Source organism: Emys orbicularis, chromosome 7 (genome assembly GCF_028017835.1).
Source record: "Emys orbicularis isolate rEmyOrb1 chromosome 7, rEmyOrb1.hap1, whole genome shotgun sequence".
NCBI lineage: Eukaryota > Metazoa > Chordata > Testudines > Emydidae > Emys > Emys orbicularis.
This window is the reverse complement of record NC_088689.1, coordinates 96177876-96322054: the sequence shown is the minus strand read 5'-3', so window position 1 is coordinate 96322054 and position 144179 is coordinate 96177876. Positions and strand designations below refer to the sequence as shown.

Sequence of the window (144179 nt, the reverse complement as noted above, 5' to 3'; positions counted from 1 at the left end):
GAAATTGGAATTTATAGGAACTTTTTTGGAATAAAAACTATGAGAATTAATCCACAACTTCACCCATCAGAGGATTAATAGATACTGGGCTTCTAGAAAGCAGAGAACTTTTTTTAAATTATAGTCCAAAAGAGTGTTTTTCATTAAGAATAAAATTCATTAAGATTTAAAGGCCACTGAAACCCATTTACAATCATTTTGAAAAAATGGACTTTACTTCAGTATCTTGTGATGCATATTTATTTTCACAACTGGATAATATAACAAACATAGAATGCTTTTGCCATTCAAATGGAGGTTAGCACTGATATATGTTGGATTAAATGTATAGCTCAAAACAGTGAAGAAAATGAGTGGTGGTTGCCCTACCATCCGTCCGTGGCCAGTTATTGCAGCATGTAATCAACAGCTATTATCTTGAAGCATAATCTGATGGATAGATTATAATAATTGGAGTCACACTGAGTCTACTTCCCACTCTGGCTTGCTGTATGATGACCAATGGCATCTTCCTCATTGGTAAAATGAGGAATGAATATACTCATGCTGGTATTTGAGATTTCGTTAAAGTGCTTTAAGACCCCAGGACAGAATGCACTATAAAAGTACTATATTAGAGTTTAATTTCATTACATCCTTGCTCAGGTATGGTTTGTCTGACCTTAAACTTAATACCAAAAAGTGCCTGTATGGGGATGTTTTCTTACATTGAGTTGAAAGCAACTACAGGCACTTGTATATTGAGGAACAGCAAGCTAGTCTGGTGATGGAGAGGGGAAATGATTTGCAGCCTCCCAATTTCTTGTTACAAGTTAATATGGGAATTTTGTAGCTACAGAAGTAAAACTAAGGCAGAGCCTTGCATGCTTTTTGTGGTTACCAATATGTTGTCTTAACTTCTGTAATTCAAAATTATGAAAATGCCACACTGGTTTCAACAACATTTACAATATAAACTTCCAATAAGTGTCTACTTCGTGTATGAGAGTTAGAGCAATGGGCTTCCAGTAATGCAGTTTTACTGTCTTATAGTTCGTGTTTTTGGTATGCTATGTTGCCATGTAAACGTTTGTTGTGAACAATTTTAGAAGCATTTAAAAATCTCTATACAGCTGTGGATTTTAAGGGTGTAGTGTAGAAATTTAGACGTGCTTTTGCAGATTTGTTATGCATCTTGGATTTCATTAAACCTACTGGAGTCGCTGTCTCAGTGAGTGATAGAGCAGGGATCTGCAACCTTTGGCACATGCTCCCTGGCAGACTGGGCCGGTTTGTTTACCTGCCGCGTCTGCATCTTCTCCCAGTGCTACTGTTCAAATTTATTTCCATTTTGGGAATTAGGACCAACTGCTTATGCCCATCTGTGCAATGAAATACTTAAAAATTAAATTATGATAGGAATAAGGTTCATGAAAGTAGGTCTGGGGTTTATGCTAATCCATGGCAGAATCTTAAAAGCAATCCAGTAAAATTCATTGTCAATATTTGTACAAATGAAGGTACAGCATTGAAGAATTTTGGAAACATTTTTTGCTTTTATGTTTGCTGTTCATGGAGGAATAATGTCATCCGTTTGTATATAAATGCACTGGATCATGGGTTGTATTTTTTTTTGGCAAGGACATTAACGTGTTGGGAGCTCTTCTATTAAGGCTTTGTTTGAAGACTTGTCTGAGAATCTTAAATTAGAATTGTGAAGAAAAACTAGTAAATGTATTGTATTTGAACTGTTTAGAAAGCTGCACTGCTAAATACTTACTTCAGGCTGTTAATTGTTTTTCCAAATATAAATCCGCTTTCCTCCCAATTCCCTGTTTTCAAGCTACCTTTGCCAAGCACTGGATTCTAAACCATACATATCTGCCTGGCCCACATTTTGTTTGTTTGTTTTTTCCTCCCCCCAAACTTGTTCAGGATCATGGTCAACTGAAGTGCTAGTGTGGAAACTGGCTTTAAGTTTACAATGAATGAATTAGTACATCTTGTCTGCCTTTTTAAAAAGTTAAATACATTTAAGTTGCTTTTGGAGAAACAAGTTGAACTAATATTGTAGTGCCTAGAGGGGCCCAATCAGAATCAAAGCTATATTGTGCTGCATGCTGTACATCAAGATAGTTTCTGCCCCCCAAGAACTTACCATATATTCTCGTTCATAAGCTGAATTTTTTTAGTAAAAAGGGAAGCACCAGAGATGGGGGTTGGCTTATGAACGGGTATAGAGAGGGAGAGGTGGGACACAGCCCCTCCCCCCAACTGAGGGAGCAAGGAGAGGCAGCAGAGAGAGAAGGGAAGAGGCGGGGCCAGAGACTCTCCGCTTCTGGCCACGCTGCTCTCCCCCCAGCCTCCAAAGCAGCTGCAGCTCCGCCGCTCGGCCCCATCCCCAGAGCAGGCTGTGGCCACGCCGCCCAGGCGCCGGAGCACGCTGCGGCCGCGCCGCCCAGTCTGGCCCACCGGAGCAGGCTGCGGCCGTGCTCGCGCTGCCCAGCCTGCCGGAGCAGCTCCAGCCAGGTCAGAGACATCCTCTCCTGGCCCTCCCCAGATAAGAAGGGATGGGGAGAGTGTGGGGGTCATGTGGGGAGTGGTCAGAGGGGTTACTCCCTTGACTCCCAGCTTCTCCCCCCCCAAAAAATTTCCCCACCAGTTGCTGTCCTGGCCTGTCAGGGTAAGCAGCTGGCGCACCGGGACACTTTGTTTACTTAGGTTTACCTCCTTGCCTGCGGATGCTTGAGGTAAACAAACCATCTCGGACCACCAGCGGCTTATCCTGATGGCCCGGGAGCCAAAGTTTGCTGACCCCTGAATTATAGGGTCAGCTTATGCTTATGAACAGGTTATAAAAATTTTCCATTTTTACTTATCCATCGGGGGAGGGGGGGGAAGGTCGGCTTATAAATGAACCGGCTTATGATCAAGCATATACGGTAATTTAAGATCTACAGTAACAATTTGCTCACTGAGATCTTGCAAAGTCGTACTTTTGTGCTGTTAGATTTAAAGTTAGCATTTAACTGCCATACGCTAAATCAGTTTAAAATATTGGTAGTTCATAGTATTACATTTTGTATTTGGTCTAGATTATAGGCATTAAGCCCTTACACTGGTACAACTAGGAAAATTGGCTGAAGAAAGCCATGTTTTTTAGGTTTCACTGTTGTTATTAATTCATGAGGAATGTAGGTCTGTATGTAAGATTTCTGACAGACTGTCTTTCTTCTACTTTCAGATTTGAGATTACATCTATGGAAGAAGATTGTAATTTAACTCACATTTTTAAAAGAGAATTGAGTTTTAGATACCTTTCTTGCTCTGCATCTTGCTGTCTATCCAGAGGTGAAGTCTTGAGAGCCCCTAATGGTTGGTATAATTTTAAAAAAGTCTGAGGTCACAATCTTTCTAAGTAACTTGTTGCATGAGGCAAGGGGAAGCTTTCTCTGTGGTAAACTGTTATGTATAATATAGATGCTGTCTTGCAGCTAACTTGTCTCTGGTAAAACAACATTTCCTCTACATCTGAACTAAGAAGATGCCTGCACTGTGGGATGAGGTAGTAGGTTGTATAGTTTTAGGGTCATACCCACAACTGGGAGATAACTATACAATCTACTGTCTTTCCTAAAGCAGCAGAAAATCAGCAATGTCAGATCTTTCACTTTAAAAGCTTATTGTCCAGTTCTTCAGAACTTCTCTAGTTCAAAGGGCTTGTGGGCAGAGGAAATACATTTCTGTAGCATAGCAGAGTTGATATGTATGTCTGGATTTGTTTATCCCTGGAAAGTCAGTTTCTTCACCATTCTGATTTTCAAGTTAGATTTTTTAAAAATTCTCTTTAGGGGAGCAGCACAGGTATGGAAGAATAGATTTCATCCTAACTGTATATTGCATGGGGTCATCTAAAAACTAAAGTTGTTGAATTTCTAATTAAGCAAAATACTAGTGGTGGTAATTGGTGCCATAAGATAAAACTTGTTCAGAGTTGAATAGCTGTGCAGCTAAGCTATATTTCCTGAAACTAGGACTGTTGCGTACACATTTCTCTAGCGGAGTGAGGTAGTAGATTGTATAGTTGTAGGGTAGTTATTTTACCCTGTTCAGGAGATAACTATACAATCTATTGCCTTCCCCGAGGAGTAAAAAAAATCTGCAGTTCCTTTGCATGCTAGTTGAGCATCCTGAGTTTACAATTGGTGAGTGGACTTTCACTCAAGCCTGTAAAATATCAGGTGATTGAGTGGCTGGATTTACAGCACTAAATGCTAATGTGGCACACACTAACATTGCATTTGGCTACTATGCTGAATTTTTTTCAAAGGTGAGTGATATATTGCTGATTTTATATACAAATGGTCTTTCAAATGTGTTCTGTTGCATTACTAATCTTGACTTAAATTGGTCAGACAGCTACACAAGTTTTGAAATTAATGGCTGCCCTGACAGCATGTAGCCCAAGTAGCCAGTAAACTGATTTGGGAGAAAATGGCTTCAGCAGTACTATCTTGTGTAAACACTTCTCTGTCTCCCTCCACTTCTCCTCCCCCCAATGCTAGGAAGTGAAATTAAGTTAGTGGCTCTCCACTTTTTCTTTGCACCTTACTAAATGGAAGGGTAATCCCAAACAGTGTAGGATGGCTATGATCCCCTGATGCCTGTTTTAAGCTTCCTGGGGGGTTATGAGCCCCAGAAGGTTTTCTTTACCCAATAAATCTGAGCTGGTTACATTTTATTTATTTTTTTAAATGGCATAGGCTCAAACTTGTTTTCTCACTGCCTACAATGGTTAAACCCGGACTAGTTTATTGTGTGGGAGAAGGAGCTACCTGATAAGTGATAATTTTAGGGGCTGTTCTGACTGAACAAGTGGTAGTGGGCTTAATTAAGGTGAAACTGAAGCAGTATATCAGTCATCAAGGTTTTTAGTCTAGACAACTTTTGTAACTGATCTGCCATTCCTGACTTAAACAATATTACCAAATATAGTGAAATAAAGCTGAAGTTACCTGGAAGTATAAATGAATGTAAAATGTCACAGTATATGCATGTCTGAAAACAAAGTCAAAAGAAACTGCAATAAAAGTTAACAGCTGATTTCACAGTGCAGCTGCTAAATAGAAGAACTGCAGAAGAAACAGTGGGCTCCTAGGAAGAGGTAGTAGGTTGCATAGTTTTAGGGCAGGGATTTTGCTCACAAGGAGTTAACTATACAACCTGCTGCCTTTCTTAGGGCTTTATTATTACAACAGGACCATTTTGGCTCAGTCTAAACTTCTGCAGCTTTGATATGTGAAGAAAAAAACGGTATAAGCCAAACCAATATTTGATCATATTAAGTTTTAATGAAACTAAGTGTGGCAGCAACAGACTCATTCTGACAACCCATGTACAGTACTAACCTCAAGGTTGCAGCAGTATAGTGCTGCTTTTGAGGACAAACAGAACACACTATTTGCTCTTTTAGTAAAAGTGAGTGGTGTAATATGGTAAAATAGTCTCTCACCTTCCTTTCAAGATTAGGCTAAGATTTTCCAGCACTGAATAAGAGTTAAAGTATATTGTTAATTCAAGTGACTTTTAATGATCTTAGAAGTGAGGGATAGACCTCTTCTCTTAAAGTACTCAGTGCTTATGAAAGTCTCAAGTTCCTAATGACAACTCAAATGTCCTATTTTTCTAGAGGAGTAAAAACATCTAAAATAGTTAAGAGTTTTAAAGCTTGATTTTATTGATCATGGGTATGTGGGATATTTTTAAGGGAAGTCTTGCAACCAGCTTAAAAACAAATAATGTTGAATGAATCAAGCAGTGGAAGGAAGTATAGTGGTCCTTTCCTGTAGATGTGTGAAAGTACAAACTCTTCCATGATTACACCATTGCAATGTAAATTTATAGCTGAGTTACATACTTTTTGCAAGACTTCACACTGCAGGTGTGAAAAAGATGTCCCCTGCTATGTTACTTGGGGTAGTCAGTACTTAAGTCTGTACTTTTTAAACAAGTTTACAGCATATCATCCATCTTCTGGATAAAACACGATGCCAGGAGATGTTGCACTGAACCACACTATATTTGACAGAACCAGGTTCAAGAATTGTTTCCTCCTTGTATTTTAATTTACGTATGTATTGAGTATTTTTCATGTGACTAATTGTACTTCGTTGCAGATCCAATAAATTTTAAACTGTTGTATGACTCTTTATTTAGGGTAAGAGCACCCAAATTTTCATAATGGAAAGTGAGGTTTACTTATTGAGGTACTGCATTCTAAAGGCTATAATATAAAGAGTGGTGGCATTACTGAAATTAGTGTTTTTAAAGGAATATTTTTATTTCATAATTGGACTAGATAAAGTATAGCTTAGGTATGACCTCTAGTAAACATTATGGTTGATATACTGAAGTTTATATTCGAGGGGGTGGTAGCATTTTTATGTCTACTGCAGACTTACTTCACCCCCACAACTGATGGTTTTTGATTGAGGGGACCTAGCTTCATGGTGCTCATCTGCATCTCTTCTATTAAAATGGGGGTGTTCACAAAGCTTATCACTGCATACTGCTCCAAGGGAACAGCTCTTTGTTCATACTTAAAGGCTTTATGGTGAACTAGCAGTACCTTATGTTTTCCCTACATAAGTACAGGGCACTAACAGAAGAAAGCTTTGCGAAGCAACACCCAAAACTACAGCTAAAATGATGAAGGATCATTAAATATTTCTCTGTTTACAGGTTAAAGGAATATGCTCTTAAAATACTTGTTTCATCACTTTCAGCCACCACACCTACGATGCTGATGTTGTCACATGCCACATCCGTAAAGCCCCTGTTGTGGAAAAATTGTGAACAGAACATGTTAAACTGAAAACCTTTAAAAGGAGACATGACTACAACTAGCTGCCTCTTAAGTTAGGATCTTTTACAATTTAAAGTTTAAACACATCCATTAAATCCATATTTTAATCTAGCAGCCAGAAGCACCTAAGCAGAAACCACCTGTGACCTAAGCTGTCAAACAGTCCAGACAGGCACCCTAAACTTTCAGAGCTTGGGGGGAGGAGAGCCTGAACATTGCCTTTCCTGTATGTTGCATGAGCTCCTCCTGGAGTTTAAACTCCACTACACTGCAGCTTCTCAAACAGTCTTGATGCTGTTTGTGTCTAACTAGCAAAGGCCCAACTAACTGAAAAATAAAAGGTGTGACTTTTTTTTGAAGGATGGTTTACAGCAGAAATTGACTTTATAAAAAAGAATACTATTAAAATACAAGAACCACATGCTCAGCTCACTAGAAATATTTTACATATAAAAAAGGTTGACATGGCCTTCAGCCATTTATTTTCTACAGATGTTTGAACAGTAGGGTAATCTATTCCCAAAAAGCTCACTTAAATTCTCTTCTCCCCCCCCCCCCCCCCCCCTTGGAGGAGACGACAGTAGTGACAATCTGCCCCCTGTCTATTGCCAATGTCACTTAAGCTTTCAATGTACTGAGTTATCCTCATCTTTTTGTAAGTGAAAGCAAGTTAATCATAACAAACAAAGGCTTGATTTATATCACAACTTGCTAGCTTTGTCTAGTTACCAACTGAGCTGTCTTACCTTGACCATCTGTGGGTTCCCCCTAGTAAATAATAGCGACTTGTCAGTGAAGAGATTTTGTTTACTTTTTTCCATGTGTACACACGGAGTGAGAGATCCAAAGATGATGTGACAACACGAAAAGCATCCTTCCAATTTAAAGTAAAATACTGTAGTTAGAGTACAGTAAACAGTGCCTTTCTCTGCCCCCCCCCACCCCCCAAAAAATAGAACTAAACAGTTGAGACACATACCACCCATATTGAAGTGATTGTATTGTTGTGATGCTGGAAAGCTTCTAATTGAGTCCCAAAAATTGAATATAGTTCTAAGTTTGCTCCACATCCTAAAAGAATTGTTTCTGTTCCATGTCCTTTCATGAGAATTTCTGTGGTCCATGTTCCTCCTAGTAGTGTGAAACTTGCAACCTGTTGAGCTTTTATAAAGAAAATATTTCAAAGATTATATTTCAACTCTAAAATCACTTCTACCAAAATCTGCAGTAAAGTTATTTTTTTTATTTTTATATATATAAATAAAAAGAAACCCCTTCTCTGGTGCCCAGACAGCTCGGGGCTGCTTACTAGGAGTATGATATCAATGTTCTTTTCCATGATCTATACTACGGGGGGGGGGGGGAGAGATTTCAAAGGTGGTGAGATTGACCGACCTACAACATCCCATGATGAGTCTCTTTCTCTCCCTTTGTGATAGTGCTACATTGTTAGTCAGGAGAAGCAGTTGACAGGAGCCCTGTTTTTACATAAGGGGCTGCAGGCTGTGTGTTCTCCATGAGGGTCCCTTGACTTTTGAAATCACTTTCTGCCCACCAGGGATCATCTGTATATTTTAATTTAGCCTCTTATCCTTTTGCATTCTGCATAAGGACTACAAGGGGAAAAAAAATCTCTATCTACCCCTTAAGTAGCTTCTTGAGAACAAAGGGGGGCCTGCTACTATACCCTAATGGTCAACTGGCTCTGTTGGTGCAGTGGTAGTGATTGTTTCCAGAGTTGAGTACCTCTGGCCACTTACATGTCTGTGTGCCCTAGCTGAGCTTGACTGCTGGGACAGTACATGGAGAGATTGTTGGCTTCAGTAAGGACACAAGCTATGTTGTACAGCTTTACAGATCAATTTCAAACACCTCAAACTGCAACCAGAAGCTAGCATAGTTCCTGAAGAACAGCTGCAACAAATGCAACTGTTATTTTTTCGAGTCTCTTATAATAATAATGGATTTTACCCACATTTAAAAAAAAAATCACCTTTGGGAGAGACTAACTATAGAAAATTCCATCCCTAAAATTAAATGTTTTGTATCCTGAACTATAATAGACACCTGTGATTACTACCAAAAAAAAACAACCCACCAATAATAAAATTTCTCTGCTATGAAGTGTTAATAGGCAATAGTTACCAAAACATACCTAGAACTTCCATTTTATATTTAGACTTTTTGAGAGCTAGATCAAACACTGTGATGTTCCTTTGAACTGGCATGCGATCTTGGTGCACTACTGCTATTCTTGCTGGTGCTTTTGGTAACCAGCAGACTACAGCACAATTGTTGACAGGCAGCGAACTAGATACAGGTGATTCATCTGCCGGGTTAATCAAGCAATCTGTATAAAATATCTGGTGTAGGGAAAAACAAAGACAAATATACTTTTCAGACTGCAGTGCCACCTATGAAAAAACCTTAGACTTCATAATTCTTGCTAAGGATTTTTTCCATTAAGAAAAGCTTTTTGCAAAATCAGATTTATTGAAGTTTATCTTTCAGTGGTTTATTGAAAGTCCTCACACTTAATGAAAAGTGAGAGGTTGATGCTTGTGAAAGTATGGCATAGGACCTGGCATAGCTGAGCCATAGAGCTTGTCTCCACTTAAGGAGGGATCGACGCACAGTGATCAAGCCACGGGGGGGGGGGGGGTCGATTTAGTGGGTCTAGTGAAGAGCTGCTAAATCGACTGCCGATTGCTCGCTTGTTGACTTGTACCCCACTGGAACAAGAAGCGTAAGGTAAGTCGACGAGAGTTTCTCCCGTCGACCCAGCCCAGTATAGACACCGCAATAAGTTGACCTAAGAGTTATTCACATAGTCGGAGTTGCATAACTTAGGTCCATTTAGCCTGGAAGTGTAGACCTGCCCATTCCTTATACAGCTCTGCCAGTGTATCAGAATGTGTAATGACAGCAGTCTCTGCTATTCCAGTCCACTTTCCTTTTGTCCAACAGGCAGCTGTGCTAAAATGTGCATGTAGAAAGGGTGTATGGGGTGTTGACTAGAAGGACGCTAGCAGAGTACTGCTGAAAGTGGCACTTTTTGCACAAAGAAAGATCACAAATGACTTGTGGCTTGGTTTATTATTTTGTGAGGTGTTTCTAGTAAACTTTTCGGTGTCCATTCTAAAACAATCTAACCTGTCAAGGGCGGTTGAAAATTTGTTGTTGCTCAAGTTATCTAATTTATGGTAGAATATCGCTTAAGCAAATATGAATCTAGGGTGAGTTCAAAGCTGGTTGGGAAACATTTTCTGCAAAAATGTATTTTTGGAAAAAAAATGTATCCTGAATTGGGACAAAAATGCCAAAACCTCAAATTTTCACAGAACAGAAATCCCACATTATTTTGTTTCAGAAAACAAAAAAACCCATGGTGTTTCCAAAATGAAATGTGTTCTCTAGGATCCATGGCTGCCCATCTGGTAGGCTACAGTGGAGATGGGGACACCGGAAACCCTGACACCTGCTAATGAAAGTAATGATTGTCTCACTGCTGCCCATCACTGAATAGCAGTTGTGAAATTGACCAGACTCTGGTCAAGTTAAGCATCTTGTCAGTTTCACTGCTGCTATTTAGGGGTAGGCAGCAGTGAAACTGAAAAAGAATGGTCAGTAAGTCTGCATCTGCCAGATGCACCCTGGGTCCTCTGTAGCCTACCTGGCGAACTGACTAGGAGCATTGACTCACAAGCTCCTGTCGCAGCCAGGGCTCTCAGAAGTTGGGCAACGGAGGGAAGTAACTGGCCTGGAAGATATGGGGTCCTGAATCCAGGGAAGTCCGCATAGGCGAGCTAGCAGAAAACCAGGCAGGAGTCCAACGTAAATTTGTCAAAGTCTACCCCTTTCCAAAAAACCATTCAGGTTCTGACAAATCAACAAATTGGATGAAAAAAGTGTCTTGTTGGAATGTAGCTGAACCTTAGCCGTTAGCAAGATTTCTTATTCTGTAAAGATGAGGAGCTTGATAATAACCACTAGGTTTATCAGATGCCCAACACTGAGAACAAGTTATTTGTTTACTCTTCCAGCAAAGTTTCTATGGTATTTTTATTTTTCTAATTTTCATATTAGTTAGCAGATATGGAAAATTGCTACATTGATGGCTCTACTTGCACCACAAAAATATAAAATGCAACATTTTAGATATTCAAATTCAGCCTGTTGCATTACAAGCAGAGTGTTTCGTAACAGAGAAAGCTGCATTATAAATTAGGTGTACTGCCATTAAGACTTATGGAATAAAATACATTGGGCACTTCGTTCAGGAAGGGCAAATTCTTTAAGTTAATTAGGAAAATGTTCTAACAAAGGAAGAATAAATGTTTACCTACTTTGAGGTAGAGATTGTTCTATATAAATGCTGCTGAGTCCATTAGTCAGTCAGTAAGATATGCCAATAGATCAAGAGGAAGGTGAGAGACTATATTAAAATGTAGAGATCCTATATTTAAAGGCAGCTCCCAATTTTACGTAATACTGTACCTTTGGAGATGTATCTGCATTCTCAGTAGATCCAACAACTAGCCATTGCTCGTCTGGTGAACAAAGTAATAAATCAATGCTAGAGTTTTGAAATGCTGTAATACATGAAACCTGATTTAGATTAGGAACTTCTAGTGTATAGATAGCACCTCCTGCAGTGGCTGCCTACAATAAAGAAAAGATGAGTAAGAAAGAAACATGGTTACAACATCTGAGCTTCTGTAAAAAAGAATTTATATGAATCTGAAGGTTTAGTGCTCATGACATCAAGCATTTTTGTCTCATTTGAATTTAAACTTTGAGTGGTACTATCAGCACCACGCCTGAAGGCTAAAGTGTATCTCACATCAAGATGCGCATAGCACAGAGTCTCCTACATAGTTCATTCAAAAGAAAAGGAAACTTCCTACTGTTGACTGAGCTTTTAAAAAAAAAAAAAAAAAGCTGAGTCTGTTTTTAGGGGTCATCACAGCTGCTCTCCTGATGCTCTTACAGCAGTTGGCATACAGGATGAACACAACCCTGTAGAGGTAGAACCACCTCATTTACAGTCTGATTTTCAACACTACTTATAATCAGACCTTCTATGTATTGTGTATCAGGAGCAGCAGAAGCAAAAGGCAGTGGAGAGATATTTCCTAATGATTCAGCGTCTTTGATTCCAGTCTCTGAAGTGGGAATTTAATTCTCCACCAGTCCATCACGTGCTTCTGCAGTAGCACAATGCCACTATGCTGTAGTTTTGAACTACTATAATACACATTCAGTCTTTTTAACCCTATTCCCGGCAGTTATGACAAAAACAGGACTGTGCAGTACTCATCCCCTCGCTAGCAGCACTAATCCACAGAGGGCTGAAACAATCACTTCCCAAACAAGCCCCACAAAGACAACTATAGTTAAAGCCTTTTTCTATTCCTAGCCAAAATAAACACAAATTCTATTGTCCTGCTCTGGCATACTTCCACACCACACATGCCTGTACTTGCTCCATTGTAATAGCAAGGCAGAAGATGTACATTACAGCCATTTGTATAAACACTTAGTATGTGGCATTTTCTTGTGTTCTAGATACTTTGTTCCAAAAAGATGTAGACAAACTCAAGGGAGTCCAAGGAAGAGAAACCAAAAATGATTAAAGGGCCTGGAGGAAAGATTAGAAGAACTAAATATAATGTGGGTAAGGAGCAACTCGAAGTGGATCTGATAGTCTCCAAAGGGTATAAACACAAGGGAGCATGACTGTGCTATCATCAACAGAAAAAGAATGAAGGTAGTAAAATAATAAATTTTAAGCTAAAAATCAGAACTCCAGGCTGTGAACGAAAGCCCTTGGAAGCAACACATCCACAGTCTAGTGGTTAAAGTTCCATCCCTGCAGACTTTTGAAATGAGACTGGATGAAGCACTAGAACACAGATCATCTAGTGCAGATGAATTCATTCTTTACAAACTGTTCTAGGATGAAATCCTGGCCTCAGTGAAGTTAATTGAAGTTTTGCTATTGATTCCAATGGGGCCGAGATTTCACCTGAAGTCTCTTTCAATACGTTTTATGCACCTTTAATTCCTATCTCCCAGTGCTTAAAATGCACCACATCAGAAGCGTATTCCTCATTATTTTAAACGAGCACATATCTAGGTGTAGCTCATCTTGTTAGATAAGTGGTCATTAATTTAGTCACCATGGTTTACTTACAGTTAGGAAGGGCTTGTCGTTCACTGAGTAGGCAACCAAACTGGACGAGGATGACGATGTGGAGAATGCAGCAAGCTCTTCCCCACTTTCTCCATGCCAGACTTTGATGGTTCCACGGGTGTCTGTGCTGATTGCTAGTTTGTACTCTGGGACAGTAATAACCTTTACAAATGGCACTTCCTGGGAGGGACTTGACCATATCTGTGTACCCTGAACAAAAATATGCAGTTAGGGGCCAGCTTATGGGCATTTTAAATAGATTTAAATTGTTATCAATAATGCATCCCTTTCCCCCCATTGCTTGTTTTTGTATGTATATACCATTGAAGATATTACCTATTTCAACAACATTTTGCTTGGTATTTTCCAGTGTTTGTGTTGAAATAGTTTTCCTTTAACAAGATAGCCATTATTTTCTCCTTGTTGGAACTCTCCCCCCGCACTGGATTCTAATAATGACTCAGCTTACTCCATTGTATTTCAAAAATCCTAAAGTGCAGCCAAGAAGCTCTTTCCAAAGATGACATTTTAAATAATTGGATGTTTCCTTTACACCACAAATCTCACTTATTCTTCCCACACCCAGTGACACTGCAGACCACAGGACTGGAAAATTCCACTCCTTCACCCCCACTTGAGAGCAAGAATCTGCAATAGCTTTTAAATCTTCCTTCTCCCCTATTCTCTTTTATTGTCTCTACCATCTTTAGAATACCATCACAAACTGGTCTGCATTGAGAATTAATAGCACATTTTAGAGCCAAATGTACATGCAGGCAGACTACACAGCAACATTTGCTACCTTGCTATGCAAATTCATCTCAGTTTGGACCTACAATACAATACCCTTTGCTACTCAAGTCCTGGGTCTCTCCTGAGCAGGAACTGCCAATAGCATTTCAGTCTGCCAAAATGGATGGTGGTTTCTGAAGTGGTCTAATGATCACAAGAATTAAATTGAGACCAAGCACACTTCCACAAGTCATCTATTGCAAGATTTGATTCTAATGGCCCAGTTCATCCTTGGCATAATTCTGTTCAGGTCAGCTGATACAAGCCGAGTTGCACCTGCTTGCTCCCATGGGTCAAGTTCTGTCCTGTTGTAACTGACACACAAGTCCTGGACTGAACTCAACAGTGACAAAGTGTTGTAAATCAGTCAAAAAATGGGTGTGCATGTCAGATGATTGATGTTATTGGTCAGTGTCCATTGATTTACCATTTAATAGGCATGCAAAATGTAGGTGTGTAATACTGCAAAGGTTTGTAGGGGGGGAATGCTACCAATACCGGCACCAGCTAACTTAAAAGTTTGCCATATTATTGCACTCATTTCCCCAACCAAGTTTTCAATGGTCCTGCTCTCATAATTGATCTTGAATGCTTTATGTTTGGCCAGTTAAATGACACTGGTTCCATTTAAGCTGTATTTTCTAACTGTATGTGATACTGTGCAGTCCTGGAGTATCTTAATATTACCATTTTAAATTTTGATTGCATTTAACAAGTCTAGTTTCTCTAAAAGTAATATTCCCCAATAGCTGTTTTCAGGGGCACCAACCTAAAGCCCAATAGTCAGTGACTACCTTAAAAAAAAAAAAAAAAAAAAAAAAAAAGGTAGAAATCAATAAATATGGCACTTTAATCTTATTGCAAGATTGTCAGGCTGAACATTGTGTAGCGCCCACCCCCCAAGAACTCCCCAGAAAAAGCAGCAACAGCAAATACTTGACGCTCTTAGAAATTCTGATCTAAGATCTAATTCAAATTAATTGACCAAATGAAGCCAGTGGAGCTTTGATGCATGAAAAACCTTCACTGTAATAGGCCAGAATACTAGAAATATGAATTGCTTGCAAACTTTGCCAGATCTCTCTGTTCCTCTCAGATGTGGACAGAGAAGTCAGGGAAGAAGCAAAGTCTGATCTCATTAATATACCATGTTTTTTGTGCTGTGATTTGAATTACATATTGAACATTAGGGACCACAAGCCTGCATCTCTAGTCAGAGTTTAAGGCCGGAAGGAACCACTAGATCATTGTCTAACCTCCTGTATATCACAGGCCGCTACCACCCCGCACCCACACACTAAACCCCACAACCAAAATGAGACTGAAGGACTAGACTATTCTGTGCCACAGGCAGAGAATAGGAGGGCCCAAGCTGCATCAGTGCCCGAGGCCCCCACAATTGCAGGGAAATGTCAGACTCTCCTAAAACCAAAGTGTTTGCTCCCACAACTCCTATTGGGAGGGTGTTTGAGAACCTCTTTCCTCTGATGGTTAGAAGCCTTCTAAATTTCAGCCTGAATTTGTTCATGGATAGTTTACATTCATTTGTTCTTGTGCCAACATTGTCCTTTAGCTTAAATAGCTCTTTGCCCTCCCTGGTATTTACCCCTCTCCCACCTCCCCCAACGTATTTATAGATAGCAATCTTATCCCCTCTCAGACTTTTGCTAGCCTAAATAAGCCAAGCTCTTCCAGTCTCCCATCATAAAATACGCCCTCTATTCCCCGATCATCCTATAGCTCTTCTCTGCACCTGTTCCAATTTGAATTAATATTTCCTGAATGTGGGTGACCACAATTGTATCCAGTATTCCAAGTGAAATGTTACTAGTACTTTGTACAATGGCATTATTGTTTCTCGGTCTGTACTGGAAATGCCTCTCCTAATACATCCAAGGATCGCATTTGCCTTTTTCACAGCCACATTAAATTGATGACTCAGTTATTCTGTGCTTGACCCATACACCCAGGCCTCTCGCCTCCTCGGTCGCTTCCAATTGATGGACTCCACATGAGTACCTGGGGTGTTAATCTTTTGTGATCAAGACTGGCACTAGAGCTAAAAAGGGCTTTAAACTAGGAGATGAGGCTGGAAGAGGCTCATGAAGTCTCCAGTGTATTGAAGCCAGGGATGGAGCAGGAAAATCAGCTAAAGGAAGATATAGTAAGGGACAAGGGAACACCACAAGCTAGAAAACTGAGTGAGGGCTGAGGGAAACAATTGAAGTGCTTGTACACAAATGCAAGGAATCTGGGCAACAGAATGGAGGAACTGGTACTACTGGTGCAGGAGGTTAAACCAGATATTACAGGGATTACAGAAACATGGTGGAAAAACACTCATGACTGGAATACAGGTGTTGAAGTTTATGTACTGTTTAAGAGAGAGATAAAGGTAGTGGGGTAGCATGGTACATCGACAGCTGTACACTTAAAGAAGTGATAGTACAGACAAAATCTGTTTGGGTCAAAATCACTTTGGGGAAGGGTTGTAAAAGGAGGTTCTGCTGGGATAGTATTAGGGGTCTGCTATAGACCCCAAGAGTCAGACTCTGTTATGGATAGCATTCACTTCAGTGTTATTAGAGAAATACTTTTGGGAATTGCGTCATAATGGGAAACTTTAAACTTCCTTGATATAGATTATAGAATAAATACTACTAATACTGGTAGGGCCCAATTATTCCTAGATGTGATAGACGACAGTTTTCTTCATCAAATCATCACTGAAACAAGAGGTGATGCAACTTTAGATTTAAGCTTTACTTGGTAGTGACATCACAGAAGAGCAGGTCATAGGAAATAATCTTGGATTGAGTGATCACAATTTGATTCACTTTAAATTAAATGAAGGAAAATCCAAACCATGTTATTAACTCTTTTTTTTATTTCCGAAGGGCAGACTTTGGGAAAGTAAGACATTTAGTTAAAGGACTCGAGGACTTAAATACGAAAGAGGCTTGGAATTTCTTCAAATCAACTATACAAAAACAATCTGAAATTTGCGAAACTTGTAGGGAAAGGCTCCAGACCCACCTAGATGAATAGCCACCTCAAAAAAGGTTAATAGGAGGAAGCAGAGAGGTTATAGGGAATGGAAAAAGTGGCTGGTCAGCAAACAAAGCTATACTGTAGAAGATAGAAAAAAATGTAGGAATAAAGTGAGAATTGCTAAAACTCAAGCTGAATTAGCGCTTGCCAAGGAAATGAAATTAAATAATAGGAGGGTTTTTTTATATAAATAAAAAGGAAGGATGAGGTTGGGCCATTATGCAGTGTGGGTGGGAAAGAGATTCAAGATCTAGGTATGGCCCAAAAAACTAAAACTAGTGAGTGTTCTCTTCTATACATTAAAAAATGCCAAGATTTCCCTCTGCATAACTTTAGAGAGATGACACTAGGAACAAAAACTGGGTTATCTATAGTCCCCCTTCCTTATTTACATACTAGCCATCCTATGGCATCTGTATTTTTGGAACAGTTCACTCAGTTTGAATTAAAAAGCATGGGCAAAGTTTGACCTGTATTTTAACTATTGCCTTCTGATGATTTAGAGCTATTCTAGAATAGCAAATCATATAAGAGGAGTAGGATACATAATTGTTTTTTTAATGATGGTATAAATATTCTTGATTGTGACACTGGACTTGTAAAGAGTGTGCATCCCACCTCTTGGACCTGCCATGCTCGGATAGTGCCATCAGTAGATGCAGTGCAAACCACAGACCTCAGCTTTCCACCACCAAACACGTGCTCGTTGTCTGAGAGATAAGCCATACCAACTATTTTACCTACAATAATAAAATACAACAAAAATATCAGTATGACCATCAACTGATTTCATGCTCACCAGGAACAGTAAGGCCCCTATCAGCAAAGCATTAAATAGGAGACTAATGGCATTAAGCAGAATGGGGATACAAATCTGGGGAGGTCTGGATTGCTTCCTGGCACGTTATCATTCTGCACTTTCAAACACGGCCTAGTAGTTTATTCCTAACAGAGTAACGGTAGATACAGTGTTCCATTTTTCATGAGTGTGATGACTCACACTTATTAGTGTAGCCCATGCTATTATCCAAAACATGTTCAGTCAAAATAAAAAAAAACTTTTCATGCAAAAACAAAAAAGTGTCCGCAGGAGAGAAAATAAATCACAAATTATCCCCTATACTGACAAGGTGATTAAACAACATTTATTTCAGCAAATAACTCTTCAGCATAATACCTGGGTAGCAATAAAAATTGCCTTAGTTAAAGCTGTTAACCCTTTGCTTGACAATCTTACTGTCTGAATGAAAATATGATGTATTCCAAAACTTGCATTCTAGTTGGTTTTACAATATGATGCATGAACATAGCCTTCATGGCTTGAGTTAGTGCAATTTACCCTTTAATTTCTTGCTATCTGAAGGGAATATAGTAAATTAGAGTCTACTTTTATTTATGTGTGGAATCCAGAGTCCAGTCTTAAATTTTTATGTGTGGGTGCTATTTAATTTGGACTTTACTGAAGGTGACATGCAACTCAGGGGATATAGGACCAGATTTTTAAAGGTATATGTGTGTCTAAAGATAAAGATAGGCACCTAAGTCCCTTTAAAAATCTGGCCATAGTTATCAGCGAAGAGAGAATTTATTTAACCAGCATGGAATAACAGATGAGATTTTCATTTAGTTTTATATCACCATCTTTGAAGAAGACATTTTCTGCAAAATGTTATGGGATGAAGCTAGTAATTTTAAAAACGTTCAGGGCCCTGTTCTCCTGAGAATGTACACACCCCATCATACCATAAGGCCAATTTTCCAAGGTTCTTCAACTGAATCTGAAGATTTTCCTCATGGTTTTGTACCAGTAAAGCTTTCCAGCTTTTGGATTTGTGGGATTTGCATGTAAAAAAATGCATGTTCAAATTGGGAACAACAATTTTGCAGGCTGCTGAAGTCTTTATTGCTAATGTATAAAGCATGTGTCTGCCTAGATCCCATGAGGGGTTGGATCCATTTGTACAAAACACCTAACAACAACAGAAGTAACCATTCTTTTTATCATTTTCTCACATACCTTTATGCCCTCTCATGGACCGACATATATAATCAGCTGATGGCCGACCTGATGCCATTTCATGCTCAAGTTTGGAGCGGTGGAGATAGTACTGTTTCCATGTCTGCATACCTGGAGTCAGGTTGGAAATATTGCAAAAGGTCCAATGATCTAGGCACATCCTTCTATGAAAAATAAAGGTGACACTATTCAGTTAAAAGTAGGGGATGGTCATTCTGCAACACTTTTCTTAACTATTCACATTTGGTGGATGTCGCTAGGTACATCCAAAGATCTGTCATGGATAAAAGCATGATTTTGTTTTTTTTACTTGGGGAATTTAAGATTCAGTAGAGAAAGGGAATTCCTCCCCAGTCACAAAACAAGACACTGCAGTCACCATTGTGAAATATGAAGAGATGGAAATAAGGAAACGCCATCATGGAATGAGAGTACAAACATCAATTTGTCTGCCTCCACTATTTTGCTCACTGCAACATGCTGAAAATGTTTTAAAAAAATAAATAAATAAAAGCCCGGTTGCATATAATGCATTGAAGAAAGCATTCTAGAACTGTTTGAGTGAAAGTGTAACTTCCTGAAGTACAGACAGTCAGTGAGAGACTTACAGCACTCTCCAGAGTGAGAGTGATTCAGCAGCACTTGAGTCAGTGTGTGCTTTTCCACTGACTTTCCTGGGTCTGATCTTCTGCCTAATAACCACACTTTCTACTCCCCATAAAGGCACTTGTGAAAAGATGTGACTCAAAACCAGTTTTCCCTCTAAGATATCACCCACCTCTACAAGGGACTGCCTGACCTTTGGAAAATTTGACTTACAAAAACAAGGTTTGTAAGCTCAAAATATGGTCACCTAAAATTAAAATGTCCCTGTGATAGTAAACACACACCCACCAGTGCTCCCAACCAGTAGTGGTAAACTCTCCCGGAACCTGAACTGATCTGTTCTTTCCTAGTCCTGGAATTTATTCATTTTCTTTTAAATTATTTAAAAATAAATGTGCTAATGAAAGGTGCCAGCCTGCAGACCAAAGGCCTGTATTTGTCTGCTGAATAGATACAGCCCACTTGGTGGCAGCAGAAGCTTCCCCACTAGGGTGACCAGATGTCCTGATATTATAGGAGACAGTCCTGATATTCGGGGCTTTTTCTTATATAGGTGCCTATTACCCCCCATCCCTGTCTCAATTTTTCACACTTGCTATCTAGTCACCCTGTTCCCCACCCTTCCCTGTCAATGTACTTCACTTAGAAGGAAAACCTCTATAAGAGTTAGAAGATAGCAGTGAGGCCATAGGCTAGACTGAGGCTGTGCTAACAAGGATGCCAATTCAGTTATAAGTTAACTGCATTGCTCCTGGGCTAACAGATGGATCTGCCTTATTCATTACTGTATTTTTAAAAGATTATCCAGAGGGGTGCCCAGAGCACTGGAGGGGTGCCCTTAATGCAGAGCAGTAACAATCTAAGTTATTAAAATAAGGTGGTATTTGTATGATGCGGCTATAGTTTCATATCAGCCAAAGGGAATGGATTCCAAACACTATGGTGGGGTGAAAAACAGTGTGCGCACACATATACATGCCTTACAATCAACCCTGTGAGCCCTTTGTTCACCATGTTGTATGCTCTTCGACTTTATGTAGTTAAAATTCCTGGATCACAAGTATTTCCAGGTTCTCATTCTGTGGATGCCCCAAGAGAGACTGGGTTGTCTCAGTCCCCATCAGAGTCAGTGGGGGTGAGGACACCCAGGTTGATGTTCAGCACCTTGCAGGACTGGTCTTGGAACTTGGTAGCCGTGAAGCCCCTCAAAGAGCCCACCCACAGGAACACCAATGACTACCCTCTTAAGAAAGGAGGTGCCAAAATGGGAACCAAGGGCTACTAAAAAAGGCAAAGCAAAAGTACCGGGCAAGTGGCTATAAAAGAATGCCAGTGAGGGACACTGAGCAGGGAACCCCAGAGAGTGCCCACTCTACCCCAAAAAGATCACCTTGCAGCTTGTCAACTATTACAATACCTAGCCTGGACTCCCTGAAACACTGAAAGGGGCACTCACCTCCATAGGGAAGTTGTGCCTGCGGCTTCGTTCCATGCCTATTACAAAGGGAAGGGAGAAAGACGAGATATTTTAGAATGAAGGAAGCTGCGTTTCAAACTTTTCAGTGTTACAGTAACTGACAGAAAAGAGAAGATAACGTCAGTCAATGGAGAGGGAAGGGGACCAGGAAATCTTTCTAGGTCTGTGCTGCACCCCAATTTCTTTGAATCATCACTCTTTTTCAGTTTACATTTTGTATGAATGTTTAGCACAACACAGTAAGGGGAAATTTTCAAATCAATTAATTGGATATAGTTTTACATTGATTTTTATAGGAATTATGCGGTTAAAATCATGAACAACGTTTTGTAAATTTGGACATATGTACAAGAACTGGCCTAGCAAGCTTTTTAGTTAAGTAGTTCAGGCTCGATCCCAAAATTTGAAAATAATCATTGTGACATGAAAGATCAATAAACATCTAAGCTTAGAACGCCCAACTAACTTGCTACTAGCGGAAATAACATCAAATGGAGAGTAAAAACTCATTTTTACAAGATCCATTAAGCTGACTGTATGTGATCAGATATATACAGTGTATAGCTCTTAAAGGATTGTTAACAATTCAATCAGTTTATACCACCCCCTGCACATTTAGTGTAAGATATTAAAGTCATACAGAACACAGTAATATGGCGTATACTACTGATTCAGAAATGTGCTAGATAACTATTCAAGATTGTATTTTGTTGACATTTCCATCAGTGTTTGTGTACACATGCTTTATCTGTATGTGTGTTTACGTCTCCATACTAAAAGCTATATAACTATTTAAAGACAGCCATCCTGCACCATCGAGGTACTTAAGGTGCTGAGTCCAGTAGCACAGTAAAAGCAATCTAAAACAGAAAAGCAGGTTAATATTGTAACATTAAAATGGGTTATTGCCACCTGCAGATGAAAAGAACAGTTTGAGGAGCTATGACAAGGACAAAAATAGAGGAACAAAGATTATAAATATGGGGCCAATCGTGGCCATAATAAACACATGCCTCTGGGGAAAAACCAAACCAACTCACCCACCCTTAAGTATTCCACACCCTGGGGCCAACCAAAGCAAAGTCTTGCTCTCCTGTCAACCTAAAACATGGCAACTGGATTATTAAAAGATGTGTGACATCTCAACATAGGTACCTGTCAGGTTCCTCCAGGAGGCCTCAAATACATAAAAGAAAGTGCCAATTTGATATATCAGGTTTAAAACGTATGCAGGATGGGTCTAATGCGATCCTGGCTGCTCATACCAGTGAGCATATACATGGCTGCACTCTGAACACACTGCAAGTGACAAATTCATTCGGAAAGAGCATTTCCCAACAGCAGGATGGACTGCACACTGCAGCTGGATTCTTGACAGCAGAGAAGTTGAAATGTCAAGCTGATGTTTTTCATTGTTTTTCTCTCCCCCTACCACCAGTTCCCTCTTGGATGGGTTTACGCAAGACTTTGTACTCAGGGTGCCTGTTCTGAACTGGCTCAAATAAAATAATCTCCTGAACTTTGCTTCAGTTGTTTGCCAACAAACTGCCATTTGTGTAAAAGCAGCTCTAAGAAATTGTTTGCAAAATAAGCACTGCTTTATAATAATAAGTAATGCTACTAATATTTTGCATTTTATAGAATCTTCCAGCCAGAGATCTTAAAGTGCTTTACAAATATTAACGAATTTAGCCTCACTACTCTCTGGTGACGTAGGAAAGTCTGAGTTGGGGAACTCGGTGCACTGTTAAGCAATTTACTGAAAGTTACACAGGAGTTTTATGCAGAGCAAGGCAAACAGTCCAAATTGTCTGGCTTCCAGTGCTGTCCTTTACCTAGTAGGTATTGCTTCCTCTATTCCAGTGGAGATAATCAGTCTTTTGGTTATAGTTATCACTGATAAGCCATTACTGCAGATCACATGGGATGGGCAAAGCTTTGCATCAAGTATGAAATAAGACAGACTAGCTTTCCCACCTGGTCCAGCTGCTTTGAGTCATTCTGGAGAATCCAAAGGGGATCCCCAAGTGGCATACAGCTGCTGCAGTGACTCTACACCCAATCCCAAACTTGGTCCACGCTCTGCTCACTATCCAGATCATGTGACATTTTGTGTCACTAAGAACGAGTTCCTATTTCCCCCTTCAAGGTCTGCTCATCCCCACACAGCAGGAGCAGGCACGGGGCTAGGCAGGAGCCTATGTGCTTCCATTGCAGAAACGGGATGGTGTCTGCTAGGAGAGGTTAGGTCCTGCAGCAGCCTCTGTCACTGCCCTCCATTTTTTATCCTCCCCTGCCTCATTCTCTGTCCTGACCCTCCCACCCCTCTGGCCACAGCTGCCTCCCCTATGGTGGCTTGGATGCAGCACAGGGAATACGGGGAGTTTGGATGCAAGAGCATGCTATACACAATTCTGCCATGGCAGCCAGGCAGAGACTAGAGAAGAGAATACCTGCAGGCTGGTGGGTGTGTGATCTCTCAGAGAGGCTGGGGCTGCACCGCTGCAGCCCTGAACATGGATCAGAGTGGGGTGATGATGGAGGTGAAAGAAAAGGCTCAAGGGAGAGGCTCATTACCTGTGGTCATGAAGGGTGGGAAGGGAACACTTATGTGCAGTCCTGATGGTTGTCTCCAGACCTGTGTGTGCTCCTTCAGCCCACAGGTGCTGGGACTGGGGGTGTAGGGGGTGCTGCTGCACCCCCTGGCTTGAAGTGATTTCCATTATATACAGGGTTACAGCCCCCCTGCTCCAGCCTGCTGTCAATTTCACAGCTCAGACAGCTGGTGCCACTGGCCGCTCTGCGGGAGTTTCTAAACGTCAAGACAAAATAAACACCCTCAGGGCCACGCGGGTACAGCAGGCTCCCCTACTGCACAGCGGGGTGTGCTCGGGGGCAGTGGCAGGGAATTCCCTTCGGGGGGGACAGGAACCAGTGTTATTTTGGTGGGGAAAGGCACCCCCGGGAGTGGCGAGAAGCGCTAAGGCAGCTCTGCTGGGACACAGGGGAGCTCTAGGAAATAGGCTTGCAAAGGCCCGTTCATTCCTCCAGCGCCAGGGCACGCCCAGCCTGGTGCAGCGTGTCTGGGGAAAGGGAGAAGCCCCCAGCCCAGGGGCCCGGGCTGTGCAGCGGTCCCCAAGGAGGCCCCCAGAGCTGGGCAGAGCAGACGCCACCCGTGTCCTGCCAACGGGGTGCGACCGACACGAGCCCGCATCTCCCTGCGCTGCGGGCGCTGGAGCAGAGCCGAGGCGCCCCCCGTGCCCCAGGGGCGGCCAGCCCCAGCTGGGTACCTGGTTCACCCGCGCGGCGCGGAGCAGATCCGGTGCCTCCAGGTAGGAGAAGACATGGACGAGGCAGTCTAGCGTGAGCAGGTCGCCGCTCATCTCCAGCCCTCAACCCGCCGGGGTCTCGCGTCTTTCCGCTTCCGGACCAAGTTTCCTGCTTCAGCTACAGCGGCTGCTCAGAGGCGGAGCTAGCGCGTCTGGCAATCAGCTGGCTGCGCTGATTACACCGGCACAGCGCGCCTGGCCCCTGCCGGCCAGGATACTTCATTGGCACGGCCAGCTCCTCGCACAAGGGCTGCTAAAGTGTAACAAAGCGCTCCGGCAGCGGGGACAATCTGCTCAGGACAGGACTAAATATTTTGTTTGAAGCTTGTCCTCTGTGCCCGTTTGTAATCCTCTTTCTAAGCCCCCAGCCCCCTTCTCTCCTTTACTCCCTTCAACCTGTGTCAAGGCCCCATCCTCTCACCCCTACCTGTCAGGGCAGATTGGATCACCCAGTGTTGAGATGCAGCTACTTCTACAGTGGCACATGGCAGCTTGACTATCATGCAATGACATCACATCTCTACTTAGGGCAGGCAGTGAAGGTGAACGCTTGATGCGGCTGAAATGGCAGCGGGGCTATCTATAGCCAGAATGCAGTTATGTGAGTTGAAATAGGACAAAGAGATTAAAGACATCCTCGCCCTCTTACTGAAAGTACCATGGAACAATTAATGACCATCCGTGGTCATGATCTTGGTGTTGTCTCATCTAAAAGCACCAGAGAAGGATTCTTTCTTCTAGAGGAAGGACCATGACATATGATGGGAGCCGAGCAAGAAGAGTTGGGGTAGCTAGTGGAAGGGTCTTTATGGTGGGGGAAGGTTAAAAGCCTGGGGGCAAAGTTTCTATGGGTTTAGGCTGTAATTTTGCCTTAATGCTTTTCTACAAGTTTTACTGTGATCTACAGCTAGACTGAGTGAAAGAAGAAAGTGAGCATGATGGAAACCTGGAGAAAGTTAGGTAAGTAGTTAAGTGTAAGAGCCCATTGCTTAGGGGACACACACACACACACACAAACACACACACACGGTAGGGATGGGAGTATTGGTTTGACTGGGGGGGGATACTTTTTGCTGTAGGATCATGTCTTTAAAACTGGTGAAATAAGTTTTAATGTGATTTTAGCTGAAATTAATTCATACCTGGACAAAGTAGAGAGTAAAGGGCAGTCTGCTTTTGACAGAATAAGGACTATATTAAATGAGGACTATTAGATGTGACTAGAAGAATCCTCTATATAATATAACAAGGCCATTTACTGAAACTTCCCATAGAAGACAAAGGAAGAGAGAGACCTTATCATTTATGCATTCATTAGCTACAGGATTTTGGGGGACTTGGGTTTTTGTTTGTTTTTTAAGAAGAAAGCAGCTTAAAGAGGTCTCAGGTTCAAGAAAGGGTAAAGAATTAAGATAAAGCAGGTCAGAAAGCAGCAGAAACAGGACTCTGGCAGAGGGAGAAAAAATCAGAAGAAGAGAAACTGTGAAAGTGAAGATGGGAGGTGAAGGAAAAGCTGCAGCCCGATGGCCCAGCAAAATTAGATTGTACTTAACTACACAGGCAAATGCAAAGTGAAAAAACCTAGTCTAGGAAACATAAATTCCTCCCGAAGTCTAGTTAGCAAGAGCTGAGAACTGGTAAATCAGCCCTTTAGAGAGGTAGAATTACCCTTTTGGTGGAGAAGAAAACATCTCTGCACCCCAAGAGGATTATTCGGACACCTTATTGTTGTCCATGGATTCCTGCTGGTTCCAATGACCAAATCCAACCGTGGAATTGTCTGAAAATACATGAGGACCAGAACAAACCATGAAGAGAGACTGAACATACATCGAGAAGGAGAAGAGAAGCAGATAGCCCTGTGTCTCCAGCCACCTGCCATACATCTTCTGCCAGTTACACACACCTGCAAAGGGTAAGTTTAACCAGCACAAAACAGATTCACATATAAGGACCTAGCTGGAATAAAACTTCTAAATTTAATGTCCAGCTGAGACTTCTTTGCTAAAATACAGGCTCTAAACTTGTTCTTTTAACCTCTGCAGTTTGCAGGAGAGAAAATAAACCACACAAGTTATCTCTTTTCAGCAGAAGGGTTGATAGCTGCAATAAATATTTAAATAAATTAGATTTTCATGATACATGAGTAATACAATACCTTTGCTGGTTAGTTTTGTTAACTCTGTGCTTCCTGTTATTTGAACAAAAATATATTGTTTCCCATACATAACATAGTCTGGTGGATTTTGTAATGTCATGTATGAAAAGGGTAACAAAGCTCATTGAATTCTTCTAATTTACTATATGGGTGGAGTTCAGAGTTCTCTGTCTTGGGTTATCAGATGGGAAAACTAATCACTTAAACTTTCAAAGGCTGGTTTTCTTAAGGTCTACAGCTTGTCTGCATGGCAAGTTACTGTGCTACAAGCCAGGGTGTGAATCTACAGTGCAGCAATCTTACTGCGTTGTAGCACGGTCCACACGGGATGTGACTGCAGGGCAAGCGGGTGAACTGTAGAGTCACACCCTAGCTTGGAGCACAGTAACTTGACATCTAGGCAAGCCAGAAGGCTTTGTCAGTTTCCTAAGTGAGCAGAATTGCTTCCTTGACTGAGTCACCAAGTTTCTGCTGACTCTTTATCCTATGAAGAAACATCCATTGTACACTCTACAAAACTATATTGCAGTATGTTGTATTTGCCAACATGCAGAACTTGCCATCCAAAGATAACACGCATTACACTGCAGAAGAGAGATGGCGCAGAGTGAGTCAGAGACTGCAACAAAACCCCAGGGCTCCTGTCTTGCAATCCTGTGTCCTACCCGCTGGAAGCACTGCCTCCCCAATGGGCACTTTCAAACTGGTTTTAAGCCCCGTTCAGATTGTATTTTTTCATATACTGTAAAACTTGACTCAATTTGTGCCAGAAACTTTCAGGTTTTGGGTTTTGTTTTCCATCTGTGAATTATGTTTCCTTAAAGAACCACAGCCCTCTTGAAGTACCTTAGAAATGCACCATAAGCACTAAGCCAATGTTAGACAGTAATTAATGAGGCAAATTACATGTCAGGATGTGCTGGTGATAACTGTTTTCCACTGAGGACAGAAGCAGTGAAATTTTCCAGCACAACAACAGAAGCACTATTTCCCCCACCTCCCAGCAAGACAAAAAATGAACTCCACCTCACACAAATCATAGAATCATAGAAGATTAGGGTTGGAAGAGACCTCAGGAGGTCATCTAGTCCAACCCCCTGCTCAAAGCAGGATACTCTACTGCAGACCTGCAAATATTCACCGATCTGAGAATATCCCACTAGCAACACTTGGAATGACATATGTGCTGCAGTTAGGTAGGCCAACCTGGGGAAGTCTGACCTTTAACCCACTCACTCTTTTTTTTGTTTGCATGCCCAAGAGGAAATCACATGCATGGCACAAGCCTGACCCAGAAATATTGCAGGGAGGAGGATATTTTGTGCGAATAAGGAAGGGCAGGGACTGCAAGATGAATCACCGAAACAATAATTATCCTGAGGAAAAACCTTGGAGGGTGGATTAACTGTGATAACTGCCCTTTCAAGGTAACAACGTGAACTGTCAACTCTCCTGAACTGTTAGAAACACTTTAGCACAAAAAGAGAAAGAGAAAAAAAAATTGGAAGAGCATAAAAAGTGATCTGGCCAAAGAGGCACCCTTCAATTCCAAACTGATAGGATTGAAGCTTGTAATTGTTACACACTATGCAACACTAACTGCTTCCAAAACTATTTTTAGCACACCACACATATAGTGAAAATAAATAAAAAGACAGAGTTGCCATAAAGCCAGGAAATAAACTTTTGAAACTATTTAGCTTTTGGCTAAGCAAGGCAATTGAGCTACAGCATTCCTGAGTGTGCATGATAGTCTCTGATAAGGTGAACTCCAAACCATCATTTTCTCTTCCAACTCCAAGCTGTAAAGTAACAATCAGCACTTTGAAAGTCCACCACACTTGAATCTTAAGGCCCTATGTTCACTACAGGGCCAGCAGTGGTTTTATAACTAGTTTACTATCTGACCTGGTTAGAACAAATGTGGCTGAGTCATGTTCACACATCAGCATTTTTTGCTCCACAACACAATCGTGCATGTGTCTGCATCTACCCTCTGGCTAAGCATGTTTGTATCAGTGCAGGCTGGGGAAATCTGGGCAGTGGCCCCATAGTGCTTCAGCAGGAGCTAGAGTGTCCAGGGGGCATGCACACAGCATAGGACCAGCAGCAAGTCTGGCAACGCACCCAGAGATGTCCTCCTGCCCAGAGCTAGAAGGAAGGAGCAGCAGCCAGACTGGTTACTCAGCTATGTTTGTTTACGGGCTTCTCTCTAAAATACAAAAAAACAAACAAAAACAAGAGGGCCAGGCCACCAACAAGGCTGATTGGTAAGCATTGTTACCAATCAAGCATTAGCCACATTGTGTGGGCAGACAAGTCATGGGCCTGACTCCGCTCCCACTGAAGACAATAGCAAAACTTCCATTGATGGATCAAGCTCCCCGTTTACACCCTCCAGGTCACTGTGGTCTTAGCTGCAACAGGGGAATTTTAGCAAAATATTCCCAGCCTTGCTGCTATTGGTGGGAGCCCTAATGTTCACAGGTGCCAGCTTCCTCCAGGCCCTGGGGGTGCTCAACCCCCGCTCCACCCCGACCCCCTCTTCACACCCAGTTCCGCCCTCTCCCCCAAGTGCACCCCATCCCCGTTCCTCCCCCTGCCCCTCCCAGCACATCCTGCACACCGCAGAACACCAGATCGTCGTGGCTAGGGTGACCAGACAGCATGTGTGAAAAATTGGGACGGGGTGGGGGGTAATAGGTGCCTATATAAGACAACCCCGAATATCGGGACTGTCCCTATAAAATTGGGACATCTAGTCACGCTAATCACTGTGGGTGGGAGGCATTGGGAGGGGGAGGAGTTGATCGATGGGGCCACCAGCAGACGGGAGGCCCTGGAGGGGAGTGGGGGAGCTTACTGCCAGTGCATCTTCCAGCCCTGGAGCACCCATGGAGTCGACGCCTATGCTTATATAGACAAGACACCAGTGCCTTCCAGTGTTTTCACCACTGGGTGAATTAAATCTGCTGATGATATTTTAAACACTGGTTGCTGCCAGAGCCTTCGCTACACTAAGGCTCCCATCAGTATGGCTAACCTGATGACAGCACTTTTGCTAAAATTGCCTTGTGTAGACTTGGCCTGACCAAGTTACTTACTTGGTTAAAAAAAATGTAGTGTAAAATATCTTGTATCACTCATTCTCTGTATTGCACCTGATCAGAAAAGATCACTGTCAAATTTGCACTAACACCATTTGTCAAATAAGCCAGAACTAGAAAGACACAAAGCAGTGGCAAACAATTTCTTACGCTGCTTTTTGGTAACATTATTTTGCTTTGACGTGCAGCATCCTCTCCTCTCTCCGTGCAGACACAAAGGTAAAAAATCACACATTTTGCACCCATGGAATGCAGTATCAGGCTCATAGTGATGTGTTTTAAATAAATACTTTCCCTGCAGTATTTAGAAACAAGCTCAACATCTGCCAGAAACACACAAGTTTAAGATAGTTATGCAAAGTATAAGCAGATATAGACTTCCCAGAATACATATGAATTTGGGAGAGGGGATTGGAAAGTCTGGACTGGGTGCTTCTCAGGCACTTCTTTCTCACTCTGGTTGTGAGTGCTTAAATTTCATAACCACAGACAGTTCTGAACACAAACCTCCACCAATTTAACATTCTAAAATCTACTGCTGTGTAGTTAACTATGTACATTATTTACAGTGAAATACTCAATCAGAACAGTTGTCCATCCACTCCAGTATCCAGTCTCAGAGTGATCAATACCAGATGCTTCAGAGAAAGGTGTATGCCCCCATAATGGGCAATTGCACCGTAGCTGATCATAGGGAATATTTCTTCCTAACCCCAAGTGGTTAGTGTTGGCTTATGCCCTGAAGCATGAATGTTTATATCCTTTATATATTTTAGCCTAACTGTGGATGCTCTCATTATGCATACGCGTGTCTAGTCCTTTTCTGAATCCAACTAAATTCTATCAGGCCTAGTGGCAATGAGTTCTACAGGCTAATTACGTGTTGTGTTAAAAAACAACAACCCACACACGCATTTCCTTGTACCAATTTTATATGGATGCTTTTCAATTTCATTGAGTTTGAGAGTAAAGAAGGACCTTCCATTTGACCGTCTCTAGACTAGTCATTATTTTATATACGTCTGTCATGTCTCCCTTCTAAATTAAGCAGTCCTGATCATTTTGGTCTCTCCTCACACAAAGTCTCTCCATGTCAAGAATAATTTTCATTGCCTGTCTTTGGACTCCGACTTCCCCTAAATCATTTTACGAGGGAGTGACCAGAACTCAATATAGTATGCCATGTGATGAGGGTGTATCATTGACATTATAATATTCAGACTTATTCTATAGTTCATTCAATTCAATCCACAGCAACAGTCCAAAAAAGAAAAGTGTGTGTGTGTATAAAACCAAACAAACATACATTATATTTGCTTTTTTGGTTGCATATTGAGTAGATATTTTCCGAGCTGCCCACAATGACATCTTGGTCTTTTTTCCCTGAGTGGTTATCATTTTATTTATGACCTAGGGGGAAAGGCTTTAATATTTTTCAACTACAACCCCAAAACATTTTTAAAGGGTGTAAAACACCCCTGCTTCCCAACTTTGACTCAGTTGTGACTAGTACTGTCACTAGAAGAAAATGTAACATCTATTGGAACAGATCAGTTTCCTTTACTATGAGCTTTTTGTTTTTAGGGCTTTCCTATGTGTACTATAGAAGCTAGAGCTAAAAAGTGATGAACTAGAAGCTAGTATTAATTTTTCCTCATGTCTAAATTATGAGAGTAAGTAATCAGCAGTAAGAGTGAGAAAACCCACAGCCTGTTTATCAATGCCAGGAAAACAATAGTGCACTTTGCCTCTGAAAAGTCACTACACTGAAACAGGAAGCGTGCTGCCAGTTTAATATTAGCCTGATGACTGATGGGAGGAGTGGTACGATTACAAATGTTGTTTGGGAAACGTTTTTTTGACTTTTCTCCCCCCACATCCTCACTATGTTTAAAGAAATATTCACATTTATAAGGATACAAATAGTGGCATGGAGTCTAATTCTGTAGTGAATATATTTAGGATGCTAGTCAGCCAAAGACTGTGCCTAATACGTATGTGTGAGCTGCCTCCATGGGCCTTGGTCTGTGAAGTACAATGATATTAGAAGATAAAGTGCTTTATTATAGCACTGAATTAACATATGCTTCTGTGCTTCTTCTGCGAAGCAGTTTCTTTCTAGTGCCACCTGCGGTGGGGTTGGATTACTATTTCTTAAATGGACAGAAGAACACGGCTGGAGGGTAGCAAAAAAATGGCGAGACACACAGGCCAATGTAATGGTTTTAAAATAAAAGTTGTTTTAATTCAGTGCTGCTTGCTTAACAGACCTGGAGACTCAGGTCCCATGTTAATCTACAGGCCAGGTACAGCCTGGACAGTGGTAGTGCAAACTTCCCCACACTGCCCCTTGCCAACCTGGCTCACTTCTGATCAGCAAGGCTGTAGGAGTGGTTTAGTCCCTGTGCCCTTTCAATCCTTGTCCACTCTGCTCAGATTGCTGGGCAGCATTCACTTGGTTGCTGGATATTTGTTTGTAATATTTTATTAGGTCCTGTTTTTCTAACAGTCTTCCCTGGAAATTTGGAGACTTAAAATAGGACACTTCGGTGTCTTCCTGTGCTCAGTAGCAACCCCTCATTCCTCCTTTCCAGCAGGGGGCACTGCTGCAGCCTTTGGAAAGCCATTTGCCCCAGACTCCAGAGAAAGCAGCAGCAGCAGCATTTTCAGGTGGAGGATGGTAGCTTCAGTTCCACCTCACCACCACCTCCAGAACCTGGTGGGTGGCACCAGCACAGGTGGTGAGGGGTGTGTGGGGAGGGGACAGGTGTCCCTGCTTGTCTTGCACCTTCACGTATACACAATAAGAACTCAACAACCAATTTTGAATTGGAGACAGTTGTCACTAAGTGCATTTACACCTTCCTCCCTTCGGGCAAATTGATTTCTGGGATCAAGTGATGGTCCCTGTTATAGAGCTTTGGGTTCTAGTTCATTAAAGGACACCATTTAATCCATCTCAGGACACGAGGGGTGGAGGCAAAAGGTCACTGTGTGTCCTCTTTATGCCCTCCCCCGCAATCCTGGGGCCAGTTCAGTCCCAGGTCTAAGTGAGAGTCGTTTCTGAGGCTTTTCTGGCAGCTGGGGATTGGGAGCACATGCGGGCACACTGGATCCACCTAACCTCAAGGAGGGTCAGGCTGCAGTGGTGCAAAGCTAGCTATGCTGGCCCTATGCCAGGGAATCCTTGGGTGGCTAGCCAGCCACGCTGGCTTTGTACCACCAAACAGAAAGCACCTGCAGCAGGGGCCAGCATCTGGCCCATGTTTCCTGCATTGAAGCAACACAAACTGCAATTGGGGGAGTTGGGCGGGGGGAGGGGAAAATCAGCATTTTAAAAATTGTTCATTTAAAAAAAAAAGTTGCAGAAACTCCCCTGCAGTGAATTTAGGAGTAAGGAAGGATTCCAGAGAGGCAGCCAGGGAGACTAACTCTCCCTACAGCACAGATCCAGCATGGGCCTCCATGGCCCGGAGGGTGGCAACAGCACCAACCCAGGAAAAGTGTGTGTGTGCCTGGGGGCAGGTGACAGATGTCTCTGTTTGTCATTCTGACATTTGGCTAGGGAGATTTAGAAAGTTTTTTCTAATATGTAACCTAACTCTAAGACAGGTTTCAGAGTAGCAGCCGTGTTAGTCTGTATCCGCAAAAATAACAGGAGTACTTGTGGCACCTTAGAGACTAACAAATTTATTAGAGCATAAGCTTTCGTGGGCTACAACCCACTTCTTCGGATGCATCCGAAGAAGTGGGTTGTAGCCCACGAAAGCTTATGCTCTAATAAATTTGTTAGTCTCTAAGGTGCCACAAGTACTCCTGTTATTCTAACTCTAAGAGTAATTAAGTATTGGAACAGGTTGCCTAGAGAGGTTGTGGAATCCGCACCATTGGAGGCTTTTAAGAACAGGTTAGACAAACATCTGGCAGGGATGGTCTAGGTATTCTTGGTCCAGCCGGATGGCCTAGACGACCTCTGGAGAGCTCTTCCAGCCCTATTTTCCTATGATTATGTGTTTCTATGGGCAGCAGAAGGCTGGTCAGAAAATGGAGAAATAAATTTATGACATTATTTGAAAGTGATTCTTGTTTTAAAAAAAATTGCTTTCTTTCTTTGCCTGATTTGGATTCTTTTTAAAGCGATGGCTGGGGAAGGAATTTTCAACAACAACTGGGAAAAGAAAAAGATGGAAAAAAAGAGGAAAAACAAAAAAAGAAGAAAAATATCAAAAGAAAATATTGAAAAAAAAATCAAATATGGATACATTTGTCAGAGATGGACAATATCCCGAACAAACCTTGTTGAATTAGGGTTAATTCCATAAGATTTAGGTTAGTACCTATGGGGTACATTGTGTTAAAAATGCAATAATATATATGTTGTTGTGGCATTGCATGTACCTTTTCTAGTAGGGAGCGGGGATGCTAATGTACTTCCTCCATCATCAGCCTTTGAAGCCACCCCTCTCCCCTTCCCCCAAGGAGATTTGCACATACTTGCACATTGTTTTTAATATGTCTTCTCTGTAATGCTTTTAAACCTTCAGAATAAAAGCTTACTTAGAAAGAGCTGAGTGGTAACTTATATCTGTAGCAATCACTTATCAGTCTCTGACAAGAAAGCAAGCAGATCTATATAGCAGACTGTCTTTGCTGGGAAATACCCAGGGAAGGCAGGGAGCTGTGCAGCCTGGACATATTCTAGTCAAAGGGGTGAGATGTGGATCTCCACCCAAGGAAGGCAACAGCTGGGAAACTGGAAGCCTGAGAACAGGTGTCCTTGCTGGACCACTGAGGGGAAATACAGGTGCAGTTGCCCTGAACTGTGACATATGGCAGCAGTGTTTGTGGGATCTGTAACAATGTAAATTGCTTGAGTACTGTAAAAGTACACAGAGAAAAAAATTTCAATAGTCTTTTCAGAAAAGGAATAACAAAAAAAGAGATGGGGGAAATGAATGATGAGCAGCTGAAGAAAATTCAACTGATTGATTTATGTGGACAAAGGGAGGTCAGCTCTGAAGACAGAACCAAACCACAGTTAGCTGAGTTACTCTGTTCTAGTCACCAGCTGAGAAATGATGGTCTGGATTTGCAAAGAACCTCCAGTCTGCTTACAGAGGGGCCAGCTGATGGGGAGAATCTTGGCACCAATGTCTGAAGGGAAGCAGGGAAGAAGCGGACAGAGGTAGCAGCTATGTTCCATCAAGACCAAGTACACCACTGCAACCACCAGGAGTGCCAGCGCCAGCATGAAAGAGAAGTGAAGGAAACCAGCACCAGCGCAAGGAATGCCAGCACACAAGGAACGCTAATGCCAGCATGAGAGAGAAGAGAAGGAGAAGGAGCGTCAGCATAAGTAGAGAGAAAAGGACAGGGACCATCAATATCAGATTGAGATGGAGAAATTGCACAAGCAGAACCATAGTCCAGGAGGTGGAACCAGTCCCCAGGTCCCTGTCCTGGTAGGTGGTGTAGACTCCAAATTTCTCCTTTGCTTTAGGGAGGGGATGACATGGATGTGTTCCTGCATGCTTTTGAAATGGGGTGTGACTTGAACATGGTGGGGAAAGGGGACATGGTAAGGTATCTGGCTCCGCTACAGTCTGGGACAAAGGCCTCGGATGTTTTCATCCTAACGGGAAGGGACGATTATAAAGATTATGATCATTGTAAACATGTTTAAACTGTTCCTTGAAGTGTACAGGAGACTTTTTTGGGGAGTTCAGAAAAAAGGGGATATGGCCTAGGTTGAGGTTTCAACTCAAATTAGGGGTTATGTAAGGAAATGGGGAACTGGTTGGGGGGTTACTACGATCAAAGAGGTCTATGGGTTAATAGGGATAGAAGAATTCTATAAACTCTTCTGCTCGGACCTGAAAGCATGGTTAATCAACAAAAATCCTAGAGATGTTTGTTATGATAGCTGGAGACCTGGAAGACCAGCATGAGGATAGTTGTCCTGGGTTTGATAGAAAACCTAATAGGGAAGGAATGGGATTACAGGACAAGAATCAGGCCCAAGCCGAGATTCACACCCGGTGGCTGGGAAACCACCTCCATGAAGCCCTGGGAAAGTGAGGAGAAGGGGTGTGCCAGACGTGGCCAGCAGGGTCACTTTGCTGAGTCCCCATGAAGTGCTGGAAAGGCCAGCTGCACCTCCCCTCACAGAGTTAACTGTGTGACTGAACCTCCAGAGGGAGGGAGTCACAAAGCCATTTGGCCAATGCCATATAATGTTCACCCCCCTTGTCCCCCGCACTGTGTACATGTCATACTGCACCCTCCAGGTGCAGATCCAGCCGATGGCCAGTGGGAGTAGAAGGGGGTGGTTAATGGGGAGACAATCACAGGATGGAGAGATACTGGGCCTGCTAAGACGACAGTTAAACCCTGTGTAGTGAAACCCCATCAAATGGTCCCAGGGCATGAAATGCGGGTTCAGGTTCCTGGTGTAAAAGCCCTCACTCAACCTCCAACACAGCTCTCAATACAGACACAGGAAGGGCTGGGGTGCTGGGGGTAGGGGTGTTGTCAGATATTCTGTATTCTTTGCTTCTGTGAAATGATGTTACACATCATTGAAAAGAGAAAGGCTAAATGAGGCTCCCTCAGTTAGCCTCAGACAGGCAGGAAGGAGTGAGAGCAAAAATGCAAATAGACGTGTGTGTGTGTGTGTGTGTGTGTGTGTGTGTGTGTGTGTGTGTGTGTGTGTGTGTGTGTGTGTGTGTGTGTGTGTGTGTGTGTGTGTGTGTGACAGATAGACAGACATTCCCTCAGGAAGTGTCCAAGAGGATTCAGGTTACATCCCCAGCTAAAGCAGACAACTGCCTGAGGAGAGAAGAGATGAGATCACTGTCTGCTCCAGAGAAGGGACCAGACCTACTAACTTCAAAGAGAAACGTGCTGGGCCCTAAAGCCCAGATCAGACAATTAAGCTCTCTGCCAACCCTTCCAGGGCGCCAGGGGGCAGTAGAGCATGATGCTGGCAGTGTCTCCAGCCAAAATAGGGACACTGAGGCAGCTGTGGTGCACTGCCAAATCTATAACACCCACCTCAGGATGGGAAATGCCCCAGTAGAGAGTCAGACATCTGCTTGGGAGATGACAAAGGTAACTATAGCCAGGAAGGAAGGGGGTGCAAATCTCCCGCAGTCTGCTTGCCTGATGGGCTGCAAAAACAAAGGATCCTGAGCTAGGTGGGAGAGGGAATTCTGCTCATCTTTACTCGGGGTGTGGGGAACAAAAGGCCTCCCCGATGGGGCAGCAATATTCTTCCCTCTCTCTCCAGAGAAACAGAGGTGAAGTCAGCAGCTGGAGTCCCCAGACCCTGACCTTAGGGGAGGTGGGGCAGAATCTGGCTGGGGGGGGGGTGAAGACTGTTCGTGGCTCGACTCTTTTGCTGTTAAAAGCAGTGCCTGGTTGAGAGCCACTATACAGGGAGGAAGCCCTGGCAGATTTCTCCCTTTGGTCCAAAGAATAGCTGCTTGTAATATTCTCAGGGGCTGGGGAACCTTAATCCAGACCTGAGGCAACGGACTTCTTGGTGAACCATGGGATACCACACACACTCTCTAAAACCTATGGGAGGTGGAAGTGGGAGAATCAGGTCTTAAGTTTAAACCCAGATGTTCTGGGGTAACAAGAGTAAGAATGGGCATGTGAAAGCTCAGTCCCATAGATTCCAAAGAGAGAATTTATGCAGGATCATTGTCAAATAACTCCGTACAGATTTCCAAAGGAAATATGCTGGCAGGAGATTTGTTATCTGAACAGCAGATATATGAAATTGTGAAACGTAATGGCAAAATGGCCATGCAGGGAATAAACCTGTCCAGGGAATAAGTCAATGTGTTCCCCATGGGTGCCAGTCAGCATCCTAGTTGCACCCACTTCTGTGGGGGGAAATGTGACAGATTGACACTATTTCGTAATATCCTAAACAAACCTTATGGAATTAACAAACTTTAATGAATTAGGGTGAATGCCTTTGGGGTACCTTGTATTAAAAGTGCAGTTGTGTATGTGTTGTTGTGGCATTGCATATACCTTCTCTACTAGGGCATGGGGGGGGGGATGCTAATGTACTTCCTCCATCATCTTCCTTTGAAGTCACTCCTCTGGGGAGATTTGCATATGCTAGTTCAAACTAGATCCTCCAAAGTCCAGACAAAGAAAAGACTTGGCTTTAATGCCTGGGCTTTAATGTGACTCAGGGCCTTCTTCCTGATCCTGCAAATGGACAGAACCCCGATCCACAGAAGGCCCCAATCCTTACGGGAGGATTGGGAGGAGTTGGCCTACTGAGGCCTCATAAGACTATGTGCTTGTTCTGAGTTGAAGCTCTGATGAACTTGTGACCTCAAAGAAACTACTAGGGTTGGGGTGATGCCCAATAAGATTGCATGTAGGTTCTTTCATTGTGTTTAATATGTCTTTTCTGTAATGCTTTTAAACCTTCAGAATAAAGTAGGCTTACTTAGAAAGAGCTGAGTGATAATGTATAGCTGTAGCAACCACTCTGTTATCAGTCGCTGACAAGAAAGCAAGCAGTTCTATTTAGGCAGACTGGCTTTGCTGGGAATGACACAGTGCAGCCTGTCAGAAGATGTGAGATGTGGGTCTCCACCCAAGAAAGGCAACAGCTGGGGAGCCGGAAGGGTGAGAGTGGGTGTCCTTGCTGGATCACTGAGGGGAAATACAGCCCTGAACTGTGACATTTTCTAGAAAAAAAGTTAATAAAAAAAAGTTTTCTAAATAAGAAATTTTTCAACCAGGTCTAGACAGCAACAGTGCAAGCTTTGCAATAGAACTGCCCTGACAAAGAGTCACAGAGACACAGTAGTTCAATCTGTGCGTCCATTCAGTCTTTGTCCTCTCTGGTGTAGGGTAAAATTCAGTGGTAATGCAAATGTAATGGTAATACCTTTCAGTTGATTCTGAATGCCTTGGGCCACATTACGATCATTGCACAAAAACCTACGTTTAGATAAGGTGTTTGCATGTGCATCCATTAGAGAGCATGACCAAATAGCTCAGAACGTTTTCCATTAATACTTCATTCTAGTGAAAGGAAGAGTTTGCTGGGCCTGGGCTTGCGTCTGTTGCATTTGCTTTGTGTGAACAGTCTGGCAAATCAGTTTGATGGCAAGAGCATTCACACAAACTGCATGTTAGAGAACTTTCACAGAAAGCAGCTTTTGAACTCACATGAGCTAACCATGCTTTCGTCTCGCAGTCACAGATTCAGTTCAAAGCAGGATGAACAGTGATCAGATCTTTTGTTTACCCTCCATGGCTGTTTGGTGGCCTCAGACCAATTGTAAGCGCACACAAAACCCTCCACAGAAATGGGCACTGTTGTTGGCTCTCTGAGCACACAGGCCCAAGAACCAAGCGATTGATGCTACAAGATGCTGAGCATCCTCAGCTCCCTTCTACAGCCCATTGATGAGGCTCTGGAGACAAAAAAAATGTGGTCTCCTCAGGTAGGGCTGTACCTGTGCTGTGGATAAAGAACTTCACTCCAGTATTCTTAATGTAGCACAGGTTTTCACAAATTCACACGGTGCTAGATCCTCAGCTGGTGCAAATCAGCAGAGCTCTGTTGAAGCCAATGGGGTTACACAAATTTACACCAACTAAGGATCTGTCTCAACATTCCTAAAAAGCGAAATAAAACGGAACCCTTTGTGCCTTAATACTAGTTTGCCTCTATCTAGGGTGACCAGATGTCCCGATTTTATAGAACCAGTCCTGATATTCAGGGCATCCTCCCATCTCCTGTCCCAATTTTTCACACTTGCTGTCTGGTCACCCTACCTCTATCTGACATGGTAACCTTTATATTTTCTCAGTCATACAAAGGTCATGTTAGAACTTGATTAATTTTCTTCTATGCCATTATACCGCTGCAGTTTACAGTTATGTTTGTGATACCTTTCATTTGTTTACTCCACAATTGCTGTTTGGAAATTTATATCTGGAGGGCAGTACGAATCATCTTGAAGAGGTTAACTGACCCCATGGTAAACAGCTGTGCATTAAGTAACACTTCCCATAAACACAAATTAGCATTTTAACTTAGTCAGGCGTTTTCCAGGAAAACACATGTTTTGATAGATTAGCACCGTTTATATAGTTTTAAAGAAAATACTGAATGCAAGTTCTTCACCTTACTTCATGAGATAAAACACACCTCCACTTATGTAAATAGAGAGAATTTCCTGCCCTCATGAGGTGGTAGGAAGTTATTTGTAGGACCGTGGAATCCTGCTTTCTGCAATGCCGGGGTTCACAGTTAGCAATTAAAGTTATTTGCTACTAGCAAAGATTACTCAAACAACAATCTTGGTTGGAAGACAAATCAAATCCAGTACAGTACTTTCCCGTCCTTATGCTTCACTGCTGATTTAAGAACAGTTGTTAGGTTATAAGATAGGCCAGGGCTGAAGTTGGGGGAAAAAGTTGTGGGACTTTACATACATCACTTGCCATGCCCACATGCCCTGTACACCTGGCTCACAATCCCATCATTGTGATCTTTCTAGGTCCTTGTATCTATCTAGTCATGTTATGAAACTAGTGTTGTAAAACTGTACCTGAAGTGTCACACTCGGAGGCGAGGGAAGAAAGATTCCTTTCAGAGAACGAACATTTATTTTTTCAATTTCAGTAACTGTCATTTATTAATTAAGTTTCTCATTGATATTAGTAAGTTATATTGTAGATATTATACCATAAAATAGTACTCAATGTCTTTTTCAATGCAAATCCCATCCCTTTGTGTCTTCCTCTCCATGCATTCTCCACTGTTTCTACCCTTCCCCTTCCTGCATACTGCCTGCAATGGACAGTTTGCTTCCCCATGATCTCCACATGTAGCATTCCCTTTCCTAACGCCATATGTTACTCCAGCCCCATGCACAATTTTTGAGACTCCTCTCTGCTCACAGAGAGCAAATAGACAATTTCACCTTCCCCTGTGTTTCTTTCCCCCCACCCATCTGTCTATACACACTGTCTGCTTTGCACTTCACCATGCGCACATTGACATTGTCTATGGTAGCAAGGTGAGCTTTGTTTGACTGCTGGTGTCAAGCACAGCTCTGCCTCATCCTTTCCTCAAATGGGATTCCGAATGTTGTGGGAACAGTCAACTGAGTTCAACATATGTTGTAACAAAGTCTGATTAACCTCTTGTATCTAGCATGGTTTACTACTATGGGTGTTGAACAGGGCTGACCATGTCCACACTAGCAGGACTGCTGTTTTCAACACCAGTTGAATGGGGTTAGAGGAGCCATGTTTGACACCCATTTTCATAGCGTAGTCACAGCCGTGGCATGGCTGTGTTTCCTCACGGTGAGGATGTTCTCCCCATTGATCCCTTTTTCCACATTATTTGCTCCTCCATCCCCTATATATTCCCTAGGCACAACAAACTCTCCTCTACACAAGCCAGCATCTCTAGCGTTCTGGTTCTTGCGCCACTCAAGGCCACGTCAAATATTTTCTGGATCAGATCCACTGTGCTCAAGACCTTCATCTAGCAACAATTATCATCTTTTCACCTCCACATCCATTTATAAATGTGCAAAGGAAATGTCAGTGTTAAAGACAAAAATAGCAAATGCCTAAGTGCATATTGTGATGAGCTGGGGGTTTTTTTTATGAATATGGTACAAGCCTCTGTGTGGCTGTTTATGATGGGTTGCTTGCTATGGGGTAATATTAAAAGGGACTGCTAAAGAAACCAAGCAGGAAAGGTAAAACATTGGCCCAGATAAGGAGTATCCATAGACACACTCAAACACAATGGCCAGGCTTTATGGGAAGAGAGAGCTCAAAGGGAACAATAAACCATTACAGGAGCAGGGGCCTAGAAAAGAAGGGGTGGGAGAAAGTGGTCAGCATGTCAGACTGGAGATATAGGCGGGTAGGCCCACCCTCTCTAAGCAAGGCTTAAGCATCTAGGCCAGGAGCAGCTAAAAGGTTTAGTAAGACGCATGCTGTTAGGCCTCCCTCTGCTATTTTTAACCCATGTCTCTGGATGCTGCATTCCTACTGTAAATATTAATCAATACTGTTTGAGAAGGCTGTGTGGTCCCTGTGTATTAACCATTAGTCACAGCCCAGGGTCCAGACCCCTGCTGGACAAGCTGAAGTAGTCATGGTTGGTACCCAGGGTTTGTAAACCAGGTCTTGGTCTAAGCGTGAATGAACTGCAGAACTCCACCCCCGGAGAGGAAAAGGCCCAAGGCCTGGCACCTGTGGGGGTGCTGTGTACTCAGACTGTGAGAAGGGTCAGCAGTGCAGCTAGCCCCATACACAAAAAAGGCAAGAGTAACAATTTCAAAAGTGCCTCTGTCACTCAGGGCCGGCTCTAGGCACCAGCAAACCAAGCACGTGCTTGGGGCGGCACAATTTCAGGGGCGGAATTCCTGACACCTTTTTTTTTTTTTTGCTTCGGCAGTTGCGCTCCCAGAGGTTTTGTTGTTGTTTTTTGCTTGGGGCGGCAAAAAACCTAGAGCCGGCCCTGCTGTCACTTAGGTTCCTAAGTCACTTACAGAGAAACTTACACTCTTCTGAAAACGTTACTCTTGTTTTTTTCTGTGTTGTTAGGTGTCTTGGTTACTAGGCTGCACTGTAGTCTCTTTTTGGAGTCTCATCAACATTATTCAAGGTGCATTAGAATGGCAGGTCCATACAGTACTCAGAGGATAATCATGTGGGTCTCTCTTTTTACATTTCCTCACTTGTGGAGAATCCATACCATCCAAAACCCAAAGCACACAAAGTACCTAGAAGAGACTCTCCATTAACCAATAGTAATAGAACTGTGCTGAGGCCAGCAGTTTGGGTTTGCAGGGGTTCATGTAGACCTTTTCTTTTGTTTGCACCCCCTGGTTTCATGTGGGAACCTCTGAGTTGTACTTGGTTCACATTCAAAACCAAAAGTCAGCACACGCGTGGCAAGCTAAAATTGCATCAGAGAGGTAGCTGGGTGCTCATGTTTAATATGAACAACACTCTCCAAGATCTGGAGTTTAAACAAGATGGTACAAACTTGGCAGAAGTCTCTGGCTGCTTTCCTTCCAAGCAGCTTAACAGTCAGCAAACTCCAAAAACACAGAAACTAAACAAGACAACTCTTAGCTTTACCAAGAGCTTTCATCCTGACTTCTGTTCAGCTCAGCTCCCTGACTATCTCTTCCCCTGGGGAGTAACTTAACTCCTCTAAGGCACTGAGACGATCAGTTACTAAGGTCAGTTGTACCTAATTAGCTTTCAGCTGGATGTGCTTCCCTGTGCTAATGCTACCCTCTGTCTGGGAATTAACCCCTTGAAACCACAGGGTCACTGTCTAGCTTGGCAGGGCTTTCTCTTAGGAACACCATTAGGGTGACAGTTGGAAGGACTGCAGATTCCCCACCCAGGGGGCACAAAAATCTCACAGGGCCTCTCTCAGCATGCTCAAGACTGTGTTTTGGGCTCACTTCTAGTGTTCCCAGTTTTGGCTGGAGGTATTCCTGGAGCTTTGATCACATGAAATAATCTTTAATTAAAGATTAATCTTTAATTCCTGGAGACTCCCGGACAATCCTGGAGGGTTGGCAACCCTACTTGAGATTCTCAACAGAGTTTTCAAATGGTTTGTAAATTCTGCATTTCAAAATCTAAAACTGGTCTAAGTCCCCAGTATTGGTCCTGACATTCTGAATGCCAGAGTCCGGACACTGAGGGACACAGGCAATGGGTTATATGGGCCCCTGACCTCCCAACATTCTGGAAAGCAGGCCCAGCTCCAGCAATGTTTGAGCTGGGTTGCAACCAGAATTTTGCTAAAGCTGGGGGCCAGGTTATCTCTGGCCACCCCCTAAATTTGAGTGGCATTGCAACCTGGTACACGGGGATGCCAGATGGTAGGGTAGCTGGGCTAAATTTGAGTGGCATTGTGAACAGGTGCATGGGTGGCCCCGCCACCTCTCCATCATCCATGGCTACTTGGGGGTTTTACTCCCCAGGTCCTCAAGTATAAGGACTCGGCCATTTACATCCCTACCGGGGGCTTTGCTCCCTGACCCCCAACAAAAATTTTACAAACCCAGCACCTATGCCCAGGGCCGGCTCCAGCTTTTTTGCCGCCTTAAGTGGTGAAGAAAAAAAAAATTGAAGTGCCGCCGAAGAGGAGGAGAGGGAGTGAAGGACCCGCCGCCGAATTGCCACCGAAGACCCGGACGTGCCACCCCAATGACGGACAGAGTGCCGCCCCTTTCTATTGGCCGCCCCAGGCACCTGCTTCCTTCGCTGGTGCCTGGAGCTGGCCCTGCCTATCCCAAGGGACTCTGTTTTATCCTTCCTGAATCCTGACCTGCAGCAGCTGCTTACATAATTTACCCCTCCCAGGATGCACTTCGGCAGCCTGCTATTTATTATTTGTTTTACTATTCACTTGGCAGTCTGTAAATGAAGTTGCAAAACTGAGATATTAAAAAGGGGCATTATGGTGGTCAGCCTTGTGATGTATTACAATAGCAGACAACAATGTACCCTGGAAATTTGTAAATGTTATTTATTTATTGTATTTATTGTTTTAAAAACAACCATTTAGGACATAAGTGTATTAACCTCTCAAATTCTGCCCCTGAAAAGATTCTCCAGGCTGACTATTATAGGAGATGTTTTGACAACAGAACAGTGCAGCTATCATTAACCTGATAAAAGGGAGCCAGAGTTTGGGATATTGATGGTACGTGTTTCTGGGATCTAGTTACAAAATGGGCTTTTAATCACATTCCCTCCCATGAATTTGTGTTGTAAGAGGCCATCTTTTTAAAGCTTTCTTTTTTGGGGGGTAACTTTGGATCTTTATGCTTATGAAAAATCAGACATCAATAACCCTGACCAGAGCCAAGCACTGTGAAAACTTCCTTACTTAGCTTAGCCAAGGCAGCAGTGAATCTATCATATGCAGAGTGTCACTGTTGCTGGCCTGTTTTCTGGGTTTATGATGGAATCCAAAAGGACTATATTGAGGCGACCAGACTCATCTTGATCTTCTAATCTAATCCATATTTGAGCCTACAGTTTCAGAGCTGATCTGCTAGCGTATTAACTCACTGCACCGCCTAAACCCTAAAAGCAACCCATATAGAAAATTAATAGAAAACACAATTGTGGAAACAAATGATAAATGATTCGAGGGTATAACTTGGGCCTTGTCTTTGTTCAGGAGAAAGTTGTCGCTGCTAAATAAAGAGATGGAAATGCATTCTTTGATTAGCATATGATGACAGTGAATGTATCAGATCTGGAAAAAACTGCTCCCACTTCCCCGAACATACGCTTTCTCAGAATTGTGAACATCTTGCGAGAAAGATGAAGGCTGTTGGCAGGTCCTCTCAGAGGTCCAGAGAGGCCCAGGCCACTTCCAGCTTTTGAGGCCCCTAGCCATAATAAAAATAAAAAATGACAACACATGAAAACAAAATAAGGCACCAAAAAGAGTGAGACATAATTTGAATATTTTTTTATTTAACAAATGCTTTTCTAGCCTTTTTCTGTGCAAATGCACTAATTATTGAGGAAAAATCTAGCTTTTGTGCAATGTCACAGTTGATACACCTCTACCTCGATATAACGCAGTCCTCGGGAGCCAAAAAATCTTACCGCGTTATAGGTGAAACCGTGTTATATTGAACTTGCTTTGATCCACCGGAGTGCATAGCCCCGCCCCCCCAGAGCATTGCTTTACCGCCTTATATCCGAATTCATGTTATATCGGGTCGCGTTATATCGTGGTAGAGGTGTATTAAGCATGGCGAGCCCATTCAAACGCTCTTGTCCCATAGTTGAACGATGATAGTTCTTTGCCCCTTCAATGTGTTGAAGCAAATATTCACCTGAAGCCACTGATTCAGGCAAACTGACAAAAATACACAATTCAATTGTGATATTAGGAAACACCCCAGAGAGTCCAAGTTCAAGTATTTCTTGAAGCAATTCCTTTGGCTTGCAATCCAATTTAAAGTTTGTGGAATATATTCATTTGAGGAAGATGACCTCGTCACTGAGATCTTTTGAGATTTCTTTGTTGTACTATTGCTGAAATTGTTCAGCTGCAGAAAGTAGATCTTCATTACTCAGTCTGTTGAACTGCCAAAGAAACCGAAAAAGGGTACAAATTAGTCACAGTGTCAATGATGAAAAGGAAGAAGCTCAGCATCGGATTCAGTAGGTAAGTTGCGATTGGTGGAGAATTCAGATGAAATGCCAATATTCTGTGCTACTAATTTGGACTCAGTCAGGATCGCATCCCATTGTTCATGAATCTGTTGAATGTCATTGATAAGACTTTCAATGTTATCCCTCTCAACATCAAGTGTAGCATTGCATGCTTCAATTACCAGATTAGTTTGGTGGATCATTGTAAGTAGCTTCATCCACAAAGATGACATCAGAATGCATTCAAATTTCAACATGTACTTCTGAATAGACTGAAGTTTAGTTCGAGCCTGTGCAGTGAGATTGAGAGATTCAAGCTCATTTAAAGCCTTTCTCACTGAATTCAAATGCTGCGCAAATGGTTGAACACCATCAATCCGTGCAGACCATTTACTTTTGGACATCCCATGCAGTGAAACAGGAAGATATTGCTTCAGAATTTCCCACCTTTGTGGACTGCTACTGAAGAGATTGTACATTTGCTGAACAGTTCCAAAGTAAGTAATTGCCTCCTTGCATGATTCAGCACAGTCAACACCTACAAGGTTTAGTGTGTGGCTTCCACAGCTGGAGAAAATACAGTTTGAATTATGCTCAAGCAGAACTGCTTGTAAACCTTTGTACTTCCCAGCCATATTAGATCCCATTGTCATAGGCTTGACCAATGCAGACTTGAAAATCTAACTTAAAACCTTCTAGAATTGTTAGTACTCGAGCAGCAATTTCTTTCCCAGTTTTTCTTGTGAAATTATCAAACAAAATAAACCTTTCTTCAATTGAAAATTTTGAGCTGTTTTACAATCTTAACATATCGAATAACCATCGTAGTCTGTTCTTTGTGAGAACAATCTGGAGTGGCATCAACAATGATTGAAAAATACTTGGCATTTCAAATCTCATCAAGAATTTTTGTTTGTACGAATGACGCACATAGCTCAATAAACTCGTTTTGTATGCATGTGGAGAGATAATGGACTTGCATGCGCATTTTACACTCTTTCAATTCTCGAACGCGTCTAACATGCTCAGATAAAAGTGGGTCATATTTGCTGAGGAGCTCAACTATGCCTAGAAATTTTCCATTTGCACAATTATCAATACGTTGACTGGAACCAGAGAAAGCCAATCCCGGCTCAGAAAGAAAAAGGATGACATTCAGGATGGGCTCAAGAAGTTTTTTCCAGTTATTAGTTTCTGTAGAGAGTTCAGTCAAGAGTAAGTTCTCAACTGAACTTTTAGCTGATGCTGCCCTACTGGCGGATTTCCATGCAACATAGTTTTCTTTGTGTGACGTTGAACTTTCATGTGATGGTATTCGGTCTTTCAACTTCCTCCAACCTCTGTTGATGCTCCATCCTGATTGATCAGAGAGAATTGATGCATTTGCAGCACTTTTGTTCAAAATGAAGCAGGGTGCTCACAGAGCCGCCCAGAGGATTCAGGGGGTCTGGGGCAAAGCGGGGGAGCTGCGGCGCTTGTACTCACCCGGCGGCGGTCCAGGTCTTCGGCGGCATTTCGGCGGCGGGGGGCCCTTCAGTTGCTCTGTGTCTTCGGCAGCACTGACCGCCGCCGGGCCAGGGCTCGCGGGGCCGCCGAAGACCCAGACCGCCGCCGGGCTAGGGCTCGCGGGGCCCCTGTGGGGCCGCCGAAGACCCGGACCGCCGCCGGGCTGAGCTCGCGGGGCTGCTGAAGACCCAGACCGCCGCCGGGCTAGGGCTCGCGGGGCCCCTGCGGGGCCTGGGGCCTGGGGCAAATTGCCCCACTTGCCCCCCCTCTGGACGGCCCTGGGTGCACAGTACAGAGATTGTTTTTCCGTACTCCAACATAACCAGTCTCTTGTGCAGGTCTCACCATTTGGAAGAGTTTTTGTCAGCAGATGAGTAGAGAAAGCATGGTTATCAGCATCTCATGGAATGTTACTTGGAATTTCAAAACAACTAATTTGAAGAAAAGATTGCATTTGGGCAGCATTGCTCTTGTCAATAATTCCAGTGTCAGTCACAGTCAAACCTGTAGTACTCATGAATTGCTCTTGCTGTGTAAGATCTACATCTTCCTGTTGCTGTTGAATTTCTTGATCGTACAGAGGATCTTTTGCTGCATCTGTTACTGTTGGCAAATATCCTTCTTGACTACTGTCCTCATGTTCAGGTATTGGCATTGAAATATCACCTGTTGCAGTTCCGGAGTTTTCATTATCTGTAGCATTGTTTGTTGGGTAAGGTGTGTTTTCCAGTGGCTTGAGAAATGAAGTTATTGGCTTTGAGCTCTTAGCTGCTGCTTCACTCAGTTGTTTTTGCCATCTCTTGCTTGCACCACTTTCAAATCTCCTCTTCATAGTGATCTATCTGGTCAATATGTAGCCTATCCACACTTGAAATATTCTGCTGTAAATAAGTAGCGTATCTACACTTGAAATCTTCTACTGTAACAGGTACATAAATTCTGAATGGTACACAAATGCTGAAAAGACTTAAAACGAAGGAATACTAATTAAGAACACTGACTGTTTCATTTTGACATGTTATTATCCTTATCACTGAATCAAAACTCAAGCACGCAAGGTATAATATAACAGGCTGAGCTGAAGAGAAAGGGATGACATATATATAGTAAACACAGGCACGGATACAGAGAGAGGGATAATGTCCAAAAATTTCAAATGTGTGTCCTCACGAAACTCACTGTACAAGATTGTCCTCACAAATTTTCACCTTGAATCTAGGCCTATAGACTACGAAGCCTATGATGATGGCCAAGCTACCAAGCTATGGCTCAACCAACCAACCAGTCACCTCTTTTAGTTACCATATGAAGATAATAATGAGGAATTCTCACACATAAATAATTCCTTAGTCAACTAGAGGTAAAACTATAAAGACACTAAAATATAACAATTCTCTACCTTTCAACACGCACTTGATCCAGCACCAGTCACTGGTAGTGGTTTGTTTATATAATCAGCTAATCTGAGCGGACACGTTCATCACAGTCTAATCTTGTGCCATCAGAACCGATATTTTTTTTAAATATTTATGAACATTTTTAACTCTTTAATATGACAAAATTTATGTGTTAACAAAAAAAAAATTATGTCTTTTACCAAATCACATCTCTTATTTGCTTAAATTTGCAGCTCTAAGCTGAGAGAGTGTGTCACATTTTGGTCCGATAGGAATGTGCATAAAAACAAGTTGCGAAACTTATCAAATGCCAAAACATTAACAAGTGTCTAAATTTGAGGCCCCCTTTGAGCTTGAGGCCCAGGCCATATGGCCCTCCTGGCCCCACCTCTGATTGGCCCTGGCTGTTGGTCTGAAGAGAGGGCTGAGAGTCAGGAACTCACAAATTCCAATCGTAATTCTACATGTCAACTCACCCTATGGCTTTGGATAGAACACTTTGCCTCTCTGAGCATCAGGTCTCTTCATCTGCCATATGGGAATAATGGAGAGACAAGGTGGGTGAGTGAATATCTTTTATTGGACCCACTTCTGTTGGTGAGAGAGACAAGCTTTTGAATAATGGCAAAATGGAGTTTACCTACCTCACCATGCAGCCCAATACCCAGCAAAGTATTATCTTACAGAATAGGTGCATATGTCAGTACTATTATTTATTTATTATTTGTATTATCATAGCACCTAGAAGGCCTCATCATGGACCCCATTGGGCAAGGCATAGTGAAGTCTTTTTTCTAAATTATCAAATCAGCAGAACACAGTCCTGCTGGTTTGGCTCCTCTGAGATTTCCACTTGTTTCCAGAAGACCAAATGACAAAATTTACAGCCTTAGTGTTGGTTAAAAAAAAGCTATTGATTGAAACAGTAGCAGGGTGTAAGGCAACAATCTGAGGCAGGCTGGCTCAGTGGCTCTAGATTCTATCAGGGTTGCACCATGCTTAGATTAATAGTCTCTGTTCAGGATTTTAATCTTGAGAATGCTCCCCCAGTGAACCATGGGTTCTGAGCTTCCTTGTTGGCTACTTTTAAGGCCCACTTATATTTTGGTTGTGTTAGGCCTTGCTGGTTTCTAGGCTCCCTCCTTTGTTCTCACATCGCTTTGGTATATTTGCTAGTCCCTTTTTTGCCTTGTTTTTGTGTTAATTTTCCTGAAGTCCATAAGTTTTGCCCTTGTACCACAGTTTTCTGTTGTGATCAATGTTGTATTTCAAAGGGCTGCAAATTTTTTTATTTTAATGAGTTGTACTGGTTTTATTGTATAGTGTTTAAATGCTATCTAATAGACACACTATAAAGGAAAATGGTCCATATAGACACATTATAGGCTAGGCAAAACAAGTGAGAAGTCTAGATTAGGCTCCAGAGACTGTTGGGAAGGTCTATAGAGCAATTTAGGACTAATACGCTATCAGACACCTCACCAAGCCAGATACCCCTGTCCTCACACATTACACTCTGCAAAGGATCACTATATACACACCTCAGCACAAAGTAAATATCATGTGAACCAACAGAATAAGAGAAAGTTAACAGCACAGTAAGCAATTTGACTCCACTTTCTGAGGAGGGCTTTGTGCTTCATGCTTTTGCTGTGGTGTTGAACCATAAGGAGACAACAGTGTGCTTAGTCTTAACCTAGACTGTAACTTCGTCAGATACCAAACAGCTGACCTAGAGTTTTTCATGCTACTCAGATCAGCTGGGAAAATCAAGTGTTTCTGGGTTCAGGATCGGAGACAACAAAGAAAGAAACAGGGATTACATTTTATCTTATTTAATCTAAATATCTTATTTTGCATATCAAATTAGAAGAGAGCAGGGAACATGAATTGAATCTGGAGTGGGCATTTTAAATTACTCTTTTATTTCTTCAGTGTTTAGAGATGAGTTTGGTCTCAACAGCCAACGTACATTTCTGAATTTATAACAACTAAGGCGGTCAAGATCTCAGCACTCTAGACTGGGTGAAACCTTCCACACAGCCTGTTCCCATTATATGTGGAGTTCAAGCAAAAGTGTGGGTAAGAGAATTATTGTTTTATAGCATCATTAGAAACATCAGTATTATTGTTAATGCAGCACTTAATTTGAAATGTCATTTAAAACTTGCTTTGGGTGGAAGCAGCAACCCATAGGAAATATATGATACTGTCATATATATACATGCAACGAAAACTGTTGGGCAGGAGTCACCAGATGGCACTATTACACAGTCTCAAGAATTCTCTCAGTGTGTGAACAGTGTTGAATTTTTGATGAAATGCTGCATTGTTGTTAATTTTGTTATATATATTCTTTTAGGGGGGCTGTGGCAAGCAGCAAGGGAGTTTGTTCTCTGCGTTAATATCTTTAACTAGTCAATTTCTTGGGGCAGAAATTAGCTCAGGGAACCAGGTACTGGTGTTTGGGCTGAGATTCCGGAAAGAGGGGACTGCCTTCCTGCTGTTTGTGATCACATCTGTTCAATGACTGTTGAATATAGTGTAAATAAAACAAGTTACACTAAAAAAATACCCAGGCTCTGCATCACTGATTTCTTTTCCAATGGGAAACAAAACTGAAAGGCTCCAAAGTCTACCACCACTTGGCTGAGGAGCAACAATATACAGAAAACTATGCAAGGTCTGGAATTCCAAAAAGTACAGAAACAGGAGTACATTGTGCACCTGATTAAAGTGAATAAAAAACCATTTAATCACATGACAGCAAGACAGAAGAAGAAGAGCTCTCTGTAAGCTCAAAAGCTTGTCTCTCTCTCCAACAGAGGCTGGTCCAATAAAAGATATTACCTCACCTGCATTCTCTCTCCAGTATTCTGGGACCGATATGGCTACAACACTGGATGACAGCAAAGTAGTAAGAGATAAAAACCAAAAGTTAAATAACAGTATTGTGAAAAAAAGGCTTGGGATGTCATATCGGAGGCTTGGAGCTTAAAAGGCTTAAAAGGCTTTAAGTCTGTCACAGTCTGGCCTCCTTGAGGGAGGTTTATAGGGCACTTAGTGGCCAGGTTTATGGCCTCGCACTCTTATAAGGCCAAGATCCCTGGGTAGAAACTCCTCAAATCCCATTGATTTCTCTGTGTTATTATGGCAGTAATGACTAGAAGCCCCACAGTCATGGATCAGAATCCCATTGTGCTAGGTGCTGTACAAACACATAAAAATATGGTCCCTGCCCTAATTTGGTACAGGCAAAGCATATGCTATGGTGATAGGTACTTTGGAAATGCAGATAGGTTGGAAACACAACTTATCTTTCTAACATCTGCAGAACTTCTGCACAGTGTAAAAAATTGGGGGTCTGGAAAACACAGATAGTGCATATGCTTCCCTACTAAACCAATGTAACTTAGGTGTGAAACACATTCACGTGAAAATGCTCCTCTGTGCAACACTGTCCTACACAGTCCAAATAGGCTGTTTATGTACTCTCCAGGGGCCCATTTGAGCACAAATGCGATCAGTTCTGAGGGTGTCTATGTTCAGGACACCATGCTCTCCAAAGTGCTCAGCATGCCTACTACAGAATGCTATTGTCCCCCTCTTCCACAGCTGATCCATATGGCAGTAGATGGTGTTACATGTATTTCCCAGCATGATATCCAGAAGTAGGGCTCACTGTGAGAAACAACACAAGGTGATAAGCCATGCTGATCTGAGGGAATGATGCAATGCAAATAGGAACAACACTTTTCTTCATGCCTTTTCATGGATTTCACCCTTTTCCATGGGTTTTCCCACAGGAGGAATCATTATAATTAATAGTTTATCATTAGTATCTAAAATTAACGTTTATTTGCTGCCTTGTGTCTAAGAAATATGCCCTTTGAGGTGCTTGGAAAATACCTTATGCAATATAGAACATGTGTAATACTGCTCTGGACATGGTGTTGGGTAACTTTATGACCTAGTGTAGGTTGTAGTCATACCTTAAAACGTTTTCCATCTGAGACTGTAAATGTCTTGGGCAGGGAACATGGCCAAAAAGTTCAAACCCAAGTGCCCAAAATTAACCTCCCAAATCCACAATTAGGTATCTAAATAAAAGTGGCCTGATTTTCAGAAGTGCTGAGCTCCCACTGACTTCAATGGGAGCTGCTGGATGTTGACCGTAAAGTACTAGATTGTGACTCCTGTTTTTGAAAAATTTAGCTGTCTTGTGCAGTGCAAACTAGATTGCCAACACTTCAATAAGTGATTTAAAACACCACCACAAAGTTTCTATCTTACCTGAATTCTGGATTCCACACGTTTTTTTAAAAGCAGAACATTTTAGTTTAGACCAAAGTCAAATCCCCCGGGGGATTTACTCATAATTTTCTCTCATATACTGATGTTAACATTTAGTGCTAGATGCAGGACCCATTTTCTTCCACTAGATGGTGCGTTTACAAAGAAAACTTACCTTGTCTCCTCTCTAGGTATTATCAGAACAAATCTGTGGTTCAGCCGTGCTTCAAATATTCTCTCTCTCTCTCTCTCTCTCTCTCTCTCTCTCTCTCTCCTGTGTGTGTAAAGTTTGCACATGTGGTTTCCCCCCCACATTTTATTTTGTTTTGATCACAAGGTGCAGAGATGGTCATCCACCTCATGCAGTCTGAATCAGGCTAAATATATGCCTAAGGGAACAGTTGCCAAAGAAACTTGATATAAAAATGAAACTTTGGTTACATCAAAACACACAGAAAGGAGACCCACCCTCACAGTACACACGTATACACAAAAATGATGGTGAACACAGCTCAGAATAATGATTTGTTTTTGTGTTAACGCCAAAGGGTTAAAATCTCACACCTATCTGGGGAATCTTCGTGGGGTAAGATCTAAGGTGCCACAAGTACTCCTGTTATTTTTGCGGATACAGACTAACACGGCTGCTACTCTGATTCGTGGGGTAGAGCCACCCAGTTCAATAAGCAAACACTTCAGGATATAAGTGTGGATTTTTGCAGTAATAAACAGCTCATATTGCCTTGAGTACAAGTGCCCAGCCACCAACTGGGTCTTACAAGATCAGTGAATTAATAGAACGTTTGTAAATTGCTTTTCCATTCCTAGTTTTTCAAACTTACTAAGTTATTTCAAATCAACTTTATAGTACAAATCATGAAGCCCTGTCATTGTTTTTTGTTTTCAGAAAAATACTATGAGCAGAACAATTCCAGCACCACACCCCTGTTATCATTTAGGTAACCCTCCCTGTCTGATATATTTTAAGTGGATAAAAAATAGTCACCATATCCGCGTTAATTCCCGCAACCCCATGACCGCACAAAACCCTCTCCAACAAGTGAGCATTGTTAAAGGCTCCTGCTCACTATGTTTTAAGCAGCAAAATCAGGCCCCCCCCAAAAAAACCTGACAAACAACTGTAAGTAGGTAATCAAGAACCACAGCTATGGGAATAGGCACATATACTGCAAAACCGATGAGGTTCGCTAGCAACCAGGCAACAAACAAGGTTAAGAACGTGAAAGGAAAGCAGACTAGGTATAAGTGGTAAATGCTTCAGCCAGTTTGTATAGAATTGCTTTCTCTTAAAAGCATTGTACTGATGATGTCCAGTAGCTCCTTGCTATACACGTTCTCCTGACGGGGGACAGCTAGTAGGCTAATGCCCAATGATACCTGATCCGAAACCATCCTTTCGGCTTTGACACAAAGAGCCCCTAGCAGGACACTTGACTGCCACCGGGCGAGCAGCTAAATGCCCCCATCTTTGTCATTAAATACATCAATCAAAAAATAAGTGGAAAGGGCAACCGACAAAGTATTTAGGCAACAATGAGCTTTTTCTCCCTGGGCTGTTGTCTGGTAGTCTAGCCTTCCTTTAATACAAGTAGATACGATCTAAATTGTCCTGGGCTGAGGACTTCGCTCAGTGGTGCTGAACACAGAAAGAGTTCTCTTTCCTAACCAGCCTCTGCCATTCCCCTGACTGACGGGGATGCTGCTGCTGCTGGGAGAGGCTTTATCTCAGTGATCATTTGTTAATCCTGACTCGGAAATCGGGGGGACGGGGGTGCAGGGAAGTGAGACGAAGTGGGTAGGCAGAAAGAGGGGAGGAGCATTTGGGCTGGTGGCAAACACATAAAACCAGCCGGTATGTTCACCCCACAGAGCAAAACAGGACAACTATCCCCACATAAAACTTCAGATCCCCCTTCCCTCCCTGACAGGGCACAAACCACCCATCAACGAGGGAAGAGTGAGGGGGGAGGGGGAAGAAAGCTTGGAAAACCCTAAACACTGAGCTGGTGAAGAGAAAAGAGAAGGGAAAACGGATCATCCTAGAGAAAGATTAAAGCAACGCAGATCGGTGTAGCCTAGCATACTAAAGCGTCAGGAGGTTTGCACACCTTTGGGGGTTTCTGCGTATCTTCACAAGCATATTTACTGCGGTGTCTCATAAGGAAATTAACCTGTTACACTCGTTCTAGTTGGGACTGTCATTCAGTAGAGTCTATGCTCCTTTCCCTGATCCTTGATTTAAGGAAGGACTGCAGAAACCCACCTTCCGCTTAGGAGAATCGGTGGCGCTTCTTTACAAGCAGGTGGTCTGTTTGCGCTTTCTTATTCCCTTCTCCCCCTTCACCCCCCACCTCCCGGCTGGACAACTCCCTCCTTTGGAGAACACGCCCAAGTAGCTGAAGAAGAGCGAGAGAGAAAAAAAGAAGAGATAGATAGTAACATTGAACCTGAGGGGAGATCCAGAGCTGCTGCGTGCAGAGAGAGATCACTGCAGCCTATACATTCCCAGCACTAAAGTATTACGTGTGACAGGCATACAAATCCGGAATAAAAAGAAAAAAAAAAGAGAGAGAGAGAGACACACACACACAGACACAGGGTGGGTGAGTGAGTGAGAGAGAGACCCAGCTGAGGGATATGGTGTTTGTCTCTTGGGATTTACAAACACACACTGCCTGTTCAGATCACAAGAGGGTTTGTCTGTTTTGTCTGCACTACCTTGACCCGGAGCTGCACTGTCTGAGGCAACGAGAAATTAACCAGCACGAATAGCATTAGCGGCATCATTTTGCATGGTGATCTGAAAATCAGCAAACAAGGAATATGAACAGGAAAACAAGGCGTTGGATTTTCCATATCTTTCTAAGCCTAGGGATTGTATATATCAAAATTGGGTAAGTAACTTTTTAAAAAACCACAAACGATTTCTCTCTGCCTATCCTGTCCAGACCTGTTAATATTTAACTGGGAAAGTTTGGAAGACTGTTGTTATTTAAAAAAAAAAAGAGAGAGCAGAAATGCTATTGCCTTTAACTGAATTCTTGGTGTATAGTGTAGAGCTGGGGAATGGGAAAGTCATTGGTGATGTGCCGGAAGCATGACTGGAATGGCAATGTGCTGGGGTTATTTTTATGCTCTTTCTGTACCTACCGTATCCCCTGAAATCAAACCAAACTCTGCTTTCACATGCATGGCGAGTATCGCTTCAATGGAATTTGAAAGGACATTTGTCAGCCGTTCAGGAGAGCGAGCACCAGCGAGAGAGGCCGCTGGCTCCCTACCCCTTCCTTCCCCGGGACCTCTGGGGAAACCATCTCCTCTCTTCCCAGGTGCAAACTACTTGGACTGTTGCTGAGGGGGATAAGGACCCGCGCCTGTCTTCTGAGCGCGCAACAGCGATTTCGCAGGGCAGTCATGGGTCACCCTGTCATTAGCTGCTGGACTGGTCAAAGTGGGCGCTTTTATTTATTAAAAGCAATGGGAAATAAAATACACGCCAGCGCTCCGGCTAGCCACAGCCAAACCCTCTCCTCTCACCTGGAGATCAGCAGCATCTTTAGCATTACACCTCACCCAAATCATAGGCCTTATTCTGCAAGGGCAGGGAGTGGGCTGCAGCCCAGGATCAGAGGGGAGGGGCCGCTTTATTTTTCCCAACTGCACTAATTTAATAAATTAATCAAACAATGACGATAACAATAATAATGAAAACCCCAGCCCTTGGAGTGTGTGTGTGTGCTTGTTCTGGGCGCTGGAGTTGCATGCGCTCTAATTTATGAATCAGGAAGTTGGGTCACGTTTTGGCAAAAGCCCACGCGCTCTTTATCTCTCTTTTAATTATAGACAGAAAAAAAAAGTGATGGGGGGGGGGGAGGGGGGGCGGAAGGGCGAGGCTCTGATGTCCGTGAAATTGACCCAATCTTTCCTTTAAACGTCATTATTCTATTATTATCCCCAGGCTCCGCAAGATACGGGCTGGGGAGGCAACAAGCCCAGCAAAAAGTTGGGTTGGTCTTGGCCAGGGGCTGGTGGAGTAAAATGATGTTTTTGTTTTGCTGGAGTATGTGCCACAACCTACCCGTGGCATTAGCCAACAGTCGGGGGAGGGTTTTAAACGCACGGTGCCACGTGAATACCTGAGCAGGGTTACAGAGGATGGGGCTCTCTCTGTCCTTTGCAGGGGTTCAGCCCCTTTATCGCCTTTACACCAGTCTATAGACTGACACAAAGCGGCCTGAAAACCGCTTGCTCCGGGGAAAGGTTACTAAGATAGTGTCACAACGTGAATGTGAAGATCCTAGGTTGAAAGCGCTTTCAAGGCAGAGAACATGCTTTGAAGTGAGAAGATGCCTCCCTCTGAAAGCGCCTGTAAGAACGCTGCCGCCTCAGGAATCGATTGGCTCTGAAAGCTGCTGTGCTAATTTTATTTGTTCTGAGTCTTTCCCCTTCTTCTCTCATTCCAGGGGTTTTTCCTCTGTGGTGGCTCTGGGGGCCAGCATCATCTGTAACAAGATCCCGGGTTTAGCTCCTAGACAGAGGGCAATCTGTCAGAGCAGACCCGATGCTATCATAGTGATCGGAGAAGGGTCTCAAATGGGAATCAACGAATGTCAATTTCAATTCCGAAATGGACGCTGGAATTGCTCTGCCTTGGGGGAAAGGACGGTCTTTGGAAAAGAGCTGAAAGTGGGTATGTTACCTCTTTACTGGTTATTGCAAGGTTTGGACCTGAAGTCCACCAAAAGGTTAGCAAAAAGGGTTTGGTACACATCAGAATGTCACAGAATCATACATACTAGGGCTGGGAAATATCTGCCAGGACATCCAGTCTGTGCCAGCCAGTGGAGGATCATTCCCTTTAATGTATTTTCACCTGCCCCTTTCTCTAGGATTACCAAAATAGATATCTGTGCATTTTCCTCATAGGATATCTAGTGAAACCCTCTCAAATACTCTAAGAAAGCAAATAAAAAGCCACCTTCCTCTAAATATTCCACCATCCTATACTTGTAAAGCCTGTGCCTTTTTTCATGGATGTACAACACACAACAGGACTTGGAGATTTGGATCTGGTTATGGGTTTTGTTGGCAGATAGGGTATTGAAGAGAGGCTAAGTTTTGGACTCTACACACAGAAAGCTCAAGAGCCATTCTCTGTAGATAGCAGCCCCAAAGGGTGGACTTTTACAGGGTCAGTGCCTTATGTGAGATTCCCACTATTTAGACCAGGAAGCTCATGAAAACTAACTGTTTATTTGGTGAGAGATTGGTCCCTTCGAAAACAGAATCAGAAAACACGCACCTGCCATTTTAGAATTCAACCCAGCCCAAGCCTTAGGTTAATATCTGGGCATTCAAGTCTGAACGACATCCACAGTCAAAGGGGGTTCTAATCTGAATTTCCAATTTGGGCTCATCTCTGTCAATCATACATGCTGATTTTTTTGTACTAACATTTTAAAATTGCACTCAAATAGCAGCAATAAAAATACAAATTTAGATGCGAGGAAATTTCAAACGAAGGGGGAAACACTGTCCTCAGACCTATGTATTGCAGCACTTATGGCACCTGAGGGCTTCTTTGTGTTTGTTGATCATGCCATACTTGGGAACAATGAGAAGAGTTAAGGATAAAATTTCAGCCTAAAGGGCCATAGTCACTTTTCAATTCACAATTAAAAATGGTCACTGATACCGATATGAGTTCCATGTCCGACAGTGGAGTCCACAGTTCTGGGGTTCTATGCCTTGGACTGTGACAGTACCCAGGGACCCAACAAGTTTAGATTCAAGGATCTATTGGAGGAGGGAACACTGTCATAATAGAGAGCTAAGGTATTCTATGTGGCTGGGGAAGCAAGATGTAGCATTGGCACGGCAAGGAGCCAAGAGTGCCAGGGGCACTTTTACACCAGGAGTACTGGGCTCTTTGATTTTTTGTGCAGGGCCTTTGGTTCGTTGAGAAGCCCTTTGGTTGGATTGGATTCAGGCCCTACTTTGTCTTAATCCACCCAGGGCAGGATATTACCTAACTATAATACCAGTACGGCATTCCTTGTGCACTCAAGATGCCTATCAAAGTCATTGGGATTGGTACACAAAGAATGCAGCATTGGCATCTATATATCTGAAGTTCCTCACTTAGGCAGGTTTAAGTAAATGTTTTAGTATTACTCGAACGTATGTGTATGTGATTTCCAATGCTCATGTTTTTATGCAAGAACAAAAACAGGGAGAAGTCTAAATAGGCATAAAAATATTTTTTTACTGAAGGCCAATGGGTTCTCAATACCTCTGAAAATCAGGCACTATGTCTCAAATTGGTCACCCAAAGACTGAGGCATACAACATTAGTGAATACTTCTCAAAATGTGTCTGTTACACTGGAAGACTATAACTGCTTCTATAGAGTTGGCTCATTCCAGCCACTGATTTATGCAGGCATGTGTCTGACTGACCTCAATGATAGGATTGGACCACTCTAATCTAACAGTTACATATATATTTGTAAAAAGAAAATGTATGTGCCCAAGAGCAACAAACATGCAGAGTTATTGTGGTATGTTGTGTAAACACTGTCAGTTTTTTTCAAAATTGATTTAGCTGGTAGGCTATATTTAGGTACTTTTAAAGAAAGTCGATATTAAAGGAAGTGGATTTGATCCATCTTTGAAGTGTTACCTCATATCTAATTACCCATTATAATGCTTATATAGATAGGTGTATTCAAACATATCAGGCCAAACTCATCCCTGGCATAGCTCCATTGACTTCAGTCCTTATACCAGGATTGAATGTGGACCATAATGAACAAAACTCACTTAAAATGCATAAGCAACAATGTTCAGATTTAAACAGTGTTTACACTTGCATTTCAAAACATACTATATGCATCTTGCTAGCAAGGTGCATAAGAAAGACAATCAATCCCATGCAAAAATGCAGCTTTTTTGGAGCTCAGGAGTACATTCCTGGGATCCTTTAATGGCAAGTCTGATTTCAGTGCAAACTGTTACGGCTGAGTTAATTCACTGAAAAATAGTGGGTCTCTTGAATGCCACTAAATATTAATAACATTAGTGTAACCATTTGTGTTCCACAGATTGTCTTCTTGATCTTCTCTGTTTCCTGTCTGTATCAACATGTGTGGAAACCCTTGCACATTTGATTCAGACAATATCATTTTATAAGAAGATGGAAAAAAACAGATTCAGTTCCTAGGCTTCTCTAAGCTGCTCACTGTTTTCCATTCCCCTTTATCAACTGTTCTTTCCATCTACCTAAGCCCTGTAAAGAACCAGTATGAACTACAATTCACAATCATCTAAGCTAATATTTCACTGTGTTAAGAAGGGCAAATCCTATACCTAGTAAAGACAAAGGCCAGACTTAATGCTCACAACTAAGATAAGATAAAAGAGAAAGTCTCCCATTTGTTATCATAAATACTGGGATGGGGACAGGAATGATACATGCAATATGAAATGTTAAACCTAAAATATCTTCCATATGGTAACCAATGCACTAATAACAATGCAATTTAATATTAATTTCAAAATATTTTTCACTTGTATATTTTTCTATGAGTAGTAGCTGTAGATCTCTACTTTCTCATTCCTTTCACATGATTATTCTGGATTGGCATTAGAATGCTATAAGTGTAAAAGGTACTAAAATATTAGTTAATGTGTGAACACTGATGATATTTCTGAGTATGGCTGAATCTTTAAAATTGTTATCTTGGAAGTTGGCAGGATACCACTGGTCCCACAACTGCAATTTGCAATAAAAACATTTGACCGCATGACATCATTCTGCTTTCTCTATTAGATGACTGCCATGTGACTTTAAAGTGGCACTGTGGTGTCTGTGCTAAGATTAGGATGCAAATTCAAAATGACTGTAATGGAACTTGTTGAAATACCACTGCATCATTAAATGATTACAACATGGGCATATATGTGTACTAATACTATACTAAGTACCCCAAAAGAAATTCTATCAGTTTGTGAGGATTCAGCCATACAACTCCTATGCTAACTGGAGTTGTGTGTGTAAATCTAGGATAATAGGTTACCTTGACAAAAGACGGTTACTCACCTTTGTAACTGTTGTTCTTCGAGATGTGTTGCTCATATCCATTCCAATTAGGTGTGTGCGCACCGCGTGCACGATCGTTGGAGAAATTTTTCTACCCTAGCAACACCCGGTGGGTCGGCTGTGGAGCCCCCTGGAGTGGCGCCTTCATGGCGCTGGATATATACCGCAGCCGACCCAACGCCCCCTCAGTTCCTTCTTGCCGGCTACTCCGACAGTGGGGAAGGAGGGCGGGTTTGGAATGGATATGAGCAACACATCTCGAAGAACAAGTTACAAAGGTGAGTAACCATCTTTTCTTCTTCGAGTGCTTGCTCATATCGATTCCAATTAGGTGACTACCAAGCCTTACCTAGGCGGTGGGGTCGGAGTGAGACATTGCCATGTGCAAAACCGCTGATCCGAATGCAGCATCGTCTCTGGACTGCTGTACAAGCGCATAGTGAGCGGCGAAGGTGTGGACTGACAACCAAACTGCAGCTCTACAAATGTCCTGGATCGGAACTTGAGCCAGGAAGGCAGTCGAAGAGGCCTGGGCCCTCGTGGAGTGAGCGGTGAGGCGCGGCGTCGGGACACCGGCCAGGTCGTAGCAAGCACGAATGCAGGACGTGATCCAAGAGGAGAGACATTGGGAGGAAACCGGTAGGCCCTTCATCCGGTCGGCTACTGCAACGAAAAGTTGCGTCGTCTTTCAAAAAGGTTTCGTACGTTCAATATAGAAAGCAAGGGCCCTGCGCACGTCCAAGGAGTGCATACGCTGGTCTTGACGCTTGGCGTGCGGCTTAGGATGGAAGACCGGGAGGAATATATCCTGGTTCACATGAAAAGCTGATACCACCTTGGGAAGGAAGGCAGGGTGGGGGCGAAGCTGCACCTTGTCTTTATAGAAGACTGTATACGGAGGCTCAGACGTGAGCGCTCTGAGTTCAGAAACACGCCTTGCTGAAGTGATGGCTACAAGGAAGACTGTCTTCCAAGATAGGTAAAGGAGCGAGCAGGTAGCCAACGGCTCAAACGGGGGTCCTGTGAGCTTGGAGAGGACCAGATTAAGATCCCACGCCGGAATAGGTTGGCGTTGCTGCGGGTAAAGGCGGTCTAAGCCCTTGAGGAATCTGACAACCATCGGGTTAGAGAAGACCGAGGAAGCGTGTTCTCCTGGGTGGAACGCCGATATAGTGGCCAGGTGAACTCTGACTGAAGATATCGCCAAGCCCTGCTGTCTCAGGGACAGGAGATACTCGAGTATGAGGGGAATAGACGCCTGCAAGGGGGGCGTGGCCCGCTGTTCGCACCAACAGGAGAACCGCTTCCACTTGGCTAAGTAGGTGGTCCGTGTAGAGGGCTTTCTACTTCCCAGCAGAATCTGTTGCACAGGATGTGAGCATTGCAGTTCTGTCCGATTCAGCCATGGAGCATCCACGCTGTAAGGTGGAGCGATTGCAGGTCGGGGTGACACAATCAACCGTGGTCCTGGGAGATCAAGTCTGGGCACAAAAGAAGTGTGATCGGAGTTTGAATCGATAGCTCCAGAAGCGTGGTGTACCAGTGCTGTCTTGGCCAAGCTGGAGCGACTAGAATCATACGCGCCTGGTCTCTGCGTAGTTTGAGCAGTATCCTGTGGACCAGTGGGAATGGAGGGAAAGCATAGAACAGCTGGTCCTTCCACGTTAGAAGGAAGGCGTCGGACAGGGAGCCCGGAGATCGCCCTTGTAGGGAGCAGAACGCGTGGCACTTCCTGTTGGCTCGAGATGTGAACAGGTCGACCTGGGGAAATCCCCACCTTTGGAAGACGGAATAGATGATGTCCGGGCGAATCGACCACTCGTGTGTCTGGAAGGATCTGCTGAGACGGTCCGCCAGAGTGTTCTGGACTCCAGGGAGGAACGATGCCATGAGATGTATCGAGTGGGCAATGCAGAACTCCCACAGGCGAATGGCCTCTTGGCATAGGGGAGACGACCGGGCTCCTCCTTGCTTGTTGATGTAGAACGTGGCCGTGGTGTTGTCTGTGAGGACTAACACGCAGCGGCCATGTAGGAGACCAAGAAATGCCTGACAGGCTAGGCGCACAGCCATCAGCTCCCAAACATTGATGTGCAGAGCTAGTTGGGATGCGGTCCACAGGCCTTGGGTATGGTGCTCCCCGGGGTGAGCCCCCCAACCTAGAGATGAGGCATCCGTGACTAGGTGCAGGGAGGGCTGTGGGGCGTGAAACGGCACTTCTGCACAAACCGCCTTGTGATCCAGCCACCAGGTGAGAGAGGTCAAGACCGAGCTCGGAATCGTGACCACCATGTTCAGGCTGTCCCGAGAAGGGCGGTACACCAACGACACCCAGGCCTGAAGTTGACGAAGCCGAAGTCTGGCATGTCTGGTTACGTAAGTACAAGAGGCCATGTGATCCAACAGACCGAGACATGTCCTTACAGTGGTAATCGGGAAGGCTGGAGTCCGTGGATGATGTTTGCGATGGTGCGAAACCGAGTGTCTGGCAGAAGAGCTCGGGCGAGTGTGGAGTCTAGGACTGCCCCGATAAACTCTATTCTCTGGGTTGGCTCCAGAGTGGACTTCTCTTTGTTGAGTAGAATGCCTAAGTCGTGGAATGTTTGTAGAATTATGTGGACGTGCGCCCGAACTTGCTCCCTGGTATGGCTGCGGACCAGCCAGTCATCTAGGTACAGGAACACCTGTATCCTTTGTCGACGAAGGTATGCTGCCACGACGGCCATACATTTGGTGAACACTCTCGGAGCCGCGGACAGTACGAAGGGAAGGACGGCAAATTGGTAGTGTACCTTGTTTACTACAAAACGAAGGAAGCGCCTGTGAGTGGGGTAGATCGCTATATGAAAATAAGCGTCCTTCATGTCGAGGGCGGCATACCAGTCCCCAGGATCCAGGGAAGGGATGATGGTCCCCAAGGAGACCATGCGGAACTTCAACTTTACTATGAATTTGTTGAGTCCGCGTAAGTCTAAGATGGGTCGCAGACCTCCTTTTGCTTTGGGGATCAGGAAGTAGCGGGAGTAAAACCCCTTGCCCCTTAACTCTGGGGGAACCTCCTCTATGGCCCCCATAGAGAGGAGCCCAAAAACCTCCTGTATAAGGAGATGCTCATGAGAGGGGTCCCTGAAGAGGGACGGGGAGGGGGGGTGGGAGGGGGGGAACGAAGAAAACTGGAGAGCGTATCCCCTCTCCACCGTGCGAAGGACCCAACAGTCTGAAGTTATAAGGGACCAAGCACGGTGGAAACGGGAGAGGCGATCCCGAAAGGAAGGAAATGGATCCTGGGTAGTGGCTGGTGCGACGTCCTTGGGCGCAGCTTCAAAAGTTTTGCCTAGGGCCTGAAGGCGGCCTAGGCGGGCCCTGATTCTGACCCTGTTGAGGGCCGGTCGACCTCCGTCTACCACCTCGTCCCCGCCTTCTGGGGAAGTCCTGTCTCGGGCGAGGAGGAGGAGGGTAGAACCTTTGTGGCTGGGGCCTAAATGGCCTGCGTTGGGGTCCTGGGACATGCATCCCCAGGGAGCGCATCATGGTTCTCGAGTCCTTGAGGCTCTGTAACCTAGAGTCCGTCTTGTCCGAGAACAAGCCTTGGCCGTCAAACGGCAGATCCTGCAGGGTCTGCTGCAGTTCTGGCGGCATCCCCGAAACCTGGAGCCAGGAGACACGTCGCATGGCTATCCCCGACACTAGTGTCCTGGCGGTTGAGTCCGCAATGTCGAGGGAGGCCTGTAAGGAGGTTCTAGCCACCTTTTTGCCCTCCTCCACCAGGGCCCCGAACTCCTCCCTCGAGTCCTGGGGGACCAACTCTTTAAATTTCCCAATGGAGTTCCATGAGTTATAGTTATATCGACTTAAGAGCGCCTGTTGGTTTGTGGCCCTGAGCTGCAGACCCCCCGCCGAATAAACCTTGCGTCCAAACAAATCAAAGCGCTTAGCATCCTTTGATTTGGGCGCTGCCGCCTGCTGGCCATGGTGCTCTCTGGCGTTCACTGATGAGACTACCAGTGAACACGGTGGGGGATGTGTGTAGAGGTACTCATAGTCTTTAGAAGGAACAAAGTACTTCCTCTCTACACCCCTGGCAGTGGGAGGGATGGAGGCCGGGGTTTGCCATAGGGCCGTAGCGTTAGCCTGAATTGTTCTGATAATGGGTAACGCCAGCCAGGTTGGGGCATCAGATGAAAGGATGCTCACCACCGGGTCCTGCACCTCCACTATCTCCTCGACCTGTAAGTCCATATTTCGTGCCACCCTACGTAACAAGTCTTGGTGGGCACGAATATCTATAGGAGGTGGGCCTGTGGGTGTTGTACCCGCCACTGCCTCATCTGGGGAAGATGAGGAGGACGCCTCAGGGGGTAAAGGACCTGTGTGGGGGTCCGGCTCCACGGGACTCGGAGGTGCAGGATCCCCTGCACCAGGGTCTGGCTCCTGCGTGGGCGTCGGGGCCAGAGCCTCCATACCCCCTGGGGGAGGATGGGAGATGGTGGCCTCAGGAGCCCTGGGCTCAGAGTGAGCCGAGCGAGAGGTCGCTAGTGGAGCCCCTTGAGCCTGGTGATACGCCCAAGGGGTCCAGAAAGACCAATGCGTAGGGTCTTGTCGCAGGTTTTCTGCCCGCTCCTGCCAATGACCCAAGTCGTCTGCAGCTTGACCCTGAGCAGGGTACGCTGAACGGGGGGCCCCTTCAGACGAGTGAGACGCCGATCTCGAGGGCCAGGGCGGTGCCGAGCGTGGGTGCAGAGAATCGTCCTGGTACGGTGCCGAGCGGTGCCGATCCAACGGCGAGCGACCTCTGCGTGGTGCTGGTGAACGGTACCGGGATTGAGAACGGTGCCGATGTCCATGTCGGTACCGGGACCCGGATCTGGATCTGGATGACGAAGACCGTCTGTAACCTTGGTGCCGGGAGCGGCCTCGCGAATGTGAGCGGCGCTCATACTGGTGCCGGGAGCTGCGCCTTGACTCTGACCGGTACCGATGCTCGGGTCGGTGCCGAGAAGAAGACCGGTGCCGGGAGGTAGATCTGTGCCGCAAGTACGACCGGCGCCGAGATGGAGATCGGTGCCGGGACTGCGAGCGGCGTCGAGACCTGCTCCGAGACCGGGAGCGGTGCCGCAAGTCCACGCCCGGAGACGGCGGGCGTATCAGGGTAGGCTTGCCCCTGGACTGCACTGTACGAAGGGCATGCGGTGCCGCAGGTTGAGAAGGCGCCGGCTCCGTGAGGGCGATGAGGTCTCTCGCCGTGGCAAACGTCTCCGGTGTGGAAGGGAGACAGGGCTCCACCACTTGATGAGGCGGTGAGCCAGTCCGCGCCGGACTCAACGGCTCCACACCCGGTGACGGAGTCAACGGTGCTGATGATACTTGCACCCTGTGGCGTTCGGAAGCCGGGCGCGGCTCTACCACCGGTGCGGGGGGAGCCGGTGCCTGTTGGACGGCAGCGTCCTGAGTCTTACGGGGCCTTTTATGTCCCGGAGACAGGGATCGGCGCCGAGGGGCTTGCGGTGGACGCGGTGCCGAGGGAGGACGGTGCCGTGGCGCCTTTTCCACGTCTGCCCGCGGTGCAGTACCGGAAGGTGCCGCTGGGGTGCTACGCACCGAGGCGCTCGGTGCCGGAACCTGGCGCGCCGAAGGAGGATCCGGGCTAAGTGCCGCCTCCATGAGGAGCTGCTTAAGCCTGAAGTCCCGCTCCTTTTTCGTCCTTGGCCTGAAAGCCTTGCAAATCTTGCACTTGTCCGTTTGGTGAGACTCCCCTAAGCACTTTAGACAAGAGTCATGGGGGTCTCCCGTTGGCATAGGCCTAGCACATGTCGCGCACGGCTTAAAGCCGGGAGCCTTGGGCATGAGCCCGGCTGTGCGCCGGGGGGGGGAAAAGGGGGGAATAAGAGCCCCATTAACCCCCGCTAACTACGAAAACTATTTATAACTATTAACAACTACTAATCTAAAGAACACAATTAACAACTATCTACAAGAAACAACGGGTAAAGCTAGGAGAGTGGAGAACAGCTATGCCGCGCTCCACAGTTCCAACGACCGTCACGGGGGGTAAGAAGGAACTGAGGGGGCGCTGGGTCGGCTGCGGTATATATCCAGCTCCATGAAGGCGCCATTCCAGGGGGCTCCACAGCCGACCCACCGGGTGTTGCTAGAGTAGAAAAATTTCTCCGACAATCGTGCATGCGGCGCGCACACACCTAATTGGAATCTATATGAGCAAGCACTCAAAGAAGAACTGCATATTCATGTTGACTGTTCTATACATAGTACCTATCTTTAAAAAGGGAAACAAAGAAGACCTAGGGAATGATAGACCTAGTCACCCTAACTTCAATATTTGGAAAGATACTGGAACAAATTATTGAACAATCAATTACTGTGCATCTAGAGGATAATAGGGCGATAGCCAACATGGATTTGTCAAGAACAAATAATAACAAACCAACCTAAGTTCCTTTTTTTGACAGGGTTACTGGCCTAACTAATGCAGGGAAGCAATGATATATCTTGATTTTAGTAAGGCCTTTGACATAGTATCACACAACATTTTCATAAGAAAATTAGGGAAATGTGGTCTAGATGAAAATACTATAAGGTGGGTGAACAACTGGTTAAAAGACCATACTCAAAGAGTAGTCATCAATGGTTAGTATTCAATATTTTCATTAATGACTTGAATAATGGGGTGGAGAGTATGCTTATAACATTTGTGGATGACACCATGCAGGGAGGAATTGCAAGCACTTTGGAGGAAAGGATTAGAATTAAAAATAACCTTGACAAATTGGTCTGAAATCAACAAGATGAACTTCAGTAAAGACAAGTGCAAAGTACTGCACTTAGGAAGGAAAAATTAAATGCACCAATACAAAATGTGTATGACTGGCTAGTCAGTAGTACTGCTGAGAAGGATCTGGGGGCTATAGTGGATCATAAATTGAATGAGAGTCAACAATGTGATGCAGTGGTGAAAAAGGCTAATATCATGCTGGGGTGTATTAAGTGGAGTAAGACATGGGAGGTAATTGCTCCACACTACTCAGCGCTGGTAAGGTTTGAATGGATTATTATGTTCGGTTTTGGGTACCACGCTTTAAGAAAGATGTGGACACATTGGAAACAGTTCAGAGAAGAGCAACAAAAGTAATAAAAAGTTTAGAAAACCTTACCTATAAGGAAAGCTTAAAAAAAACTGGATCTGTTTAATCTTGAGAAAAGAAGAGGGAGAGGGGACCTCGTGAGGTCTTCAAATATATTAAGGGCTATTATAGAGGATGTAATCAACTGCCCTCCATGTGCATAGGTGAGACAAGAAATAATCGTCTTAAACTGCAGCAAGGGAGATTTAGGTAGAGATTAGGAAAAACTTCCCAACTATAAATACTGTTAAGTATTGGAATGGGCTATCAAGGGAAGTTGTAGAATCCCCATCACTGGAGGTTTTTAAGAACAGAATAGACCAACACCTGTCAGGCATGGTCTAGGTATATTTGATCCTGCTTCAGTGCATGGGGATGGAGTAGATGACCTTTTGGGGTCCCCTCCAACCCTACCTTTCTATGACATCAGATATAGTTTTGTTATCAATCTGAATCTTGGGATATCATTGTTTTATTACTTTTGTCTTTACTTGGTAGTCTGAATTCTGATATTGTGCAAGTGTAACCAAACCGATACAAGTTTAATTTTCTTTCTTTTGTTGATTCTGGACTGTGACTCAGGAGATCTGGGTTCTAATCCTAACGTTGCCATTGATCTGCTGGGTAACACTGGGCAAGTCATGTCCCCTTCTCTCTGACTCACTTTACCCATCTATAAAATAGGGATAAAGATTTTGACCTCCTTTGTTAAGATCATTGAGATCTATGAATGAAAAGCACCACATAAGAGCTAGGTATTATTATTTGTAAACTTTTTTGGGGGCAGTCACATATAACTTTGCTAATCTGTCTTTCAAAGATAGTTTTGGACAAAGGATTATAGCTAGTGACCACTTAAATTTATTCACTATCAACATGGCATATTCCTGTTCAGGTATTAGGTTCCCAAACATATTCACAGTGAGTCCCCATCCCATTTACTGCATAAATTTCATTTCTAGTGTTATACAGTATAGTTTGTCCTTCAAGAGCAAGACTTTACTGACATTTGAATATGGATATCTGGTCATAACAATTGGTAATGATAATGTCAATAACAGTGCAGATGATGCGGTGATGCAATTATGAGTGTTTTTTAAATTAACAAATGCATAATGGTGTCCACACTTCAGCATTTTGGGACTTTCCATCACCAAAGCCATAAAGCAGCAGAGTCCTGTGGCACCTTATAGACTAACAGACGTATTGGAGCATGAGCTTTCGTGGGTGAATGCCCACTTTGTCGGATGCAGAGCTGTAAAGTCTTCAGAGTAAGACAGTCCAAGGATTCTGCTCACATCTATTCAAATGAAGTGTCAGAAAGGATCCAAAGGCCTGACGATGCAGATGAGTCTTTTGCAACAACATGAAGCTCAAATTTGGGCTCTCATGGAACACAGAAAGAGCAAATTCAACCATGAGGGGTTTCCACTGAATACTCAGCAGATCAACCCAGAGGGTGTAATATCATGCACAAAGAAAAGGTGAACCTGCTAATTGCCATAGCTATGACAGGACACAGAGTGTTACTCTCTCAAATAACTGAGTCCTGACTCCTAGTTCCTGTGGAGATTAACTGCACCCAGAATAAGACAGTATCAAGCTGATGTGATGATGCAAGAACACAAGGAAAAAGATGTTTCTGTTTCTGATGACCTTAATGACACTATGATACAGTTGTGCCTTTGCAATGTGACAAGACAAAGTTTAAAGCAAATTCAATGGAAGTCTATGGAAACCTGGCAAAACTAAAACCAACTTCAGTGCAGGTCTTTGAAGATCCTGTGACAGACATTAAACAGGAAGAACTTCAACGCATGTCTATTAAGACCCTATGACTCTGACATAACAACATGACACAGCAAAACTAAAAGCAATTTCAAGGCAAGTCTGTGGAGACTCCCCTCATTGAGACATTGCCTGTGAAAAACATTGAACACAACCTTTGGAGAGAGGACATGATGATCCTATTACACAAAAAACACACAAGACACTATTGCCATGCATGGGCCTGAGACGCAGAATGTCAACTTTAAACAAAAGGATTTCACTGCAGATTTGAATATTATAAAAACCTAAAAATAATGAAGACATTGTACATTATACAACAAAAGCAAGAATATCCTGAGTGACACATCTGCCACAACATTGTTAAATTAACGTATTGTGTCCATAACTTCCATCGTGATGGACAATCCTCTTGGCCTTGCCTATGCTAGCAAAAATGGGACCTGGGATTGACTGCTAGTGCAGCACCACCAAAGGCAGCAATAGTGCAGCTTTAGTAGGCAGGGATGATTAGAAGAGACAGATAAATAGCTGAGTCCTGCTTACGCTACAGCTGACAACATTGCTACCACTGGCAGAGTTCAACGAATGAGGGCTCATTTGGGGGAATGTATGTGCAGTCTCAGAGTGCGTGTGTGGGTTGGGGGGATGAGGGCTCACCATAATGTGGAAAGTTACGTTCCACAGACCTTTATCCTGCTCATACTACTCATGCAAGTAGTGCAACAGAAGTCAAAGGGACTACCCTTGTGAGTGACGTGAACAGAATCTGGCCCATGTGCATTACAATAGGCCAAATTCAGCACTGATTTGCACTTTGTGCAATACTTTTAACTTCAGGGAGAATCTCAGTCAGAGAAGTTAAGTGATCTATGCAGGTTCATAGAGGGGACAAGGTGTTAGGAGTTATTAGCTCCCACTTACTTACATACTCAGACAAATAGACCATGCTTCTCTTCCAGCAACATCCTTAACTCTTGTTCACTGAGTGATTTACATTCCACATAGTCTCATGATAGTAATGGGAGAGAAACTTCTTGGAGTGGTCTGAGTAAAGGTGGAGTCTTCCATTCTCACACATCCCCATGAATGACAAATATTCTGAAGGCCAAATTATGCCCTCTGTAATACCAGTGTAACCCTCTTATCTTCCATGGGTTTGCAGTGTAACTAGCTAGCCTTGTAATTGAAATTTAGAAAACAATTGTTTTGCAGATGCACAAAAGTGAAAAGAATTCAGCTCATTTCCCCATACCTGAGGTAGCAGGAGAAAAACGTAGTACTGTAACACTTATTTTGCCACTAATGTGCATAGATCTGACTTGCAGTAAGCATACATCTATTCGGTAAAAAGTTATCTTTAGTCACTTTTCAGATTAGAAATGCATTTTCAATTATATCATTTCATCAGAATTATTTTTCTCTCACGTCTTTGGACCAACATTTTTTTGGTATTCAATTCCAGGGTAATTTCATGGGACAGGCTTTAAAATTTTTGATTTTTTGAATTACAAAGAGCAAATATCAGGCCTAGGAGATCACTCTAAAATGATTTGCAGAAGGAAAGCAGGTTAAAATTAAACTAGTTTCTATAGTCAGAGTGAAGATATTTGCCCATGGAAACAAACAGGCAAGGCTGCCATCTTAGCAAAAGGTTTCTGTTTGGTATTGTGCCATTAATACAATACAGACCTTATTTTTTCCAAATGCAACCAGTGATAGATTAGAGATTGACAAATACTATATATTTTGAACCACTGGTGCTCGTGAGCCCCCAAGATAAACTGAAAGGGCCAAATGCAGGTCCCAGTGAAATTAATGGGAATTTTACCATTTTCCTCTGTAGGATGAGGACTTGCATTTATGTGCTGGATTTTCATCTCCTGCCACTATATTTTAGCATATGCATAGTATTTGCATATGCAGTAATGCAGGCTTAGTTATTCACAAGCAAAAATCTGCTCCTTCAAAAACAGAGGCGAGGCTGAAAATCTGGCATAATATATCTAAAACCCAGCATGTTGCTTTATGCCAAAGAGTCAATCTTTCTAGGCTGTGACTGTCACAGTAAGATAAAAACATTGCCCCAAGGTCACATTAGTTGGAATTCACATCAGAAGGCTCTCATACCTGCCTTCAAATGTATCTTGTGAGTACATGTTTTAGAGAAACAAAAAGATTACATTACATTAGAACGTAGAGTAACTAAATGCCTATTGCAGGGTTACTATATAGGTTTTTCTGAAAGAAAATATAACTACATAAAACACATTTTGACATAGTGTCATATAAGAAGTGAAGATATATAAAAGGGATGACCCATATCTTCTGAAATCCAGAATGATGGGTCTGATTTTACAATATTTGTGACTTGAGTAACTATTTTATATGCTTAAAATAGAATTAACTTTTGAAATGGAATATATCTGTTTGTATCGCATTTCAGAATTTCACAGATGGGAAATATTTCCAGCTTACCTTTTTAAATACAATTCACCCTATTTCTTTAAATTGGTTAGCTAAGAATTTTTAACTTAGCATCCTCAACTTCATTTCAAGTTAGTAGAAGAGTTGGGAGCTCTCAGCACCCAGGTTTGGGCCCTTAACTGGAAAAATGGTCATACTTTAATTTTTAAAGCTGCCTTTTAAAATTAATTACATATGCTGTTTTAAGAATCAAGCCCATACATGCTCTCTCTCTCTCAAAAAGGCAGACTGAGATAAGTAGTCAGAGGATGAGTTCTGCTCTCCATTTTACTAGCTATGAATTATGATCTCTATAGAGATGTGAAGTAATGTTAGTCATGGCACATAATTGGCAAGGTACACTGTATTTTCCATCTTTCTATTTTCACAATCAACATATATTTCAGTTCATGTCACTGCAGATAACTCCCTCCCTGACCCCTTGGCTTTAAATAGCAGAAAATACAACGTATGTTTTCCAGTGAGATAAATACAAATTTGTCTTTTTTATTTCCCAGATTAGTCAATTTATGGTTGGGCTGATATGGGGGGACAAAACTTTTTAAAAACATACTTAGAATCTTAGAATTGAGCTGCTCAACACCATCAGCTCTCACTGACTTCTTTGGGAGTGGAGGGTACTCAGCACCTTGCAGGATTAGATCCCGATTTCCTATGAATGCCAAACACACCCTGATTATTACTGCACTGATAGACATACATTTTATAAAAGGGTTTAATTTATTTAATTAAAAATGAAGAACTCTGTTTTAAAGAAGAACAGAAATGTTTGGGGAGGGGAGGAAAAAGAGTGGCAATCCCAAATCAGTAACAGAATATGGGTACGTTTGCCCCAAGTACACAAACAGATCCCCCACTGACTTGCCGGATCCCAGTCCTGTCAACACTTTATTCATGGGGGTAAAGTATGGATGTGCAGGTTTGTAGGATTAGGGCTGTAGTGTACCGTATGCATTTCCTATAGTTACATTAAATGTTAGAAGAGCCACATTGTGGCCAACTTAACAAGTCTTAAGGTTATGCTGCACTCTGTTCTTGACTTCAGTAGCTGTTCTGTGCAAGAAGCAACTGTCATACATACACTTTTAAGTACAAATAAATCCATTTAAAAACTAAAAGGGTCAAAACATTATTCCCTTATTCAAGTATTTGCTAAATCTGAGTTCAAAGTTTCCCCCTGCAGCAGATGATGATATAACTGATGCTAAACTCACAGAAGTTAGAGATAGAAGAGACCTATTAGATCACCAAGTCCATCCCCTGAAAGGCCAGGCTATTGTTCTTTTCATGGGATGTAACTCTGCTTTAGATGTTGCAAGAAAAACACAAGAACCTGAAAGCTTGAATTTGTGTCTTAGCAGCTAAAAGGCTTTACACCACACCTTAAGTTTTTTTTACCTACCATTTATGGCATATTATATATCATTTATTTCTATGTATTTAATAATCATCAGAACAAGTGATCACTTTACCAAAAAGCACTTAATATTTTACCACGTACTGGTATCTTGGTAGTGCTTGGCTATCTATGGATTTGTACTGCCCAAACAAAAGAATTCTTTGTGTTTTACTGCTTACTAAATACTTGATCTGATATTCAGCAATAGAGGGAGTTTCCATTAATAAAATGTGAGCAGTATGGAACTGGTGGCATTTATGGTTAAGTTTATTCATGATAAACCCAGTGCTTCTATTTATGACATGTAATGCGCTTGCCCAGCATCTCCTGTGGTTGGTGTTACTGTGCAGTCCTTGGTGACAGGACTGAAGACAGCTTTGGAGTTATCACATGCTACAGTGAGAAGGATCTATTCCATTGTCCAAAGACAGAACTCCAGTGAATCAGAAGACAGTTAAAGCACTACCAGTTGTTTTGTGATAGTGAAGTCTCACTGGTTTTTAGAGGCATGAATACCAAACTATATTCCATCAAAGCAAACAGCACTATGACATGCTGGTACGTGGGAGAGCACAAATTTCTTCCAATAGCCACAGTACATAGGTTAAGTCCAGAAGAAAGTAGAAAAAGCAGAAGATATTCATGTCCAACACTGAAGAAGAACCTGTCTTCCTAGAGCATTGAAGCACTTGTTCAAGTACAGTTCAGCTTAACGTAAAGATTGTACCTGTAATGTAGCCAAGGTCAGAAAGAGCTTGATCATCTCCCATGTAATTACAGGAGCAGCCTTTACTTGCACAAATACATATTTTTCTAAAGGTTTCTAAAATCTGTGTTCTAAAGTTAGTATCCATTGTAGGCCTTGCTCACCATAGACAAAAAGGAGGGAATAAGTTATTAGCTGGTTAGGGGGCTTAAGGACAATTTCCTCACTGTGACTTTGTCTCCATGCTTGAATTTCTCCCCCATCCCTGTCTTTAGCTTTGCAGCAACTTCTGCAAAGCAGAAAGAGTGGAGAGTAGGGCAGTGTTCCAGTCCATCAATTGACTTCTTAGCCTAAGTGGATTTTGCCATTTGTTTATCAGTATTTATGCAATACAAGCCAAAATATGGCTTCCCCTTCATGGGCACTTCATGGGAACAAGAGGCAGACATAATGCAGCTGCTTGGGAGAGCATGGGGAAGATTGGGGGCTAGCCTAGCATTACTAGTGGGGTGCTGCATATCCTAACGGGGGTACTTCAAAGCGAGTTGCACTCTAGCTAGAGTACCAGTCAGTACAAGCTACAACTTTTGTACAAGTGTAGCAAACTCTCCACCCTCCCCCAGCAATCCTAGGAGGCTTATGTAGGCAGCACACCTCATTCCACCCCCCAACTCAGATGCCCCAGGCATTCTGCATCCCAGAACTCTATTGGCTGGAAGAACCATAATTTGGATGTATGATATTTCCTACACTGACCCAACATCCTGGACTGTGGTTTGCATGGATCCTAGTCATCCCGTCTTAGTTTGTTCATTGTGAACATTTATATTAAATTGCAGCTCCAAGAGGAGTTGTCAGTAAAGATTATTAAGATTTGCCATGGATGTCACCACCTTGCAAAGATTTTTTTTTATTTCTGGGTCCCTTTCTGATGTTTTTAGCTGTTGGGTTGGAGGATTGTTCATGATGACATATTTCCAGTCTGGCAGCTCATTCTATGAATATATTCTCTCTACACTCTCTCCAAATAGTCTCTTCAGAGTTCACTCTTAAGACATGCTCTTTTGCTTTTACACCCCATGTCTGACCCTCATAGGCATTTACAGAGCGCCAAGTACAGCCGTTTGGGGTTCTCCAACCTTTCAGGTTCTACAGAAGAGAGAGGATCACTGACTCAAGCTTTCTTAATCATCCTCCTTCCCCGGGGGACAGTGTTGTGAGTGTTCTGGATATCCCCCCAAGAAGGCTCCATGGTCCACAGTGTGGAAACCATTGCTCTGAGCCCTATTCATATTTCCCTTCCCTCTTTACAGCATCCCTCTGTTATCCCCTCACAATAAAAACTTGGCAGGAATAATTACTTGCTTCTTTGCCCTCTATTTTCTTTGACTCTAACAATCTTTTTATGCCACTTCACCTCTTCTCCCTGTACAAGAGTTTCTGGTCCTGTCTATAAAGCATTTTTGATGCTATAATCATCAGTAGCTCTGGATTTAAAAATACTACTACTACTAAAATAACTGCACTGGATTGAGATTAAAGCCTGAGCCCTTACAATGGTACTTTTAGCAATAAGATCCCGAATTTTATATTGCTAAATCTTTGCAGGAAAGTTAAGATAAAGGGGCTAATTTGGCTGTGAGATGCATATACATACATTCCTGAGTGATGGAGGAAGTAGAGTAGAGTGAAATTATTCCACTTTAGTACTGGCTCTCTCAAAACTCACAGTGGATTGTTCCCCACGTTGTCCTTACATGGTGCTGTAGCGACATTTCAAGGTGAAGACTAATTGTAAGTGGGTGTAGTTAATGTATTTTAAGACATTTGTGCCCAGCCTCATCCCTTCCCCTCTAAAATAGATTACTCCTGCTGTGACATATATCTGCACATAAGGATGAGTGTGAGGCAGAAGCTGGGCAGAAATTGAACACACTGTAACAGTGCTTTTGATGTGTTAATGTGCACCTGTTTTCTGGCCAAATGCAGAGTGTGCCAAAACCTGGCTCCAAAAAACTTTTAAAAAAAATCTTTATTAAGTAAAAGAAAAAAAGAGAACTGTCCCACCCCCTCTTAGTTAGTCTCTCGCTCTCTTTTTTAAAAAGCATAATATATGCAGTGTTCTGAGCAAAACACATAGTACAGAGTAGGTTAAATCTTGCACTTTATAACTTACTTGCTTGAATACAAAGGTAAAAGTCCTGTTGCTCCTTTTCAGTATTTAAAGCACAATCATGGAACTGTCACAAAAGCAGTAAAATTAGATAAACACAAAATTACATATACTAATGCTAGAATGTCTCACCACACCATTTATATTTCTAAGGACAGAACAAGTGTAACTGCTTCAGAAGATGAGTCATCTATGCAAAACACAGCAGCCTGAAATAGATGAGACAAGTGTGTGATACATTATGAATACTGTATGAGGTCTTTGAGTCTTCCCATGTGGCGAATTCCTTTGGAGACCTGCCTTCTTTACAGTACAATCTCCTATCCTTCAGCACTGAAGAGCTGACAACTGTTTTTCAACAAAAAAGGAGATTTTATAAAAATTTGACATTACTTCTGATTTACAGTGGTTTAAGTAGGATTAGAGTCAGGCCCATGTCTTTTTCTTATGTGAAGAAAAGCAATTTCTGAAAACAACCTGTGGTAGATGAGAAATGGTGCATCTAAAGCAAAAATAAAAACAGATGTAAATGTAGACCTAAAGCATACACTCCCTTCCACAGAATAATCTAATGAGAAATAATTTTGCTTAGTATCTCTGCAAGGCTCACCCCACAAAGTTGCCAAGTCATCCCTTAAAGGGTTTTAGGGCCCATTTTCTATAGCGATGCCCCATAAACTGTAGGAAATCCTAGAGATCTCAGTGCATCCAACTTTGACAGCCTCCTTCCTGGCAGCACAACCTCCTTAGTAGCCTCCTTAGTACACTAGGTAGGATGTCCCAGTTTACCATAATTGTCTGAAGAGCAGGGCTGTCCTTACCCATATGCAAAATACGCAGCTGCGTAAGGCACCAGGAAATTCGGGGCACCAAATTGCCCCAAATTTCCTGGTGCCCTACGCAGTTGCGTGCTGCTCCAGCGGCCAGCCCGATCCCCCAGCTGTCTGAGCCGGCCAGGAAAGCTGCCCCTGCTCCCACCCCGTGCCCACTCCACCCCTTCCCCATAGCCCCCGCCCCTGCTTTGCCCCCGCTCCACCTCTTTCCACCCCAGCCCCGCCCCAGCCTCGCCCCAGCCTCGCCCCCACTCCACCCCTTCCCCATAGCCCCGCTCCTTCTCTGCCCCAGCCCCGCCCCCACTCCACCCCTTCCCCTGAGCTACGTTACGGGGGACTGCAGCAGGGGTCGGACGTGCCCTGCATTCACCGGGCAGCAGGAAGTGTAGCGACCCAGCCCCAGCCCGCTCCACTCCGCCGGTGAATGCTGGGGGGGTGGTTACCCCATGCCCCCCAAGTCTGGGAATCAGGGGAGCAGAGTGGAGCAGGCTGGGTGTGGGTCACTCCACTTCCTGCCACCCCATGAGTGCAGGGTCGGGCCTGCCCTGCAATCACCAGGTGGCAGGAAGTGGAGCGACCCAGCCCCAACTCGCTTCGCTCTGCCAGCTCGTGCTGAGGGGTGGTTTCTTCCCTACCCCCCAAGCCTGCTCCTGCCCCCCACAGACCTTGGGCGCAGCCCCCCCCCCCCCCGCAGGGGTGGGGGGGCTGCATAGGGCACCACAATGTCTAGGGATGGCCATGCTGAAGAGCAAGGCTTTTATAAAGACAAATCATACTTCACTGATTTATTAGAATTCTTTGAGGGGGTCAAAGAAACATGAGGACAAGGATGCTCCAATGGATATAGTATACTTGGACTTTAAGAAAGCCTTTGACAAAGTCCCTCACCAAAGGCTCTTAAGCAAACCAAGCAATCTCTTAGGGAGCCCAGTTCACCAAGGGTATGTCTACACTGCAACTAAAGACCTGTGGGATGACCTTGGCTGGCCTGGGTCAGCTGACTGGGACTCTGGCCATGGGGTTAAAAATGCAATGTAAATGTTCAGGCTCGGGCTGGATCCCTGGCTCTGAGATCCCGTGTGGGGAGAGGGTCTCCAAACCTTGGCTCCAGTCTTAGCCAGAATGTCTACACTGCTATTTTTAGCCCTGCAGCCTGTGCCCTGAGATCAATTTACCTGGGCTCTGACACTTGGTGCTGTGGGTTTTTTATTGCAAGGTAGATATACTCTCAGTGTTTTGGGGTTGTAGACCAGGATCTTGAACTGGAGGCTACTGGAGACTTCTCCTTCTCCTTTAAATTTTCATGACAAACCACTAGTCCTAACAATAATAGATCGACATAGTCTGCAGAGGTATATATATCCCATCAATTCAACATTGATATAAATTGTTTCTTTTACAAAGGACAAATCAAGAAATCTTTTAAGAAAGTCTTTGATTGCTAGTTCATTTGTAAACACAGCACACAGTACCATCAGCGGAAAGACTGTTCATGCTGATGATTGGCAAAGAAGTTTCCTTATTAATAGATTTTGTTGATTTTTTTTCTCTCCATTATACTTCCTTGCCATGAGGTAAGAAAGTAGATATTTTTCATTAAAAGAATGAACCACTTAGAGACAAACATAAAAATATAGATCACATATGTGAAAAGAGATGCAGCTGAGAATGAAGTGCCTGTAATATTTCCTTCCTTAACTGATGTTTCTCATGAAGTCTGATGAATAACAGAAATTTGCTTGTTCCATGAATCATAAGCTATCATCAGTAGTTGTTTGGGGTATGACAGGGCTCAGTTGGCAGATGTTTAACAAGGGGATTACATCTTCCCATCCATCCTTTCTTTATAAAAGGCCTGATTCTAATTCTATTGAAGCAAATAAGAATTTTGTCACCAAGTACAGTGGGTGTGGGAGAAGGGGCAGGTTCATAGAGCCAAATCTTGCAGTCCTTACTCAGTCATTTGGGACTTTTGTCTGAGTGAAGATTTCAGGATTTGGAACATAAATTATTTCTCATATTATACTTATGCCCCAACATTCAGTTTCATGTATTTTTCTATGCAACACCAACTTTGTCCAAAAAACCCCCAAAACAAACAATTTGTTCAAAAATGTGCAAAAATGATATTTTTAGTGAAAATGGCCATTTATGCATATATATCAAAAAGCAACCAACCCTTTCAAACCCTACACATTTTAGAGAGGTCCTTTTCCATTCAGAATATTTTGAGCATAGTTAGTCCTGAGAATATTACAAGGTACTTGAGATTCACTCCCTGGATATCATAACAGAACTGGAACACATATGTGTTTTTAAAAGCTAATTTACTGATAAGCAGATCACAAATTTTAGATAGAGAAAATAAAACAAAATTCACAGACATATACACAAACACCAATTATTCCTTACACTTGACTTAGTTGTTGCATTTCAATGTGATCACCAGCCTTTCTACCATCTCATAACCAAAAGTCTGACTAATTGAAAATGTCACAATCTTATTTTTGATATAATTACAGCTGGGCAGGGAATGACTTTCCTGTCTCAAGAATTTTTGAAATTTAAATAATTGTTCCAATCCTGAATCAGACCAAAAGGTTGAAATCTTGAAAACGTCCACAAACTGACAATCTGAAAAAGCTATCAGATTGGGTCAGTTGACATTTTTTGTTTTGATAATTTTGAAATGTTTTGTTTTGATTTTTGACCTTTTAACTCTTTTTTGTATAACTAAATGAACTAAAAATTCTAAATGAAAAGTAATTTCAAACCAAAATTTGAAACTTTTCCTTTAAAATGGGGAATTTTGATAATTTTGAAAAAAAAATCTATTTTTTTTTCAAATTAGGAGTTTTATCAATTTCCCACAAATAGTTCTGATGAACTGACATTTTTCACCAAAAAACATTTAGTTGGAAAATCCCCAACTAGCTCTAATGATAACCCAGAAAAATATGTATATGGTTCTCTGGATAATACCTAAACTTAAATATACTGCAGCCTGCAGCTCTATTTTTTCATAGAGTGCCTGAACATCAACAACAATCAGAACTTTGAATGGTGGAGTACTGCTTATGTCTGCATATTTACAACACTTCTAATGATAACTATATGGCATTTGCACTGCACTGACTTGCACATATTTTTCTAAATAATCCCATCACAAATGTTGTCCCATATATTTACAGGACTGTTTTAATTTCAGGTAGCAGAGAAGCAGCATTCACATATGCCATCATCGCCGCTGGAGTAGCACATGCGATCACTGCTGCCTGTACCCAGGGAAACCTAAGCGACTGTGGCTGTGATAAAGAAAAACAGGGACAATACCATAAAGACGAAGGATGGAAATGGGGAGGCTGTTCTGCTGACATCAGATATGGAATAGGATTTGCCAAAGTGTTTGTGGATGCAAGGGAGATTAAACAGAATGCAAGGACTCTCATGAACTTGCACAACAACGAGGCGGGACGTAAGGTAGGTATCTCTCTGCTCTCCACCATCATATGACAATTCCTTGTCTAGAATCAGAGGTCTGATTACAACACAATGTTCAGAACTAAATGTGCTTTCATCATAGAATGTCAGGGTTAAAAGGGACCTCAGGAAATCATCTAATCCAACTCCCTGCTCAAAGGAGGACCAATCCCCAGACAGATTTTTGCCCCAGATTCCCTAAATGGCCTCCTTAAGGATTGAACTGACAATCCTAGGTTTAGCAGGCCAATACTCAAACCACTGAGCTATCCCTCCCATGGCTAATACCATTTTACAGTAGCCGAATAGGCACTTTTGTAAGCTACACAAACTTGTTGGACAATCCGTCTGTCAAATATTTGTCTAAATGTTACTCTTTCCAGTCATAAAACAGAAAATGCAAACAAACAGTTTAGCTGGGAAGTCAAATGGTGCTTAAGGTAGAAAGCTTGCCTGCTACTGTGTGGCTGAATCTGCTTCTCTTCAGGTTCAGACATGAACTTCTGATCATTCATTTGAAAAGGGATCACTTTCAACCCAACTGTCTAAACCTTGCTCTTTGTGTGGGGACTATAGCTAAAGGGGAAAAAAAACTTGAGTGAAGTGGAACTAAGAGACCACAAACTGACTCATTTTAATACAACATAATATATACACACGTAAGGCAGGGTTATCATTTTAAATGGAGAGCTCCCCCACCATTCCTTAGAACCAGGCAGCTTAAAGCACATTCATGCAGAAACAGTGTTTGAACTCTTGTCTTCCTGGCAGCTTTAAACATGTACATTTTATGTGGAATCTACACAACAATTGACATCTCTTGGTTTTGCTTCCTTTGCAATATACAGTACTGCAGTGTATTCAGATTTCCTATTGTTGTGTGGCAAAGACGGAGGCCCTGGCACTCCTGTCCAGCAGAGCTGTGCTCAGCACAGGACTGGTGAAGAGGGCCACCAGTGTGCTCCATAGGCTACGTCTTCACTACGGGGGGGGGTCGATTTAAGATACGCAAATTCAGCTACGTGAATAGCATAGCTGAATTCGACGTATCGCAGCCGACTTACCCCGCTGTAGGGACGGCGGCAAAATCGACCTCTGCGGCTTCCCGTCGACGGCGCTTACTCCCACCTTCGCTGGTGGAGTAAGAGCGTCGATTCGGGGATCGATTGTCGCGTCCCGACGGGACGCGATAAATCGATCCCCGAGAGGTCGATTTCTACCCGCCGATTCAGGCGGGTAGTGTAGACCTAGCCTTAGATCCTCGTAAGCAGGTTTGGTCCCCAGGGTACACGAGAGCAGCCTCAGAGCACTCTAACTTGTGCTAGCTAGAAATTGCTCAATGTGGATCTTTACACTAGCCAGTGGCACAAAGGGGCGAGGATCTCTGGCCCATAGGACATTACATTACTATGCGCGAGTGTGGCCCTAGTCTGAGAAGCAACTATGTAAAAACACCTTCTTATTGAACAGATCTGCTCCCTGTGGTTTAGACGCCTCTCTGCTGACTTTAGTGGTCAGTGATATTTTTACTGCTTTTTTACTACTGTTAAGTATTACAGAGCAAGAGAGCTAAGGACAGTAAGCTGGATTCTGTTCCTTCAGGTGCATCATCAACAGAATGGTTCACCAAATAATGGCCTCAGTGACACCTGTGCAGCCCTATGGCCTTTGCTCGGCTTGCACAGTGTAACTGAATGGAACTCAGCAAACAGTTCTGTTATTGATATACAGTTACCTTCCAGAGAAGAAGGGCTCTTGAACATAGTAATTCACTGTCCTACAGCCCCATCTTGGCCCCTGCTCCAGCCCCTTGAGTTAAAATAATTCCCCATGCTTTCTTAGCTCTTTATTTCACTTTCTCCACTGTTGGCACTTTAATGGAATTTTTCAGCCAGCCCTTAAGTGGTGGCTTTGTCTTTGTTTTGGTGTGATTCATCACGGATTTGAGTAGCTTGAAGTGGAAAGTGCATTGAAGACACTAATATTTCTGTTGCAGTAACAATAATTAGGGCTCTGAGAGATCACGAGACCACAGCATTTGGGCCTTGAAAAAGAACGACTGTTTCTGTCACAAGCAACAGCATAGACTTCCTCAGACTTATTCCAGCTGAAAGCTAGAGAGGTTATTTTCTTTTTTCAGTGTTCCAAATGCCTGGGTCTGGCACTCCAGTGCAGAGATGATCTCTCAGAACACTAAGTTGTTACCACAACAGAAATATTAATGTTTCCTGAACTTATCTCAGAGAGTAACTGTTCAAAGAGCTTGATTTTAACAATCCCTGCACTAGGCTCCAATGCTCTGAGCCTCTTGGCTGCTAGGCTCCTTACAGCAGATGAGTGAGCATAGCCTGTTTATATTCCACCAGCTTTTTTAACATGTAGGCAGGGCCGTAGCAACAAAGAACGTGGCCCCCTCCGAATGGTGGCCCCCTCCGAACATGTGTCTGGGCGGGGCCCCTTACAATGCAGAAACTGGAATGCGGTATTTATTTTGCCACTTTTAGGGGCCCCCTTCCTTGCGGGGCCCCCTCCGGTCGGAGGGTACGGAGGGCGCTCGCTACGCCTCTGCATGTAGGGTCACATTTACTCTGTTACACCAGTGTAACTCCACTGAAGTCAATGATAACAGAGGAAATTGAACCACTATATGTGGATTTCCACCTTTTTTGTTGTATCTTTCAAGAGCTGGTTCACGGAGAGGCTCATTTACACATAACTGGTGCAGCTCAGGGCTGGCAGAAGAAAAAAAAGCTTAAAATGGCTTACTGAAATCTGGCTGACTGTTAGCTTGTTTGGCACTGGGGATTGTTTTAGGAAAGCATCACTAGTGCACAGCTGAAGGATGGGGCAAAGCATCCCAAACATTGCATATTATAGTTACAGGGCCCAGGTTTTCAGAATTATATAGACAAAAATGTATTAGACATCTGGGTCCTGGGATGTGATTTTGGGCCCCACTATAGCCGTATGTATGTTGCTGTGGCAGAGTGCATGGGTTGTAGAAGTCCTGGAGCCAGCCAAGGCAGAGGCACAGTGTAACATGGCAGTCACGCCCTTGCCTCTTGTCTCGCTAGGCTGTGAGCTTTGTGTTGTGCCTTTGAGATGTGCAGCACACAATGTTCTTCCTGCCTTTACCACCAAAGTGCACACAATCACAATGATTGTATGTCTAATTGTGTGCACAAATTTGTGTGTCCTAAAAAACTGGAGCCTGGGAAGATTCACTGTGTTTGTGTTACTATCTGGAAGAGCTGTGGTGTGTGCTATGTTTGGCAAACTGCCATGTCTCCAGCAGGGTCAGAATCTATTTTGATATGGAGATATTTATATGCCTGTTACTGAAACCCTCAGAGTGCCAAACTACTGATCTTATTTGAAATCTTTAATGATCCAGTGGGGTGGAGACCAACACAAGCCTGGGAGGGTGTTATTGCATGTCCACAAACCAGTAGAGAATGAAGAGCTAATGACTGTGTTTAGTACAGAGATCAGGCTTTGCTACCATATACCATATGTGGGGAGAGGGATAGCTCAGTGGTTTGAGCATTGGCCTGCTAAACCCTGGGTTGTGAGTTCAATCCTTGAGGGGGCCATCTGGGGCAAAATCAGTACTTGGTCCTGCTAGTGAAGGCAGGGGACTGGACTTGATGACCTTTCAAGGTCCCTTCTAGCTCTAGGATATCTTTATTTATTTATACCCGTGAGGGATCACAATGTTTTCGTCACCTGTTCCATTCTACAGCAAGCACTAGTTGAGGGCTTGCATCAAAGTGGGAGAGATTGCTGATTTTAAATGCTGAACTTGGACACAGAAAAGACTGGCATGTTGTGTGTCAACAGGCAGCACTCGAGGAATATCTGAGATCCGTATATTTTTGGGGCTCTTTTTCCAAGAGATTCCAAATACTAGGAATAAATTATAAATAAATTAATGGAGATATCCCATCTCCTAGAACTGGAAGGGACCTTGAAAGGTCATCAAGTCCAGCCCCCTGCCTTCACTAGCAGGACCAGGTACTGATTTTTGCCCCAGATCCCTAAGTGGCCCCCTCAAGGATTGAAGTCACAACCCTGGGTTTAGCAGGCCAATGCTCAAACCACTGAGCTATCCCTCCCCCGCCATAACCTGCTCTACTCTAGGAGACTTACCTACTGCTGACAATAGTTGTCAGCAATTGGTTCTCCGGAACAGCCTATTGACAACAGTTTAACTGCTAGTGCAGACAGGATAAGAGAGTTATCAGCTGGGTTTCAGCAAGCGTGATTGAGATCGATTAAGTAAGAAGAGTAACGAGAGAAGAACTTTAGTAACTATAGGTAGGTACTTCACGTGTAGTTGTTGATTTTTTCCATGCATTTTTTAGTTTATTCTGATTTTAATTTCTCAGCCTCCTTCTCTTGAGAGTATCTCACTAGTGTAATAGCTAATGAACTCTGATGCCCATAAAGCAGTAACATTCAGACCCAGGATAATATAACGAGTGCCCCCATGTAGAATCAATCTGTACAATGTGTTCCTGGTCTCTAACCCCATCTATGCTAGGAAATAGACCCAGTACTGACAATGGTTGTCAGCAACTGGTCTCATGTATCTACAGTATGTACAAAGGTTTATCTGCTTGGGTGAAGGGATAAACAGTTTTCATTTGTATTTCTGCGTTTCCTTCTGACCTGTGCAAGCAGAAGTTCTCCCAATTTCTTCAATAGTTGCTCCTGTAGTGCAGTGCTGGAATTCCCAGAAACTCTTTTTAGGGTACATCTACACTGCAGCTGGAGGTATAATTCCCAGCTTGGGTAGACATACACATGCTAGCTTTGATCGAGCTAGCACTAAACATAGCAGCATAGCTGCAGTGGTACAAGTTAGCCACCCGAGTAAAATCCCCTCTAGGCCCTCCTAATTAAGTAATTGCAAACTAGCCCATGGCACCACCCAGGATACACTGCTATTTTTAGTGCACTAGCTCAATCAAAATTAGCACATGAACATCTACCCAAGATGGAAATTACAAATTACAATCCTGGAAGGGCTTTTTGCATGCACCCTGAAAAATGTCCCAATCAATGTTAGAAGCCGTAGTTCATTTGTCTGGCATGTCTTGTCTCTGCTAAGATGGTTCCTGTAGCTCTCTCCCATATCTGAGACACGTCACACCAGGTGTCCCTTGCTTCAATGAATTAGTATGTTCTGAAATGCTGATTTACCACAGTGAGAAGCAAGCGGCATAGGAAGAATTGTAGGAGAATTCATAAGAGCTGTGTCAGAAAATGGAGCTAAAGCTCCTATTAATTTGTAGTCATGATCCTACTACTGATCTGCTCTTAGAATTTCCACTAACTGCATGGGAATCCCATACATGGAACAACTGTGGGATTGAATCCTCAGTTAGCAAATTAGACTTCCCACAGACAGAGGTACTTAAATGATTGCAGGTAACTCCCACTGCTGAGAGGTAGTTATGGTCCAGGGGGAAAAATACATTTCTACCAGTATAACTGCTAAAATAGCAAAGTAGGTATGAAAGGGCCTAGAAATTTTGGTGATTTGACTGAAAGATTTTCATTCTGAGTCAGAGGCAAGGACATTATAAATTGCTCTCTCTCTCCCTCTCTCTCTGACATTGCAGTTCTGTGAATGACATCTTGCATCAGAGTTACATCATATTAAATATAACGCCACATTATGAGTCATTGTTATAAATCATGACACAGGCTACATTAGAAGGCTTTTGCAATCCAAGGGCACATCAAGGTGGATTTTTATCTGATGTTTCTCTTTGCAGACACACATAGGTGTGCTAACTTAGTAATTCTATCATGCATTGCAGGGCCGGCTCAGGCTTTTTTGCTGCCCCAAGCGGCGAAGGGGGAAAAAAAAAAAAAGCTGCGATCAGCGGCACTTCGGCGGCAGCTCTACCGCGATGCTTCTCCTTCGCTCCGAGGGGGACTGAGGGACCCGCCGCCGAATTGCTGCTGAAGACCCGGATATGCCGCCCCAAGCACCTGCTTCGTTCGCTGGTGCCTGGAGCCGGCCCTGATGCATTGGTAGTGCTCCAATTCTTTTTGGGCTCTTGAGTTTAAATATGCATTGTAGAAGAGGTTCAGAGTGAACATAACGGAGGGTTACTGTAACTATCAAGCAAGACTATGAGAAATTATAAGGGGTGCATCCCAAATTGATGAAGTAACTCTGAGAATTAATCTACTGTAATATTTACTGTCCTATTTTTGGGGGAAGAGGAGGTTGAGATGAAACAGTGGTGCTTAGAAATGAAGGACTTCAGGATTCCCACAAAACTATTGTGTGATGCCTAACATGATATTCTAGTCCCCTTTCCTGTCCATGTCTCTTTTATTGCCTAGCAAAGAGTTTAACTTCAGAAATAGGTTTTGATTCCTCAGACATGCTCTCTTGTAACTTTCCCCACTCTCTTCTGGTGCTAGTATCAGCGCTGGCATCACCAGGCCCCCATAGTGAGGTCAAAGAAGTTAACTGCCAATCTCCAGTTGACAGCAGTTCTCAAATCAATCTGAACATGTTTGATTTCAGTCCATGCATGTTGACGAACATGGTAGCATGAACATGAAATAATAGTGTAAGCCCTTGGGGGTGGGGACTATTTTTTTAATATAGCACCCAGCACACTATTGACACTTAAAACAACAGTAAGCAATAGCTTGAAAAAATAATGCTGTGAAATTAAAGGCCATGTAGATATTTTAAAATTTCAAATCAATGCATGAGCTTTAAAGGAACTAACAACACTGCCTGGAGCCAGGCAAAACGCAGTCAGGCATTATAAAAGCTACCAAGAGTTCTACCACTGTACCCCACCCCCTGCCTGTGCATGCTTGAGGCTTGATTCACCCCTGCTGGTGTGGAATAGGGATGGAATGCAGTTGGCAACACCTTGATCAAATGGGAGCAGCTGCACCTGCAGGAGGATACCTCCATTGCTGTCTTTCCAAGGGGGTCCAGCCAGGGGAGGGCAGTTTGAAAGTACAATCTGGGTGCCATAGCAGCCCCACATGTGGAAACTAGGGTGAACAGACAGCAAGTGTGAAAAATCGTGACGGTGGTGGGGGCTAATAGGAGCCTATATAAGAAAAAGACCCCAAAATCGGGACTGTCCCTATAAAATTGGGACATCTGGTCACCCTAGTGGAGACTGTCAAGGATTTATGCTGTCTGGCTCCAGGCCCTCCGGAAGAACGCACTTGTGGATTGTCTTGCATAGCTACAACCTCTTGTCTCGTCAGATTTTCTGTGTTGAGGGACCTACTTCTTGGGCTCTGCAAGCTTGTGTAACGCTGACAGACGCCAGTCATCAGAGGGACTGAACCTAGGACCTCTGAAGCTCAGTGTATGAGCCTCTGATGCACAAGCTAAAAGCCACGTGGCTCTTAGTCATGGCTGTAGCAGACTCATCAATCTCTAGATTGTCTGGGTGCCCCTAGAGTGGAACAGAGCACCATACCAAGTAGGCATGGGTGACACTTGCATGGGTAGAACCTCAGGGGCAATCAAGCCAGTGGTAATCCCTTGAACAGACTGCCAATCACCTTCATTTGTGTTGCACCTTTATGTATTTACAGTGTTTCTTAGAGCACAGTCATTGTACTATCCTTTAGCAGGGTGCAAAGCCCTCCCTGAGTTAGCCACTGTGGGGCAGAGATGGAGCTAAGGCCCTGCCTGCCCTCCCAACCTCATCAGAGATGGCTGTGTCACAAGAGTGTTAGCAGGGAGCAGTCACAGTGCCATGACAGCACGAGGCGTGAGCAAGGGGAGAATGGTCCTTGTATTGGGAAAAGAGCCTTCCGCAATCTGGCTCTTAGAGAGCTTTGAACAGAGACCAACTGACTAATGGACAATATCCAAATGTATGTACTTTTGTATTCAAATATCCCAACAGTCACACTAGCAAGAGTGTCTTAAATGGGTTATACATCAGGATAAATGCTCTACTGTGTCTGGAGCTGCAGAAAATTACCTTAGACTCCACTAGGAGACCAATTTATAGTGGAATAATTAAAAACTGGGTGAGGCTGCTCTGTTACTATAATATCACTTGATTACTGATACCAAAAGTATCGGCAGCCCAGCCATATGTTTCTCGAAGCTCAGAACTTCTTAATGCCCTTTAAAAAGTTACACTAGTTATTTTCTAACTTTACTTAAAAAATCCTACTGATCTTTGCTTTTAGAAGCGTCCAGTTTTTAACTTTTTGCATGCCCTTTAAATGTAAAGCTGATAATCCCCTTTCCACATTACAGTTAGGCAGTAAATATTAATGGAATAATCACAATTGTTAATTATTCCCGAGTGAAAATAGTTTAAAGTTGTAAATAGTCTCTCAGGAGTTTATTCTCCACCTTCTGTTCAGTTGCTCATATCACTGGGTGTTAGGAACATTTGGAGAGGCAAATATATCCAGAAGAACTGGCTGTGGCACCATACCATTTCAAAAGGGGATGTAACATGTAGAAACACCAATGTGTCTGGTTTCTGAGTGTGGAAAGCCACTTAGTCACAGAAATCCCCAAAGTGTCTGTATGTTGTACTGAACTGGTCCAAACTTTTTTTTTTTCTGGTTTGCTTCTACAATGAATGGTAAATCTGTCATGTAAAACTGTCCCACTGAAGACAATGGCCAAATTCCCATGGATTACAAAGAAGTAGATTAGCCTTAAACCTGGGAGTCTGTCATTGTATTGTACTATAAAACAAAGGATCAGAGTTTGGGTCCTCGGCCCCTGAGGAACAGAGGCTGGGAGCCTTGTGGAGACAGACAGACTACTTCACTGGTTTAACTTCATTGCCTTCAGTGGATTTGCTCCTAACTTACAATGGTGTGAGATCAGGATAAAGCCTAGTATGTGTTCATTCCTTTATGAAGAGGGAATGCTTTTCACGTTGGCAATTTTTTCCCTTCTGGGTGGTAGCTGGAGAGATGTTGACAGGCTCCATTAGCAGCTGTATTTAGTCCTTCTGGCCAGAGGAGGTTATTGCAATACTGGAGTCCAAAAATGTGGGGCAGGGTGAGTGAGGATATAGAGGGGGCAGGGATGCAGAGAGCTGAAGAAATAAAGGGAATCTCAAAGGGAACTCACCAAAAACACAAATGAAAATATCTTACAGGGTAAACTGTTGAAAGCAGCACGTGGTGTTTCACTCAAACCTGTGATCTCAATATATGGAAGCTCTATTGCTAAAACTGCATGTACCATTTTGAAAATACTCCTCTAGGCACCCAAATATCCTTACACATTGGCTTGCTCACTGATTTAACAGTGTGACAAGTCAGCTTGGTTAAAGCCAGGGGCAGAACAAACAAAAATAACTGGGGACTTACGGGGCTCATCCAAATGTCCTAGACAAATGCCTTGTTGCAGCCAGAGACCCATAAACAAAAGCAACAAGGCTGCTCCCAGCAAGCTGCTTCCATCTTCCCAGTTGGTGTGGTTCCTACGTCCAGCCAAATGCTGAGGAAGAGCATGAGCCAGCCCAATTTAGAGTCCTTTCGTGACAGACCAGCTTGTTTTAGTGAGGCCTGGACATATCCCACCCCTGCAATCCCTGCACTGTTGTAGACAGTCTGCTCAGGAAGAGTGTTTACTTTCTCCTTGACAACCACTGCATGGGGCCTGTACAAACCATCACTACAATGATGCCCTGATTTCATAGTTCCAGGCAATCTACTGAAGAGGTGATAGACACAGCAAGTCATTTCTGGCAAGCCCACGTACAACTCCTTTGACATGAAGTTTGTAAGGTAGGATTTTCAAGAAGGCCCAGCATTGAATGCACTGCTCCCAGTGAGGTCAATGGTGAAACTTCCATTCATTTCAATGGGAGCAAAGTAAGGTAAATGCGGATCACTTTGGAACCTCCACCCTACATTTTCCTCTCTTAACGCCTGCCCCCCGTCCCCGGGTGAATGTTTGCACTACACCTGACAGGCCTATGCAGGGTAATTTCCTAGGTGTGAAAAAAATTACAGGTCCTGGGCTCTCTCACAGTATTTTGTTTGTATTTGAAGGGATCAAAGATCTATTTTATGGCTTTCCTACTGCTTTTAGATAATAGTCTTAAAACAAGACTAAACTTGACAGACAAGCTCTGCATCTTCTCAACAGCCCAGAGTAAAGATAAAGGGAACATTAATGTTATTCTAAATTATGAGAAGGAATCAGACTGCACAAGAGCTGTAATCCACAAGAATGAATTTTCATTCCACTTGTCCTCCACTTTCAACTCATCAGAAGTTGTGATACATGGTCCTACTTGTATTTTGGCTTTCAACTCCCTCTTATATCTTATGTGGTTGAAAATTGAATTCCTGATTTACACTGAAGATTAGGGAATGATAAATGCTATCACTTACCTGCAGTCGCAATTTTAGAGGATTCTGGCATTATGAGCAAAACAGGCATTTCATGTGGGTGATTACTAGTGCTGACAAAGATAGGTAAGAAAGGGCCAAGTCTTGTTAATAAATAATAAAAACCCTCTCAAGTTCCACATTTAGTATCATGAATTTTTCATAACAGAATCAATCAGAGGGTCACTATATTGATTAATTTGCTTAAATAATACAAAGTCACTGGCTGTGTTGCAAACTTTTCAAGGAAGATGGGAGATGTTTCCAAAGTTAATTCACGTTTGCTCTTTCAATAGTTGGCAGCATAAGTCATTTAGTGACCACTGAGATACAGGACTGTCACGGGGTCCACTCACCACAGCAGCACCTCCTGCTGGCCATCCTGTGGATTAGCTCTGCCAGTTGGTGCGTCCTCTTCAGGGGGTGCCTCTCCTGTTGCCCTCTCACCCTGCGGACCCGCCTCACTCCAGGAACTGCAGCATCCTCTTCATGATTCTCCCTTCCGGGGTTACCTACAGTCCTTCTATAGAAATAGTCTCAGGCAGTCTTCTCCTGTGCTACCCTGATGATGCCACTTGCCCAGTGGCCGGTAGGGGAACCTGGGCCCGCCCTGTACTCTGGGTTCCAATCCAGGGACCCTCAGCTCAGCAGTTCTGGGCTCTACCCTCTCAGCCCTCACTGCACCTTCTCTGGACTGCTTCCTACTCTTCCTTGTTCCGAACTTCTCTGAGAGTACCAGCTCTAAACCAACTTCTTCCTCCTTCTTCCAAGGGAGTGACTGCCCTTTTCCCCAGCCACCCTGTCTGTTCTCAGCTCCTGGGGTTTATAGGCCCCATTTATTTCTGTACAGCTGAGCCTGCTAACCATCAACTCCCTGCTCCCTGGCTCTCCCTCCAGGTGCAGCCTGTGGAGTTAATTGGTCTACCTGGCCACTTTAACCCCTTCTAATCCTGTGTGGGGTGGACACCCCATCATAAGTACCCAAGGAGAAATGAAGGATTATTTTAGACATTATATAGTCCACTGCTCTATAGGTCTGATCCAGTTCCACTGAAGTCTATGGAAAGATGCCCTATGATTTCAAAGTGCTTTAGATTAGGCCCTCTAAGAGTTGTCTGTGTCTCATTAATATTCCAAAACCAAAACACTTTGTTTTACACTTGTTTAGAGACAACAGTGTACTTAGTTATCACATCGCTTACAAAACCTAAACACTAAAAGCAAAGAAATGGAATGTTTAGAGCATCATAAATCTTACCTTACTCACAAACTAAAAACCACAAAGATATTATTGTGATCAAGATAAAGAAATGCACATTACATTACATCACATCACAACAACCTTAACTCTGTCTCATGGATGGTAGAGGCTTTTTCTGTATAATTTCTGTTATCTTGATCCTGGTTATGTTGAAATACGTTTTTCTTTGTACTTGTATTTGGAATTTCCCTATGTAGGTGGGTGTGTGGGTCAGTGACTTTGTTTGTGTTTTTGACATTGTTCATTTGCCTACATAAAGGAAAAAGAACATCATAGGCTAACATTTTCAAAATTGGCACCTAAAGTTAGGCCTCTTAAAGAGGTGGTAAGATTTTCAGAGTTAGGTGCTTAACATGACTGGACTTCCATTAAATTTCATTGGGAGTTATAGGTATCCAGCACCCCTGAAATTCAAGTCTCTTATTTAGGTGTCTAAATATGGATTTGTGCATCTATCCTAAGAATGACAATATGGATTTTTGGCCATTAAAAATTAAATAAATGGAATAGAAGAGTCCCCAGATTTTAAAAGATTTATTGGTGCTTGGCAAGTTATTAATGTTTTTGCAAGTTATTGACAATCTAATAACTGTTTGGCTAGGTCCTTCTGGAACATCATTTTCCACATACCTAAAGAGATGGGTGTTTACACCACACATAACCTACAACACGTATTAGACCAAGGCTCCTGTGCAGTCTTGCCTCATGCAGTGCATTCCTGAGAAGATATGTAGCTGCACAGTAAATGAATATGAGTTATATATGTTTAATGCTCCTCCCATCATGGGGTGTCAGCAGGAATAGAACCTGGGGCCTTCAGCACAAGCCTCTACAACTTGAGCCAAAGAACTGTTGGTGTACCTGACTCTTACCCTATATGTGGGCCAGATACTGTGGTCTGTGTGTGAGACACAATACCCAAAGCTAAGGTATTACATATGCATGCCTATTACTCCAAACATTGGTAAACAGTGCTAGAAAGTTCTAACAAGTTCAATAACTGACAAGGCAAATACCCATGCTCTCAAAGAGCCTTGCAAAGGTGGGTAAGCATTATAAATCCACTTTTACAGTTGGCTTAAATAAAGATGTTTGAAGCAATGCATGTGAGAGGCACTTGACTTCAGTGGAGTTGCACCAGTTTAAACCAGCAGCCAGCTTAGCCCAATGAAAAAAAGTTTCTCTAAGTAGCCTGTAGTGACAAGGTGAGTGAAGCAATATCTTTTATTGGTTAGTGAGAGTGATGAGCTTTCAAGCTTACACAGATGACCTGAAGAAAGGCTCACCTACCCTATCTCTCTAATATCCTGGGACCAACACAGCTACAACAACACTACATACTATAAAGGTTGCTTAAGAAGTTTGTGGCACAATGGAGACCAGAACCCTGCTCTCTGCAAAGCCATCGAGCTCTGAGAATGCTTACTGCAACCCATACATAGAAAGGACTTGGCTCTAGCCTAGGCCATTCAGATGGGCTAGAGAGGTTTGATTTAATGAAAAGAAGTGCACAGAAATCTGGAAGCAAGCAGTTTAAAACCCATTCAGTAAAAAAACAGCATATCATCTTGGGAAAACAATGGCAAAAGTTTCTTAGATGCCTGTCATGGAAACATGAGAGAGTGACAAGCTTTTTAAAGGGCTAACCTGAAGAGTATGTGCTGTGTAAGAGCTTGTGAAGGAGCACAGTCTTTGCACAGCCAGGAAAAGATAAGATCCATATTGCCAGATATAGAGCTGAAGGTGAAATGCCCGTTATATTTCCGAGCATTCTACTAATCAGCACAGAGTAACAGGTACAAGTACTGTTAAATGACTGTGTAGCTAATATTTCCTGGCACTCTACTAATGAGTACAGAGTAATAGGTACATATACTGATACATGACTATATAGCTAAACTGGGAATTAATGCCAGAACTATCATTTGTGTTTTCAGAAATGATGTAGTGAAAACTTGTGCACAAAAGATTTGAGGTTTTAGGAAAATGATCTGAGTAGAAACATATTCTGGACTTCATTTTAACAACATATTCAGATTTATCATCATTGGGTCATAAATGGTTAAAAGCACTTAACACCTAAACTGATCCAAGGTATATAAAATACCTAATATTCTAGAAAGGTTAGATGAAAAATATATTGAAGTGCTTTCTCCTGTAATGGCTTTAGTAAAATGCTAAATCACATGTGGCTGCACAGGAGATGCCAGATTCATCAAGACCAGAGCAGTGCCATATGCCAAAAGCAGGGACTGTTGCAAAATCTTTAGGAGAAGTGGTTAGCCAAGGTGTCCTGACATTTTTTGGAACATACAAAGCTCACAATGGACCAAACTCCTTTAGAATTTGGTCCATTGTGGGCATACAGAAAGATGGCAGTGTCCACATTTTCAGAAACTATTAAGTAGATATGGATCCATTTCCAGTGCTAAAAACAGAGCATCTTTTTCCACTGCTAGAAGGTGGCAGTATTAATGAAATTAGATTTGCCTTAAGCATACTAGTAGGTGAAGCACAATCAAGAGCCTTTAAATATCTGATCATCAATATTCTTATGCGGCTATTTCCATATGGCTTTTCCCTGGAGTGGCTAGCACATTGGCTATATTATGGCATATAAATGATCCAGTATGAAAGTGTTTAAGTGAAGTGATCAACCATTTGGATGGCATACTAATGAAGGTGACAATATGGAAATTTATTTGAGGAGTTTGGAATGCATATTAAAAGAACCCAAAAGGTTTGGATTATAGGGTTGTTTTTGTTTGTTTGTTTGTTTGTTTAAAAGGAGAAATGTGCCTTTTTTCTAGTCAGGAGTCTTAAGATAAATGATGCAAGTAGAAGGATTAAAACCTCTTCCAGAAAAAAAAGTGGAGCAGTTTCCAAAATACCCGGTAACTATGCCTAGGCATGCCACAGTAGTCAGATCCCTAGTTAATTGGGTGACACTTTATATTAAGGTTCCTTTTGTAGATGGTTTATACAGAGCTAATAAATGATTAATAGATGTTGTAAGCATATTACAGGCATGAGTGATATGTATTATAGATAGGTATAAGTACACCACTACAAGATGTAATAGGTAGTTATAAGCCATGATTGCAAGCAATCTATTGTCTTGCTAAACTCTAACTGATAAACCCTTTACTAAAAGATTATTTATTAACCCCTTATAAGCAATTTCTAAATTGAACCTTAATATAAAGTGAGGCCATTCATTTTATTTGGGAACTTTGCTATCTAACACGTCTACAGTAGTAAATAGAAAGACGATTGTTAATAAAGGATAGTAACCGGATTCAGACTGAAGAAGGTAATAGGGCATTTGAGCACACCAAGAATTTATTCATATGTACCAAGGTGTCAGTACATTTAAATCCCAAATTAGAACTTTTAGCATGTGGTATCCCTCCTGTAGGTATAGATGCCATCATACCACATAAAATGCCTGTTGGGACCAAGACAAATTAATTAAAGATTCTGTAAGCAAAACCAAAACATTATACAAACCTTTGTTTAGAAAAAGAATCTCTGGGTATTATTCTTGGAATCAGGAAATTCCAGGTACTTCTGCATGGGAGGAAATTTTCATTGACAGCAGGCCAGAAGCTCCTTGTTAAAATTCTTGGCCTGAAGAGGAGTATGCTAATCTTTGTAACCTAGCAGCTGCTGAGATAGGCTCTGATGGTAGGATCTTATCTCTGATAAGTATAATCTATCTGAAAACATGGAAGTGCTGATGTATTATCCCAGTTGCAATTAGAGGTGGCAAATCCTTTAAAGCCAAGTCCAATTTTTAGAATATTTTTTTTTGGAAGAAGTTCCTATTTCTGCAAGAAGAATGCAGCAACGACAAAGAGCCAGTTCTTAAATTAAATTAATTAAAACCGCATATTTCAGAGGGCGATGTGAATGTTTTGTATGGTGAGCACACACGGTGTGGAAAGATGAACTCACAATAGAGTGACTCTATATTGTTGGGTTTCTGTGCGATGACAATGAAATCCTTGCAAGTCACATTGTTGGAAGAATTGCATGAAGGCCACACTAGAATAGCTAAAAAAGCTAAAGCTGTCACTGGAACTATTTTTTTAAAAGCCAAATTTGTATCAAGATATCGAGTTGGTGAGTGTACAATGTGATGTGTCACAACAGGCCCATAACGTGCCTGTTCCTAGATCCTGATATCTTTGGAAATATGCTTTGAACCCATGACACAGAATTCATGTCAACTTTGTAAAGATCAGTAAACCAACAAGACTTAAGCCTGACTGGGTATTCTTTCCTAAAGAATACTCTTGGAGACTGCAGGGTAGGAGAAAATGGAATAAAAGTGTCATTTAAAAAGTAATTGGCTCAGGGACATATCTTCTGACTGTAAAAGTAATGTTAAGAGATAAATACATCAGTAATTTACTGTGAAGTATAAAATGTTATTAGACTCCGAAGCTTAAAAACACTATATCTGTGAATGAAATGTGAACAAATACTGTGCCTTTTCCGGATTCAGAGGATTTATTTCCCTTTATGTTCAAGGCAGAGGCTTGACAGTCTGTCGGTTTTGCCTTTATCAAGACACTGTTAGAGACAGTGCTTCCTAACTGAGAGATTTGGATAGAAGTAGCGTGAAATCACCTGAAAAGTTTGAATTATAATGAGAAAAAATACACTAACTTCATTTTTGGGATATATATGCTTTGCACTGTTTTATTTATCCAGTAACTGGAGGGTTAATTATCTCAATGCATGCACATAGTTACATAAGCCTGTATGAGTTATATTGGTTAGAAATGGTAACAGGTTTCAGTGGTAGCCATGTTAGTCTGTAACAGCAAAAAAACCGAGGAGTCCTTGTGGCACCTTAGAGACTAACAAATTTTTCTGGGCATAAGCTTCCGTGGGCTAGAACCCACTTCATCAGATGTATGAAGTGAAAAATACAGGAGCAGGTATAAATACATGAAAGGATGGGGGTTGCTTTACCAACGAGATAAATCAATTAACAGCAGGATACCAAGGGAGGAAAAATAATTTTGAAGTGGTAAAGACTGGGTATTCTTTCCTAAAGAATACTCTTGGAGACTGCAGGGTAGGAGAAAATGGAATAAAAGTGTCATTTAAAAAGTAATTGGCTCAGGGACATATCTTCTGACTGTAAAAGTAATGTTAAGAGATAAATACATCAGTAATTTACTGTGAAGTATAAAATGTTATTAGACTCCGAAGCTTAAAAACACTATATCTGTGAATGAAATGTGAACAAATACTGTGCCTTTTCCGGATTCAGTCTTTATTCCCCCCCACTCCCAGTCTTTATTCAGGCCTAATCTGATGGTATCCAGTTTGCAAATTAATTCCAGTTCTGCCGCTTCACGTTGGAGTCTGTTTTTGAAGTTTTTTTGTTGAAGAATTGCCACTTTGAGGTCTGTTATTGAGTGTTTTTGAACTACTGGTTTTTGAATGTTATGATTCCTGATGTCAGATTTGTGTCCATTTATTCTTTTGCCTAGAGACTGTCCGGTTTGGCCAATGTACATGGCAGAGGGGCATTGCTGGCACATGATGGCATATATCACATTGGTAGATGTGCAAATGAACAAGCCCCGGATGGCGTGGCTGATGTGGTTAGGTCCTATGATGGTGTCCCTTGAAAAGATATGTTGACAGAGTTGGCACCGGGGTTTGTAGCAGGGTTTGGCTCCTGGGTTGGTGTTTTTGTTGTGTGGTGTGTAGTTGCTGGTGAGTATTTGCTTCAGGTTGGAGGGCTGTCTGTAATCGAGGACTGGCCTGTCTCCCAAGGTCTGTGAGAGTGAGGGATTGTCCTTCAGGATAGGTTGTAGATCCTGGATACCAGCAGATTACGCCTGAATAAAGACTGGGAGTGGTCGGGTCGTTACAAAACCTAAACTTAATTTCCCCAATTCTAATTTCTCCCTACTGTTACTCACACCTTCTTGTCAACTGTCTGTAATGGGCCACTCTCTTACCACATCAAAAGTTATTTGTCCTCCCTTGGTATCCTGCTGTTAATTGATTTATCTCGCTAGACTGACCTAACACTTGGTAAAGCACCCCCCATCCTTTCATGTATTTATACCTGCTCCTGTATTTTTCACTTCATACATTTTATGAAGTGGGTTCTAGCCCACAAAAGCTTATGCCCAAATAAATTTGTTAGTCTCTAAGGTGCTACAAGGACTCCTTGTTTTTTTTATTGGTTAGAAATGTTTGGAACCAATAAGAGGGGATATTACTTTGTAACTAATATTCTTGCCACTACCGGGTTTAACTAAAATAGCACAAAAGAGATGTTTTCTGATGAGCTGTCTGGAAACTGATGAGACTTGTTTTGGTTTGGAAGCCTTTTTCTTGATAGCTTAAGCATTTGTTAAAGAGATCTAGTTGGGTCACTCATGATTCTTTGATGTAGAACACCAGCATCTCTTAACTCAAAGTACTTGACTCCCAGTGGAGAAAGTTGCAAGGAAGATGGAGTTCAATGGAAATGAGTCAACAATCTAACACATCACTTTGTAAACATTCGCTGCTACAAGAATGGATTCCAGTTGTATCATTTCTTGCTTCCATTACAGTCTTTGCCACAATAATGAGGAATGAATCATTCCCTGAAACAAAGATTGCAGTGACAAATGTCAATGACAAGTGTCAATGACACAGGAGTATTCCATTCCTAGGAGAGTAAGGTTGTAATTAAACCTGAATAAGACAGAACTTTCATTCATTCGATTCTCAAATTCATCACTGTAAATTAGTTTATATTATTAGAGCACATTTTATCCAGAAGTACCCTCAAAGCACTTCATAAATAACATACAGAGACGTGTACTATACACTCAGCAACTTTGAGTGAAAAAGCACAACTGTCCTGCTTTATAATGGTAACTTCACATACTACTAATAGAAGAAGCAAGTCTGAAAGCAAAATGTAGGCTAAAGATTCCTCTTTTGGGGCCCACTGGATTTTTGCCTGTACATGGCCTGCAGTACTGAGCTCCTAGGTCAAAGTGTGCACCAAAAAAGTGTCTTTGCTTTTCTAACGTCTTGCAGAGTACAACACCAGTCAGCTATTTTATAGATGATCTATCTGTGAACATGCAGCAAGGAAGATAGATCAAATGGTAATAAGTTGTTATGGTGATGTCAGGTCTAATTCCAGAAAATCACTACCGTCGTCTTCTTGCAAGTTAATGAAAGTTGCCTCCAGGTTAGGGGAGTTCACCTTATCTGCTTTTTTCTTTTCTACAATCCTTACATCCATCATCTTTTCCTTCATTTTTGGCATGAACATGCCATCCATGATCTCTTTGGAGACGAAGGTAATGCATAGTAGGGGACAATCCTATATCAACAGGGAGATGGACTAGATAATATAATATTCACCCCACACCCCAAACACCTATAATTTCATGACACCAGCTCTTTTTCCAATCAGTTTCAATGCTACTTCATGAAGAAGCCAGTACTTTAGGCCAACAGGGCCATTTAACCTCATATTGCAATCTATCATCTCCACAAAGCATCAGAACTTTGCTTGGATGAGAGCATGCGACAATCCCAAATAAAACTTTCCTAGTGTCATTGTCCCATTTCACCCAGGACATCATACTTCTGGTTATGTTTTATAATAAATGTAACTATGTGTTGAATCATTCTATGGTTTGGTTACCTTCCAGTGATTGCTGTTGACAACACTTTTAGCCCATGGCAGAACAGGTAGTTTCCTCCTAATGCAGCACAGAAATCAGATGAAATAAATAATCAGATAGTTGCTTTTTCCTATTAAAATTAAGAAAAAGATGGAAAATTTAGATTTTTTTTTCAAAAGCTGTTTTTCCAAGTACCTTTTTATTTCTCTATTTTTATATTTCCTATGTGATGACACTTATTTGGCACTGCACTGATCTAACCTAATCTAGGTGATAATGGGTCTTCCTATGGTTATTTTTTTAAAAACAAATGGTTGCAGTTTAGCAACAACAATGATAGTTATGTTTTCAAACACAATTCCATTTTCTCTGTGAAAATATTTGGATTAGCATTTGCAGTCTGTAGATTCTGATATTTAAATGAAACTGGTGCCAGCCTTGGGGGTAGCTGGTCTTTGATATTCACCAAGAACAACAGTAGCCATTGGTTTGATATAAACAAAATTCAAATTTTCTTTTCTAAAACTACTTGTAAGTGCAGAGATGTTTTATTTGCAATTTTATTTTAAAAGCTTGATTGCCAATAAAGTAATGGGGATAAGTAATTTGCAATGCATTTCCTGATACAGGAACTCATGTAGTCGTACTGGTAAAAAGGCTTGAATGCATAATCATGAAATACTTTTGTTATGAGTCCAGTGCCAACTGACAGAAGAAAGGGTGATTTAAAATGTTTGCCTTTAGATTGCAAGCTTAGTCACTGACCATTCACCTTCGGAGTATGCTTGAAATCCAACCTTGAGCCAGGTGACTAAAATAATTCATTTCAAAGGTCCCAAACAAGCTGAATTTGTTAGTTAGTTTCAATCTACATTTTGGTGGACAGTGGGCGGCAGCTGAGGTCTGTTCATATGATATCTAAAAGGAAGCTATCCAGGAGACCACTGTGTTATCAAACATGATAGAACTGGGAGAAAGAAGGGAAGGGGAAGTAAGAATCTTAATATATGGTTCTACTCTGAAAAGGGACTCAAATATGGAGTTTATGTTTATTGTTTATGTTTATTGTGCCTTGGATTCTATATCAGATTTACTCAGTTATCAACTACAGGGGTTGCTGAGATAGAAGTAACTGTGGGCATAATATGGCAGGGCGCATCTTGGTGAAGACACCTGAGAACTTAGGAATCTAGTTTGACCTTGGGGTCCAAAAATTATGTTTGCAGGGTTGTCAGGGGGAAAAAAATCAAGGACTGAGCAGAATCGTTGAGACATATACATGGAATCCTATTTTTTATAATCACTTTTCAGGGCTAGAAGGAATCATACCTTGGGGGGGGAAGGGTTATCCCCCAACTGGCTAATGCAGGGTTTTTTCCTCTGAAGCCACTGGTGCTAGCTGTGGTCACTGACAGGACATTGGACTAGATAGATCTCTGATCTGATCATGTATGACAGTTCCTATGATTTGAAGGAGAGGGTCATGTCCTGTGGATTAAGTCAGGGAGGGCATTCCATGCACGTATTTAAGAAGAATGGGAGAATCTGTGTCACTTACTGTCCATATTCTTCAAAAGTTATATTGTTTCTGCAGAGTTCTATTCTCTTTTCAAAACTATTATTTAAAACAATAACTCACATTAATGGGTCCTATAAAGTGTATTTTCTTCCTCTGTTTGTTTCTTTGGTATCAACAGAGGTGAAAAAAACCCCAAGAGCAGTGGTTTTCAACCAGGGGTCCGGGGCCCCCTAAGGGGCCTTGAGCAAGTTTCAGGGGGCCTCCAAGCAGGGCCAGCATTAGACTTGCTGGGGCCCAGGGCAGAAAGCCGAAACCCAGGTCCCTGAGCCCCGCTACCTGGGGCTGAAGCTGAAGCCTGAGCAATGTAGCTTCGTGGAGGTCCCTGTGGCATGGGGCCCCAGGCAATTGCCCTGCTTGCTACCCCCTAATGCCACCCTGGTTTTGATATGCAGAAATCCAGTTATTGTGGCACAGGTGGGCTGTGGAGTTTTTATAGCATGTTTGGGGGGTGGAGGGTGGGGGGGAGCTCAGAAAGAAAAAGGTCGAGAACCTCTGATTTAGAGCATAGTAGTCCAATGTGGTATTTATCATCATCACAAGGAAATCAGACATAGGATAGTCTAAAAAAAACTGTTTCACTACATTCCTCTCAACTTTGCTCTTCAGAATTCTTCTGTGTCCTACTGGGTATTTTTCTCTTTCTTTTTTTCTATACAGTGCTGATCAATAAAATATACAAAGGCTCTTCTTCCCCAATGACATCGACCTCAGGGGGAAACAGACTAACATTTGAATCCTACTCAATTTTCCTGGGCTGATAGCGACATGGGGTAGCGTGACTGTGCAATGATTTTAATTTCTTTACTTGTTTATCTCATGCAAATACAAAGCATGTTTGGAAAACAGTTATTATGGAATGGTGACTTTTCCATAATCAAAAGCAAAGGGATGGCTGATATCCAAGGGTAACAAATGTAAGATTAGGGTTTTGTTTTTTTTAAACCCTAGTCAACTATGTATAAGAAAACGCTGGAACTCAGCATGAAGGCCAAGAATCAAAGCCATCATATGACTGCATTAGCCATGAAAAAGTTACAAGGGATACCAATCTTCACGTTTAGGCTCATATGGAGGTCATCAGCTAGAATCAGGAAGAAATCTATTTGCCCTTCAGAAACAGACCATTTATTATCAAGGTAGGATTATTTATTGGGTGCAATTCTTGTGTTATGTCCCAAAGTAGAAAATTCTGCACCTTAGAAAGCACCTCTTGCATGGTCACTACCAAGCATATGTTTCTTCTATCAGTAGTATTCTGGGCGTCCTCAAGTACAAGTGAACAAAGGTCCTGCTTGTTTAGCTGTCTTCTGTTCCTAGGGTAAGTTTGGCTCCCAGGGGTGGTGGTGGGAGTAATGATGCCACATGACCTTGGCGTAGATGGTTAGCAGTTTGCCAGCCATTTTCTATTTGAAACGGAATATTCACCTGCAATCAATGCGGTTGACTGTTCAGAATTCTTGTTGTAATATTTCTTCTGTACACGTCTGCTGCCATATTAGTTCTTTTCCAACTACGTCAGGGGTAATGGCCTTTAGCTCAAGAAGATTGTTAGATGCTGATGTCCTTTCCCCCCAGTTTACCATGGAATTTCAATTTAAAATGTGTTACTAATTACTACACACTGTTTTGCAACAGCTCCCTTTTAGAAAAGAGAGATTTAGTAGTAGTCCACTGATCAGAGATAATCTTTCCTGGTTAATTCAACTAGATCTTTGCTAACCGTGGAGAAAAGGTAATCATGTAGTTTCAGTGCTCTTCCAAGATGTTTCATGCAGATTTCACACTTATCTTTGATAGCAGCATTTCATGCCTGGCCAGAAATGGACATCTCAGGCTCTCTTCATACACTTCTCAATGGATAGAGGGGTCTTGTATACAAAGCTTAGCATTTCTGACATCATGCTGTGTAGTACTATAAACAGGATGTCCTTCATACAGAATATGCAACAGTTTAATCTCTATGGTTCAGATCCACAAAAGCACTTGGACACCTAAATCCCAGTGGTAGGTGCCACTGCGATCCACAAAATTGCCACTTGGTTGCCTGCTAATCCTGTAGACACCCCCCAACTCACTCAGTGCCTAAATTTTCAGGGTCAAAGTTCACTAGGTGACTAAGTTTCTGTCTCCGGGCATGTTCACTGCTGCCTCACCCTAGGCTTCCAGATGCCCATCTCATGCCTAAATCCCAGTGCAATCCACAAACTGGGAAAAGATAGTTGCAGGAGTGCCTATCTCACCTGTGGTGCCTAATCCAGTAGGCATGCTCAGAGGCCACCCAGTGGATCAGGTCCCATTCAAATTCTGTCTGGAGGAGCAGGCAGTGGTGTCCACCTTATAACTTTTAGCCCAATGGTTAGAGCATTCACTTGGGATGTGGGAGATTAGGTTCAATTCCTCCCTCAGGCAGATGGGGAGAAAAGGTTTGAACAGGGATCTCCTACACCCCTCAGGAGAGTGCTCTAACTACTGAGCTATGGGATATTCAGCTCCCTCAGTCCTTCCTGTTGAAGCTGCTCCACTTTGGTTAAATAAAGAGTCATTGGAGCAGGGAGACTGGACCTTGGTCTCCCACCTCTCCCAGGTGTCATTCTTCCTCTCTCTCTCTGGTCCAATTTGAACAAATGCCTCTACTTTTCTTGGTTATGGTCAAACTCCTCCAAACCTAATTGTCAAACATAGTGTACTCTCTCACGGCATTGCCATTGTTTTTACCCCAAATCAACAGATCCTCAGGTATTACTTCCAGATCCTCGAAGGTCTAGAGCACGATACTTTGATACACTTCCTGTTCAAGGCAATCCCAAAGGGAAGTTGCTCAAACATATCTACCACAGGGAGAGCTGAAGGTATACAGTTTTATACTTTCAGTATGAAATTGGACCTGCCAAAACTCTTGGCATACATCCCAAACTTAAACAACTCTTGCATTTTGAAGCAGAGACATGATCTTATTTTACCATCTGGCTAAGTTCAGATTTAACTCTCTCTCCCATTACTAATAGGACTTTATCAGTTGTGCCACCAAAAATATGTGTACCATATATTTATATCAATGTAATTATTTTATCTGTAATCAACCCACACTGTATTGTTTTGCCTCCTGTTCAGGTAAGTTATACCCCTGTTTGATCACAGGCATGTGCACTCTACTCTTCAACTCAAATACACTTGTCTTTCCCTTCCATTATTCTAAACTCTGAGTGAAACCTGTTCTTATGTAGGCATTCTCATTTTATACCAGCTACGCAAACCAAGCTTAGTTTTAACATTGGGTGGTCACTAATCTTTTTGTGTGAATGCATTCTGGAGTTACAGTGCACCCTGCTCCAGTATCTAATCCAATGTCACAAACCAAACCTGTTGTAGAAACTTGATTTGTAAACGTATTTAGAGACTCAAAGAACTGTTTCTGCCTTATCATTTTATCCTCAAAGTGTATGTTTGTGAATCTATCTTGCTAATAAAGCATCACACTTCTGCAAATTGAATATGAGCCAACAATGTGATGCAGTTGCGAAAAAAGACATTTGGGACATATTAACAGGAGTATCATATACAAAACACAAGAGGTAATTGTTTCTCTCTACATACCCCTAGTGAGGCCTCAGGTGGAGTATTGTGTCCAGTTTTGGGCACCACACTTTAAGAAAGATGTGAACACATTAGAAAGTCCAGAGGAGAGCAACAAAAATGATAAGAGGTTTGGAAAATCTGACCTATGAGGAAGGGTTGAAAGATTTTAGCATTTTTAATCTAAAGAGATTAGAAGAATGAGGGGGAACCTGGTAACTGTCTTCAAATATATAAAAGGCTGTTATAAAGAGGATGGTGATCAATTGTTCACCAAGCATAGGACAGATAGTAATCAGCTTAATCTGCAACAAGGGAGATTTAGGTTAGATATGAGGAAAACCTTTCTAACTGGAAGAATAGTTAAGCAATGGAACAAGTTACCTAGGGAAGTTGTGGAATGCCTAACATTGGAGTTTTTAAAGAACAGCTTAGACAAAACACCTGTCAGGGATGGTCTAGGTATACTTGGTCCTGCCTCATCATGAGGGGATGGACTAGATGGCCTCTCAAGGTCCCTTCCAGCCCCTACATTTCTATGGTTCTATGGAAATGATTGCTCTTATTTCATGGATGACAACACACTCCTTATGTTTGACCCCTTTGCATCATCTTGTGATTGCCTCCACATTTATAGTAAACAAATCTGGTCTCTGCTATTTGTTTGCCTTGATCTTTAGGCAGTGGTAGTCATTTTTAATTAGATACATTTCAGTACTTTCACTGCTTGTTAACTTTTATTCGTGAAGTACAGTTTTCACTAGCTCTGCAGATCTCCACTGCTCTTTTCAAAGTCAGGTCTATTTCTTGTAATAACCTGGCTTTGCCCAGGTTACCAGTTTTAGCACAAATAATTTGATCTTTAATTAGTTCATCTGGTAACTGATCAAATTCATATGACCTAGCTTTATGACATCAGTCTATAACACAGGGTATGTCTACGCTTGGAGCTGGGAAGTGATTCCCAATTCGAGGAGACATATCCACTCTTATTGAGCTAGCAGGGTAAAAGCTGTGGTGGCTTGAGCAGCAGGAGGAGCTAGCCACCCTGAATAGATACCCACCTGCGATGCTAGGCACATACATGGGGGAAGGGAGGCCTAGCCCCTCCCATGACTCAAGCCACCATGGTTATACTCTATTTTTAGCACGTTCTTGAGCAGAGCTAGTGCAGGTATGTCTCCTCAAACTGGGAATTACAACCCTAGCTGAAGTGTAGACATATCTACAAAGGTCAACAATCTCATCTGGCATGTGGTTTCTTGTAAAGAAAATGTGTCTTTCCCACATGCCCTCCACACCCCTCAGTCTCAGCCTGGAACACCATCCTACACCCCAAACCCCTCATCCCCAGCCCCACCCCAGAGTCTGCACCCTCAGCTGTAGCCCTCACACCCCCTGCACCCCAAAGCCCTGCCCCAGCCCAGAGCCCCCTCCTATACCCCAAACCCCTCATCCCCAGCCCCACCCCAGAGTCTGCACCCCCAGATGTAGCCCTCACACACCCCGCACCCCAACCTCCTGCCCCAGCCCAGAGCCCCCTCCTACACCCCAAACCCCTCATCCCCAGCCCCACCCCAGAGTCTGCACCCCTACCTGCAGCCCTCACCCCCTCCCGCACCCCAATCCCCTGAGCCTACCCGCTGAAAATAAGTGAGTGAGTGAGGGTGGGGAGAGCGAGCGATGGGGGGTGGGGTGGAGTGAGCAGGGTTGGGGCCGCAGAGAAGGGGCAGGGCAGGGGGCAGGGCAAGGGTGTTCGGTTTTGTGCGAGTAGAAAGTTGGCAACCCGAGGGTGAGGGAAGGATTTCATTCTCTCCAACTTCTCTAATACTACTTGCTTACAGTACAGCAGGTAAGTGTTGCAACCACCTCCTCCACTTTTCTGCCATCCTCTCTTCCAGATAGAGGGTGGCTTCATTTTTCCAATGATTGATTATTTTTCTGAATGCTATGTAATAAAGGTACAGATAGGAATACTTGTAGGAGACTGGTATATTTCCTGGTCCATCACATGACATCAGCCAAAGTTACAAAAGATTATACCCCTGTTATGGCAGGGATCAGAGTATGCTTTGTCTGCAGTGGCTACATACATTCCTTCAACATTGAGGATCCATATTGCATATATAGAATGGGGCCAGATTCATCTCTGCTGGTAGAGAGGTCCCCTCCAGCCCAGGGGTTACATTTAGGAATCCCCAGAGCAGGATACTCTGCAGAAATCCTGTTGGTGAAGGCTGCTCAGGAGGTGTAATGACTTCATGAATCCTATGGCCTGCCCTACTCACTTTTTGCCACCAAGGTCCTGTGTCCTCGTTTGTGCTGACAAAGTAAAGCATTCTCAGTGCATTGGTGTCACACCAAACTCAGGACCTTGCATTGTCCATTGCATTAAAAGGTAGGCTATATTCACCCAGTAAAACCATCCCAGAACAGTGTATCAATGGATTAGCAAGTGAAACTGTGAAAAAAAACTATTTTAAAAAATGAAAGTATGGAATTCTGACTAACTTTGGTAACAGAAATACTACAAGCTCTGATCTGACAACATATTATAGAAAAGTTAGACATGAAATTAGTTCTCATCCTGTATATTTCCCTCCTACTTTTTTCTTTTTTGTCCATTGTTTAAACTCCTCATGGAAGTGCCCAAAGATGGGATAGCTGCTGGTAATATCACCACAGAATACTAATGCAGGTTTTCCTTTCCACACCCTTTTACTGTAAACTATTTCCCAGAGGATAAGGGGGGGTGAAAAGATCAACAAATACTGACAGTTTACTTTGGAACTTGAAAAAAAAGTGGGCAAAACTAAAAACACTCCCTTTGTCAGCAATTATCACAGTCCCGAGCATTCACTGGTACACAACAGATGTGCCTTCTGTGGCTGATAATGTTGGGTATGGTAAATTGGTGACGAAACAAAGGACATAGGTTTACAATTATGCACTCCCCAGACCCCAGTATTTTAAAGCAAATCAAACTATGGTATCTTAGTTCCTAGTCTAATGTGAAAAATATGAGCCACTAACTAAATCTTCAAACAAACAGAACCTGACTTTCCTGAAATATGGCAACTTGGCATTTTTATGTTTAATTTTTTTGTAATGGAGAATGATGGGCTTTTAAGGGTAAGCTGCTTCCTTTGAGCAGCAGACATGCAGTGTGATGCCCAGGCTCAAAGAGAATAGCTCCACACCCCCTCACCAACTGCTGTAGGTAGCCACATATCACCCAGGTCCTTCCTTGCATTTATGAAGACAACTGAATTACTGGTGGGATAGTGAGGTAACCTGGAAGCATTAAGGTGCCAATGTATGTACCTTTTAATGCAGAACAAATAACCCAAGCATCTGACATCACAATACTACAGTGTAACAAACCACCATATTGCAGTTTTGCTTTGCTTCAGGTAGAGGATAGACTGTATGCAGAGTTATGTTTTTGATTTGTCTCTTGCCAAACTTGCTTAGTAGTGGATTGGAAGCAGCAGCAGGAAGAAAGAGATAGAGGAGAATAAGCTATAAGTGGGCTTGTGGGTTGAAGATATGTGGGGTGAATTTGGCACAGTGACTCTAAACTTGCCCCACCTAGATGATGCATAAAATCACAAAAAGAGTTAGCTGTTCAGTCTAAACTTACATTAAAAACAACTAAAAGGGCACCATCAGGTATGGCACAACACAAAAAATGTTATTTTGTTCTTCTAAAAAGAACCCATAACGTTTGGATTCATTTACTATTATTCAAAAGTATCATGTTCAAATGAAGTCAGGTCTTTTTATCCCAACTGCTTGCACCCAGTCCTAACTGAGACCAGAAAACTTCCTAAGCTATTTCCAGCTGGCATCAAGATACATCACACAGAACAGCAAGCTCAACACATGGCATGGATCCTTTCAATCGTTGATCCATTGCATCAGCTTACTCAGCTCTTTCCAACCGAACTGTTTATTCCCTCAGTGATCACTGTCTGTAAACGGGATGTTAATGAAATACACTGAAAGGGAACTGAGGCTATCTAAAATGTAAACTACATTTAGGGGGGAAAAAACCTCATGAGTAGACTGACAATAAAACATCCATTTCAAGACAATTTGTACTATTCTGATGGAAGATTCATGTGAGAGTTAGTACAAGGTTGTTAGGCTTTATTATTTTTCTTGCCACTCTGAACATTTGCACGAGGTTGCAAAACCAGCTTCTTGAACAAGATAAGTTATTAATATGAGAAATGTATCACAGACCATCTCAAAAGATGGATACATTACAAATAAGGCTTAAAGAATCTATATTATTGTCAGGTTGCTGAGCTATGGCTCCTTTTTTTTTTTTTTTTTTGTCTCCCCATCTCTCTCCTTGGTGTACTACCATTATGAATGACTGAGCAATAACTGAATGCAGTAACTGAATGAGTGAGGAAGTATCTCAAAATAACCAAAATAATCCATAATGTACACCTAAATTTAAGCAGAGTTGCAAAGTTGTTCAGCTGCAGATCTGAATTTAAACTTTTCCAGAACTGGATTTTGGTCCATCCATTAGATAGATCACTGCTAATCATTAAATTTGGATCTGGATGCAAACTCTCCCATAATTCCCCAAAATGTGCTCTATTGTACCCTAAAATTATTGCTATAGTCTGTTCAGAATTATACTCTCTAGATACTTTACCAATCCTGGCATCAATCCACCCTCAATGACTTCCATGACAGTTCAACACATGGAACAAAAGCGAGATCAGGCCATATCTATGTTTTTTGAACTCCAACTTTTCATTGCTGGGAAAATTCAAACAAAAACAGAAAAGCCTAGTAACATTATTTTTTTTGTAGCAGACACACAATACTATTCCAACTTTCCTCAAAAGGCTAAACAATAGCAGTTACTATACGGCCTATAAAGCTACAGTATATAAGAGCAATAAGTGTAACACCTATACTTGCAATGCTTAAAGTAGCTTGATTGTTTTCATCTTCAGTAACCCCAACTTGCACAAGAATTGGTCTGGTCAGCACCAGATATCAACTAAAATTCTGTGGTTGGGATTAAGCAGCACACAATTTAAGAAGCCCACCATTTGTGTTGTGATTTAAGACTGTCCTAAGTACATAGCACTCCATTTCTTTGAACATGTAGAGTTGGGTTTTGTCCCCATTAATGCAGTCTGCATCTTCCTATGACAACCTGGCCACTGTGCCCCTAAGAAAATAGACAGTATTTGCACTGTCACCCTTCCGCGGGGGTTTCACAGGGGCAGGGAGCTTTATACTGATTTTGGGAATCCACAGGAGATACATTGGCCAAAGGCAGCTGAAGGGATGCTCCAAGTTTCCAGGTCACCCTGGCCATGTCCATTCCTGGCAGGCTGCCCACTTTTGGGGTTGTGCTGGCCAGCTGCAAGTCCTTGAGACAGGTTTTAGGCCTCTTGCACCCTTGACAATTGCTCTGTGGCTAGAGCCTCCACAACTGGAGACATTGCCTTAAGGCACAGGCGAATCTAGCCTGTAGCATTATTTTGCTGTCTCACAATTCATAATCTGGCATACCAGCGCAAAATGAAGTACATGAAATTCATGTATTTCTTGACATTAACTCAATGCAGGTGGTATGCAAACTCAACTACAGGGCTCATACAGCTAGCACTAAATGAGTCAGTTTGTCTTCTGACAGCAGTTGGAAACCAGTAGCAGCAGCAGAACAGTACAGGAGTAAGACAACAAGAGATTTGGGGGTTGAAAGGAGGCAACAGTGGGATAAGGAATCTATGGGGCTTCCTGCCCCTGAAAGAAAAAGGAAGATGACAAGATGTAGAAAAGAGACATTTACAGAAAAAAAGAAAGAAAAAAGAGAGAAGAGGTGGGAGGGGAGCAGAGGGAAGAGACACAGACCAGGTAGAACAAGCACTGCTTTAGTGGTGGTGCCTTAGAGAAGCATTAAGCTACCAAAAGAGATAACAGAAAAAATTCAAAGATAATTGATGACGACAAATTAAAATGTTAAAGAATTCTACGTTCTCATCCTTATCCCTGCTTTACATCAGAAGAGAAATCTACAGTTGTACTACAATGAAGGCTGAGAATTTTACAGACTAAGGGGTCTTGTCTTCTTCTCCACATGGAGACTAGACTTGAGTACATGGCACATAATAAAACTACTACATAGGAAAGTAATGTATAGATTTTCTTAGATGTAACATTAATTTGCAGCATTTGTGTGTGTATGTCTATCTATACATTACCATGAGGCGAAACTGGTGAAAGTTTTCCCGCAACGTTTTTCACTAGCTTTTTTCATGCCATTTTCAGGTCTAAGTACTGAAATGGAATTTATTTTCCCAGTTTGGCTTGCATAATACATTTGTAGCAAAAATCATTGCATTTTCAGAATGTGGTACATATGAGATTTCATGTGAAAATACCATACTTGAGGTGCGTTATTTGTGTTTCTCTGCAACTCCCCATCTTCTTGGCATATGCCAAAATTGCAATATAGACACATCATGCTGGGCACAGTATAAACACATAGTAAGCAATGTGAAGACCACAGTTGGTTGGTAAAGACACCATTTTTGCTTTTGTTTGAAATTGGATAAAGTTCTCCTCTCTAATCAACATGGAGTAGGGAGGGAATCAGTTGTGCATGTTCTGGAGACAGAACTCAATTGACATCAATAGGAGTTTGATGCCTGTGACAATTACATAGCCAGCAAGTGAGATCTGCAGCCTGGGCGGGCATGAATTTTGACCTGGGTTTAGTAGCTATTATTATAAAGAGCAGATTTGAGAACAATAGTTTCATTACATCAGATGAATGTCTCTTTGATGGAGTCTTATTGTTTTAACACATTCTGTGTTCTTTCAAATCTAGATTCTTGAAGAAAACATGAAATTAGAGTGCAAGTGCCATGGAGTTTCAGGATCTTGTACTACTAAGACATGCTGGACAACCCTTCCTAAATTCCGGGAGCTGGGCTACATCCTTAAGGACAAATACAATGAAGCTGTTCAGGTTGAACCGGTGAGGGCAAGTCGCAACAAGCGTCCAACCTTCCTTAAAATAAAGAAGCCACTGTCCTACCGCAAACCCATGGATACAGATTTAGTGTACATAGAAAAATCTCCAAATTACTGTGAAGAAGACCCTGTCACTGGCAGTGTGGGAACACAGGGCAGAATGTGCAACAAAACAGCCCAGCAGACCAATGGCTGTGATCTGATGTGTTGTGGTCGAGGTTACAATACACACCAGTACTCACGAGTGTGGCAGTGCAACTGTAAATTTCATTGGTGCTGCTACGTAAAGTGTAATACGTGCAGTGAAAGAACAGAAGTGTACACCTGTAAATGAAAATGTGGCTGGGGAAGGTGACTCTAGATCCCTAGGAATGAATACATTTGCACATGAGCTCAACACAACTACTCAAGACTGTAGCAAAGACCTGCTTTCTTCCAAAAGAAAAGCTAATGAACGGATCTGTCTTTTCCTCTCATGTTTCAGTACTTATGTGGATACACATTAAAGACTTGTATACATTATCCAAAAAAACAAAACAAAACAAAAAACCAAGCCACTTGACACATAAAACAGAGGAAAAAAATCATCTAAGCTAATCTGCACCTCCAAAGCTTAATGCAATGACTGCCTTATGAAAAGAACACCCAGTCAAGTGAAAAAAATCTGAGAGCTTGGCAACTAACTCTTTTGGTTTGGAAAAAGATGGTTAAATACACACGCTACTGTGCATAAGGGATGGGTTGGGTGGGGGAAACAAAACAAAACTTTAACATGGTCTTTGCACAGGATGGGGTGACAATGCTCCAGTGTGAATTTCTACTTAAGTGTGGATTATGCAGATTTAGGTTTCTACACTTGTGAAAAGCTTCTGCTGGTCTTGCCTGTCTTTCCATTTCACACAATTTGCTACAGCAAGTAGAACTGTTGAAGTTTTCCATAGACACTGGTTTATCTGCCTTTATTTTTTTGTGCTGCAGATTTTAGCACAGGGATTTGGGACATCTGGGCATAATAATAGCAATATTTAACAATTTATTCAGATAAAACTAATATTAATTTATTTAAATAAAAAAGAACTCTACAACATTTTTGGAACTATTCTGCAATTAAAGTAGATAGCTTGCTTTCTTTGTGGAATAATTATTTTGTAGATACGGCAAGGAAAAAACTGAAGCTGTATATATTATTCTTTACTCGGATATTTCTACTAGTTGGATTTGCAGGATATTTTCTGCAGTACTAGATGTTTAAGTACAAAAGCAGGCATCTTTTATAATTTTTTTCTGTTTGCTGCTAGTTGTCTGGAAAAATCAAACTGGTAGTGAGTATAATCTCTTTACAATACACTTTTTTTTTCCAATTAAAGAGGAGCGTTATGAAAATCCAGTTTGGAATACATCAAAAATAAATATGAAACTCCAGACAAACTTCCACCTTTTGGAAAATGAACCATAGGATAAGAGTATATTTTGTAAGAGACTATTTTTATATGAATATTTTATTTATACTATGTCTGCTTGTATAATTCTATAACCTGTACTTTTCCCTCAAAACAGGCATACTATTTGTAATTCTTAGGCTATTTAACAGATAAAGGCTGATTAGTTTGTGGACACAAGAGCAGCAAGCAGGATACATTTAGCTGCAATTGGTAGATGTGTCAAAATGCAGAATGAACTTTCTCTCCGGATGTGTGTACAAACTGGCTCTCTTCCTGCAGTTCAATTTGCAGAATATGCAAAACAAGAACAGGGTATGTAGCATCAATTTTGTCACATGGCTTGAATTCATGATTGGTATTAACTGGATGCTCATTTATCCCATTCAGAAAAAAAATCTGAATTAGCTTCCCACATGCGTCAGTCATTAAACTGTGGTGTTATGACTAGCAAATGTGCTGTGTGTGCTGTCAGTTAAACCTCTATATTGTGTTACTGTCAAATTTGATTTTATCAGTGGAAGACTGTAGACTATGACTGTAAAAACTAGCATGACACACATCACCTGATTCTCATAGATAAGATACAAAGCTTACAGTTTTTGCCCAACTGGTTTTGGCATTTGCCTTACTCTTTCCCTCCAAAAAGTTCTGAGTTAAAAAACTCAAACCACATTTAGGCAAACATTAAACAATCTATTTCTCCACAGTCCCAATAAGTCCTTCTTGTACTTTCTTTTGATATTTCCTTTCTCATCTGGGAAACTAGAAGTGATGTGGGTGAGTAAATAAATATTCCCACTCCCGGCTGGAATCTTTTTGCTTGCTTCTCCTGCCTGAATCATTTAGAGCCTCACACACAGTTCTAATTTCAATGGTGGTTTTGCGTGAGTAAGGAATACAGGATTGGGCTCTTATTGATATCACATGTTCCACTGTTTGGGACATATGACAAACACTTCCATAGTTGAGAAATGTGAGATCACTCAGTCAAAAAGGTCGAGACAACTGACAACAAGGGAAACAAACAAGTTATCTAGGAGGCTGTGCTCTCCAATGACTCCCATTGATATTAATAAGTATTACAACAAATAGACAATAAGCAAATTAGTAATAGGTCTGATTCATTGATTTTTTTAGGCGTTCTGCCTGTACTTGGACTGCAAGATTGGGACCACATGAGAAAGGAAATGATGGAAGTAGTATAAGATAATTTTACAGGATTTGGGTAAAATAATGTATTTTCAGAATTGCCCTGAATGCAGCATATTGTTTACATACATACACACACACACACACACACACACACACACACAAAATACCTGCTCCTTGCCATGTACAATTAAGGATATAGTGTTTCTTTGCAGATTTGCCATTTACCACGTTACAGCAACTCAGACACCAATGTATGAGATATCAAAGTAGAAGTTGGATAAGATTAACACAGTTTACTTTCAACCTTGTGACTTGTCAACGTGAAACAATTTAAAAGTAGTATTTTTTTTATAATGGAGCTTATATTTTTTTCAGGATTCTAAATTTTGTGTATTAAAGATTGAAAATGGGACCTAAAATTCAAGAATATACATACAATATTGAGATTAATTACAATTATACAACATGGTTTAATAATGCAGATCTCTGATAAAGTTAATCATGGGGCAATTTTTTTTTACAGTATGCATTGGCTTTCACTAAGTAGATACACAACACAGTCAACAGTTTGTTGTTCTTCACTGATTACAGTAATCTAACAAAGTGTTATTTTTGCAGTATGTTTTTACCATAGGAAAGCATTCTGTAAAACTGCTGCTTTCTGTATATTTCGATACATTGGTGATGCACAGTGTACAACTAGCACATTAACTCGTAAAAGACAGATTTCTTTAAAGAATTTTAATCACAATAATAAAGAACTGGATGGATATACAAAGAAAATCTATTTATTTTATTGCAGAACTAGAAAAGATTGAGTAGCTTACCAATTCTTAAATGTTTTGCAGTGGAAATAGTCTCATTTGGGAAATCAGTTTAACATTTACATAAAAAACAACACTGGACCTGACATTGTCCCTATATTTGCAGTGTTTCTGGTGGTCCAAATATTAGGAAAGGTGTCTTTTATCTGTTTTGAAGTTGAATTTCAAGTTAGGAATACTGCATTTGACAAGTAGCCCTAAAAGTTCAGAAATGAGGAAAATGTAGAGCTGCAGTCTACTAGAAAGTGTCTGAAAGTTTGGCTACATCTTACAAGATAAGCGAAAGTTGGCCCATCTGAGTCAGCCATGAGTCTGGAGTTAATTAGCCATTCTCTAAATTTGACTGAATGGCATGAAGAATAAATAGGAGAAAGAAAGATTTACGATTTTGTAGATATTTTCCCCCCAAACAGTTTGTTCTTTGTCCTCAGGGAATAGAAGAGCTCTGTTTGTACTTGGTAAAGAACCACACAATGGGAATGAAATGCATACAACTGCAGAGGAATACAGCCTTCAATAGAAATTTCATCTTTTCATTTCTACTAAATGAGTGGAGTGCTGGATTGATGTTCACGTAAATAACCTGATTAATGTTCAGAAAGCAAACACTTTCAATATTGTAAAAACAGGAAGAAAGTTAAGAAAAACATTTGAACAAGCATAATTATGAGTTTGGAAATTTTAAAAACCTTATTTGACTTATACTTTTTTTTTTTCCACATTGGAATTCCATTTTGTAAAACTGAAAATAAATTCCAAGTGGGATTCTAAAGAAAATTAAAAAGGATTTTCATTGATCTATTTCACTTCATGGCCCTAATTTTTTTTTAAGTTGACAACTATCTTGATCACAGTTAGCTTGCATACTTGGAAAAGTGCTTGCATAAAACAAGAATCCATCAATGACCTAAAGTTTTCTTTGCCATGTTTGCACAAAACTAATGGAGACGTATCTTTCAACAGTGATAATTAAACTGAAAACCTCCTTAAAATGTAAACTTAATTGGCTCATTTTGTAAATGGCAAGGTTATTCTGAGGTTGCACAGTTACTTGAGAAAAGGAAAGATACATATGAACCATCTCACGAGTACAGGATTTAATAGTATATTTCAGAGACTATAAAACTGTTTAAGCAAAACTCAGTTTTAAAAGCCCATTTGTATAGTTAAATTTAGAAATGGGGCAGGCTTCAGTTGCATTATACACACACAAACGAAAATTCAGTATAAATACTTCAGATAACATTTGTACATTTAAAAAATAGACATTTGGAAAGACCGCAATGGACACCCAAGTTGGTATGCTGACACAGCAGCACACACGCACCTATATTCCAGATCAGGTTAGTCCCCAAAATCTATTGTTGCTAGGACTATTCTGCAGAATGTATGCATATGAACCTGCCAGAATTGGGGTAGCAAGTTCTGCCATGTGCTTCTGCTGCCAATAACAAAGTTTTCCAGCATATGCACTTACATACAGTGCAAACGACAGTATTTAACATAGTGGGTTTTATCACGCATCATGACTTCTCGGCAGTGGCCTATAGAATTCTCCTAAATTCTAAAACACTCAACTGAGTAATGTTGTGTGCAACTTTCAGAATATGATGCCTCCCAACTGGTTAACAAGGGATGTTTTCCTCCAGGAAAATATTAATTCAGAGTGTGTGGGAGTTCTCCTTAAAGGCATATTTTCTAACACTGATCAAAAATTCAGAGAATTCTAACTCTGGGAACAAATGTTAATGATATATTGTAAGTTAATCAATGAAGAGGTACAACTGGATTTAAGATACTCCTTGTGTTTGAAGTAAAGGTGCCAGAACCACTCAGCTTTGCAATTCTCTCACTCTTACCATTCCAGATACATTTTTAAACCATTCAGACTACTTCCGATCATGTTTTTGGAGTTATGTGAAAGCACCAGTTGTTTCTTGTGTATTCCTGGATTTGATCTAGGGCAAAACATTGAATAGAGGGGGGCTGTGTGAGAGAGTGATCTCCCTAACTATTGACACGTGTTAAAAGTTTCAAAATAAACATACTGGATGTGGGATCAGCAAAATGCTCTTGCGTATCTTACAAGAGAGATCACACTTCTCGTTCTGTGAAGTATGGCACTCGAAGTTGCCTATTTTCTCCAATGGCTATCTGTTGTATCTCCTCTGATGGCTGTTTTTGGGCAGTGAAGCCACCGTATTACCACCTTTTTCGGCAAAAATACTCCACTGGAAGAAGCTATTATTTTTTTCTGGGGGAAAAGGATGCCTGATATGTCTGTGTGCACGAGAGAGCAAGTAAGTAGGGTGGTAAGAAAGGATACAATTAAAATTCCCACTTCACCTGTGAGAACCTTCATATTTAGATGCTCCTGAATTTTCTCCAGATGGATAAGCCCAACCCTAGTTTTTATGCCTGCTATATTCAATCATCCGTTTTCCCCTCAATCGGCAATGTATACCTTACATACCACTTCATAGTCCCAGGTTAACTGACAATTTACAAGCCATGTGCCACATAAACCTAACACTACTAGTTACAGGTCATAATCTTATTTTTAAAAAGAGAGATGCACAAGTGTGCCTTGGGATCAATGCATTGTGCACAAAACCCTATTATGAAAACCCTTCACTCACATTTTCACCTGTACTTGGAGCCAGTGTGCAAGTTTGCAGAATGGATGCAGTACCTGCTCCATAGTTTAGCTAGTATTTTATTTCCTTCTTGCACTGGGAGGGAAATTAATTTTGGGGGGGAGGGGTGAGATAACGTTTAGTGATCTAGTCTATCTCCCTAAATTACTGATGGTTTGCCAATTATCGTAGCAGCTAGATGCAGGAATACGGTAAAACAGAAAGGCATATGGCATAAAACAAAAATGTCTGTCCAATTTTGATGTGCGCCTATCATTCTATAGCATGGTATGAGAAGTCTGGAAACAGTCTTTACCTACAGCATGATATCCAGCTAGTAGACCAATTCAGATCTAGGATGAAAAGTCAGACTGTTTGAAGGTTATTTCATACTAAATCAGCATAGTGGAGAAGCTCAGCTGTTTCTTTAATTGTGATACACCGGGAGAATTTTAAACATTCACTAGTGATCAAATTTCCACTTCCATCTGGTCTATTGGATTCGGTTGTAGTGAAAAATATGGAGGAATAGTGCTAAATTCTGACCTCAACCATGCACACTCACTGATTTCAACGAGATCGCATAGGTATGACAAAAAGCAAAATGCAGTGGATGGTGCCTAAGAAGATCTGTTGAAAGTATTTACTCATATTGTTTGCACCCCTTTCTTCATGCATATGTTTCCTTATTCTCATGCAGCTAGTTTTGAACTCACCACAACCACACACAGTCTAAATTGTTGCAATGCAAACTGATTATAAGATGGACTTATAAGATTCTGCAAATGGCCATCCCTCCTTGTATACTCAAACTCTGTTGGGGAGTTTTGTGGAGCCCTCCAATGCTGTAACTTTAAAATCTCACGTACTTTGGTGTCGTCTCAGCAGCAGAATATGGGTTTTTTTTAAAGCAATGGTGTCAGGACTTTGCAGAAAAGCAGCCAGAGCTGCTGGGGGTTGGAGTGTTTGGGAAGTGGCTTAAGGCAGGGGAAGGCAGGTCAAGAGACAAGGAACATCCTAAGAAGTAGTGAAAAGAACATTATAGCCCATCACAGAGAAAGAAAGAAAGAAAGAAAGAAAGAAAGAAAGAAAGAAAGAAAGAAAGAAAGAAAGAAATGACCTAAGAGGAATAAAATGAAGCCCAGAGATGTGTTGGAATGGAGGAAAGAAATAAAGGAAGGTCATTGAAAACCATTAAGGAAGACAGAGAAAGAAGATTATTGGATTCATTGGGGGAAAGGTGGGAGGGATATTGGTAGCTTGACTAAACTGACTTGCTTTGTAGCCTAAGTTAGTGCTGTCCAGCTGATGGCCCAGGGGTCATAATTAGCCCACGAGATGATTTCACCTGGCCCACGTCCCTTTCTCAAACTTAAAAATAATATTTATTGGTGTGGTGCACTGGAGTCTAGCACCCAGGGGATACATGACCAAGGAGGAAAAGCTTGAACACACAGGAAAACATTTCTAGCTGTTAACAGCCCTTTATCAATTGCATTGAGATAGCAATAAATCTCTTTTGTGAGTAGGTTCCTCAGTTTCAGTTTATGTTCAATAACTTCACATATACACATACGACTATAGAGGTGCATGCACATATGGACAATTTGTTTTGCAAATATATTGTTCATTTACAATCTGATCTTTCACTGGTGTAAAGATAGACAGGTCTGGTTTAAGCAACAGGGAAAGTTAAATGCTGGCTTAAGCTATCGGAGAGCACATTTTGTCCAGAGGTTTTTGATTTATCCAGATATATAGTGAGATCCATCTCAAGAAGAGAAGGAAGTACAATTGTGATGGGAGTGACTGAACCAAAATCTTTTATTTAAATTATATCTTGTACAAATAAACTAAAATGGGTAGGGTTCCCCCTGTTAAGATAATTATTCTTTGCACTTTTGTAGCACTTACCAGTCAAGCAGTGAAAGTGTTCTGCAAACAGTATAGTATTAACCCTCATACTACTCTGGTTTGATTATTCAGCATTATTATCCCCATATAATGAAGGGAAACTGAGGCACGGAGCAGTTAAGTGACCTGTCCACAGGCACATAGGAAGTCTGTGGAAAAGTCAGGAACAGAAACCAAGTCTCCTGACTTCTAGGATGTTACTTTAAGAACTAGATTAACGTCTGGTCTCTAAAGATAACAACAACAAACAAGATACATGTTGAGATTTAATGACAAAATTTATTTTTTAAAGAAGTCTTTTGAAAATCAGCTCTCTTTCCTCTTTCTGTATGTGCCAATAACCGAGGAGAGAGATTGCCTCTTTCTTCTGCTACAATGACTTCACCAATTCCTGAATAATAATGAATAATTAATAAATAGAACCTTCACATTGCTTAATTATTAGTGATATTGAGGTGGAACTTAGACAAATCCCGACCTCATGGTTTGTCTAACAATTTCACCTTTAAATACATTTTTAACACTAGCTTTAAAAAGGAAGGTGATAGAGAATAGGCCTAGAAGTCAGAAGACCTGGGTTCTAATCCCAGTATTGGCAGTAAATGAGCTTGGGCAAATCAAAAGCAAACATATAATAGATCAAGTTCTCCATATGTAAAATGGGAATTACACTTCTCAAGGGATATTGTGATGCTTTATCAAGAAAGGTCTATGAAACGGTTTGGAAATGGAAGTGGTAAATCCTATCACGTCTATATTTAAAGTCTGCACAGTATGGCTTGCCACCTGAAGAGGGAGATGTGAGGTGACTCAATCTAGATGACAAGCTGTGCTCACACTAAGTACGCATGGTGAGACTTGGAAAATAAGTACAAAAAATGGATTGGAGCCTTTTTGAAAAGTTAGAAAGGCAATTTATCTGCTTCTGTCTCTCTCTTTGTACTAAGTTTGGGTACCAGTCAGGTTATTTCAATGCTTGCCCATCTCTAATTGCATTTCTAATGAACTGAATTCAAATTAAACACTAAAGAGAAAAAACTTCTCAGAACATATATTGTGTTTATTTAGGCCAGACCAGTTTGTATGAAAGTACAAAATCAATCAAGGCCTAAAAGGAAGCTGGCAAACAGTCAGTGCTTTAGCAGATCTTCACTTCCTCCATGAGAAAGCCAGTGGCAGAGGGCTGAGAAATTCTTAGCACTTATAACATCAGTTTATTTAATAACAAGATGAGTAAAGGTGATACAACGACTTGAATTGATGACTACGGCACCAAAGTTGTCATTTTGATGACTTGTTTGGGCAGAAAGAGTGGTAGTAGCTGGGTGATAGATTGTTCATTCTTTAGCCTGCTACAATGACATCTGCTTTATTCACAGATCAGCCACCAGTTGCTACAACAACGCCAGTGTGCTTTAGAAAATGTTGTTGAGCTGCTGAGAGAATCTTGGCTACCCATTAGCAAAATGTTAACTATGCAAAACCAAATAGCTTTCGGTTTTGTTGTTGGAAAAAAGTCAACGCTCTGCAATAAGTAAGAATGTCAAAAAGAATTTACATTCAAAAAGTAGAGAGGGGGTTTAACCCATGATATCACCATGATTCCACCCCTCCCCCCCCCAGAATTCATTAGTAAGCCATTAGGTCCAAAGAATAGAGAAAATAAATAATGAGATTTAAACAGAAAGAACAAATCCACTTTCCACTGAACAGCTTGGTGTCTGCAGCATTCAGACATGTACATTGCTCTCCACTTTCCTGTGTACTGTTTTGGATTTTAACAGCAATCCTTTGCTAATAAGGGTTTTATTTATTTATTTAACACTTAACATTTTCAGAAGATGCCAAATGCTGCTAAACACTGTGGGAAATCTGATTTGGATGCCAGATAAAGTCTCTTGCTTCCAGCTCCCATGGGAGGTAAGGGAACCTTGTCTTCCTATATACCAGTCCCCACAAAGCACCAAATTATAGAAAAGTATTCACAGGCATCTGGAAGAGGGTGCCTTTTTCTCCCAGCCAGAGAATGCTGCTGTGGTGCTTGAGAGGGATAGGGGTACTCCTACTGGAGGGCGAATGATGTGCCCAATGAGTCAGGAGTGAGGCTTGAGGGGTGGGCGAATGATCCAGTGGGCAGCTAGCTATGAATAGTCTAGTGAAAACTCACTCACTGTCTGGAAAATGGGCAAATATACTGATACATCTAGTATGGGCAGCAACTACAGTCATAGGAGATGGGCCTGAGAAACAAAATTTGGATCTGATTTCCCCTAAACTAGAAAAAGTGCTGTTCATCATTTTACCTTAACAGGATTAAGGTTTAGTCTGCATCCCATTGACACTGAGAACTAATATACAGCACTCACCACGCATAGAACAGGCATTGAGGGCAGAGAGCACTCTTCTTTAAAAGCAAGTAACTTCACTATATTTATTATCCAAATAAATTCTTGGTATTTTCCACAGAATAAAATTTTATTTCTAATTATTTTTATCCTGCACATCTTCCAAATGACTCATGAACCACTCTCCTCCCCTCGTTTTTATTCCATCAGCAAGATCTGCATGATTCTTCAAATTTAACCTTATTGGATTTTAAAAGTATTAAGGTAATATTAATGTAAGTCTGCTGTGTTTATTTACAGGCCAAATGTGGTATGAAGGAACTACCAGAAAGGATTTACATTTGTGTTACAGAAGTAAAAAGTTTAACAGCTTTATTGACATAATTATCCAATAATTTCTAAGCAACTAATTTCAACACTTAACTCTAAAAATCATAAATATAATAGTACTTTTAAAAAAGTATGTCATTGAAGTTTTGAACCAGTAGATCTAAAGCTCATTCAGAGATCTGAGACCAGGGCAGATTGGAGATGATACTCATCACTACTGGGAGAAAGAGAAGAGGGGAGGTGGAATCTGGCCAAAAAACTGCCAGAAGCCATTGAGGCTCAGGAAGTCACAGAGATCCTACATACCAGATAGCGAGACAGTGTTAATACCTTGTGTGAGGAAGAAGAAAATAATAATAGAGAAAACAACTACAAAAATAGTTACACATTAAGCAATTTACTTACGCCAAGGTCAGCTGACTAGATAAATCAGTGCAGTTGTAGTATTTAACAGAACAAGTGTTCTACAATGAAGAACATACCTGTTTTTTTATGTTGTTTTTTAACCCTGTCCCTGGCATCTTTTGAAGTTTTCTCTGTATATGCTCTTCTTCCCCAGTTCTGGGATTTCCATCTCTTTGAGGTGTTTCAATCCAGAGCTTCCAGCCATCACTGCTGAAATAAAAAATAGATAATGTATGTTAATATTATCCTTGTCACCACCACATTGTTTATATTTGTAAAAAGATGTTTAAGAAAAGTGCCAGCGGGTCAATGGAAATGATGGCAGTTCCTCACCATCATCTGAATAGGGGTGATCTGGAAGCTTTGTGGGATAAAATGGATCACATACTGGGTCAGTAGGGGATCTACACTCCCTGTACATTGGTTGGATGGGAAGTCATGTTGTAGCCCACAAAGCTTTAGGCTGCTCAATCTCATCTTAAAGGGAAGGGGCTTCTTGACTTGTCTTGATGCTCTCCAGTATTAATGTTAGCCCTGTAACTGTACGGGAAAAATGGGAACATGACTTTGGATATTAGCACAGCATAAAGTCTATTCTTTGAACCTTACTGGAGGGAAGATACATTTGGAAAATATTTTCCCTTCTTGGAGCTTAAAATATTGCTCAAGTTTCAGAAGTAGTGGTGGAAGTTTTTGTTCCTGCCCCATATGGTTGCAAGAAAACTCCTTATGCCCATATTTGGAATTCCTATTCAAAATATTTCCCATTTAGATTCCACATGTAATCTATTTTTGAAGTCTGAAGGGCAGAACACCATACCCACCTGTCAAATCACAATTACAAGAGAATATGTAAATGTAAGACCAGGGGAATGGGCAGCTTACTATGTTATTGCCTATCACTTACAGATTCCTGGGTTCAAATTATTACTTTGTTGCTCTCAACATAGGTCCCATTTGGGCAATTCATAAAACCACCATGAGCTTTCCTACAACTGAGAGTCTCACCTCAGCCAAAGCTAGTAACGATATAGAGTTATTGCAGGTCAGGATTCAGGAATATTCGCAGATATATTAGGGTAACTACGCAGTGGGCTAAATTCTGGTCTCTACACTGGTGTGAATCTGGAATAAGTATTTACTTTAATTAAGTTACATGGGTGGAAATCCAGAGTAAGTGAGAACACAATTTGGCCCAACGTCCTAGCAGTACTTCACTTTCCTGAGACGCAATTCACTCACAATTTAAAAAGGCATGTAGAACAAAAGACTAGGGGGATGGATCACTTGATGATTACCTGTTCTGTTCTTTCCCTCTGGGGCACTTGGCATTGGTCACTGTTGGAAGACAGGATACTGGGCTAGATGGAACTTTGGTCTGACCCCATGTGGCCGTTCTTATGACTAAGTCAAAAGGGCTCTGTTTATCACAAGTACAGTAAGCAGGAGAAGGCGGGTACTCCTTGTCATCGTGGCTACAAACTGAAATCTCTCTGTCTTGCAAGTGTACAGCATGTAATCTGGTAAGAGTTGAAATAATATCTGTAAGAAGCCACTAACATCTGATAGTGACCCAGAGTCAAGATGGTGGAGCTGGCACAGGCCCTGAGCCTTTTTGCACGATGGATTAGTGTCAATGGGTAGCATGCTCTATCAGTATCTGCCTGCTCTCCACCAACATAGGTTCCTTGTGTTATCTCTGATTTGCATGAGCAGAGCGTAAGGATTTCAGCCAGCAGAGTAGTTTGTTTCATGGCTGCTGAGTTTAAAAAAGGAAAACCCAACTCTGCTATCTTACAGTTTGCCATTTTAAACCTAATTATATACTTGGAACATTATTTCCTAAAAATATGTGTATGCCCTTACCAAAGAGGCATGGATAACATCTTAATCTGCCAGAAACAGGATTAGTTTTGACAGAGTTGTGTTTACAAACATAAATTGTATCACCTTTTTTTTAAAAACAGCACCTGTGTACACCTGGAACAAGACAGTAGTTAATAATTTATGTTGGACAGTGATGACGGCTGTTTTTACTGGAACTATGCCATAACTTAGTGTCTACTACTATGCCCTGTTGGGTCAAGACAATACATCAGTCAAGTAAACCACTTAAGTAAATTATTGAGCACTTAAATTTACTTTTTCCACCTAATATGTAATTACTTCCTTGAGCCAATGTTCCCATTGCATCACCTGTCTGGGATGCTCTTTGTTTTTTGGAAGGCTGAATATTAACTGGGTTTAAATTAAAGCTGCAATGTAGTTGTTCCCCAAAATTCTGATTCTAGTGAACAAGCTCCACCAATTTATTAACTTTGGCTGACAATTCCCTGCCATTAACCCATTAAAATCCCTCATCACCGTGGGCCTAGAAGTTGCCCATTAGGTTCATGATATAAAATGAGTCTAATGAATCTGCTAAAAACCACACTGCTTAGCCACTGAGAAAGTTAAATCTCTCCAAGGATTGGAGACAGTGGAGCTTGATACAGCTCATGGTATGTGAAGAATGAGATCTCAACATCATGACCTTCGTCTACACACCAGTTTTGAAGCGGTGGAGGAGTTTGATGTTTCCATATGAGAGAACTGAGGCAGAAAGTTGGGATTTAGAAGTGAGAGATCTTCATGGAGTCTGGTGAGAAGCACAGTCCCACAGAGTTGTACTTAAGACTGGATACTCTAAACTTGTATTAGCAATTCAGACAAAAAGTATGATCATCACACTTGATACAAAAACAGAAGGAGAGGTTCAGACTCAGACACAGTTCACTTGAACAGAAATAATGCCAGAGCTAAGAGTAGTTTAAATGGCATTTAATTAGTTAATAGAGTCATGGAAACAGATCTAGGCAGATTGATGAACCCAAACTTTAAATTCTTGGTCCAATGTGTAGTAGTAATAGGATGTTAAACTAATAGGAAGTTGGCTTATATCAATTGGGGAAAGTGATGTGCTAGAGAGAAAAATTTTGAGTGCTACTCAGGGCCCCTTGTTAATTTGGGACACTAAGGAAAGGGGTGTTGGAGTGATTTCTCTGTCAGATGGATGGCACACCTCTCCAGATACTGCTCAGTTATACTTGTCAGAGACATCTTAATTTCAGGGGCTTATAAAATTCATTTGGAAGAGTAATTTTCTTCCCCCTTTAAGAAGGGATCAATTTGGACCAAATGCCAGGCATTTCCAAAAAGTGTCATAGAGGAGGATGCCTCTACCTCCCCTACAAGTTCTTCACACACACTTCAAATTACACAGGTTGCACGCTGGGCTATATAATATGTTCATAATAGAGCCCATTGTGTCTTCTACACTGCTCTGGGGTGTGTCCAGAAAGTCTATCTAGTCTGAATGCACCAACAAAGACCTTGACACATCCATTAGTTCTTCTATCAGTTTGGGGTCCACTACTGCAAAGGGTATGCAGTGCCTTAGAAGGATGATTGGTGTCTCCAGTGCCTGGGAAACGATCACTGTTTCGGGGGGCGGGGCGGGAGGGGGGAAATGCAGATTTAACTGTGCAGCTTGATGGATTCTTTGGGGCAGCACAGCTGAACCAACAGGTTGCTGAACTTTTTAAAGCTCATCAGTACCCTGGGAAATTTCCTTAGGATCACCAAAGCCCGAAAGGAACCTTACCAGGGTCATCATTACCCCATGTGTCATTCTGATGTTTCTATTTCAGCAGCTAATAATGTTTACAATCAGATTGTAAAGTTCAGAAATGTGCACCACATCTTGACCAGATGAATCTACTAAGCATAATTCTGAGAGTTACCATTTGTGTCCCCAAATAAGGCAAAAATCACCTTCCAGAACCATAAAATGTATTTTATCAACTGTTTTCACCGTGTTCCAGCTAATTAAAAGTTCTGGAGAGAACATGCAAAACCCACACAGTAAACGTAAAATGAAACATCATGGGAATGGAATTTACATTAAAGTTCTCACTGTATTCACATAAAATGACTCTAGGCTGAAAATCTCCCGCAGGTCACAGATGACACTTTAAGTTATATTTGATAATAGAATTTGATTAGTGATATTGATAACTCCAATAAATTGCTGTGAGCAAGCATGATTTCATGCCTCACATTATTTATAATTTAGAGGAAATACACAATGAAAAATGCATTATGAAGATAAACTCTTTTTCACTTAGATAGTGTATGGTCAATAGGCCATTCAGTGGTTGATTCAACAGACTTACAAAACATGAAACAGTATCTTCAATGTTAACAATTTTAGATTTCTGTATTCACAAACCATGCAGTGTGGCGCATATGTTTTAAACTGATTTCAAAATACCATATCCTTGGCACACCAGAGACATTAGCTGTACCCAATATAGAAGATAACAGAAGAGCAGATCCTGCTCTAATTGAGATCAATGGCACAAGTCACATTTGTCTTTTACGAGAGCAGGCCCATTACATTCTAGATATAGTTGGCTTAGGGTAAAAGTCATCCCTGTGAGGAATGTCAACACAAGACCAATGCGACGCTCTACTCACACTGAAGCCATATTTTGATGATGATAGTGGTAACTAAGTACAGAGAGCATGAGTGAGATGTTTGAGAGTATAGCTCTTCTGGTAGCCCTCTGCATAAGGGTGAATTTCACGCTTAAAATACACTAGATAACATTAATGTAAATGCAAAGTACACAAATGTGTGCTGTAAACTACAGTGCTCTTGAAAACTGACTAAAAGAAACATTTATGGGAGAGTCTGAAAGTAACTGCAAATTTGATAACATGGCCAAAGTGACCATTTGGGATTACTATCAAAACATACATTTACCCCTTTCCCCACAACTAAAAATAATTTTGAACCTGTATGTTAAATACACAAAGTTAAATAGCTCATCGGTCATTGAGTAGTCTGACTTAGTTCTATGATCTTAAATTTAAAAAAAATCTCAATTTCTAATATTTCATATTATCCTACATTTGTATGAATATAACAGAAGTTATGAGGTGTTTTTTAGGTCAGACTCACATGTTCATGAAACTCTACTGAATCTCATTTACAGCAATCCTTTTTATTCCAACGAGAAATTATGGAAATCCAGTTTTTATTTGTTTCAGAGTAGCAGCCGTGTTAGTCTGTATCCTCAAAAATAACAGGAGTACTTGTGGCACCTTAGAGACTAACAAATTTGTTAGAGCATAAGCTTTCGTGGGCTACAACCCACTTCTTCGGATTTACTTTAACAGGTCCTGCTTGTATCAATTGCACTGTCATCAAAGGACTGCTCTGCATGTCAATAGGCAATAGAATGTTGTTATTAAGGTAGCTCATATCTGGCTCCTGATAAGTATACAGTGGCAGACATAATTATGGCACTGAGACCTGAACCCTCTTTTAAATTTTTTTTTCCTTTCCAAGTCAGATCTGAATACCAAACACATTGAGGGTTTTTTTTGTTTGTTTGTTTGTTTTTTCTAAGAGTTGGTTGATCTTGGGGAAAATAGCCAGGAAAACAGAAATAGTTTAAGTTCTTCAAATGAAAAAACAAGTGAGCTGAGGGCCAGACTCCACCTCCACAGGAGTACCGTGTGTGTATGTACGTAAGGATTAAAGGAGGCCCTCTTTCTCCACATCAGGACTAAGCAGAATCCCAGTCCATTGAGCTCTGGTAACAGCTCCTTCCCTACTCCAAAAAGGGGCAGACAGAAGTTGGGGCAATGACTCCGTTCCACAGGCACCAGCCAGATGGTGCAGGGGGTAAACTGATCCACATAAGAAGTCTAAGTAGCCAGCCTCTGCCTCCCAATGCTCCATGTGTGGTTTGGCACCACCCTCAGTGGATTATGCCAATAAAGTTCCACGACTGAACTACCTGAGGAAGGGCCAGGTCTTCCCTTCTATCCTGACACTATGCTCAGCACTGCACAATATTTAACAGATTATAAACAATTAATTAATTAATTAATTAATTAGGGCAAATTTAATTCTATCCAAAGGTGGGAAAACCCTATAGATTTAATAGCATGCTTTGGGGTTCATCAACTGTACTTTAGTATATGAAACATTCAGTTACTTGTGGATGGTGGGTGACTGGTTGAACATTTTGGGGCTCAACCTCCACTTTTTTTCTCCTCCCTATTTCATTCAGTTTCACACACAAAAAGCTCATGCAAACTCTTTAAACTCTTTCCTTTTCACTCCCCCTCAGTCCCTCACTCTAAGACTCGGGGGGGGGGGGGGTGAGAAAGCACTCACAGCTGCTGCTCTCTGTGTGCTGGTTCTCTTTCTGTCCTTTCAGTCTCCCTCACAAGGAGGAAGGACCTTTGGGTCCCTTCACTCTTTCCCTCACCCTAAAAACAAAATGAGTATCTAAATGCAATGACACCATCATGAATTCATGCAGCGTGTTACCATTCATTTCAGCAGCTCTGTCCATGTCTGCATTTTGCACGGGTGCAGTTTCCCACTAGCTGGTTGGGCATCACTATTTTTGTGGTTGTTTTTAAGGCTGAGGTGATTGTTTCTAGTAACATTGAGGCTTGCGACAAGGAGCCAGGCTGCTGTAATAAAGGACAGTAAGATCACAAGCTTGAAGGGGCTTGTTCACCTAAATTTGCAGCTCTGTTGAGTTGTTTTCAGGGACTCTAGTTATTGCTCTTCTCTGTATGCCAAGCCAGGGTTTTTGATGCTAATTTGTTGGCATTGGAAGCTCACAATGCAAGTCATAGATTCCATGACATTATTCAGTTACAGATAACACAAACTACATTTATATTTAAGTGGCATATTGGTTACCTTCTGTGGCTTGCAATAGTTTCATTTTACTCAGTTTCTATCATTGATAAAGGGTTATGTTACAAAGGCACTTCAGAGTTTCTTCTATTGAAATCTGGCCAGTAATCTCTCTCTTTTCATGAACCGAGTTTTCAGCACTGAGTTTCATGTATTTGTTCTGCTTTAACAAGTCTACTCATTGCAAATACTTTGAGGAGATCTTCAGCAGATTGAGAAATGGACATTTCCATAGGGTGTGCACATTTTGGCATAATGTTTTCAGATTAGTTGCACTACACAGTGATCCTAACAGTAATTTTTTCTGTCCCTTATGAATCTTCTGAAGTGATCTGTGCACAGAATGGAAAACAAATATAAGCCTGTGACAGGGCGTTGTCTGTAGCTGAAATGGCTGCAACACTGAGGACTACAAGCTTGAATGAAATTAACTAACCAGTTGCGGTAGGGGAATTATTGACACATGGGTGGTAATTGCTGGGCTAATTAGGCAATTAGTTCAGTAACTGGGAGGATATGTAACGGGGTTGGGGGAGGGGGGAGAACAGGAAGAAAAGTGTGAGCTGGGTGGAGGAGAGAAGCTGTGTGAAAGGCTCCTTCTGCCATATACCTGTGCTACATTCTGTCCTGTTTGGAAATGGAGGATTAAAGGTAGATGTGGTGGAAAAGAAACAGACTGTGTGACTGTGAAACCATGAAAACAGGCCAGGTAGTGCTGCTCATGGGGTAGCTGAAGAGGCCCTAGTGACAAGGTCCTATGTGGCGAACCATTATTCATGCATTGACTTCAGTGGCACTAGGTGGGTGAGTAAAGGCTATTACTTAAGGGTTAGTAGGATTGGGGCCAAGATTCTGATCTTTAAGAATGAAAGAGTTTCAGAATCCTGCAACCAAGCAACCCCCTGCAGCTAGATTGCCCTCTTATTGTCAGTATGAAGAGGGAAAATTAGACAAAAAACTAACTATACAAAGCTCCCTACATCGTACTCTGAAGACTGCCAAACCCAGTCTGCACACATTCAGGTTTCAAAGTTCAGCACCTCACACTGAGAAACCTATGACATAACCCGTGGAAACTTCAGTCCTAGGAAAAATCAAAAAAGCATCCCCACTGATCTTGACTGCCATGTTGGAGTATACAGTGAGAGATTCTCTAAAGGTAACACCATTAGAAACTGAAACCAGCAGTTGGAAGCCAGGAAATAATTTTTAGAAAAGTTACGTATTCACTGCTTCTGAGTTGGCTTCAGGGGTAGCACTAAATAGAGTACATTCCAATAATCTATCCTAGAAGTAACAAAGATATGAAAAGACTCACCCGGTATGCAAATGGGAGGAAATGTTATACCATTTGGACTAGTTGTAGATGAAAAAAAGGCATTAAAGGGTATCATTGCTACCTGAGAACTTAGGAATAGTGATGGATGCATCAAGAACCTGAGGTTTCAAAACATTTCAGCAAAATTTGGACAGGCATTACATGGTGCTTCTTCTTAAAACAACAACAAATGCTTCTCCCTACCAACAAGTATCACCTTTGTCCCTACTGGGTTAAGTCAAAACCACTGTGACCTTATCCCAATTCCTTTCCTGGTCAGACACTAAGGAAGTAATGAGACTGCAGAACCTGGGTTTGATGAACAAAAGCCAAGTATCATCAGTGAATTTAATTGCTCTGCAGCCCTTAACAACTCAATCTTAACTGGACATTGGACAGGATGGGATGATGAGACAGAATTCTGCAACGCTCCACATGTAAAAGCTTTGGAGTGGGGGGATGAGCAATTGTTCAGCATTAGCCTCCTGAAAGCCTACTCCACCTGCCTCTGCAACATCCCATAGACAAGTCAACAATACCTTGTGATCAATGATATACCATTCCAATAAAGTATCTAACAAAACAAAGATCTAATAAAGTTAGTGCAGGAACATTATCCTTATCCACTGCTAGAAGGAACTCCATCACTGTGGGTAAGATAGCCTTTGTTTCATACCCAGACCTGAAACCAAATATACAGTGATCCAAGAAATCTGTTGCTCCAACATCACCTTCTCAATCACGTTCCCTAAGAAAGGGAGGCTTGAAAATGGCAAAAATGGACAAACTGTTGATGTGATAAGCAAATATCTGATCACAGCTTGCTTACATTTGCTTGGCATTTTGCCTACCACACTGGGAGGAGTTAAGTTGAACTGCATTAGCATAAATAGAGTCAAACAGATTTTTCTACTAACCAAACTGGAGGGCATTCAGCCCAGAAACAAGGCATCCAATAGCCTCTTACAAGTATTTTTTATTATCCCTAAAATCCTCTTGAGACTTCATTGTACATTGACAATATCCCACAATGGGACATCATAAATATGTGTCCCATAAGTGTAGTGAAATGAATGCTACAACGGGGCTTGTGGCATCACATAATAATGCATTCTGGGACATGTTGAGTGGAAGGGATCTCATTAAAAGTAAACTAGAAAGTTATTTCTGTATTGAATGGCTCTACAGTCTAGTGAGTGGGGGTATTCAGCACATATTTCCTTAACTCAACTCTTTTGGTATATATTTGTTTCTAGAGATCAGTGGGAACAAAACTGCTTTTTTAATATCAACTGCTATCATAAGTTCTGAATGGACATAGTTATTTGAAAAACCTGTTATGTTAAGACTTGCCATAACCTCATGACATTAAGGTCATGGATCAAATCCAAGAGGCTGAATCTGGGGGAAGTTACCTTTCCTCCGACATATTATATGGCATGATCTTCAATTTCTAATAGTCAGGTTCACATCCAACTGTGCATCAATACATTCAGAATCACCAGATTGCTGCTGTCATCTAGCACTCTATGTACTTACGAATGGTGAGTGAAAGAGTATAATCTAAATCGGAAAAATCCCAGAAATAGAAGCTGGTGAGTCAAGTACTATAACATGTCCATTTAGTACAGGTAAGTTACACACTACCTTTTTTGGCCAACTGTTTATTAAAAGCATTACATTCAGTATACATCTCTTTGAACTAGATATTTCCATAAGTAGATACTATTACATAATACATAACACTAGATGATTGTGGCAAATTCCACTTTGACACAAAGGCCAAATGAAGCTCATTTGTTGCAGCCTGGCATGTTGCTGTATTTTTTCTTAAACTGACATGTTATCACCTGCACTCTGCATGTTGCAGGACTGAGACCTTACATTTTAATCTCTCCTTTGCAGAGACTGTATCTCTGTGTGTATAGTTCCCAGCACAATAGAGACCCCATCCGGATGGCTTCTGTAAAATAAATGTTTGACAACTCAAGAACATCTGAAAGGGCAAACAGATAAAATTCACCAAGTATTGAAATTTTCAACCCAAAAGGAAAATCCTTCAAAATATTAGGAGTATTATTACAATAGAGTTATAATGGTAACTATTTTGCAAGTTTTACAACAGCAAGTGACACCACTGTTTGCTACAACTGGCTATGTGTTTTTCACTAGAAATAGTCTCCCTTCTGCAAAATTCTTCCCTATACGAAAAATTAACTTGGAAATGTGAAAGATCTGATGAGCTCTTGCAATTTATTGGTCTCAAATAAGAGTAGCAAGGTAAAAGAGACTGATAAACCTCAAGATCAGGACTATCATGCCTTAAAGATTTAATTACTAAAACATGAAAAGGGCATTATTGTCCTCTTTTGCTGGAAGAGAGAAGCACCACAGATTGATTCATACATACCAACCCCATGGGTGCTGATCAGTAAGAAGAACTACAAATTTACCAAGAAAATAGAATTGAGGTCAATTTTGGAAAGGTTCCTTTTTAAAGTAATGGATGTGAATGTTAAATGCCTTCAGAAGTGATCTGAGCAGGAAGATAAATACATTGCAATTAAATGAGCTGTTCTTAACCTTTTAAGGCTGTGCCACTGTGTCCTTTCTAAGTGAAGGCATGAAGAGCACTTCATTCCCTGTTCAACTATTTTCAGACGTGAGTTGTGTATGGTTCCAACCTTTAAAAAGACTTCAAACCCTTTATGGTCCCCTTTCCCCGTTACTTGAGAACAAATGAAAGCAGATTAATTACAAGACATGCAAGTATTGCAAAACATTAAAACATTGCTTTTTTCTTATTTACCATGAAGCGAAAGTTTGCCCCAACTGTGTAAGGTTTGCAGAGGTGGCAATATATCCCATTGATGGAAATGGTAAATGTCTGCAAGCTTTGAAGTTTAAGGTGACTGAAGTAACTAGTTATTTCAAAACAAAACATTTGCCACAGAAACAGTAATTCCTAATTAGTGTGGTTAATTATCTGTTTCATTTGTTTTCCGTATGTACCACAATATTATACAGAGTATGCCTTTTCATTAGGCACCAATGCTCTTTTGTATTTGAGACACATGTGCAGTATAGTCAGTATTTAAACATTACACTTCAAACAACAGAATCATCATCATTGTATCTTGTGGGCCAAATTTTCAAAAGCAACCCCTTACTTTGTACCCATAATTTGTACATGTATTGAAAAACCCATATTTACTCACACAAATAGCAAAAATTCAAAACAGCAGACACAAATTTAGAGGATCAGTTGAAATTATGATCCTATATATCAACTTCAATACAGAAATAGAGCTGATATGCAAAATTCAGATTCAGACTCAAACTTCCTCAAAGCCTCAGACAGATGATGTTCATGTCTGCAATTCTGGATACAACAGTCTACATCAGTGACAACTAATGTCGACACGGAGCCGGAAGGGACCAAATGCCTTTGATAGAAAGAGGGAAAAGTTCAATGTTAAATGCAAATCTATTCTTGAAACTGAAGAGAAACAAAAACTAACCTAAAATAATATAAGAAATGCCAGTTATATAAAAAAAATTGTCCAATGCTTTGATTATTTATATAGCAACTAAAGTGTGCTAGGCAAGTTACAGAATGCTGAAAAGATATGGTCCCTGTCCCAAAGAATTTAAAATCTCAGTGCCCAGTCCTACAAGCTGATCTATGCACGTAGACCTTTATAGCCACACAGAGCATCACTGAAATCTATAGGACTATGAACAGAAGAATAATAGGGCTATGCACAGGAGGTCAGATAAGATGATCACGATGATCCCTTCTGGCCTTAAAGTCTATGAGTAAGAGGTCCATCCACATAGATCAGTTTGCAGGACTGGCACCAAAGCTTAAGTATATAATGGCAGCAAATGAGTTAAACTCCCTCTGAGCCCTGTACAGTGGGACCCAAGGTAACTAAGGCATGTGACTTTCTAGCGGAAGGGTGGATACAAAAAAACTTATCCTAGGGTAAAATTTTCCAAAGCACCTACGTGGCTTGGGAGCCTATGTCCCATTTTCAAAAATTACTTAGGAGCCTAAGTCCCACTGAAAAGCCATGAGACTTAGGCTCCTAAGTAACTTCTGAAAATGGGACATAGGCTTCCAAGCCAATTAGGTGGTTTGGAAAATTTTATCCCTAGTCTAGTTTTCAAAAACTCAAACATTGCTACAACTGTTTGCTTTGTAATGTGTGTGGCATACAGAGAGTACATTATAGCGTGATGTGGCATAAAGCATTTGTCAGAATGAATTTAGCATGGCTGGCATGAGTGACTCATGAGTGACACAATCATGACACTGTCATGTAGTCCACATCTATGTATATGGTCAACAGTGCACTTAAAGAGTTTCTTTTTTTTATTTTGCAAAATGTTATTGGTTTGAAGAAGATGAAATCCTAAGGCCTGACTTATACTAAAACATTAGGTTGACCCAGAAACATCACTTAGGGGTGTGAAAAATCCATACTCCTGAGCAATGTAATTAAGCTGACCTAACCCTCAACGTAGACAGTCCTAGGTCTAGTAGGTGATTTGTTCCAGGTCTGCTTTAAAGGTTCAGTTATTTAGTTAACAGATCTTTCTAGAGTGATACCCATAGATTTATTGACATGTTTATGATTTTTTAGGTTTATGTTTTATTAAGCTGAATTCCCAGTAGATTCAGAACCCAAAGATCAGAGGAGGCTGTTGAAAGTATTTCCAATTGTCTGACATAGAACTTGCTAAAGCTGGCTTGTCAGATCCATACAGAATAAAAAAAGAATGGGGCATGGTAACCACTGGTTGCATATAATTTCAGTGTTCTATTCTTACTAAAACATAGTCCAGAATGATGCTAATTTTCAGTACAATCCGTATAATCATTCTTATAAATCTTTTAAGCAAATAAGCCCTGCAACTTTGTACGTCAGAATAAATCAGAGTATCCAAATGGCTCTAAGTCTTTTAAAAGAGATTTACCAGTGTGTGTGTGATCATTCTCTTCCCATTACTAAAGTAAAAGGCACTAGCAGATGATAGGGATCTCATACTATTAAATTCTGCACAATATATATCCAAATCAACATTTAAACAAATCTAAACTGTAATGGGCACACACCGCAGAATGTGCACTCTCAGACAAGTGATTCTGTTGTGTGAGATTCTTCTCCTTTGTGTGTTTCCTGGAAATATTTTGTTATGCACTTAATGTAATTTAGAAAAGTAATCATCTTTTAAACACACTGGGCCAAATTATACTGCCAGTTAACAGGATTGCACAGGTGCAGTTGAAACCCAATGTAAGGTGAATGTATCTCTAGTCCTATGCTTCTCCATGTGGAGACTGCCAGTGGTGCAAAATGTGTGGGGTGTTTTCAGAACGCAGCAGCCATTCGGTACTGGGGGTGGTGTGGGCGGGGGGAAGACTGTCCCCACCCCATTTTTCCAACTGTGATTTAAGGGGAGATTTGAGCCCAGCAGGGATGAGAAAAGCAGTAGGATAAAATGAGGCATTGCCTAAATGTTTGAAATGATAAAAGTTTGAAAATTATTAATTCTCCCTTCCTGGCCTCCAAATCCCTCGATTGTTGGGGTTGGCTTGCTCCCACAATATGGGAAGGATTCTTTGTGGGGGCAGCTGTGGAACTTGCTAGCCCCAATGAGTCTGACATAGAGGATAGGTGCTAGAAGCACCAGTAATCCTTCCCGTAGAACCACTCCAGTATCTTAAAACTTATCATCCCTGTCGGGCTTCCCAACCACTTATCTCCCTCTTCCCCTCTCTCACCTCCTTACATACCTACCAGTGAAGAGTAAATCATTCCACCTCTACATTCTTGGGATATCTAGATCTGCCACCTTTATATTTTTCTGTTCACCCCTTAACACACACACAAGCAACTCACCAACTAAGATGGACTTGAATCCCAGACCAGCTTTAATAGTTATAGAAACCAGTCAATTGATGCTGTGCTACATTTGCATTGTGCGTGATGTTACAATGAATTAAAAAAAAACATACAAAATAGAATGCATGGAAAAACAAGTTACAAAAGGGAAGTCCAATGCATATATTATACCGGATGGTTGCACTTCCAGCATGCATTTAGCCAAAATGTTATTATATGATAATTACAATACCTTCATCTAGTTAGAGTCAAAGCTTGTGAGGGGCTTATAGTTTCATGATTTAAAGTACACTGTCTTTTTCTTTAAACTATAAAGCAGTCCAAATGGGATTTGCCAAAAGGGCCTTATAGTTCTGAAGTGAAAAAAACTTTGCTAGCAAGCAAGCACAAGTGAAGAACTGTACATCCATGCAGGAAGGAGTGGAAATGTTAACATGTACACCACGATCAGCTGAATCTATTATATTATTTATTCAGGTTACTAAATATGCATTTTATGAAAAAGTTATTTAACTCACACAAATATATTTTTTCATGAAAAATATACATTTCTTATAAAAAACTCTATAGGAATATTAAAAAACGACCAGTGTCCCATATAAGAACATCCAGTGGCCAATGTACTTTTCGATAAATATTCATGAACCAGGTATCTCAGAAGGGACAGCACAGCACTTTAACTGCACAAGCATGCTGCTGGCTCTGACTTTGCTCATGCTTTTAGAAACATCTGTTTCACTCTAAGGCCTGGTCTACACTAGGAGTTTATCTAGAATTTAGCAGCGTTAAACCGAATTAACCCTGCACCCGTCCACACAACGAAGCCCTTTACTTCGATATAAAGGGCTCTTAATATCGATATCTGTACTCCTCCCCGACGAGGGGAGTAGCGCTGAAATCGGTATTGCCATTTCGGATTAGGGTTAGTGTGGCCGCAATTCGACGGTATTGGCCTCCGGGAGCTATCCCACAGTGCACATTGTGACCTCTCTGGACAGCAATCTGAACTCGGATGCACTGGCCAGGTAGAAAGGAAAAGCCCCGTGAACTTTTGAATTAAATTTCCTGTTTGCCCAGCGTGCAGAACACAGGTGACCATGCAGAGCTCATCAGCACAGGTAACCATGCAGTCCGAGAATCGAAAAAGAGCACCTCCGTATGGGAGGTACTGGATCTGATCGCTATATGGGGAGAGGATTCAGTGCTAGCAGAACTACGTTCCAAAAGACGAAATGCCAAAACATTTGAAAAAATCTCCAAGGGCATGATAGAGAGAGGCACAATAGGGACTCACTACAGTGCCACGTGAAAGTTAAGGAGCTCAGACAAGCCTATCAAAAAACCAAGGAGGCAAACGGTCGCTCTGGGTCAGAGCCGCAGACATGCCACTTCTACGCTGAGCTGCATGCAATTCTGGGGGGGCCGCCACCACTACCCCACCTCTGACTGTGGATTCCGAGGCGGGGGTAATCTCAGCCATGCCTGAGGATTCTGCGGATGGGGAAGAGGAGGAGGAGGAGGAGGAGGAGGATGACGACGAGCTTGCGGAGAGCACACAGCACTCCGTTCTCCCCAACAGCCAGGATCTTTTTCTCAGCCTGACTGAAGCACCCTCCCAACCCCCAGACAATGAGGCCATGGAAGGGATCTCCAGTGAGTGTACCTTTGTAAATATAAAACATGGTTTAAAAGCAAGTGTTTTTTAATGATTAATTTGCCTTGAGGACTTGGGATGCATTCGCGGCCAGTACAGCTACTGGAAAAGTCTGTTAACGTGTCTGGGGATGGAGCGGAAATCCTCCAGGGACATCTCCATGAAGCTCTCCTGGAGGTACTCCAAAAGCCTTTGCAGAAGGTTTCTGGGCAGTGCAGCCTTATTCCGTCCTCCATGGTAGGACACTTGACCATGCCATGCTAGTAGCAAGTAATCTGGTATCATTGCATGACAAAGCCTGGCAGCGTATGGTCCCGGTGTTTGCTGGCATTCAAGCAACATCCGTTCTTTATCTTGCTGTGTTATCCTCAGGAGAGTGATATCGTTCATGGTAACCTGGTTGAAATACGGGAATTTAATTAAGGGGACAGAGATGGCCGTTCCTACTGGGCTGTTTGCCTCTGGCTGAAAAGAAATCCTTCCCTGCAGTTAGCCAAGCCGGGGGGGGGGGGGGGGATCTTCCCTGATAGCAGCCACGCGGTGGGGGGAGGGATAAAGCGATCATCCCAGAGGATTGGAGGGGGGGGTTAGTTTGGTTTCTGCTGCTGCACATTAACAGGAAAACCGCAGCACTCAACGGGCTTTGCTTGGTATGTGGGAAAGGAGGGCGCTGCTTGTAGGAAAGCTGCAGAAGCCGAAAGACAATGGCTTACTATGGCCGCATGCAAGCCGAATCCTGTTGCCCGGACCTGCGTCTGTGCTCTCTAACACCAAAGCCGCAGGCGCTCAATATTAAAAGATGAAAAATGCGACCTTGTACCGAAATCACATGTGCTATGTAATGTGAATAGTGTTGTTCACCGTGAAAGAATATAAGCATTGTTCTGTAAAATGTATCTTTTTAAATACTTCTCTCCCTTTTTTCCCTCCCTCCCGCAGCTGCAAATTTTTCAAGCCTCCCTCCTCCGTCCCGAAGTCTATCTCAGATAAGGCGTCAAAAAAAGAGGACGCGAGACCAAATGTTCTCGGAAATCATGGAATCCACCCGCAATGAAAGAGCTCATCTGAATGAGTGGAAGGACACGGTATCAAAGTACAGGAAAGATGCCAATGAATGTGAGGACAGGAGGGACGCTCGAGATGAGAGGTGGCAGGCTGCAATGCTGGGGCTGCTGCGTGATCAAACGGACATGCTCCGGCGTCTGGTGGAGCTTCAGGAATGGCAGCAGGAGCACAGAGTGCCGCTGCAGCCGCTGTATAACCTCCCTCCCCCCTCACCATGTTCCATAGCCTCCTCACCCAGACGTGTAAGAACGCGGGGGGGGGGGAGGTACCGTGCACCCTCCCAATCCACCCCAGTGGACAGCCCAACCAAAAGGCTGTCATTACTTTGAACTTTTTTAGTGGCCTTTTCCTTCCCTCCTATCCTCCTCCCAAACCCCACCCGGGCTACCTTCTCAGTTCTCTCCCTCTTTTTATAATCAATTAATAAAGAATGCATGATTTTTAAATGATAGTGACTTTATTTCCTTTGAAAGCAAGCTGTGATCGAAGGGGGAGGGTGGGTTGCTTACAGAGAATGAGTCAATCAAGGGGGTGAGTTTTCATCAAGGAGAAACAAACAGAACGTTCACACGGTAGCCTGGCCAGTCATGAAACTGGTTTTCAAAGCTTCTCTGATGAGCAGCGCTTCCTGGTGTGCTCTTCTAATCACCCTGGTGTCTGGCTGTGCGTAATCAGCGGCCAGGCGATTTGCCTCAGCCTCCCACCCCGCCATAAAGATCTCCCCCTTACTCTCACAGAGATTGTGGAGCACACAACAAGCAGCAATAACAATGGGAATATTTGTTTGGCTGAGGTCTGAGCGAGTCAGTAAAGTGCGCCAGCGACCTTTTAAATGTCCAAATGCACATTCTACCACCATTCTGCACTTGCTCAGCCTGTAGTTGAACAGCTCCTGACTACTGTCCAGGCTGCCTGTGTATGGCTTCATGAGCCATGGCATTAAGGGGTAGGCTGGGTCCCCAAGGATAACTATAGGCATTTCAACATCCCCAACTGTTATTTTCTGGTCTGGGAAGTAAGTCCCTTGCTGCAGCCGTTTAAACAAAGTAGTGTTCCTGAAGACGCGAGCGTCATGAACCCTTCCCGGCCATCCCACATTGATGTTGGTGAAATGTCCCTTGTGATCCACCAGTGCTTGCAGCACCATTGAAAAGTACCCCTTGCGGTTTACGTACTGGCTGCCCTGGTGCTCCGGTGCCAAGATAGGGATATGGGTTCCATCTATCGCCCCACCACAGTTAGGGAATCCCATTGCAGCAAAGCCATCCACTATGACCTGCACGTTTCCCAGAGTCACTACCTTTGGTAGCAGCAGATCAGTGATTGCTTTGCCTACTTGCATCACAGCAGCCCCCACAGTAGATTTGCCCACTCCAAATTGATTCCCGACTGACCGGTAGCTGTCTGGCGTTGCAAGCTTCCACAGGGCTATCGCCACTCACTTCTCAACTGTGAGGGCTGCTCTCATCTTGGTATTCTGGCGCTTCAGGGCAGGGGAAAGCAAGTCACAAAGTTCCATGAAAGTGCCCTTACGCATGCGAAAGTTTCGCAGCCACTGGGAATCGTCCCACACCTGCAACACTATGCGGTCCCACCAGTCTGTGCTTGTTTCCCGGGCCCAGAATCGGCGTTCCACGGCTATAACCTGCCCCATTAACAGCATGATCTCCAAAGCGCCATGGCCCGCAGTTTGATAGAATTCCATGTCCATGTCCTCATCACTCTCGTCGCCGCGCTGCCGTAGCCTACTCCTCGTCGCCTGGTTTTGCAGGTTCTGGTTCAGCATAAACTGCACAATAATGCGTGAGGTGTTTACAATGTTCATGACTGCTGTCTTGAGCTGAGCGGGCTCCATGCTTGCCGCGGTATGGCGTCTGCACTGTTCACCCAGGAAAAATGCGCGAAACGGTTGTCTGCCATTGCTTTCCAGGAAGGAGGGGAGGATGTACCCAGAACCACCCGCGACAATGTTTCTGGCCCCATCAGGCATTGGGATCTCAACCCAGAATTCTAATGGGCGGAGGAGACTGCGGGAACTATGGGATAGCTATGGGATAGCTACCCACAGTGCAACGCTCCAGAAATCGACACTAGCCTCGGTACATGGACGCACACCGCCAAATTAATGTGCTTAGTGTGGCCGCATACATTCGACTTTATAGAATCTGTTTTCAAAAACCGGTTTCTGTACAATCGGAATAATCCCGTAGTGTAGACATACCCTAAGTATGCTCACTGGCTTAACCCTTGCATTAGCTTAGTTGCTGCCAAACTAACATGGCTTCATCTCATTTGCAAAGTCACTCTAGTACTGGTAATTTGAGCCTTCAGTGCTCACTTCTTCCATCTCCTATATTACCAATATGGCACAGTCAGAGTTTCTAAGGGAGAGGTATCTATTCTGAGGAGGTTTGGACAAACTGATTTAGATGAAGGACTGGATTATCTGAACCCTCAGCTATGCCTCAAATTGACCTTTATCTGAAATTCAAAATAGACTGGTTAACTTTTGTCTGTACTCCTTGAATCTGGTTGAGAATGGCAATGGAAGTTATCAGAAGCTGTTGTGAAACTCCAAGCCCAATGTTACAGAACAAAGAAGTTCAGATAACACTGCAAAATTGCCTTTCATGGTTCAGGCTGAAACACTACAGAGATGGCAGACACAGAGATGGCAAACACAGTATGTTATGAAACAAACCGCTCCCCCTTGAACTTTATGGGATATACATATTCATTTTGTTCTCTTTATTAAATTCCTTAAACACCACCTGATTTTCCTATTGCATATTCCTAAAAAAAAGTCAAAATCCATTATTCTTTAAGTTAATTACCTATTTCTTCCAACTGTAAGATAGTTGTCTTTAATAGTCGCTTGCTATTCCCTATTTAATCACCACCTCAAAAGTATTGCAAATGCAACAATTCTACCTCCTCTGGTTAGTAAGACCTATGAATTGTATTAAGCTTCTCTCCATTTATCATAGCTGGCTCATTACTTGAATCTGGAACAAACTCATCTTTTGGTTTCTATAAGGAAAAAACCCAGCTGTGTAGTTTATACAAATGGATAGTTTTTGTTAATCTTCCTGACATTAGTATGTAGTCATTTTATAATCCTGCATATCAGAGATGAACAGTTTCTTTTTCCCTTTAATTTTAAGGTCTGCAAACTATTACCATAATTCTGCTTTAATGAACTTCATCTTTCTTTTTCATTCCTGCTACTTTTGTAGTCACCTGTCAGCATATGTGAATTTCTTCCAAGGAGAATGACAATGATCTTACATTTTATACCTTATAAATATAAATGAAGGCAGAAATTTTAAGATTTACAGAGCTTCCACTACAACCACTACTCCTGCGGAAAAGGGCTGAGAGGAGGAGTTAATCACTGTGCATATAAGCAATAGCAAAAGGGTAAGGAAGGTCTTGTGCCTAAACCACAGAATCAGGAGTCAGAAGATCCAAGTTGATTTTCACTCCATTATGCAGCTCCCATATAACCTTGGGCTCATCACTTAAGCCAAAGTTTTCACTGATTTTACTGTGAGCCTCAGTTTTTTGATACTGCATTTACAAATCTGTCTGTGGAAGACGTTTTCACAGTGCTAACCAGCAGTGATACTAAATGGTCTCATAGCCCCCAGTGTTAGCAAACGTTACTGTCCTGCATTCATAAACCCTATTTTTAAAAATGCTTATAACTCAGGTATTTGTTAATTTTTAATCTTTTTTTGAACAACGAAATGGCCTAATTCTCATTGGGGACTAGCCACTCTGAACATTTAATGTGGTTTTTAAGTTGTA

General features: G+C 42.1%; 2 protein-coding genes across 3 annotated transcripts; one reads left to right on the top strand and one right to left on the bottom strand.

Annotated features, from left to right (window-relative positions):
- Positions 1-6665: 6665 nt before the first annotated feature.
- Positions 6666-24386, bottom strand: FBXW12 (F-box and WD repeat domain containing 12). Its single transcript, XM_065408324.1, has 10 exons — positions 24274-24386; positions 20963-21000; positions 18901-19064; positions 17502-17623; positions 13041-13250; positions 11342-11506; positions 9000-9207; positions 7824-8005; positions 7591-7718; positions 6666-6814 (listed from the first exon to the last, which is right to left on the bottom strand). Exons 1-10 carry the CDS (start codon positions 24364-24366, stop codon positions 6715-6717), a joined length of 1410 nt encoding a protein of 469 aa, XP_065264396.1. The 5' UTR covers positions 24367-24386; the 3' UTR covers positions 6666-6714.
- A 1716-nt stretch (positions 24387-26102) lies between these two features.
- Positions 26103-112937, top strand: WNT7A (Wnt family member 7A). 2 transcript variants are annotated; one of them, XM_065407347.1, is made up of 4 exons: positions 26103-26227; positions 57482-57708; positions 80852-81123; positions 112458-112937. In XM_065407347.1, exons 1-4 carry the CDS (start codon positions 26103-26105, stop codon positions 112935-112937), a joined length of 1104 nt encoding a protein of 367 aa, XP_065263419.1. The 2 variants fall into 2 exon arrangements, with proteins under 2 accessions (XP_065263419.1, XP_065263420.1); XM_065407348.1 differs by lacking the exon at positions 26103-26227 and adding an exon at positions 55842-55912.
- The last annotated feature ends 31242 nt before the right edge of the window (positions 112938-144179 follow it).

Excerpts from the sequence above, each read along its gene's own strand:
- WNT7A (XM_065407347.1), top strand. The coding sequence starts at position 26,103 with ATGAGGACCAGAACAAACCATGAAGAGAGACTGAACATACATCGAGAA. Across the intron at positions 57,709-80,851 it reads TGGAAAAGAGCTGAAAGTGG|GTAGCAGAGAAGCAGCATTC; the intron begins GTATGTTACCTC and ends TTTTAATTTCAG. Across the intron at positions 81,124-112,457 it reads ACAACGAGGCGGGACGTAAG|ATTCTTGAAGAAAACATGAA; the intron begins GTAGGTATCTCT and ends TTTCAAATCTAG.
- FBXW12 (XM_065408324.1), bottom strand. The coding sequence starts at position 24,366 with ATGAGCGGCGACCTGCTCACGCTAGACTGCCTCGTCCATGTCTTCTCC. Across the intron at positions 13,251-17,501 it reads GAGCATGGCAGGTCCAAGAG|GGTACACAGATATGGTCAAG; the intron begins GTGGGATGCACA and ends ATTTTTGTTCAG. Across the intron at positions 6,815-7,590 it reads GGAACCCACAGATGGTCAAG|GGGCTTTACGGATGTGGCAT; the intron begins GTAAGACAGCTC and ends TTTCCACAACAG.